The sequence below is a fragment of the Erythrolamprus reginae genome, chromosome 13 (assembly GCF_031021105.1).
Source record: "Erythrolamprus reginae isolate rEryReg1 chromosome 13, rEryReg1.hap1, whole genome shotgun sequence".
Classification (NCBI taxonomy): Eukaryota; Metazoa; Chordata; class Lepidosauria; order Squamata; family Dipsadidae; genus Erythrolamprus; species Erythrolamprus reginae.
The window spans coordinates 12,796,979-12,901,302 of NC_091962.1; the positions used below are offsets into that span (position 1 = coordinate 12,796,979).

The window sequence follows — 104,324 nt, forward strand, 5'->3', positions numbered from 1 at the left end:
ACTACATGTCTATTTTTCTTCCTATGTATTTGTGTATTGGACAAATGAATAAATAAATAAAATAAAAGTCCATGGTAAGGCCAAACTTGGAATATTACATTCAGTTTTGGTCGCCACAGTGTAAAAAAGATGTTGAGACTCTGGAAAGAGTGCAGAGAAAAATAATGAAGATGATTATTTTCTCTTGTTGCTTTTGATCTCCCCCCTCCCCCCCCAACAATCTGAAGTTAGTTGGGGGAAAGATCAAAAGCAACATGAGAAAATATGATTTGACTGAAAGAGTAGTAGATCCTTGGAACAAACTTCCAGCAGACGTGGTTGATAAATCCACAGTAACTGAATTTAAACCTGCCTGGGATAAACATATATCCATCCTAAGATAAAATACAGAAAATAGTATGAGGGCAGACTAGATGGACCATGAGGTCTTTTTCTGCCATCAGACTTCTATGTTTCTATGATTAGGGGACTGGAGGCTAAAACATATGAAAAACGGTTGCAGGAACTGGGTTTATGTCTAGTGTAATGAAAAGAAGGATCAGGGGAGACAGGATAGCAGTGTTCCATTATCTCAGGGGTTGCCCCAAAGAAGAGGGAGTCAAGCTATTCTCCAAAGCACCTGAGGGCGGAACAAGAAGCAATGGGTGGAAACTAAACAAGGAGAGAAGCAACTTAGAACTAAGGAGGAATTTCCTGACAGTCAGAACAATTAACCAGTGGAACAACTTGCCTCCAGAAGTTGTGGATGCTCCATCACTGGAAGCTTTCAAAATGAGAGATTGGAAAAACATTTTGTTCAGAATGGTGGAGGGTTTCTTGTTTGAGCAGGGGGATGGACTAGAAGATCTACAAAGTCCCTTCCAATTTGAGCTTAGCAGAATGGACGAAAAAGAAGGGGGATAAAGGGGAAAGACCTGGGTGGAAAATGAGAAGGAAAAGGAGGGATATTAAAAGAAATATGGTGAGGAAGTGGAAAGCAGTGTTGGCTGGCGGGGCCACGGGGGAGGGCCTTCTCTGTGGCGGCACCACCTCTCTGGAACCAGCTATCTCCTGAGCTGCATACTGCCCCCCCCTACTGGCCTTCTGGAAAGCTGTAAAGACCAACGTTACATCGCTTAAGTCCGGCACCAAAGATATGCGTGATTTTATTCATGGGTTTTAAACTGTCTTTTTAAAATTGTTCTTTTTAGATCTTGCTTCTTTGTTGTAAGCTGCCCAGAGCCCTCCGGGAGTTGGGCGGCATAAGAATGAAATAAATAATATAATAAAATAAAATAATAAATTAAATAATAAAATATAAATAGAGGAAGAAGGAAGGAAGGAAGGAAGGAAGGACGGACGGAAGGAAGGATGGAAGGAAGGAAGGAAGGAAGGAAGGAAGGAAGATGGAAAGGAAATGTTCATGTACAAAGGAAAGATGGATGGATGGGACAACGAGGAGAAGGCAAGAAGAAAGGGGATGGATGGAAAATGGAAAGGAGGGTGGGAAGGAAAAAGAAGGGAAGGGACATGACTGAGGAAGGATGGAAATTTTCGATAGATAGATAGATGGATGGATGGATGGATGGACGGACGGACGGACGGACGGACGGACGGACGGACGGACAGACAGACAGACAGACAGACAGACAGACAGACAGATAGATAGATAGATAGATGGATAGACAGATGGGGAAGGGAAGGGACAGGACTTAGGAAGGGACAGGATTAAGGGGCGTGCATAAGCGCCCTAGAGTGCCTTCCGTCTCCTGTCCTATATTTTCTCCTATATCTCATACATCTTCTCTACTATATCTCTATAAGCTTCATTGTATATTATTGTGTATTGGACTAACTAACTAACTAACTAAATAAGGAAGGAAGGAAAGAAGGAAGGAAAGAAGGAAAGGAAGGAAAGAAGGAAGGAAAGAAAGGCAGGAAGGCAACGCGCCCGACTCAACCCAAGAGAGACGCCCAGAGCCTTCTTCCGTCACCGCTTCCCTCCGCCTCCCCTCCAGCCTCCCGGCCCTCCCCGCTCGGGTCCCAAAGGCCGGGGTGGGCACTGGGGGGGAGGCTGACCCACTAGGCGGCGCCTGCCTGCCCGTCGCGCGTGGGCAAGGGCTGCTCTCGCCCGGTGGGTTCCTCCAGAGGTGGGCCAGCCCTGCGGTGGGCGATGAGCTCCTTGAGCCGCCGCCGCGCCCTTCCCGGGCAGGGGTCTCCCCCGCGCGGGATGCCAAGGAAGAAGCCTCGGCCGGGCAAGGGCGTTTGAAGGGCCCTCTGGAGCGCAGCATGGACGGCTCTCCCTCGGCCGGCCCGAGCCCGGAGGCTCCGGGGGTCCCGGGCTCCAAGGCGGCCGCTCCCCCGATGCAGGATGGCCAAGCCGGAGCTCCGCTGCCCAGCGACGCCCCTTCCTCCTCCACCTCTTCCTCGCAGCCGCCCACCCGCCAAGGCTCCTCCAAGGGCCGAGAGATGGCGACGGCCAGCGTGGCCGAGCAGATCGTGGCCGCCGACCTGGCTTCGGCCGCGGCGGCCGCCGCAGCCGCCTCGGGCTCCGATGACCCCGGCGGCACCTTCGTCCAACGCCAGCTGGGCGCTTTGCTCCAGCCGGCCGTCAACAAGTTCTCCCTCCGCATGTTCGGCAGCCACAAGGCGGTGGAGATGGAGCAGCAGCGGGTCAAGACGGCGGGCTTCTGGATCATCCACCCCTACAGCGACTTCAGGTAGGGGGACTCCACGGCCCATGGGCCACTCCCCGCCCCGGGATGGACGGACCCGCCGGGCTGCAAGGCTTTTTAGCCGGGCGCCAAAGGACGGCGGTGCTGTCCGTGGTGCTGAAAGTTCTTTCTTGAAGGGGCTAGAATCGAACTAAGGGGAGTCGGAAGGGGCCGTTGGAGGTCTTCTAGTCCAGGGGTAGGCAAGGTTGGCACTTCTATGACTTGTGGACCTCGACTCCCAGAATCCCTGGGCTAGCATGATTGGCTCAGGAATTCTGGGAGTTGAAGTCTACAGGTCATAGAAGAGCCATCTTTGCCGACCCTTGTGCTTGAGTAGGGGGGGTCAGACTAGGACAGGGGTAGGCAAGGTTGGCTCTTCTATGACTTGTGGACTTCGACTCCCAGAATCCCTGGGCTAGCATGATTGGCTCAGGAATTCTGGGAGTTGAAGTCTACAGGTCATAGAAGAGCCATCTTTGCCGACCCTTGTGCTTGAGTAGGGGGGGTCAGACTAGGACAGGGGTAGGCCAAGTTGGCTCTTCTATGACTTGTGGACTTCAACTCCCAGAATTCCTGAGCCTATTATGACAGCTCAGGAATTCTGGGAGTTGAAGTTCCACATGTCATAGAAGAGCCAACTTTGCCTACACCTGTTCTTGTCTGACCTGACCTGCTGGGCTGCTTCGGACAAATGATTGTCCAATCTCCAACTGTCCAAGTTTGGATGGGGCCTTTGGAGGTCTTCTAATCCAACCCCCTGCTTGGGCAGGGAACCCTACACCACTTCAGACAAACAGTTGGTTGGTTGGCTGGTTGGTTATTTACTCAGTCAGTCAGGTAGGTACGTATTGGTGATATACAAAGATATAATAATAATTACATACATGATACTAGTAAAAGAGAAACATTAGGACAGGGGATAGAAGGTAGAACAATGCACACCCCTTGCCGACCTCTTAGGAATCAGGAGAGGTCAACAGTGGACAGTCTAAGGGTAAAGTTTTGGGGGTTAGGTGATGATACTACAGAGTCAGGTAGTGAGTTCCATGCATCAACTACTCGGTTACTAAAGTCATATTTCCTGCAGTCGTGTTTGGAGCCGTTTACTTTAAGTTTGTATCTGTTGTGTGCTCGTGTGTTGTTGGGGTTGGAGCTGAAATAGTCGTTGACAGGAAGGACGTGGTAGCAGATGATTTTGTGGGCTATGCTTAGGTCATGTTTAAAGTGACGTAGTTCTAAGCTTTCTAAACCTAGGATTGTAAGTCTGGTTGCATAGGGTATTCTGTTGCGAGTGGAGGAGGGCTCTTCTGGTAAAGTATCTCTGGATGTTTTCTAGAGTCTGAAATGCGGTGTGGGTTCCAGACAGATGAGCTGTATTCAAAGGTTGGTCTGGCAAAAGTTTTGTATGCTTTGATTAGTAGTGTGAGATTACCAGAAAAGTTATCCAACTTCTTCTTAAAAACTTCCAGTGTTGGAGCATTCACAATTTCTGGAAGCAAATCATTCCATCCAATGAATTCTTCTCACCCTCAGGAAATTTCTCCTTAGTTCTAAGTTGCTTCTCTCCTTGGCTAGTTTCCACCCAATGCTTCTTGTTCTACCCTCAGGTGTTTTGGAGAATAGATTGTCTCCCTTGACTTCTTTGGGGCAACCCCTGAGATATTGGAAGACAAATACCATATCAAGTCAACCCCAAGTTCTTCCTTTCATTCAGGAACCTGGAGAGGTCAATCGTGGAGAGTCTAAGGGAGAAATGTTGGGGGTTAGGGGTTGACACAATTGAGTCCGGTAATGAGTTCCACGCTTTGACAATTCAGAATAACAAACCCCTGCTTAGGCAGAAAACCCTACACTACTTCAGACAGATGGTTATCCAACATCTTCTTAAAAACTTCCAGTGTTGGAGCATTCACAACTTCTGGAGGCAAGCTGTTCCACGGATCAATTGTTCTGACTGTTAGGAAAGTTCTTCTCTCCTTGTTTATTTTCCACCCATTGCTTCTTGTTCTATCCTCAGGTGCTTTGGAGAATCGCTTGATTCCTTCTTCTTTGGGGCAACCCCTGAGATAGTGGAAGACTGCTATCCTGTCTCCCCTGGTCCTTCATTAAACTAGACATAAACCCAGTTCCTGCAACCGTTCTTCATATGTTTTAGCCTCCAGGTCCCTAGTCCTCTTTGTTGCTCTTCTCTGCACTTTTTCTAGAGTCTCCACATCCTTTTTGCATCGTGGTGACCAAAACTGAATGCAGGATTCCAAGTGTGGCCTTATAAAGTGGAGTGGTTCTCTCTCTCTCTCTCTCTCTCTCTCTCTCTCTCTCTCTCTCTCTCTCCCTCTCTCCCTCTCCCCCTCTCCCCCTCCCTGCAACCTCCTTACTGGATGCACTACAATTCCCATGGGTCACAGCTCGGGCAAGTCGGAAGAGCCACCAGGAATATTTGTTTGAAAAGTATATTCAAGGGAAAGTTAAACAGCCCTCTTTCTCCTTCCTATCTTCCTCTTCCTCTCTTTTGGCATGAGTCTCTGGTGCAGGGTCTGGGGGCAATTGTTCACTTGGGTTTGTGGATTGTCTTTGGGGCAGAGGTCTGGCTGAGCAGGTGGGATATGGAAGGTGTCATCATCACCACCAGTATTAGGAGGTCATCTTTCTCCTTCCTGTCTCTCCTGTACAGGTAGTTCTAGGCCTACGACTTCAATTGGGGACCAAAATTTCTGCCGCTAAGATAGGTGATTTTTAAGTAAGCTGCAGTTGGTCTATGGCCTTTCTTCCATGGTTGTTAAGTGAATCACAGAAAGAAGAGGGAGGGAGGGAAGGATAGAGAAGGAAGGAAGGAAAGAAGAGAGAGAAGAGGGAAGAAGGAGAGGAGAGAAGGAAGGAGGGAGGGAAAGAGAGAAAGAAAGAGAGAGAGAGAGAAGAGGGAGGGAGGAAGGATAGAGAAGGAAGGAAGGAAAGAAAGAAGAGAGAGAAGAGGGAAGAAGAAGAGGAGAGAAGGAAGGAGGGAGGGAAAGAGAGAAAGAGAGAGAGAGAGAGAGAAGAGGGAGGGAGGAAGGATAGAGAAGGAAGGAAGGAAAGAAAGAAGAGAGAGAAGAGGGAAGAAGGAGAGGAGAGAAGGAAGGAGGGAGGGAAAGAGAGAAAGAAAGAGAGAGAGAAGAGGGAGGGAGGGAGGGAGGAAGGATAGAGAAGGAAGGAAAGAAAGAAGAGAGAGAAGAGGGAAGAAGAGGAGAGAAGGAAGGAGGGAGGGAAAGAGAGAGAGAAAGAAAGAAAGAGAGAGAGAGAGAAGAGGGAGGGAGGAAGGATAGAAAAGGAAGGAAGGAAAGAAAGAAAGAAGAGAGAGAAGAGGGAAGAAGGAGAGGAGAGAAGGAAGGAGGGAGGGAAAGAGAGAAAGAGAAAGAAAGAAAGAGAAGAGGGAGGGAGGAAGGATAGAGAATGAAGGAAGGAAAGAAAGAAAGAAGAGAGGGAAGAGGGAAGAAGGAGAGGAGAGAAGGAAGGAGGGAGGGAAAGAGAGAAAGAGAAAGAAAGAAAGAGGGAGAGAGTGAGAGAGAGAGAGAAGAGGGAGGGAGAAGAGAAGAGGGGGACGAAGAAAGGGAGAGAAAGGAAGGAAGGGAAGAAGGGAGGAAGGAGAGAGAGAAGAGGGAGGAGAGGGAGGAGAGGAGATGGAGGGAGAAGAGGGAGAGGGAGGGAGAGAGAGAAGGAAGGAAGGAATTTAGATTAATTCTCTTTTTCTACCTTTAAGATTTTGATTTTGAAATTTCTTAAGAAATATTTATTTTTATTTTATTTTTAAATTTTTATTTTATTCATTTGTCCAATACACAAATACATAGGAAGAAAAATAGACATGTGGTAATATATATAAGGGTAAAAGTGAACTTAGAGGAGAGGATATATGAAAGAAAGTATATATGATAAGTGAGAGAAAGGAAAGACAATTGGACAGGGGACGAAAGGCACACCAGTGCACTTATGTACGCCCCTTAGTGGCCTCTTAGGAACCTGGAGAGGTCAATCGTGGAGAGTCTAAGGGAGAAATGTTGGGGGTTATGGGTTGACACTATTGAGTCCGGTAATGAGTTCCACGCTTCGACAACTCGATTGTTGAAATCATATTTTTTACAGTCAAGTTTGGAGCTGTTCGCATTAAGTTTGAATCTGTTGCGTGCATTAAGCCAATGGAGGGAGGGAGGGAGAAATAAAAATAAAAAGAGAAATACAGAAAAATGTAGTTTTGGGCTTTCCCCATGCAAGCAAAGCCTGACGCCAGGAATGTTGGTGGCTTAGAAGCCAAATTTGTTCCGTGCTGAATTTGGCACCGGAATTAATGCCGGTCTTCTATTTGCAAAACAAATCTGTACTACTTCAAAAAAAAAAAAACACAACCCGCACACAGTACATCGTTGATCTGCCTTCTTGGGGTTCTCGCCGAACCCTAAAGAGCTGGCAGTTCTGTGGTTCCGATAGCGAAGATGCCACCGACAGATGGACCTGTTCCACATCTGGAGTCGATCCAAAACACAGCTGTACAACTGGGAAATGTGCCAAAGAGGGCACATGGTTACAAATCGACAACCACCTGTTTGCCGAAGCCCTCAAACAATGCTCTGTTTGAAAAGAAAACAGGAAAAAAATTTCCCTGCAACGTTAACCATCTTCCTAGGGCAGTAGTAGTGAAAATCTTCTTTCCCTTGTAGTTTTTTCGACAGCGTGTCCGTCTCTGCACAATCTAACATCTTTTTTAATCATCAAGCCTTCTTCCAGTATTTTATCAGACTTCCATTGTTGAGCGCAAACTATCCTTGCGGCTGTCAAAATATGGATGACCAAATATCTTACTTCTTTTTAAATTTTTTTTATTAAGAATACTCAATAAATATAATTCTGGGGTTGTTTTTTTTCCAGTTCTTCCTTTGTTATTTCTTTCAACCCATCTGCCACCTTGTTCCAGTAATTTTTAGCCTCTGGACAAGTCCACCGTTGATGGTAGAATGTACCTTTTTCTGTTTTTGCATTTCCAGCATATCGGAGAAACTTTTGGGAACACTTTAGATAATATTTCCGGCGACAGGTGACGCCTGCAAAACATCTTATATATCCATCCTAAGATAAAAATACAGGAAATAGTATAAGGGCAGAGTAGATGGATCATGGGGTCTTTTTCTGCCGTCAGTCTTCTATGTTTCTATCTTGTACTGTTTTTCCTTGAACGTAATCAATTACGTTCAGCTTTTCTACTTCTAGTAACTTATATTTCCTCCCTTTTCAGATATCTGTGCACTTTGTAGACAACGGCCGGTGATGTTACTGGCCCCAAACTTAATTCTTTCTCCAAATATGGGCGAGCAATTCTAGGGGTTAAACCTGGGGAGCTGAAAACCCATCAAATCGGAATAACAGAACAACAGAATTGAAAGGGACCTTGGAGGTCTTCTAGTCCAACCCCCGGCTTAGGTGGGAAATCCTACACCACACTTCAGACCAATGCATGTCCAATCTCTTCTTTAAAACTTTCAGTGTTGGAGCATTCACAATGTCTGGTGGCAGGCTGTTCCATGGATTAATTGTTCTAACAGTCTGGAAATTTCTCTTTAGTTCTAAGTTGCTTCTCTCCTTGTTTAGTTTCCACCCGTTGCTTCTTGTTCTACCCTCAGGTGCTTTGGAGAATAGCTTGACTCCCTCTTCTTTGTGGCAACCCCTGAGATATTGGAAGGCTGCTATCTTGTCTCCCCTGGTCCTTCTTTTCATTAAACTAGATATAAACCCAGTTCCTGCAACCGTTCCTCATATGTTTTAGCCTCCAGTCCCCTAGTCCTCTTTGTTGCTCTTCTCTGCACCCTTTCCAGCATCTTTTTTTTTATGGTGACCAAAACTGAATGCAATATTCCAAGTGTGGTCTTACTATGGCATTTTAAAATCAAAAGGCAAGGTTAAGGTTGGGCTAGAAATCTCATCCAGGTAGGGCAGCTACGATAAAATGAGGATTTTAAAAAGTAAGAATGAGTTTAAGAATACATAAGAAATGGATTGTAGCACGACGGCACAGTTTCGGTAGATAAACAGCAAATAGCCACGAGAAATAGAGACAGCTAATAGCACTTTGAATTCAAATCAGGGCGAAGGAGAATATCTGAAATTCGGACGACAGGATTACAAAAGGAGATAGCACAGGATGGATATGTGACAGAATAAATTGGATAAATAATTAGGAAATTTGGATTAAGAATTTGGCATATGGTATTATATTGTCTTTCGCAAATTACTCAAGACCCACCTTTATCGCCAGGCATGGGGGAGTTAAGATATTCCTTCCCCCTAGGCCATTACAAGTTATGCATGGTATGTTTGTGTGTATGTTTGGTTTTTTATAATAAGGGTTTTTAGTTGTTTTATTAATTGGATTGTTACATGCTGTTTTTTATCAGTCTGCGGAGAGGGGCGGCATACAAATCCAATAAATAATAATAATAATAATAAATAATAATAATACATTGTATTGTATTCTACTTTGAGGTGTGTGAATTTGAATCTCTTTAGGGTGTGGAAAAACAATAAAACTTTATACACACACACACAGAAATCTCATCTGAAGCAACAGAAAAATATAGATTGGATGGGAGAAAGGTTTGCTGCCCTATAAGAAGCTAAAATAGTTGGGTGGGCTCCCAGAATCCTTTGCTCAAATCTCTCCATATGTTCCTCGACTTGTACGTTGATCAGGGACAGATGGCTTGGCAGGAATCAGGGAGAGATTTTTGGTCTTTAGGACTCGAGGTGTATGATTAAACCAGTGGATTACATCATGATCTTTATTGGATAATCAACACTCAGTGCAATAAGCTTTTGAGCTCGGTCTCGATCCCGTCTTCATTTCTCTTTTCGTTTCGATCGCTTTTGCGTTCGTTTTTGTTCAGCGAGCAAAGAAAAGCAGCTTTATTTTCTTTCTCCTGGATTCATATCTGAACTGCCGAAAAAACAATTCCTGCCCGCCTGCCTTCCATTGCAGACCTGTATACTGCACGAGTCAAAAAGAGAGCCGTGAAAATATTTACTGACTCCTCGCATCCTGGACACAAACTGCTTCAACTCCGATCCTCAAAATGTCACTGCACATCAAGACAACTAGACACAAGAACAGTTTTTCCCCGAACGCCCTCACTCTGCTAAACAAATAATTCCCTCAAACTTTTTAATAAGTCTGCACTACTATTACTACTAGGTTTTTTTCTTCTCATCATTCCTATCACCCATTTCCTCCCACTTATGACTGTAACTTGTTGCTTGTATCCTAAGATTTTTATTAATATTGTTTCTTCGTTGCTTATTTGACCCCTATGACAATCCTTAAGTGTCGTACCTCATGATCCTTGACAAATTATTATTATTATTTATTGGATTTGTATGCCGCCCTTCTCCGCAGACTCGGGGCGGCTAACAACAAGGATAAAAACAGCATGTAGAAATCCAATTAATAAAACAACTCAAAACCCTTATAATAAAACCAAACATACACACAAACATACCATGCATAACTTGTAATGGCCTAGGGGGAAGGAATATCTTAACTCCCCCATGCCTGGTGGCATAAATGAGTCTTGAGTAGTTTGCGAAAGACAGGGAGGGTGGGGGCAGTTCTGATCTCCGGGGGGAGTTGGTTCCAGAGGGCCGGGGCTGCCACAGAGAAGGCTCCTCCCATGGGGCCCGCCAATGTCACTTTTCTTTTATGCACACTGAGAGCATCTGCACCAAAGACAAATTCCTTGTGTGTCCAATCACACTTGGCCAATAAAATTCTATTCTATTCTATTCTATTCTATTCATTTTTCTATTCTAGCTGATAGCAAACCCAGTTTGCAGTTCTCGTTCAGGTCATTCTGACCAGTTCTGCCCGTTTCTTTCCTTCCAGGTTTTACTGGGACTTGATCATGTTGCTCTTGATGGTTGGGAACTTGATCATCCTGCCTGTGGGGATCACTTTCTTCAAGGACGAAAACACGCCTCCTTGGATCGTCTTCAACGTCCTCTCCGACACGTTCTTCCTGGCTGACTTGGTGTTGAACTTTCGGACGGGGATCGTAGTGGAAGACAACACCGAGATCATTTTGGATCCCCATACCATAAAGATGAAGTACCTCAGGAGCTGGTTTCTGGTGGATTTCATTTCTTCCATCCCGGTCGATTACATCTTCCTCGTTGTAGATTTGGAGACTCAAGTAGATTCCGAAGTGTATAAAACAGCCCGGGCCCTACGTATCGTCCGTTTCACAAAAATCCTTAGCTTGCTTCGTCTTCTCCGTCTCTCTCGCCTGATCCGTTATATTCACCAATGGGAAGAGGTAAGACGCAATAAATAAATAAATAAATAAATAAATAAATAATAATAATAATAATAATAGTCTGCGGAGAGGGGCGGCATACAAATCCAATAAATAATAATAATAATAATAATAATAATAATAATAATAATAATAATAATAGTCTGCGGAGAGGGGCGGCATACAAATCCACTAAATAATAATAATAATAATAATAATAATAATAATAATAATAATAATAGTCTGCGGAGAGGGGCGGCATACAAATCCACCAAATAATAATAATAATAATAATAATAATAATAATAATAATAATAATAATAATAGTCTGCGGAGAGGGGCGGCATACAAATCCAATAAATAATAATAATAATAATAATAATAATAATAATAATAATAATAATAATAATAGTCTGCGGAGAGGGGCGGCATACAAATCCACCAAATAATAATAATAATAATAATAATAATAATAATAATAATAATAATAATAGTCTGCGGAGAGGGGCGGCATACAAATCCAATAAATAATAATAATAATAATAATAATAATAATAATAATAATAATAATACAAGAACAAGGGGGCACCATCTCTGAGGTTAGTTGGGGGAAAGATTAGAAGTAACATGAGAAAATATTATTTTACTGAAAGAGTAGTAACTGAATTTAAACATGCCTGGGGTAAACACACATCCATCCTAACATAAAATATAAGAAATAGCAGACTAGATGGACCATGAGGTCTTTTTCTGCCGTCAGTCTTCTATGTTTCTATAACAACAACAACAACAATAATAAAAAAAACCCCACAAGAACAAGGGGGCACCATCTGAGGTTAGTTGGGGAAAGGATTAGAAGTAACGTGAGAAAATATAATTTTACTGAAAGAGTAGTAGATGCTTGGAACAAACTTCCAGCAGACGTGGTCGGTCAATCCACAGTCACTGAATTTAAACCTGCCTGGGATAAACATAGATCCATCCTAAGACAAAGTACAAGAAATAGCATAAGGGCAGACTAGATGGACCAGGAGGTCTTTTTCTGCCGTCAATCTTCTATGTTTCTGTGTTTCTATAATAATAATAATGATAATGATAATGATAATGATAATGACAATGACAATAATGATAATAATGATAACGATGATGATGATAATAATAATAATAATAATAATAATAATAATAATAATAATAATAAATGTTTCTTTATAATGCCCTTTTAACAAAGGGCACAACAGAAAGCCATATACAACTAGCAAAGTCAGACAGTAGGCAATACACACACTTAGCTAAAACACAAGAACTAATAATAAATAAAATATATTAGTACTCCCATTAAAAAGCAACATTCCTTTTTAAAAAAAATAGGAAACATGCGATTGGTACAGTGATCCATTGTGGTTATTAGTTGGTCATTGGCCAACAACTGAATTTCCATCACTAAGTACCCTATTTTTCGGAGTATAAGACACAGCGGAGTATAAGATGCACCTTAGTTTTGGGAAAATGGGGGAGAAATCTGCCCACCAGGTATTCATCTGGCTAGCATCCTTAGTCTGGTCAGTTTCAGCACCTTATTTTATCCCCTCTTTAGGGTTAGGGGGAAAAAACTTTTTGGGAGGGTAGAGGATTAAAAATATGGAACACAGTGAAAGATAAGGGATTAAAAAAAAATAAGAACGTGAATGTTAATCACAGAAACCCGGGTTTGACCATCTTACTGCCTTCCCAGATTTTCCACATGACCTATGACCTGGCTAGTGCGGTCGTGCGGATCTTCAATCTCATCGGGATGATGCTTCTCCTGTGCCACTGGGACGGTTGCTTGCAATTCTTGGTTCCCATGTTGCAAGACTTCCCAGAAGATTGTTGGGTCTCCATCAACCATATGGTGGTAAGTTTGCTACACCTGTTGGACAAAAATAGGCCAGGGTGAGTAGGAGAGAGTCCGATAATGCTGCAAAGCACATCGGAGAGACAGCAGTTGTGAAAAAAAACAGCTTCACACCGAAAGACGGAACTGGGGAAGGAAGAAACTCAACGTTTTCCTGTCTCTTTCGTACAGAGGGAGGGGTGGAGGGAGGGAGGGAAAAAGAGGAAAAGAGAGAGAGGAAGGAAGGAAGATGAAGGGAGAGGGAGGGTGGGAATTTGTATGAAAAAAGAGGGAGGGAGGGAGGAAGGAAGAGAGAACGAAGGAGAGGAGAAGAGAGAGAGGGGAAATACTGTATCAGGCGTTCAAATTCCCATTGTAATAAATTATCCCTATTAACCCTATAATAATAGAGTTCCATTAGTTCATCTACTTTATTTATTTATTTTTATTTATTTATTTATTTTGTCCAATACACAATGAGGGTTTTAGTGGGTATATATCTATATACACATAGTAAAATACATGATGAAGGTTATAGAGGAGATACTCATAATAAAACATATCTAAGAAAGAATAGAAAAGAAGATATAGTAATACGGTAGAACATATCAATGAAAGAATAGAAGAAGAGATATAGGAATGGAAGAAAGGTGTAGGAGATATAGGAGAGCAATAGGACAGGGGATGGAAGGCACTCTAGTGCACTTGTACTCGCCCCTTACTGACCTCTTAGGAATCTGGAGAGGTCAACCGTAGATAATCTAAGGGTAAAGTATTGGGGGTTTGGGGATGACACTATGGAGTCCGGTAATGAGTTCCACGCTTCGACAACTCGGTTACTGAAGTCATATTTTTTACAGTCAAGTTTGGAGCGGTTAATATGAAGTTTAAATCTGTTGTGTGCTCTTGTGTTGTTGTGGTTGAAGCTGAAGTAGTTGCCAAAAGGCAGGACGTTGCAGCATATGATCTTGTGGGCAATACTTAGATCTTGTTTAAGGCGTCTTAGTTCTAAACTTTCTAGTTCTAAAATTTCTACCCAAATAATGTGGATTCAAGAGTTTCTATTTATCCCAACCTGGTGTTTTTCCAAACTTGGACATCACCTCCCAGAATTCCCCAGTCAGCTTAATTTAAGAGGCATGGACTTCAACTCTTAGAATGCCCTTCCAACAGAGGGTTCGGGGGGGGGGGTGGATTCTAGGAATTTTTGGTTGGGGGATTCTGGAAATTTGAAGTCCACACTTCTTGAAGTATCCTGGCTGGGGGTGTTGAAGTCCACAACTCTTAAAAGTTGCCAAGTTCGAAAGATACCGAGACACCAAGGTTGTCTGGGAAAATACTGAAGATCTCTAAAAAAAACAACCCTCGAATGCGGTTCTACAGAATGTTCTACAGGTGGCACCTATCTCCAGAAAGACTAGCAAAAATGTTCCCAAAAACCTCTCCAATATGTTGGAAGTGTAAAAAAGAAAGAGGCACGTTCTACCATCAATGGTGGACATGCACACTGACAAAAAAGTTTTGGAATAAAATAGCAAATTGGTTAAAAGAAATAGCAAATGAAGAAATCGGGAAAAACCCAGAATCATATTTATTGGGTATTTTTAATTAAAAAATAGAAAAAGAGGGAAGATACCTAGTTATACATATACTAACAGCTGCCAGAATAGTATATGCCCCAAAGTGGAAAACAGATAAAATACCGGAAGAAAACATAATAATTAAAAAAATACTAGACTGTGCGGAGATGGACAGGCTATCCAAAAGATTAGAGGGAAAAGAAGAATCAGATTACTATAAAACATGGGCAAAATTTTATGATTGGCTAAAAGAAAGAAAGAAATAAAAATTTATGCAAAGCAACACATCAAATAAAAGAATTCAAAAATTAATATTATGTAAAAGAAGTGTAATTCTCTGATCAAATATCCAAAAAAACAAAAAAAGTGGGGAAACTCTCATTTCCCAAATGTTGTATATATATTTTTTTATGTATGATTTTTCTTTTGTCTTGTATGTAAAAAATTTTTTAAAATAAAATTAAAAAATTAAAAAATAAATAAATAAATAACCTCACCGGTGAGTTTCGCTCTTTTTTCTGCCTTCCCTTCAGAACGATTCTTGGGGAAAGCAATATTCGCACGCCTTGTTCAAAGCGATGAGTCACATGTTGTGCATCGGCTACGGGCAGCAGGCGCCTGAGGGCATGACCGACGTGTGGCTCACGATGTTGAGCATGATTGTGGGCGCCACCTGCTACGCCATGTTCATCGGCCACGCCACTGCCCTCATCCAGTCGCTGGATTCCTCTCGGCGCCAATACCAGGAGAAGGTGAGAAGATTTTTTTTTCCACCGCATTAATAATAATTAATAATAATTTATTAGATTTGTATGCCGCCCCTCTCTGGGGACTCAGGGCGGCTCACAACAAATATGGCATTGTTGCCATATCCTGGGTCTTGCCTCTGCCGGCTCCTCTCTCCAGGATAGAGGTGAAAGGGAAAGGTTTCCCAAAACTTTGGCTTCACTTTTTATTTTATTCAAAAGATTAAAATCCAAAAGGAAAAAAAAAAGATACAACACTTATGTTCTGTCGGGCTCTCTGGTAGACTCCTCCCAAAAATTCACAGGTACAAATTTCAGACACACACACGTTTGAAAATTCAAAACAATGTTCTTTATAACGAAAAGTCCCTTAACCCAAGCCCTCTTTTGGTATAGCAAAGAGCACTCGTCTCCAAACAAACTGGTAATTTGTACAAGTCCCTTATCAGTTCTGTGATACTTAGCTTGCAGCTGTGAGGTCATTCACAGTCCTTCTTCTTTCACAAAGTGAAACACACTTTGCTCTGGTTTAGTTTCAAAGCGGGGGAAAATCAGCACACAAAAGGTCCAAGTCAGTAAAGCAGTCACGAAACACAACGATCAGATAATCCTCCACAATGGCCAAACCCACAGGCTGCTCTTTATAGCAGCCTCACTAATGACCACAGCCCCACCCAGCCACAGGTGGCCTCATTTTCTTTGATAATAATCTCTCAGTTGTTGCCTATGCATCGCTCTCCGCATGCGTGGCTGTATCATTAACTCTTGTTCTGAATCCAAGGAGGAGCTAGATAATTGATCTCCTTCTGAGCTGTCTGCCCCACTCTCCTCCTCCCTGTCACTCATGTCTTCTTGGTCAGAGGAGCCTTCATCAGCAGATTCCACCGGGGGCAAAACAGGCCTGCAGCATGTGGATGTCTCCCCCACATCCACAGTCCTTGGGGCAGGAGCTTGGCCAGAGCCAACCACAACAACTTAATGATTGTCATAGGATAAATATAAGCAATCAGGAAACAATATTGATATAAATCGTAAGGATATAAGCAACAAGTTAGAGTCATAAGTGGGAGTAGGTGGGTGGTAGGAACGATGAGAAGACTAATAGTAATAGTAACAGGATTAATAGGAGCTTGGCAACGGCACATGTTCCCACAGAGAGAACTCATGCCATAGGTTTGCCATTACGGCTCTAGCATCTTCTTAATTATTTTCTTCATCTCGTAGGGTTTCTTCATTTTTTTCCGTCTGAATTTAAAATATTTCTCTGCCTCTGTTTTTTAGTATAAGCAAGTGGAACAATATATGTCCTTCCATAAGTTACCGGGAGACACACGTCAACGGATCCATGAATATTACGAACACCGATACCAGGGGAAAATGTTTGACGAAGACAATATCCTGGAAGAATTGAGCGAACCCCTTAAAGAGGTACCAGCCACAAAGGAGAGGCAATTATGCAAAGGAGAGGCAATTATACAACCACTCCACTAATGTTGGAATTAAGGCTAATGGAAATCCTCGGCTCATGTCTGTAATTAGAAGTTAATTAAATTAAATTAATTGAGCCCAACATTTCTGTTTGCTAAGCAAGACAGCGGGTTTTAAGACCTTTCTGGCTCGAGTTGTTAAGTGAATCCCTGCAGGTGTTAGGTTAGGAACACAGCTGTTAAGTGAAAAGACCTCAGGACTCTGTAACTGTCGTAACTATGAGTCATTTTGGGCTGATCACGTGACCATGTGGATGCTGTAATGGTCGTTAAGTGGAAAGTCACTTATTTCCGGTGCCTTTGTCATTTCAAACCGTCGCTAAACAAACTGTTGTAAGTGGAAGTGTATTTCGATGGAGTTATAGCATCCACTCACTCCTATCAAAAGCCTTTTCTCCTTTTGCTAATTCTTGATTCCCCCCCCCCCCCCTCTCTCCCTCTCTTCAGGAGATCATCAATTTCAACTGCCGGAATCTGGTGGATAACATGCCCCTCTTCGCCAACGCTGATCCCAACTTTGTGACGGCAATGCTGACCAAATTGCGCTTTGAAGTTTTCCAGCCGGCAGACTTCATCATCCGAGAGGGAACGGTGGGGAAAAAGATGTATTTCATACAACATGGCGTGGTTAGCATCCTGACCCGGGGCTCAAAGGAAATGAAGCTTTCGGACGGATCTTATTTTGGGGGTAAGATTTTCTCTGTGGGAGATGATAGGTAAGTGGGAGAGAGAGAGAGATTGAGCCAATCACTAGGAGACAGTGAATTGTAGTTCTGCCTTGGGCACAAAAGTAAGCTTGTTGTTAGCCGCCCCGAGTCTTTGGAGAGGGGCGGCATACAAATCTAATAAATAATAAATATTAATAATATTAATAATAATAAGCTAGGTGAATTTGGGCCATTCACCAGGAGAAGGGGAGTTCTAGTCCCCCTTTATGCACAAGAGCCAGCTAGGCAAATTTGGGACAATCACTAGGAGACTGTGAGTTTTAGTTCTACTTGTGCTAGCTTGAAGCACAAAAGTCTATTAGGTAACTTTGGACTAATGACTAGGAGACAGTGAGCCCTAGTTCTGCCTTGGGCATGAAAGCCAGCTAGGTAACTTTGGGCCAATCTCCGGGAGATCATGAGTTCTAGTCCTGGTTTGTATGTGTGTATGATTGTGTAGCTTAGTTAAGGGGTGTTTATGGATTTGTTTAATTGGGTTTTTATCACTTTTTACTGTTTTATATTTGATTTCACTATATTATTGTATTATTTTATTGTTGTAAGCCGCCCAGAGTCCCACGGGGTTGGGCAGCATGTAAGTCAAAAAAATTAAATTGATTTAATAGGTCAACAATTGTTTTTCTTCCTTTCGGCCCCACCTCTTCGTTTAAGGGGTTTAAGATTGGATGGGTTAAGCCAGTATTTCTCAAATACTGGGGCAGGCCCACATGGGGGCCGCGGAGCTACGCCAGGGAGGGCGCGTCCCCACATGTTTTTTTTGCCGCAGGGAGTAGGGGGGGGTTGCATCAAACAATAGCACACAGCACAGAGTAGGTGATATGAAGTGCACATAACAAATCCTTAAGAGACACCCTGGAAAAATATTTAACAGGGATGAAAAGAAAGGAGGAGAGAGACGGAGATAATGTTACAAACGTAAGTCTCCTGAATGCTAAGACACTTGGCTTCACTGTGGCTACGGTGGGAGAGGAGGAAAGATCGGTATGTTTACTGTGTCTAAAAATGTTGGTAGCAGACAGCATGTAGCCAAATAAATTAAGGCATCACTTAAACACATTACACCCCAATCACACTGATGAGGCACTTGAGTTTTTTCGGTGAAAACATGCCTAATATTGCAAGCAATCATCCGGCAAAGAGTTGGGGAGCGTGTGAAATGTTTACTTCTTCCTGGGGGGCCGCAACAGGAAATAATTGAGAAACACTGGGTTAAGCGTAGGTCAAGAGGGACCAGTCCCCCATCATCTTGTCCTCCCGCTTCTCCCCCTGCAGAGATCTGCCTTTTGACCCGGGGCCGGCGCACGGCCAGCGTCCGAGCCAACACCTACTGCCGCCTCTACTCCCTTTCTGTGGACAACTTCAATGAAGTCTTGGAGGAATATCCAATGATGCGGAGAGCCTTCGAAACCGTTGCCATGGATAGGTTGGACCGGATAGGTGAGGGCGATGGAGGGACAGAGGACTACTAGGCCCATCGGTTGTCTGGCTGGGCCCATGAGGCTCATAAAAAAAATCAGTGAAGTCCTAACAATTGAAAGGGGACTGAAGGGGACCCCAGGGGTGGGAATCAGTAGTGGGTTGATTCTAGTACGGTTCAGGACGGCACACTGGTAGCGAGAGGGTGAGTAGGGTACGGATCTCTGGGGGCACCACAGAGAAGGCCCTTCCCTGCGGCCCCACCAATTGGCATTATTTGGTTGACGGGACCAAGAGAAGGCCAATCCCGTGGGCCCTTATTGGTCGTTGGGAGGTATATGGTTCGCTATCTCCTTTGCCTCTTCCTTCACCTCTTCCTTGCCATGCCAACCTCCGTGGTTCGCCTCCATATCAAGCAAATTCTCCAAGCTTTGTCCGCATGTCCGTGGGGTTTCTGACCCTGTTATTCCTTCCTTCCACCTGCAGGAAAGAAGAACTCCATCCTCTTGCGGAAGAGAGCGGAACACAGTTCCAGCACGGTCAACAATGACATCATCCAGCAGATTGTCAAACACGACCAAGACATGGCACACAACATCCAGGACCTCCAGCCCATGACAGCCGGTCGGGAACTGAGTGGCAAGCCACTTATCTGGGAGCCCCTGGTCCATGCGCCGCTCCAGACTGCCGCCGCTACCACCAGTGTAGCCATCGCACTGACCCATCAGCAAAGCCTGGCCACCCACATCTTCCTTCCCCCTTCGTCCATCTCCAGCCCGCTCTCCCCTGACTCGGCTGCTCTCCTGCGCCATCCCCGCCGCTCCCAACCCAGCCTGGGGGGCTCCCGGCCATCCTCCGTCAGTTCACCTGCCTCAGGGGCACAGTCCCATCTGCAGACGCCCGCAGCCGGATCGCCGTGTTCACCCATGGTTCAGTGCGTGTTCCCCTTGGAAAGTATGACGGGCAAAGGACAAGCCCTTTCGCGGCCCGTTCAGAAGGGGGACCCTGTCCCTGGGACGAGCCAGCCTCAGCTATCCGAAACTCGGGGTACATCAGTCTCCACCTCTCTCTTGCAGCAGGCAGCGCACAGCACCAACATCCCGCCAGGACGAACTCTGCACTACAGTCTCTCTCGAGCCACAGGGTCCCATATTTCTCTGTTCTTGCAGCCTCAGCAGATGGTCAAACATCGGAGCTCGCAGGGCCTTTCGGCAGGGCGTCTTACGCAGGACGTCCGGCCACTTTCGGTGTCTCAACCTTCCTTGCCAAACCGGCTCACCCAACCTTCGGACATGGGGTCGTCCCAGCAGGCGCGGAAATCAGCCAGGAACGTCACGTACCGTTCCTCCCCGTCGGTTCCCGGTCTGCTAGGGAAACTAAGCACTGGAACCACTGGGCAATCTGGTTCCTTCCAGCAGGCTCCTTCAGGGTCCAGCCGGTCAGCGAGTGGGGCCACAACCCCCCAGTCACCGCGACACAGCACCACCTCATCCCGCAAGGGTTCCGTAGCATTCAGTCCTGACGTCAACACTGGGAAACCGAAGCTGCCATCTCACATGTGAAATCAGGGTCAACACAGGGCTACCAGTCCTTTCGTGGGTGGGCCTTGGGGGCTGAGCTGGGGAGGCAAGGAAAGAGAGACTCAGCGCAATCCCGAGGGCAGAGGTCTGGGCCTGACAGAAGACTGTTAGAGAGGGACCAGGTATTGTTCCTGCACGGAGATCCTACGAGGAGTAACGAACACCGCCGGACTCCAAGTTGGTTTCTTCAGAGAACAGACTCCCTCGGGGGAAGGAAACACCGACGTGTCCATCATCGGCTTTGTAACACCGGCTCACAAGTGTGTCACAACCTTTCCCGAGGGGCCCATCTACCTACGCGTCAAGTCAAACGGCGAACTCCTTCGCAACTGTATGATGAGTCGGGCCTAGCAAGAGAAGCTGAATTCCTGAGCCAGTTGATCTCCGGTGCGTCCGTTTTCAACCGCACCGAAGCAGCCTACCCCCGTTAACTTTAGCGAACACTCCGAAATGAGTGTATTTCGTGCCCCCCTTCCTGCCTTTTTCCTGCCTTTAGGGGTCTTTTTTTAACGGCCAGCTAATCGACGTAGTGACCTCTCTCTCCACTCTTCTCGCCCCAAAACCTTTGCAATATCCACCTCGAGATGTTTTGTGGGAATGTGCGTAACTGTAGAAACCGTGGTTCCGCGCCTGAGAGGGAGGGGAATGTGGACTTCGTTTGCCCCCATCCCGAAACCACCCTTCTGCATCTTTGTCCACTGCAAGGGAGGGCAAAAGAAAAAAAAACTTTAAATTTCCCCGACACAGCTAGTCCTCGACTTACGACAATTCATTTAGCAATCACTCAAAGTTACAACGGCGTTGTAAAATATGACTTACGACCGTTTTCCCCACTTACGATCTTTTAAGCATCCCCGTGGTCATGCGATCCAAATTAGTAACTGACTTGTATTTGCGATGGCCGAAGCATTCCACGATCCCCCTTTGCTACCGTCCGTCCGGCAGAGTCAATGGGGAAGCCGCCAGATTTGCTTAACAACCGTCCGGCTAACCACCACTGCAGTGACTCGCTTTGCGACAGCAGCAAGGAAGGTCATAGAAGTGTGGGGGGCAAACCTCGTTTAGCCACTGTCTCGCTTAGCAGCGCAAAATTCTGAGTTCAATTCCGGTCGTAAGTCGAGGATTACCTGTAACCCTAATATGCCGGGACAATTGAAGGTGGAGCTTGTATGACGACACTTTGTGTTGTCGTTGGGGCATTATACCAGTGCCTGTGGCCATAAGTGTGATTTTTGCACTGAGCCAGACTAAAACGTCCTCTAATACCTAACCCTAAATACCGACCAGCTTTCAATTTCCCATAATCCCCCGGGCTCAGGTAACACACCTTACTTGAAAGCGTTTGCCAATTTTCCTGCTAAAATTTTGGAAAACCGTGTGGGTTTTCACCTGTCGTTCTAGGTTTCCACCCGCTGAAGGGTTATCTTTAAAAAACAAAAAACGAGAGGGGAAAAAAACTGGAGAAGAATACTAGCCATCATTATGGAGTATCAAAGCTGGTTAGAAGTATAGTAAGAGGCCCTTTGGAGTCGCGCACTTAGTTTGCATTCTTGGTTCGGCCATTCAAGGCCAGTGGTGGAATTAAGGGGTAGGAAGTAAGAGTAAAACTCCTTCAGAGAAAAATAGAGAAAAATAGCCCAAAATCTTATTAAAAATAATGTAAGCCTGTGCGTACAGGCGGTCCTCGACTGACCATTCAAAATCATGACATCGCTGGAGAAAAGGTGACCATCCAATGTAGGACCATTGCAGCATTGACCCTTGGCCATGCTATTTATTTATTTATTTATTTATTCATTCATTCATTCATTCATTCATTCATTCATTCAATTTTTATGCCGCCCTTCTCCTTAGATTCAGGGCGGCTTACAACATGTTAGCAATAGCACTTTTTAAAAACAGAGCCAGCACAATCCGGGTCCTCATTTTACCCACCTCGGAAGGATGGAAGGCTGAGTCAACCTTGAGCCGGTGATGAGATTTGAACCGCTGACCTTCAGATCTACAGTCAGCTTTAGTGGCCTGCAGTACAGCACTCTACCTGCTGCGCCACCCCGGCTCATTTATGACGGTTGCAGCGTCCCGCGGTCACCTTTTGTGACCTTCAATGGGACAAAACCCCACTTAACAATCGTCTCACTCAACAACTGAGAGATTTGGGGCTTGGCTGCGGTCGTAAGTCGGGTCCGTGCGTTCCAGCAAACGACTCACAGTCCCGGGTTCAAAACAATACTCCACCAATGTGCAAGGCCGTCAAAATTCCTCTTACTATACTTACCTCCATGCTTGGCAAACTCAGTTTGTAAAAACACGAGGAGTGGAGCAGAATCTGTTTCCTTTCAAAGTCAGGTTTACGGGCATAGTGCAATGTTCAAGGAGTGTGAATTATTCCCAGAGGTGGGCTTCACATACTATGAGGGTCGCCCAGGAAGTAATGCACCACATTTTTTTCCTTCAACAATTATTTATTGAGCACCATGAAACTTACACACAAGAAAGAATGATGTTTCTTCTACACTCCCTAATTTTCCCATGTAATCTCCGCCCCGTTCTATGGCCTTCCTCCAACAAGGGCGTGTATGCCCTGTCGATACCACTCCTTGTTCTGGTCACGAAGCCTTGGAGCTCTGCCGAACCATCTTCTAATGGCTTCACCCTCGGTGCCCAGCGACTAACCGTACTTCTGTCGACTGCAGATTCTACCAGTGTTCCCTCTAATTTTTTTTTGGGGGGGGCGGAAAAGTATAGTGTCTGAGCGGCAGTCCCTTCGGGACTGGGCGGCACAGAAATAATAAATAAATAAACAAACAAACAAACAAACAAACAAATAAAAACCCCACCCTGTTTTGCCTCAGAGAATTTCAAAATAAAATACTGTACTGTGTGTCTATAACAGGGAGCTCATAATAGGGCAACTCTATTAATATCAAAATGCCACTTAAATAGTTGAGCTAGTTTCAAACTAGATTTTGATTTTCTCTCTTCCTTACTCCCATTCTTTTTCTTTCTCTTTTCCTTCCTCTCTTTTTCTATCTGTTTCTCTCTCTTCTTCCTCTCTTCCTCTCTCTCTCCTTCCCTCTCACTCTTTCCCTCTCGGCTTCTGGGCAGGTTTGGAAAACTCTGAGTTGATGATGATTTTTAAGTGAGCGATTGCTCACTGCTCAGCTTAGAGGGAACTATGGATTCTACATAAACTGCACACAAACGTTTGTGAATGTTCCCAACAGTTTCTTTCTCCACAGTGAGAAATTCAATGACGACATGCTGCTTGTAACGTCCGTCATTTACAGACGCCGTTTCGAAACATGGCTGCAGCTGTCTGAAGAAACGCAAAATTTACACACGCACTCCTCACAATTCAAAGAATGTCTATCTAGAGTTTCGCATTCGTACCATTACCGTAGCCTAAGGGGAAAAAATTGTGATGCATTACTTTCTGGACGGCCCTCGTATAACAACCCCTCTGCCCAGCACTGGAAATATGTGCAGGGTCACAAAAGACTGCAATTCGCTGACATGTGCCGTTCACAACATGCCGTCAAACAATACGGCTCACGCACTCTGTCTATAGAGGTGTGCAGTGTCAAAATAGGATGGGATTGAGGCCGGGCAGGTGGGCGGGCCCATCTGCAGGTTGCTACTACCAGTTCGATCAAACTGGTCCGAACCAGTGTGGATCCCACCTCTGATCATTCCAAAGACTATAGCACGTATTCTTAAATTAACCCTGCAGCGGAAGACGACGGTCTCCTGGAATCCAGCCAATTTATTTTCATCTCGGATGACAGTTCACGGAACAAGGCGAGAGGCCTTTGAATTATACCCCTGAATGTTGGAAGTTCAAGCCAAGGTTCCTGGCTATTTGAAGTGTTTTTTGGGGTCCTTGGCTGCCCGTTGGTTCATGCCGCGAGCCATGGAAGAAGTGCGAGATATCCCGGGTTTTATTCCCGTCCGTTTTTACCCCGAGGGAGCTTTTCACAAAGACTTACAATTCGGTAGCAGAGTATCTAATTCACCCTCCTTGTGCCTAAACGTGATCAGGGTCAACGACTCCTTCGGGGAAAAACCCACCTAACACCCACTCTCTCTTTCTCTTCCGTCATCCAGCCGTCCTCAGAAACCGTAGCTTGTGATGTGCGTTCCCGTGTGGGCTCTTGCCCAAGCAGCCAAATGTTGATGTGACCAATGTTGCTTTCCGATCCAGTCAGAGTTACCGATTTAGGGTAGAGTAGCTGCCTGGAACATTTTTTTTATTTGTTTTGTTTTCGAATTCTCTCTGATGTTCTTATTTCCTCCTCTCGTAGCGAGCTCCACTGCCAATCTAGATCCTCGCGTGCTGTAAAATGCTTTTCTCTCGTAGTATCTGGTGCTGTCGGGAAAGGCGGTTCCAAGGGGTGGGGGGAAGGGACAGAAGGCCACGCAGCGATGTTGGCCTGTGGTCTTCAGATGGAGGAAAGGAAGGGAAGAGATCTTCTCTGGGTCTAGGACAATTCGCTGTGGCTAGTTCACCCCAAATATCTCGCACCGGCTGACTCGTCGCGGCTGAAATTTCAGCCACGGGACGACTCGCATTGGTAACTCAAGAGAGGGACAGCCCAGATTGCAGCGGCCCTTGTCTTGCTTAAGAGTTGAACCTTCTCCAGGTTGAAATCCTCAAGGATGGAACGAGATCCAATACCTACTCGGCCCTCTCTTGATGTCCCACGGCAAGTCAGCCAAGTCAAGTTGTCCCATGGCGAGCCAGCCAGGAGTGGGCGCAACTCCATCAGGGTGAATCGGTCGCGGTGATTTGTCCATTTTCTCTTCTTCTAAGATTTGGGGGGGGGGAAAGCCATCTGGAGAAGCGCAAGGTCCCTCCTGCATGTGATGTGCTTGTCTCGCTGCTCAGAAATGCCGTCCCTGCTGGGTAGACTCTCTGCCGGCTGGGACTCACCTGGACAGACTTATTTTGTGAGGTGCACAGCAGCGAACACCTCCTGAATCGCCTTCCCGACTCTTTACTCTTCGCCTTTAGTCTCCTCTAGGAGGAGAGCCCAGTTTAATCGCGTAGACTGAAAACATTCCAGAACTCTATGTTTACACTTGATCGGGTAGAGCCATCTGTAGCTGCCATTCCCCATAGATACGCCGTTGGGGTGGGGGAGAAACAGGCGCTCCCTTTTGTCCGGGTGGGGTCTAGGGTACAATCAGTTGTCGTGGTGTCATCTAGGGCAGGGGTATGCAATGTCGGTTCTTCTATGATTTGTGGACTTCAACTCCCAGAATCCCTGAGCTAGCCAGATTGGCTCAGGAATTCTGGGAGTTGAAGTCCACAAGTCATAGAAGAGCCAACTTTTCCTATCCCTGGTCTAGGGAGATTCTCAGAGACATCCAGGCCACGGTTGCCCCAAAGGTGCTTTTTTTGGCCAAGAGGCAACTGGATGGTTCGCTTCTCATCCCAGAAGTTTCTTCAGCTCTGAATGGATGGCGGGGAACAGAAGGATTGCTACTGCCTGTAAATAGCTGGTCATTTGCATCGTTTTAGAGTGCTGTTGAGGCCACTTGAAGGTTTATCTGTGTCCTCAGAGTCACTTGAGCCTTCTCCACACCCATTTGCTTTGACAGGCTCTGACCGGATGATGGGGGACAGGATTAATACTGCTTGCAGAGATCTGGTCATTTGCATCTTCCGTTGCCAGCCGAAGCACTGGGATTCCCCTGAGTCTCCCCTCGCTGGGAAACCCCACGGACCTCTGTTGCCAGCCAAAGCGCTGGGATTCTCCTGAGCCTCCCCTCGCCGGGATTCAAAGCAGCGCCGGCAAAAATGAAGGGAATCCCAGCGAAGGCAGCCTCAGGGGAATCCCAGCACTTCGGCTGGCAACAGAAGTCCGTGGGGTTTCCCAGTGAGGGGAGCCTCAGGGGAATCCCAGTGCTTCAGCTGGCAACGGAAGTCCATAGGCGGGGATTCCCAACGGGGCAAGGCAAAAGGGGTGACTTTGGGCATGGGTTTGCACACATTATTTGCTTTTACATTGATTCGTATGGGGAAAATTGCTTTGTCTTACGAACTTTTCTACTTACGAACGAATTAAGTTCGTAAGACGAGGTATCACTGTATTCTATTTTTTTTTGGTGTGATGCCAAGTCTGAGGAATTGGGTGGCACAGAAATCTAATAAACAAATAAATAAGTGACCTCAATGACTCTCTAACTGTGGTTCTCTACCTGGGGGTCGGGACCCCTTTGGAGGGGTGCCAAACAATTGTTTCCTAGACCACGGGAAAAGACAAATTTCCCATGGTGTTAGGATGTAATGCTTCTATTCCGACGCCTTGGGACCTATTTTTACAATACAACCACTCAGACGTTGACAGTGGGGGGGGGTCCCTCTGACCTTCCTGCCAATCAACTTAAAGCTGTGATGGGAGAATTGGCGCTAGACTTATGGTTGGGGGTCACACAACACGAGGGGCTGTGTTAAGGGGTCGTGGCATTAGAAAGGTTGAGAACCACTGCTCCAAAAAGGACATAAATGACCAGCTGCAAGGAGTATCAATCCTTCCGCTCCCCACCATCCAGCTAGAGTGGAAGAAGCTTTTTGGGTGAGAAGCGAAACATCTTCAAAAGAAAAAAACCCAGAAAGTCCAATTGATGTCCTTATTCCAAGCGCTCCGGGGACGATTGGCACCTTGGAAAGGACAATGCCCATCCGTACAAATAAGAGATTAAAAAGGTTTCATCCTGGTTCGCCTGCCGCGACCCACAGATTCTCCCCACCTTCAGGAAAGTGGGGTTATTATTTCGGTGTGGGTGCGGGTCAGGAGACGCTGGTCTGAACCAGTCCGCCTCTTTATCCAACGGGGGACAAGGGAGCGCCGAATGTGAGGAACGCCAATAGGGGTCAGGCCTTTGTGGGTCGGCGCCTTCGGAGCTTGGGGGGAGGTGTGGGTGTGTGGGTGTGTCCGCGCACCACGCGGCCCTGCGGCGTGAGTTTTGCGCGTCTCCGTCTGGTTGCGTGTGTGCGATTCTAGGCACCAAAGACCACGGGGAGTTCGCCACCTTCGCGCACTCCCGCGTCGCTTGGTGTTACGGCGCTTGTAGGTTTTTTTCATATCGCAAGAAACATTTTAAAAGCTGTTTGGGGTTTTTTGGTTTTTTTCCGTTGTTGTTGTTTTTTTTAAAAAAATAAAAAAATAAATGAATAAATTACGTTCAGTTTTAGTTTGGTCAATTGTACCTCAAGCGTTTTCAATAATAAAAGGGAGACTTCGGCGTGTATGTTGCCAACAGACGTAGCAGGGGGACAGAGCCATGGTCTGTTGTGTTTTAGTATAGTAAATAGTAGAGTATATAATATTGTGTTTTAGTACAGTTATATATTTCGCAAGCAATAGTGCGAAACTACAAGAATATATTCTGAAATGGTTCCTTTTTTTGGGATGGGGGAAGAGTCAAGGAAGGAAGCAAGCAAGTGAAGGAAGGAAGGAAGGAAAGATAGAAAGGAAGGAAGGAAGGAAAAGGAGAGGTGGGAGGAAAGAGGGAAGAAAAGAAAAGCAGGAGAGAGGGAAGGAAGGAATAAAAGAGAGGGAGGGAGGGAGGAAAGAAAAGAAAAACAGGAGAGAGGGATGGAAGGAAGGAATAAAGGAGAGGGAGGGAAGAAGGAGAGGAGGGAAGGAAGGAAGGAAGGAAGGAATCAAGGAAGGAAGGAAAGAAGGAAGGAAGGAAGGAAGGAAAAAGATGGGAGAAAGGGAGACGAAGAAAGGGAAGGGAGGAAGGAAGATGAAGGAAGGAAGGAAGCAAAGAAGCAACAAAGAGAGAAATAGAGAAGGAAGGGAATGAAGGAAGGAAGGAAAAGTAGAGGTGGGAGGAAGGAAAGGAAGGACGGAAAAAGATTAGGGAGGGAGGAATAAAGGAAAGGAAAGAAGTAAGGGAGAGAAGAACAAATATGTGAGAAAGAAGGAAAGGAAGGGAAGGAGGAAGGGAGGGATGGAAGGAAGGCAGAAAAGAGAGATTAGGGAGGAAGGAAGAAATAAAGGGAAGAAAAGAAGGGAACGGAATAGATGGGAGAAAGGAGAGGGAGAGGGGGAAAGGAAGAAAGGAAGGAAAGAAGGAAAGGATGGAGGTGAAGAAAGTGGGGAAGGGAGAGTTGGAGAAGGAAGGAAAACGAGAGAAGGACGGAAGGGAAGGAAAAGGAAAAAGCAAAAAAGAATGAAGAAAAATGGAAAGAAAGAACGTGTACTTATCCATGAGCTGACTTCTAATTATTGCAAAAAATTCTGAACTAATTTTTTTGCTATGCTGCCAACCCACCAATGCAAAGAGCCATTCGGGTACATTTTTGGCTCCGGGGAGACGAGAGACTGAGCCACGAGGGAAATTTTCGCGTCCATCTTTAAGCCAAACGCCGGATGCGTTTCAAACGCCAGCCGACCAGCTCCGAGGACGCCGAGCGCGGCCTTCAGCAAGAAGGGAGGAGGGGGGAAGCGGCATAGGAGGTTCCACGGGCCGTGTCTGCCCTGGCGTGGCTCTCACGGCACCTGTTGCACTCGCATGATGTTGGTGTAACCGGCCCCAGGTCGCCAGCCGCTGACAATGATCACCACGTCTCCGGAGCTTAGGAAACCTCGCAGACGGCCTGGAAAGGGTGAAGGAGAAAGGTGACTCAGGGGAGGAGAAGGACGAGGGGAAGGAGAAGGAAAGGAGAGGAGGGGAGAGGAAAAGAAAAAAGGAAAGGAAAGGAGGGAAGCGGAAGGAAATGGAAAGGAGAGAAGGGGAAGGGGAAGGAAAGGAAATTAAAGGAAAGGAAAGGAAGGGAAGGAAAAGAAAAGAAAAAAGAAAGGAAAGGAAAAGAAAGGAGAGAAGGGGAAGGGAAAGGAAAATAAAGGAAAGAAAGGGGAAGGAAGGGAAAGGAGGGAAGGAAAGGAAAAGAAAAAGAAAGGAAAGTAAAAGAAAAGAAAGGAGAGAAGGAGAAGAGAAAGGAAAGGAAAGAAAGGGGACGGAAGGGAAAGGAGGAAAGGAAAAGAAAAGAAAGGAAAGGAAAGGAAAAGAAAAGAGAGAAGGGGAAGGGGAAGGAAAGGAAATTAAAGGAAAGGAAGGGAAGGAAAGGAAAGGAAAAAAGAAAGGAAGGGAAAAGAAAGGAGAAAAGGGGAAGGAAATGGAAAGGAAAATAAAGGAAAGGAAAGAAAGGGGAAGGAAGGGAAAGGAGGAAAGGAAAAGAAAAGAAAAAGAAAGGAAAGGAAAAGAAAAGAGAGAAGGGGAAGGGGAAGGAAAGGAAATTAAAGGAAAGGAAAGGAAGGGAAGGGAAGGAAAAAAGAAAGGAAGGGAAAAGAAAGGAGAAAAGGGGAAGGAAATGGAAAGGAAAATAAAGGAAAGGAAAGAAAGGGGACGGAAGGGAAAGGAGGAAAGGAAAAGAAAAGAAAAAGAAAGGAAAGGAAAAGAAAAGAGAGAAGGGGAAGGGAAAGGGAAAGGAGAGAAGGGGAAGGGGAAGGAAAGGAAATTAAAGGAAAGGAAAGGAAGGGAAGGGAAGGAAAAAAGAAAGGAAGGGAAAAGAAAGGAGAAAAGGGGAAGGAAATGGAAAGGAAAATAAAGGAAAGGAAAGAAAGGGGAAGGAAGGGAAAGGAGGAAAGGAAAAGAAAAGAAAAAGAAAGGAAAGGAAAAGAAAAGAGAGAAGGGGAAGGGAAAGGGAAAGGAGAGAAGGGGAAGGGGAAGGAAAGGAAATTAAAGGAAAGGAAAGGAAGGGAAGGAAAGGAAAAAAGAAAGGAAGGGAAAAGAAAGGAGAAAAGGGGAAGGAAATGGAAAGGAAAATAAAGGAAAGGAAAGAAAGGGGACAGAAGGGAAAGGAGGAAAGGAAAAGAAAAGAAAAAGAAAGGAAAGGAAAAGAAAAGAGAGAAGGGGAAGGGAAAGGGAAAGGAGAGAAGGGGAAGGGGAAGGAAAGGAAATTAAAGGAAAGGAAAGGAAGGGAAGGAAAGGAAAAAAGAAAGGAAGGGAAAAGAAAGGAGAAAAGGGGAAGGAAATGGAAAGGAAAATAAAGGAAAGGAAAGAAAGGGGAAGGAAGGGAAAGGAGGAAAGGAAAAGAAAAGAAAAAGAAAGGAAAGGAAAAGAAAAGAGAGAAGGGGAAGGGGAAGGAAAGGAAATTAAAGGAAAGGAAAGGAAGGGAAGGGAAGGAAAAAAGAAAGGAAGGGAAAAGAAAGGAGAAAAGGGGAAGGAAATGGAAAGGAAAATAAAGGAAAGGAAAGAAAGGGGACGGAAGGGAAAGGAGGAAAGGAAAAGAAAAGAAAAAGAAAGGAAAGGAAAAGAAAAGAGAGAAGGGGAAGGGAAAGGGAAAGGAGAGAAGGGGAAGGGGAAGGAAAGGAAATTAAAGGAAAGGAAAGGAAGGGAAGGAAAGGAAAAAAGAAAGGAAGGGAAAAGAAAGGAGAAAAGGGGAAGGAAATGGAAAGGAAAATAAAGGAAAGGAAAGAAAGGGGATGGAAGGGAAAGGAGGAAAGGAAAAGGAAAGGAAAGGAAAGGAAAGGAAAAGAAAAGAGAGAAGGGGAAGGGAAAGGGAAAGGAGAGAAGGGGAAGGGGAAGGAAAGGAAATTAAAGGAAAGGAAAGGAAGGGAAGGGAAGGAAAAAAGAAAGGAAGGGAAAAGAAAGGAGAAAAGGGGAAGGAAATGGAAAGGAAAATAAAGGAAAGGAAAGAAAGGGGATGGAAGGGAAAGGAGGAAAGGAAAAGAAAAGAAAAAGAAAGGAAAGGAAAAGAAAAGAGAGAAGGGGAAGGGAAAGGGAAAGGAGAGAAGGGGAAGGGGAAGGAAAGGAAATTAAAGGAAAGGAAAGGAAGGGAAGGAAAGGAAAAAAGAAAGGAAGGGAAAAGAAAGGAGAAAAGGGGAAGGAAATGGAAAGGAAAATAAAGGAAAGGAAAGAAAGGGGAAGGAAGGGAAAGGAGGAAAGGAAAAGAAAAGAAAAGGAAAGGAAAGGAAAAGGAGAGAAGGGGAAGGGAAAGGGAAAGGAGAGAAGGGGAAGGGGAAGGAAAGGAAATTAAAGGAAAGGAAAGGAAAGGAAGGGAAGGGAAGGAAAAAAGAAAGGAAGGGAAAAGAAAGGAGAAAAGGGGAAGGAAATGGAAAGGAAAATAAAGGAAAGGAAAGAAAGGGGAAGGAAGGGAAAGGAGGAAAGGAAAAGAAAAGAAAAAGAAAGGAAAGGAAAAGAAAAGAGAGAAGGGGAAGGGAAAGGGAAAGGAGAGAAGGGGAAGGGGAAGGAAAGGAAAATAAAGGAAAGGAAAGAAAGGGGAAGGAAGGGAAAGGAGGAAAGGAAAAGAAAAGAAAAGGAAAGGAAAGGAAAAGAAAAGAGAGAAGGGGAAGGGAAAGGGAAAGGAGAGAAGGGGAAGGGGAAGGAAAGGAAATTAAAGGAAAGGAAAGGAAGGGAAGGGAAGGAAAAAAGAAAGGAAGGGAAAAGAAAGGAGAAAAGGGGAAGGAAATGGAAAGGAAAATAAAGGAAAGGAAAGAAAGGGGAAGGAAGGGAAAGGAGGGAAGGAAAGGAAAAGAAAAGAATAAAGAAAGGAAGGGGGGGAAAAGGAGGGAAGGGGAAGGAGATGGAAATGAGAGAAGGGGAAGGGAAAGAAAAGGAAAATAAAGGAAAGGAAGGGAGGGACGGAAGGGGAAAGGAAAGGAGAGGAGAGGAAAGGAAAAGAAAAGAAAGCAAAAAAGGAAAAGAAACTGAAGGGGAAGGAAGGAGAGAAATGAAATGAAAGGAGGTTGAAGAAAGAAAGGAAAGAATGAAGGGATATATATATATATATATATATATATATATATATATATATATATATATATATATATATATGGGAGACAGACAGAGAAGGACAGACAGATGAGATATTAATTAGAGAGATAGACAGATAGACAGAATAAAGGAAGGGAGGGAGGGAGAAGAGTCCATATAGTGGAGACGTACGTCAATTCAATTCCAATTCTTCTGGCAAGGCAGGTCAGCCTAGAGGGGGCTGGACCGGTGGGATAGCAGCCAGCCCTAGACTCCACCCAAGGGGGCCCCCCAGAGTTCCTGAGGGCAGGAAGAGGCCTTGGAAAGGACCGAACCGCTCTGGGAACTCACCCATCTCAATCCCAAAGTGCACCTGGCGATCGACGTCTTCCGCCCAGGCGCCCTGCTTAACGCCCTTCCACACCACCGGGAAAATGCCGCGGCTGAGGTGAGCTTGGCGGGCCACCTGCTCGTCTGGGGTCACGGCGATGATGAGAGCCCGAGGACGGTAGCGGGAGAGGATCCGCGCAGACCTGGATCGGGAGGGAGAGAGGGGAGACCCAGGCGTGAAGACGAAACACAATCATCAAACGCGTGTGTGTGAAATTCGAACCCGTGACTTTGGTTCTCACTGGTTTCTTAGCATGTGTGAGTGTGTGGGTGTGTGGGTGGTTGGGTTTATGGGCTCAGATCAGATCCGGCAGTTTGGGAAGCGACAGAGGGGAGGAAGGAGGGAAGGAGAGAGAAAAAAGCAAGGATAGGAAGAGAGATATGCATGTATGTATGTATGTGGGTTGGAAGGATGGATGGATGGATAACATAGGTGAGGATGGAGAGAGAGAGTGAGAGAAAGAAGGGAGGAAAGAAGAAACGAGAAAGAGAAAAGGATGGAAAAAAGGAAGGGAAAAAAAGAGAAGATAGATTAGGGAGGAACACAGTATATATATAAATATAATTGGGTATACACTTCCCTGGTACAAAGCTGAAGGGATCAGATACAGTAGCCTAGAGGTTAATTCTCTGCCTTACAAGGCAAAGGCTGCTAGTTGAAATCCCAGTGAGAGTATGGCTAGCTGATGAGGCCAGAACAAGGCTGAAATAGATCTATCCTAGTCTATATATACATACTGTATATATACATATGAATAAATAAATATATATATATATATAGAGAGAGAGAGAGAGATGGATGGATGGATGGATGAGATAGGGGCGGATAGATAGACAGACAGACACACAGACGGGAAGGGGGAAAGAAAAGAAAAAGAGGAAAAGATGGAAGGAAAAAATAAAGGGAAGGAAGGAAATAAGAGAGGGAGGGAATTAAAACCTCCCGAGGGCCATTTTCCCAACTGCTGGCGATCGCACGGCCAAATGGCGGTACATTGAGAACAACTGGAAGCATCTTGCTGATCCAGGAAGCATGTAGCTTACACCCTGGCCACTCCATTCCAGCAACCACGTCCATCCACACGGAAACGTCGACCTCCATCCTCTCATAAGGCTGCCAACAGCTTGAGGGGCCCCTGAGGGCCCCCCCCCATTGTCAACAAACAGGGGAGACCCCCGTCTCGGGCTCACCCCTCCTCTCACCTGCCGGTCAATGTAACAACCACGATGGCCGCGGCACAACATTTGAATGAGGCCTCCACGGCACCGACAGCGGTCACCTCAGTGGGGTCTTGGCTGAGGGGCGTCAGGCGCCGTAACTCCTGGAAGAAGTGATGGTGGTACATGGCGGCTTCGGCCTCTCGGGCGATCTGCACGTTAGAGGAGGGGAAAGGTTTTCTACAGTCTCTGGTGGTTCCCCAGTCTCCAATTCCAATCTCACTCTCTGATGGCCTGCGATGCCAGTATTTCTCCATTTCCTGGCCCTCGTAATCTGCGACCACCTGAGCCGGGCATGGGCCACTCACGACAGCTTCCTAGGTTCGTTGTTTGTTCCCCTCCTCCCTCCTCCACCGTCTTTCCTCTTCTGCTATGGCCGTACTTAAACCGACATTTTCCTCCTCAGGTCCCACAGAGTTGGCCTTCTCCGGGTCCCGTTTGGCGGGACAGAGGGGAAGAGCCTTCTCTGTGGTGGCCCCTGCCCTCTGGAATCAACTCCCCCTGGGAGATTCGAATTGCCCCTACTCTACCCGCGTTCTGCAAGATGTTGAAGACCTATCTATGTCGCCTTTTTCTGACTGTAATATATGAGAATGGTGTGATTGTATAGTAATGATCATTTATTAATATCTATGGGTTTTAAATTGCTTTAACTTATATTGGATTTGTACTTTTGTACATTGTATTACTGTTGTTGTGAGCCGCCCCGAGTCTTCGGAGAGGGGCGGCATACAAATCTAATAAAACTTAAACTTAACTCCTAACTCCTTAACTTCCTAGTCTTGTGGTTCGTTTTCCTCTGCCCTCCTCCTTCCTTCCGCTTCCGCCGTGCTCGGACCAACCTTTGGCAAGCTCGCTTACCGCGTGCTGCATTTGCACAGCCTCCACCACGTAGGCCCCCTTGGCTGTTTCCCCAGATAGCATGATGCAGTCGGCCCCATCCAGAACGGCGTTGGCCACGTCACTGCTTTCGGCCCTTGTCGGCCGAGGCTTCTTGACCATGCTCTCCAGCATCTGGGGAAAAAAAGAAGGGGGCGGATCAGGTCTCCCCACTGCAGAGACTGGGGTGTCGAAGTAGGGTGGGGCATGCTGGCTGGCTGAGGGATTCTGGGAGTTGAAGTCCCCCCATCTTAAATCATGTTGGCTGGGGGATTCTGGGAGTTGAAGTCCCCCCATCTTAAAGCATGTTGGCTGGGGGATTCTGGGAGTTGAAGTCCACCCATCTTAAATCATGTTGGCTGAGGGATTCTGGGAGTTGAAGTCCACCCATCTTAAATCATGTTGGCTGGGGGATTCTGGGAGTTGAAGTCAACCCATCTTAAATCACATTGGCTGGGGGATTCTGGGAGTTGAAGTCCCCCCATCTTAAATCACATTGGCTGAGGGATTCTGGGAGTTGAAATCCTCCCATCTTAAATCATGTTGGCTGAGGGATTCTGGGAATTGAAGTCCTCCCATCTTAAATCATGTTGGCTGAGGGATTCTGGGAGTTGAAGTCCTCCCATCTTAAATCATGTTGGCTGAGGGATTCTGGGAGTTGAAATCCTCCCATCTTAAATCATGTTGGCTGAGGGATTCTGGGAGTTGAAGTCCTCCCATCTTAAATCATGTTGGCTGAGGGATTCTGGGAGTTGAAATCCTCCCATCTTAAATCATGTTGGCTGAGGGATTCTGGGCGTTGAAGTTCTCCCATCTTAAATCATGTTGGCTGAGGGATTCTGGGAATTGAAGTCCTCCCATCTTAAATCATGTTGGCTGAGCCGATTCTGGGCGTTGAAGTCCTCCCATCTTAAATCATGTTGGCTGAGGGATTCTGGGCGTTGAAGTCCTCCCATCTTAAATCATGTTGGCTGAGGGATTCTGGGAGTTGAAGTCCTCCCATCTTAAATCATGTTGGCTGAGGGATTCTGGGAGTTGAAGTCCTCCCATCTTAAATCATGTTGGCTGAGGGATTCTGGGAGTTGAAATCCTCCCATCTTAAATCATGTTGGCTGAGGGATTCTGGGAGTTGAAGTCCTCCCATCTTAAATCATGTTGGCTGAGGGATTCTGGGCGTTGAAGTTCTCCCATCTTAAATCATGTTGGCTGAGGGATTCTGGGAATTGAAGTCCTCCCATCTTAAATCATGTTGGCTGAGCCGATTCTGGGCGTTGAAGTCCTCCCATCTTAAATCATGTTGGCTGAGGGATTCTGGGAATTGAAGTCCTCCCATCTTAAATCATGTTGGCTGAGGGATTCTGGGCGTTGAAGTCCTCCCATCTTAAATCATGTTGGCTGAGGGATTCTGGGAGTTGAAGTCCTCCCATCTTAAATCATGTTGGCTGAGGGATTCTGGGCGTTGAAGTCCTCCCATCTTAAATCATGTTGGCTGAGGGATTCTGGGAGTTGAAGTCCTCCCATCTTAAATCATGTTGGCTGAGGGATTCTGGGAGTTGAAGTCCTCCCATCTTAAATCATGTTGGCTGAGGGATTCTGGGAGTTGAAATCCTCCCATCTTAAATCATGTTGGCTGAGGGATTCTGGGCGTTGAAGTCCTCCCATCTTAAATCATGTTGGCTGAGGGATTCTGGGCGTTGAAGTTCTCCCATCTTAAATCATGTTGGCTGGGGGATTCTGGGAGTTGAAATCCTCCCATCTTAAATCATGTTGGCTGAGCCGATTCTGGGCGTTGAAGTCCACCCATCTTAAATCATGTTGGCTGAGGGATTCTGGGAATTGAAGTCCACCCATCTTAAATCATGTTGGCTGAGGGATTCTGGGAGTTGAAATCCTCCCATCTTAAATCATGTTGGCTGAGGGATTCTGGGAGTTGAAATCCTCCCATCTTAAATCATGTTGGCTGAGGGATTCTGGGAGTTGAAGTCCTCCCATCTTAAATCATGTTGGCTGGGGGATTCTGGGAGTTGAAGTCCTCCCATCTTAAATCACATTGGCTGAGGGATTCTGGGAGTTGAAGTCCACCCATCTTAAATCATGTTGGCTGAGGGATTCTGGGAGTTGAAGTCCACCCATCTTAAATCACGTTGGCTGAGGGATTCTGGGAGTTGAAGTCCACCCATCTTAAATCATGTTGGCTGGGGGATTCTGGGAGTTGAAGTCCACCCATCTTAAATCATGTTGGCTGGGGGATTCTGGGAGTTGAAGTCCTCCCATCTTAAATCACATTGGCTGAGGGATTCTGGGAGTTGAAGTCCACCCATCTTAAATCATGTTGGCTGAGGGATTCTGGGAGTTGAAGTCCGTGCATCTCAATCCACCTTTCACCCTTCTTTGCAGGGCCAATGGGAGATAATTCTCTCTATTCCCCATCCAATTATTTCGAACCTGCCTTTGCCTCCCTCCCAGAAACAGCGTCACCTGTTGATTGAAGGCGTGTCTGCCTGCCAGGTGTAGCATTTGGCGCAGCTCACCTGTGTGGCGCAGATGACGGGTTTGCCCGCCCGGTTGCAACGGCCGATCATCATCTTCTGAGCCAGGAAAACCTTCTCGGCGGGGATTTCGATCCCCAGATCTCCACGAGCCACCATGATGCCATCGCTGGCTTCCAGGATCTCGTCAAACCTGGAGAAAAAGATCAAATGATTACAAGCCCAGTTCAGCCCGCTCAATAACTACAGGTAGTTAGTCCATCTACCGACCATTTGTTTTGGTGACTAAAGTTACAATCGCACTGGAAAAAGGTGAATCCTGAGGTGGTCCTCGCACTTATGACCAACATTCTCCATAATCATTCAGTCCAAATTTGGCAACCTGTATTTTATGATGGTTGCAGAGTTGAGGGGTCACGTAATCCCCATGTGACCTTCACTTAACAACATGATTCACTTAATGACATGATTCACTTAGCAACCGCAGTAATCTGCTTAACGACTGTTCTCGGCACGGCTACGTTCCCCACAAATTCTCCAAAAGACTCACTCTCCAAAACAAGCATGTCTTTTTATTTCTCTTCTCGGCAGTTTATATACATGGAAATATAGTCACGGCACGGCTAGGGAATTCTCTCGCTCTCGGCTGGAAGCTAATAGCTTTATGGCGTCATTGACATTCTTTCTGAGTAGCTTGGAGATAACAGACTATAAATCCCTACTTCAGGCAAAGGCTTACTGGCGATAGACAGCGAAACTGCTTCTGGCACATTTTGAACAGCCTGTCACAAATCTCTACTGAAAACTATGCCATTGTTTTTCAGCACAGTTTATTTATTTATTTTATTTATTAATCAGATTTGTATGCCGCCCCTCTCCGTAGACTCCGTAGTTGTCAGAAACACACCTTCTTTTCTGGCTTACTCCTGGAAATGACGTCTACTAATCCAGTGCTTTTCAACCTTTTTTGAGCCGCGGCACATTTTTTACATTTATGAAACCCTGGGGCACATTGAGTGGTGGGGGGGGGCGACTAAAAAAAGTTTGGACAAAATAATTCTCTCTCTCTCTCTCTTCCTCCCTTTCACTCTATTTCTTTCTCCCTCCCTCTTTCTCTCCCTTCCTTTCTTTCTCTCTCCTTCCTCTTTCTTTCTCTCTCTCTCCATCCCTTTCTTTCTCTTCCTTCTTTCCTCTCTTTTTTACTCTCTTTCTCTCTCCCTCCCTACCTCCCTCTATGTCTTTCTCTCTCTCTCTTGCTTTCTTTCTCTCTCTTTCTCTCTCTCTTTCTCTCTTTCTTTCTCTTGTTCTCTCTCTCTCTTGTTCTCTTTCTCTCTCTCGCTCTTTCTTTCTCTCTTTCTTTCTCTCTCTTTTGCTTTCTTTCTCTCTGAGCTTCGCGGCACACCTGACCATGTCTCGCGGCACACTGATTGAAAAACACTGTACTAATCCACAGAGCTACTAAATGTGGATTAATACCTCTTACCTTTAATCTCTTCTGTTCTTCTGATTTTTCTTCCACATCTAGGATCTAACCACTCGTTGTCTAATATCTCATGATCACTATCTGACAGGGAGTCACTTTCCATTGTGACGTCAGCCCCCTGAGCCACTCCTAAATCACTGTCAACTTCACTCCCATCTGATAACCTCCTTAACCCAGGATAAACTAAGAAACCTGGCTCATCATCCTCAGAATCAGACATTTATTGAGGCTGACAAGGATCACTCACAACGACGACTGGGTCAAAACCGGTCATATAATCAGGAATCACTCTTTTAACAGCCGTTTAGCAGTAGAAATTCTGGTTTCAACCATAGGTCAAGGACTCTAATTTTTGATCTGATTGGGTGACCTTCCTTGCAAGGAAAAATCTAGCTCTTCCAGTAATAAATCGGACTTTAAGGCAGAGGTCTTCAAACTTGGCAACTTTAAGGCTTTAATTAATTCCACCAGTCGAGAGGATGTTCTCATGATGCTGACTGGATCAAAACACAGGCAGTCCTCGGTTTAGGACCACAACCAAGCCCCAAATGTCCATCGTTAAGCGAGAAATCGGTGAAATGAATTTTGCCCCAATTTCTGGCCACGGTTGTTTAGCTAAGTGAATGGATGCAGCTGTTCGATTAGGAACACGTTGTTAAGCGAAACCAGGCTTCCCCCTCTTGATGTCATTCGTCCGGCGGTCGCAAAAGGGGATTGCAACGCGACCGTCATGAATAGGAGCCGAGCGTCTGAATTTTGATCAGGGGACACTGCAACGGGTCGTAAGGGTGGAAAAACGATTGTTAAGTTGCTTTTTTTGGGGTCGTAATTACTTAAAACAGTCACTAAACGAACCGTTGTAAGTCGAGAACAGCCAGCTAAGTCCCAGAAGGTTTTTGAGGATTACCTTTTAACCCCCTCGTGGCTTTCCACCTTACTTATGATTTTGATGTGACGGCCACGTTCCCCCAGCGCCTGTCGGATGCCAATCACGTCTTCGGCCTTGCGGATGAAGGAGGCGAAAATGATATCGACCCCCTGTTTCACCCCGAACTCCAGATCGTCTCGGTCCCGCTGTGATAATGCCGGCAAGTCCACTTTAGCCCCCGGTAAGTTGACTCCCTTCCGGCTACACAGCATCCCACCGTTCTCCACCTCGACCACACAACTGTCAGGACCTAGTGGTTAGTGCACAAATAAAGGTTGGCGAGGAGAGGGGGAAACACACAAGACAGAGAATCCAGATTTTAATTGTTTGGAGGGTTCTGGGAGTTGAAGCCCACCCCTCTTAAAGCATGTTAGCTGGGGGATTCTGGTAGTTGAAGTCCACCCCTTTTAAAACATAGTGGATGGGGGATTCTGGGAGTTGAAGTCCACCCATCTTAAAGCATGCTGTCTAGGCGATTCTGGGAGTTGAAGTCCAACCTTCTTAAACCATGTTGGCTGGGGGATTCTGGGAGTTGAAGTCCACCCCTCTTAAAACATAGTGGATGGGGGATTCTGGGAGTTGAAGTCTACCCATCTTAAAGCATGCTGTCTAGGGGATTCTGGGAGTTGAAGTCCACCCCTCTTAAAACATAGTGGATGGGGGATTCTGGGGGTTGAAGTCTACCCATCTTAAAGCATGCTGTCTAGGGGATTCTGGGAGTTGAAGTCCAACCTTCTTAAACCATGTTGGCTGGGGGATTCTGGGGGTTGACGTCCACCCATCTTAAAACAGGTTGTCTGGGGAATTCTGGGAGTTGAAGTCCACTCGTCTTAAAGTTCCCAAGATCAAGAAGCACTGATTTAAGCAGAGGAAGAGATCCACCTTAGCAATGGAAGAGCACTTACGGAGTTCCTTGACCACTAAGGAGATCAGACCATCGTCAATAAAGATCCGCCCACCGACGCGAACAACTTTTGGCAAGTTGGCGTAATCCACCCAAATAGCCTTCGCATCACATTGTTCCCGGAAGGCCGGATCGGTAGTGACGATCAAGCGGGATCCTTTGACCAGTTCGACTTCTTTGTTTTCACCCTGGAAAAAGATCAGAAAACGGAGGCAAGGAAGTGTTACTCCCTTTAACGACTGGTCTCTGTTAGTGACAGCAATTTGTTGCGTAACAGCTGCCAAAGAGTCAGCAGCTCCAACATAGCATTTACACAAACATGGCAAGAAAGACAGAGAGTCAGCCTGTGTTTCGCTTTTTAACCTACTTGGCTCGACTGTCGTAGTAACGAGGGAGGGGGGAGGTTTTTGCTATATGGGAGGGGGGGAAGCAATGACGGACAGACAAACGGACAAACAGACAAACAGAAAGACGGACGGACAGTGTTGTGTATACTCCCTTGCAGCTTGAGGATTGTTGAGACTCAGAGGAGGGTGATTTAGAGATCGTAAATTTCCCAGATTTAGCCACAGAGGGCACGGTTGGTGAAGACCACGGAGCTAATGACGTACACATGAGTTCAGATGAATCAAACGGGGAAGTTGACAGAGGGAGAGATTTTCGTCAATCTTGTCGTTCCAATATGGGCATATCCACAACAATCTCCGGAGCGTAAGCTAATCATTGTGTGATTTATTTGCCTGCTTTTATGACTTCTGGCTAACCCATAAATTTTAGAATGACTTGTGGAATGTTTTTATGTTACTACCAAGCTAATCTACTTAATTGCTGAGGGTAGAGATGAGGAAAGAAAAACACTGTGTGCAAAGTTGGTGTATTTCAGAAGAGAACAAAGAGAAATAAAGAAGTTGTGTTTTACTATGAGATGCATTGAGAAATTATTTATTCCAATTATTATCTGCATGAGCCTGAAACCAGAACAGACAAATAGATAGACGGACAGACGGAGAGATGGATGGACAGACAGACAGACAGATTTATTTTATTTATTTATTTATTAGATTTGTATGCCGCCCCTCTCCGTAGACTTGGGGCGGCTAGACAGATGGACAGACAGACAGACAATCTCTCAATCTTACCCCTTTAATCAAACCTGTCCGGATTTCAGGGCCTTTGGTGTCCAAAGCAATGGCCACCGGACGGTAAAAGAGAAGATTTGTGGCAAAGCTTTGTGCGGCTTCCCGGATATTTGCAATGGATTTTGCGTGGTACTGAAATGAAATGAAATAGAATTCAAGGTCAACACATCGTTTTTGCCATCTTAGAAAACCTTCCTTCCTTCCCCCTTTTTCTGTTCCTTCCTCTCTCCTTTCTTCTTCCCCCATTTTTCCTTCCTTCTTTTCATCTAATCTTTCCCTTTCCTTCCTTCCTCCCTCCTGCCTGTTTTGTTCCTTTCTTCCACTCTCCTTCCTTCCCGTTTTCATTATTCCTTCCTCTATCCTTGCCTTCTAATCTATTTCTTTCTTTCCCTCCTTCCTTCCTCCCTTTCCTTCTAATTCCTTCCTTTCCTTCCTTCTCTTTTCTTCCTTCCGTTCTAATCCCTTTTCCTTCCTTTCTTCCTTTCTTCTTTTTTCTTTTTCCTTTTCTCATTCCCTCTACCTTTTCCTTTCTTATATTTTTTCTTTTCTTTCCTACCTCCCTTCATTCCTCCCTCACCTTTATTTCCTTCTCCACCTGTTCTATCTATCCCTCCTTCCCTCCCTCCTTCTCTCCCGGGATACCTCGTGAGATCCGTGCGAGAAATTCAACCGTGCGATATTCATGCCGGCCTTGATCATTTCGCGCAGCACCTCCACCTTCTGCGATGCTGGGCCTACAACCAAGGGTGGGGGAGACAGATAAAACATCTTTCTGGGACCCTGGTGTAAAAACTACCCAGGGGCCACGAGGGAGGGGGCCATGTCCTTCCACGCCCATCTTCCCCACGACCCTTTCCCATAATCCTGTCCCCAAAAAAGCGACGGACTCACCAATGGTGCAGACAATACTGGTGCTACGGGCTGTGATGGGCTCGGAGTCGATATCCAGCAGGCACATATGTTCCAAAAACGTGTCGGCCATGGAGGCAGGAAGCTGCTGCCGTTGGAAGAAAGCCGTGCCCAGCTCCTGAGTAAGGGCGGCCATGTCGTGGGGCTGGATCTGGGCACCTGCTGGTGAGAGAGAGCGAGAGAGCAACAAGATGAAGCTGGGCTCGCTTACTGAACAATGCATAGATGCAGATTAACAAAAGTTGGACAGGACTTTGTAGGTCATTTTAGTCCAACTTCCCGCCCAAGCAGAAAACACGAGGCCGTTTTTAATAGATGGCAGTCAGTCTCTTCTTTTTGGTATAACTAATTTTTATTTTTCTCCACCATAAAATAAAAGCGAGACATAACTACAAACATTACGACAATGCTTATAATCAAACATAATTTTTCTTGTTAATCATTCAATGGGGGCTCTTATATCTCTTTCCTCCTTTAAAAAATTCTATACAATTTATATGACATTGTCAAAAAAAAAAATCTTTCCTCTGCTTTACAATAAAAATTACAACAACGTGTACTTTAACAAAATCTCATTTATCTGAATCTTAATTCATACTTTCATATTGCCATGAACCTAATTAGTCCAATATCAGCTTATCTTATAAACTAATAAAAATTCTACATATATTTAAAGTAAAGGAAATGTCTCAAATACATAATCTAAAAAATAAAATCCTATATGTTTACGCTAATATCCATAACTAAATTTTGGGCTATATCATCATACAGTTACTATCACCATTTCTTATTTTCGTCATCTGGCTTCTAACATTTAACTCTAATACTCTAGTCTCATTTTTTTTTTCAAAAAACAGTCAATGATTAAAACATATTTAAGTTTCTGCCCAATCATAAAACTTCCCCCAAATTTTATAATAATCTGAATCTTCTTTATTCTTTAAATTTCAAAGACTATCTATTCATTTCTGCAGTCCAGTCTTTTCTTGAAAGCTTTAGCCCAGAGACTTAAGAGATTAAAAGAGATGGGAGGGACCCCAGAGGTCATCTAGTCCAACCTCCTGCCCAAGCAGAGACCCTACGCCATTTCTGACCAATAGCAGTCCAGTTTCTTCTTGAATGCTTTCAGGGATGAAGCTCCCATGACTTCCAAAGGAAACGTCTGCTCCATGGGTTGATTGGTCTCCCGGTTAGAAAATTCCTCCTTGTTTAAAGGTTGAATCTCTGCCTTGTTCAGTTTTCCTTCATTACTTCTTCTCTGGCCTTTGGGTGCTTTGGAGAATAGCTTGACAAACTCCCCTCCCCTTCGTCTCTTTGCCAGCCTTTCAAATATTCTGACAACACTCAAATAATTACGGTGGGGCCTCCATCTCTGCATCGGTGGTCCATCTTTGCAAGCAATTGAGAGACCCACCGGCCCCTTTTCCCAGGCCTAACTTGGGACTCACCGTCCATTTTCCTCCTTCTCCTCCTAAAGCAGCTTGCCAGTTTATGCCTCAAAGTTAATGCTGACTTTCCTAGTTAAACAATGACTAGCTAAGTCCCAAGTCCACAGCGTTCCTCGTAAGGGATGCTGATGCTAGTCTCTCTCAAAGCATCTTTTATTATTCCGTTGTCCCCCCAATTGTTGTACTGTACTTGCAAAATGGGTGGATTTCTGCTTTTTTCCTGAAGATGTGGGCAGCAAGCCATACCGGGCTTCCCCCTTCCCCTTTTATTGGAGCCCTCCGAGGTAGGCCAAACCGGGGTGGGGTGGGGTTGGGGAGAGAGCATGAGTGCCTGGGAAATTCTTTGGTTTCCACAGGAGAGGAAGAGAAGAAAAATCTGGAGAAGGAAAGAGAATAGAGTACAAAGGGAAGGAAACTAAAACGAATGGGAAGGAAGGGGAAGAAAGAAGGAAGGAGAGAGGAAAGGAAGAGAGAAAAAAGAGAGGGAAAGGAAGAAAAGATAAAGAAGGAAGGAGGGAGGGAAGGAAGGAAGGAAAAGATAGACAAGGAAGGAGAGGGAGAAAAAGGGGAAAGGAAGAAGGAAGGAAGGGAAAGAGGAAGGAAGGAAGGAAGGAAGGAAGGAAAAGATAGACAAGGAAGGAGAGGGGAAGGGGAAAGGACGAAGGAAGAAAAGGAAAGAAGGAAGGGAGGAAAGAGAGAGGAAAGGAAGAGAGAAAAAGGGAGGAAAGAAGAGAGAAAGAAGTAAAGAAGGAAGGAGGAAAGGAAGGAAGGAAAAGATAGACAAGGGAAGAGAGGGAAAGGAAAGGGGAAAGGAAGAAGGAAGGAAAGGAAAGAAGGAGGAAGGAAGGAGGAAGGAAAAGATGGACAAGGAAGGAGAGGAAAAGGGGAAAGGAGGAAGGAAGAAAAGGAAAGAGGAAGGAAGGAAGGAAGGAAGGAAAGAAGGAAGGGGGAGGGAGGAGAGGAAAGGAAAGAGAGAGGAAAGGAGCTAGTAAGAACTTTGAAACAAATCTGAGCGAATTTCAAAATACAAATATATTTTTGGTACAGAGTATCAAACCCATCCAGTGTTACAAATAACCTCCTACCCTTCCTTTATTTATTTTTCTTATACCCCTCCCTGCCACTCTTGGTTAGTAACCCATCATTTTTAGGGACCCGTTAGAAGTTTTAGAAAAGCCCTGGAAAAAATGTGACTTATGATTTAGTCCGCCCAGGCTTGCGTTCCGGCTGAAATATATATTTCCCTGCAAACTTTGGGCTCATTTTTGCAAACGCTCTGGATCCGACCCAGCGGCATCTTAGCAGATTTTTTTTACTGATTTGCGAGAGCAGAAAAACCAGTCTCAATGCCCCCCCCCGCCACTTGAAGCTTCCCCCCCCCCCCACTGCCTCCTTAATGCAAACGTCACCCAATTGAAATGCATGTTGCAAAAGTCACACTCCTTAAAGCAACTTTTGAAATGTCAGGCCAGCCACTTCTGGCCTGTTTTTGCAACTGGAGCCTTCAATCTTGGTCCTCCCCCTTTTCCCCTGCCTCTGGGAGGGGCAAACACATCCCAAGCCCTGGCTGAGAAAATATAAGAAGAGAAGAGGTCATACAGGCCTGTGGAGGTGTTTATTTTCTGGGGGGTTTTAAATCCTGTTTTCTCCAACTGCTGGGGAGTGTAAGTAAGGCGGAAAGGGCAGCTGGTCTAAGAGCTCTGGCCCAACCCCTTCTTTCCCTGGGACATTTCCTTCCACCCCTGCACAAAAAAACCCACACAACCACACCCAGGAGCAGCCAGCGTGTGTCGTATCCAAGAGTTTGCAATTTGTCCCTAGGAGCTGCAGTTAAGAAACAGAGGTAGCTGAGGCTAAGTCTCTGTTGTTGTTTTTTCCAAACCAGTTTTCTGAATATAATTGGCGGGATTAACTCCAGGTAACTTCTCGTGAAAGTGTGTCAGGCTTTTCCTGCCTTGAACTCTCTCTGTGTGTGTGTGTGTGTGAGAGAGAGAGAGAGAGAATGAGGAGAGAATGAAAAAGATAGAAAAATAAGAGACAGAACAAGTCAGAAAGCGAATGAGAAAGAAAAAGACATAGAAAAAGAGAGAAACAAAGTAAATAAAAATAAAAAGACAGACAGAAAGAGATAAAGACAGAGTACAAAGGAGACAAAAAAGAGAAGGAAGGAAAAAGAGAAAAAAGCTAGAGAAAGCAAAAGAGAGAGACAGGAGAATGAGAGAGAAAGAAAATGAGAGACCCAGAGAGAAAGAAACCGAGGAAGTTATACTAGGTTTAGAGAGAGGGGGGGGGAGAGAAAGAAGCAGAGAAAGAAGGAAAAAGAGAGAGGAAGAAAGAGAAACAAAGAATGAAAGAGAGAAAACAAAACACACACACAGGGGCAGGAAAATGAGAAAAAGAGAGAGAGAGAAAAGACACAGACAGAAGGAGAAAGAAAAAGGAGGAGAGAAAAAAAAGGTAGAGAAAGAGAGAGAGGAATAAAGAGAAACAAAGAATGAAAGAGAGAAAGCAAAAGACACAGAGAGACAGGAGAATGAGAAAAAGAGACAGAGAGAAAAGAGTCACAGACAGGAGAGAGAGAAAGAAAAAGGAGAGAGAAATAAAAAGGTAGAGAAAGAAGGAGAAAGAGAAATAAAGAATGAAAGAGAGAAAGAAAAAGACACACAGAGATAGAATGAGAAAAAGAGAGAGAAAGAAAAAGAGGCAGAGAAAGAAGGAAAAAGAGAGAAGAGAAACAAAGAATGAAAGAAAAAGCAAGAGACACACAGAGACACAGAATGAGAGAAGAGAGAGAGAAAGTTATCTCTGATTTCTTGCCCTGTGACACAAACTCAGGTTTTTCCAGGTTGTTAAATCTGGAACGCTGCCCCGGTGTTGGCTGATCCAAGCCATGGTGGTTTATTTCACAAACGCGAAAAGGCTTAGATTCCCCGGGAGAATCAAGTTGGCCTTTCCTGAGGCACGGAAAATATAATATGTTTGAGATTGGTTTTTTCGAGAGATTGCCCCACTTATGGGCAATGGAAATTAATTCATGCAGGAATTAATTATTTGACAATTATGTTGACCAAACCACAGAGAGCAAGAGAGAGGGAGAGAGAAAAATTAGAAAGGGGGAAGAAAGAAGAAATATAGAAAGGAAACAGGAAGGAAGGAAGGAAGGAAGGGAGGGAGGAAGGAAGGAAGGAAGGAAGGAATAAGGAGTATTATATTTATTTTTTATTGTTATTTTTAATTTATTATTAGAGTGGGAAGGGACCTTGTTGTAGGTCATATTGGGTAATTAGGTGAAGGAAATATATTATTTAATAATCCACATAGTGACGACTGCCAGGATTGTATAACGCAACAAAATCGAAGAATAACAATATACCAAATGACAATGAAATTATAAGGAAAATCCTCAATTGTGCTGAGATGAACAAGATGACGAAAGAATGACAAGACAAGGAGGACTCGGAATATTATTTAACCGGGAAAATTTTTTATGAATGGTTAAAGAACAGGGATCATTTATTACAGAATGTGTAAATATCAATTGTTAAATTTATATGGATGTAAGAAATAAGATAAAATAGACCAGAAAATGAATATTTATATATAGAAGAGCTTACAGTAAGAACAGATATATAAAAGAAAGATGAACATTTAATAGTATATGTATATGAAATTTTGTGGACCGATCGTCAGCTGTAATTAAGATTCCTAACATTAAAATGCTAACTAAAATTCCTTATATTATATTATATTATATTATATTATGTCTGTATGTTATGGGTCCCATGGGATTGGGGGGGCAAATAAATAAATAAATACACAAACAAACACAGACAGAACATAGAATAATAAATAAATAAATAAATAAAAATAAATAAATAGATAGACAGACCAAATAAAGAATACAGTAATAAATAAATAAAAATAAATAAATAAATGATATGTTTTTGTGTATACAGTATACAAATAATTTTAAACAAGGAAAGGAGCAAGCAAGGAAGGAATAAGAAAGAAAGAAAGAAAGAAAGAAAGAAATTAATTTCCCCTTTCCTAATTCTTTCCCCACTCTGTAGGGTTAAATCTCCTCAGAAATAGAATGAGGAAGACACCCCATCTTCCCAGCTTCACCCTTTCCCCCTTCGAGCCAATCCACAATTCCTTCGAGCTTCAAGCTCCTCCTCTCCTTCCCTCCGATTGGCTTTTAACTCCGTGGCCCGTCTTCATCCGATGGAAGAAGGCCAATCCAGAGGCCGACGTCGCTATGGTCTATCTATACTTTTAACCACGGCCTCTTCGGGGGTTTTTTTCTTCCCGCGAGGCTTTCTGGGAGTCGTAGTCCCCGCTTGCCTTCTTTCCGCGGAGCTCATCAGCACGAGGACTACAAAACCCAGAGGGCATTTCGGCGCCATAGGAATTTAATACCATAGCGGGCAAGCGAGGCACAATCTGTCTTTAGTGCTGCAGATAAGCTTAGAAGGTTAGGAAAGGTAAGTGTTGCATTAAAAAAATGATCTGCATTATTCTGCATTTTGATGGCTGCGGCTGTGGTTTAAAGAACCTCTCTTCCCCTTTTTTTTCCTTTGAAAAAGGATCCGTTGGACGGGATAAACCTTGGCAAGCAAAAAACATTTTTAAGGCTAAGGCGCTAGTCCTCATGAGCTTTGCAAACTTAGGAGCCGGTTGCAAACGTTGCTTTTTGATTTCTGCCTTAGGCTTTTGGAGAGCGCACTGGGAAGCCGCCGCCGACCGCGAGAGACGTCTTTTCCTACCTGGCAGGGCTGTTTTCCCGCATTTGAGGAAGGCTGGTAGTTTTCCAGGTTTTTTCTCTGCTGAAAAAGGTGAGCTGCCTGTCTCGATTTCTTTATAATTTGCTCTGCTGGGAAGAGGAGGAGAAAAAAAGCCAAATTGATGATGATTGTCCTTAAATTCAGGAGGATGTAAATGCACATAAAATAAAATAAAAATTTTTTAAGGCGCACAATAAAGTTTATATGATTTGATTGAATAAATTAAGGGGTACATTTTTTTTTTGGTTTAAAAAGTTTTGTAAAGATTAAGGCCTTTGATAGGTTCCCGCCGGGAAGCAAGGAATTTATCATATTTTAGTTATTTTAGTTATTTATTTAATTTGACTTCTATGCCGGCCAATCCGGAAGGACTCAGGGCGGCTCACAACAGTCTAAAATTACAATAACAATAAAAAGAATAAAAAGAAGTCAAGGGGGGGGGAACCCAAACAACACCCCCCGAGCAATTTATTATTATTATTATTATTATTATTATTATTAATTGGATTTGTATGCCGCCCATCTCCGCAGAATTTCTAAAATCCAGATTAAAACTTAAAAACAGTTTAAACAACAGACCAACATCATACCATCAAAATGGACTTCAAAGGACATCTAGACCAACCCTCTGTGCAAGGACACGATCAGCTAGTTTGAAAACCTGCCTGCCAGGGAATGCTAAAATTGCAAAATCTGATGTCTTGCAAAATAAATCATCCTTTTATGCCAATTTCTGAAAGTTTAGCAGTATGGAAAAAGGGCCGAAATAGCAATCAGAAACTCTTTTTTTTTAAAAGAAAAATGTTTAAAGAAGCTTCTGGAAATAGGGATGACCGTATATGTTAGCTCAGATCTCTCTCTATCTATCTCTCTATCTAATCTAGGGTGCTTTCCAAAAGTAATGCAATAATTTTTTTTAAAAAATAATTTATTGAACAGATTTGCACAAACACTTAAAATGACTGGTACGCGCCCAGGAAGGCATCTTCGGGAACCTCTCGCAAAGTCTTCGTCATGGCTGATTGGATCTCTTCTATGGACAAAAAACACGCCTTGCCACAATGCTCTAGGAGTCCACGAGTTCCTGGCCAAACACCAGGTGCCAACGCTGCCCCACAGCCCCCATAGTCCTGACGTTGCCCCAGCAGACTTCTTTTTGTTCCCAGCCCTGAAAGGAACCTGTTTTTCGTCCATAGAAGAGATCCAATCAGCTTTGACGAAGACCTTGCGAGAGGTCCCCGAAGACGCCTTCCAGGGCGCGTACCGGTCACGGCAGAGTTGCTGGAAAAAATATGTAGAGGCCCAAGGACAGTATTTTGAAGAATTTTAAGTGTTTGTGCAAATCTGTTCAATCAATTACTTTTAAAAACGCATTACTTTTGGAATGCACTATCTATCTATCTATCTATCTATCTATCTATCTATCTATCTATCTATCTATCTATCTATCTATCTATCTATCTACACATCTATCTATCTACATATCTATCTATCCTGTCTGTGTCTGTCTGTCTGTCTGTCTGTCTGTCTATCTATCTATCTATCTATCTATCTATCTATCTATCTATCTATCTATCTATCTATCTACATATCTATCTATCCTGTCTGTCTGTGTCTGTCTGTCTGTCTGTGTCTGTCTGTCTGTCTGTCTGTCTGTCTGTCTATCTATCTATCTATCTATCTATCTATCTATCTATCTATCTATCTATCATTTATATCTCTCTCAATTTGCTGAATGGGGTGACTCTAGAAGGCTTAAAATATAATAAAAATAAAATAATTGACCCTTCTAGCAGTGATGATGTTATCTGGTTGGGTAATGAAATGTCTACAAAAAAAATCAAACAAGCCCTTCAGTCCTCCTCCCCCCTTCCTCCTGCTCCCCCCCCCTCCTGTCTCTACTCCACAAACCCAACCTTATCTCAGCATTGGTGATGTTACCTAGTTCGGTCATGAAACTTCTTCAAGAAAACCACCAAGCTCAGAGATCACCAAAGACCCCCCCATTCCTCCTCCTCTCCCCCCCCGTAAACCCCTCTCCCTCTCTAGCACTGATAATGTTATCTAATTGGGTCACGAAACGTCTTCCCGGAAACAAAACAAGCTCAGTTTGTTTACCCAAATAAAACAGGCAGATAAGATTGATGTACGCCGGAAAAACTGGATGAAAGCCACGGGGCTGCCACAGCCCAGAAAAGATGGATGTGTGTGGTTTTTAGCACAACCCTTTTTCCTCCCTCCTCAGGTCTGTTTACGCGGAGAAACATGAGCGAAGGTGGGGAGCCTCACTCGGCAAAGACGGACAAGGAAGAATTTGTGAATTTCTTCCCGCGAATTGTCCGAGACCTATTGGAAAACGAAATTCACGTCCCTGAGTTAAACGATGCCGTCAACAGGTTAAAAAGGGTGAGACATCCGAGTCTTCTTTCTGTGCAAAAACAATAAAATTACCCCCAAAAAATTGTACGCTGAAAAGGAAATTAAAATCTAAGCAAGAGCTTGAAGACCGAAGTATTTATTTTATTCTGGAGGCCTCAGTTGCCAATACAATCTAGATACGATAAAGGCATGAAAAAGTATTGGCCTTGATTAAAGGACAAACAACCTGATCGGATATTTATTTTATTATTATTTATTAATTAATTAGATTTCTATGCCACCCTTCTGAAGGCAACTCAGGGCAGCATAGAATGGTATGGATTTGATGGCACGATATTGTTGAACTCTTATGATGGAAAAAATTAAGAAAATGTAGAACATGTTTTTCGGAGTATTTGACGCATCGGAGTAAAAGACGCAGCTTAGTTTTGGGGGAGGGAGGTAGAGGTGGGGGAAAATCTGCCTATCGGGTATTCACCTGGCTAGCGTCTTTAGTCTGGTCAGCTTCAGCACATTATTTTATCCCCTGGTTAGGGCTGAAAAAAACCTTATTTGCAGGGAGTAGCAACGAAAAAAAGGGCTGGAAAAACCTTATTCGAAGAGAGTAGCAATGAACAAAGCCTGCAAAGACTTAGGGCTGAAAAAAACCTTCGGGGAGAGTAGCAGTGAAAAAAGCCTGCAAAGATTTAGGGCTGGAAAAAACCTTCGGGGAGAGTAGCAGTGAAAAAAGCCTGCAAAGATTTAGGGCTGGAAAAATCCTTCAGGGAGAATAGCAGTGAAAAAAGTCTGCAAAGACTTAGGGCTGGAAAAATCCTTCAGGGAGAATAGCAGTGAAAAACGTCTGCAAAGATTTAGGGCTGGAAAAAACCTTCTTCAAAGAGAATAGCAATGAAAAAAGCCTGGAAAAAGCCTTCGGAAAGAGTAGAAATGAAAAAAGCCTGCAAAGACTTAGGGCTGGAAAAAACCTTCAGAGAGAGTAGCAATGAAAAAAACTGCAAAGACTTAGTGCCGAAAAAAAACTTCTTCAAAGAGAGTAGCAATGAAAAAAGCCTGCAAGCCGGGAAGATTGTTAGCACCTTGTTAGGGATGGGGAAAAAAACACCTTCGAAAAAGCTTTCCTTTTTCTTTCTTGTCCGTAGGTGATCGAATATAATGGCGTCGGTGGTAAATACAACCGTGGATTAACAGTGGTGGCCGCTGTTCGGGAACTAGCCAAACCAGACCAGCCCGACCCGAAGACTTTACGCATCGCCCTGGTTGTGGGTTGGTGCGTTGAACTGGTAAAAAATTCCTTCGCGACTTGCGTCTGCCACAAACAGAGGGATTTTTTGTTTTGTTTTAAACAACCGGCCGAGTTTTTGAGGGGAACGGAATCTCTCGCCCTTGATGTATCTCAGCTTTCTCGTGTGACTAGTCCTCAATGTCGTGATTTCCCAATAAAAGGGTTCCGATTGGCCAAGCGGAAAGAATGTGTCGTCTTTTGCTAGGAGGGGGGGGGGAAAACCCCGGCCACTTCTCATTTTTTAATTGCAGCTCCAGGCGTTTTTCCTTATCTCGGATGATATAATGGACTCTTCGGTGACGCGTCGAGGTCGGCCTTGCTGGTACAGACAGGTAATTTGAGCCGATCCGAAAACCCTTCCTGGAAAGATGAGGAAATCTTGTGTGTTTGGTTTTTTTTAAAAAAAATACGTTCTTCCAGTTGCCCCTTGGCCTTGGGGCAATTCTGAAATATTTTTTTCTGTGTTTTTTTAACTGACCCTTGAAAGGAGTTTGTGTAACGGAATTGCTTCCCGCAAACTGGGCTAAAGAGCCACGTTGGGAACACAAACTCTATGCCGAACCTTGTGTGGGGATTACAGGCAGTCCTCGGTCTACGACCGTTCGTTTAGTGACCCCGTCTGGCACGGGAAAAAAGTGTTGAGTACAATAGAATAAAAATGGAATAGAATAGAGAATATAGGATAGGATAGAATATAGGATAGGATAGAATAGAAAATAGAGTGGAATTGAATATAGAGAATAGACTAGAGAACAGAATAGAGAATAAAATATAGAATAGAATGGAACATAGAATAGAAAATGGAATAGAATATAGAATAGAATAGAGAATAGAATGGAATATACAATAGAATAGATAATAGAATAGAATATACAATAGAATGGAATATAGAATAGAATATAGAATAGAATATAGAATAGAAAATGGAATAGAATATAGAATACACTATAGAATACAATATAACAGAAAGTAGAATAGAATAGAGAGTAGAATAGAGGATAGAATAGAATATAGAATAGAAAATGGAATACAATAGAAAATAGAATAGATAGAATAGGGTAGAATAGAGTGGAGTGGAATAGAATAAAATAGAAAAGGGAATGGAATGGAATAGAATATAGAATAGAATACAATAGAGAATAGAATAGAGGATAGAATAGAATGGGATAGAATAAAATGGAACAGAATATAAAATAGAATAGAGAATAGAATAGAATACAAAATGGAATGGAATAGGAATAAGAAAATAGAAATGAGAATCGAAATAAAAATAGAATAGAAATATGGAAGAGAAGAGATAGAAGAGAATAGGAATAGTATGCAGAAGAGAAGAGAAAAAAGAAGATAGAGAAAGAAAGGAGAGGATAGAAGATGAAGACAAGAGAAAGGAGAAGATAGCATAAGATGAAGATAAGAGAGGAGAGAATAAGTTAACTTGTATTGTCGCTTTTTTCTGTAAACACACGGGCACACACTTTTTTTTGGAAAAATGCAGTTCCGATGCCCGCTCGCAAAAGAAAATATAATTGTGGTCTTAACTCGAGACACACTATATGTGTAGAGGCTGTTTAATTTTCTTTTTTGCTTGCGAGTAAGTCAAAAGTGGGATTTAGGTGGTGACTTGATTTCCCTGGTAATTCCCGGTTCCGTTTATTTGTTCGTTTGCATCCTCTCTCGCAGGAAGGGATCGGTTTGGACGCCGTTAACGACGCGCTTCTGGTGGAATCCAGCGTTTACCAGCTGCTGAGGCGGCACTGCCGAGACCAGCCGTACTACATGAATTTAATGGAGCTTTTCCTGCAGGTGAGTAAATTGAATTTGATGATGTTTCGATTTTAAGCTTTCCATTCATAATTGAACTGTTTGCAAACTTTCCACGTAAACTCGGGGGGGGGGGGGGGGACACCCAACTCCAAATATGGAATGCCTGAAAGATGTCCAGCTAGTCCTCGAACCTATGACGTCCAAGTCCTCGAACTTATGATGGCCAAGTCCTCGAACCTATGAGGGCCAAGTCCTCAAACTTGATGACCAAGTCCTCTAATTTATGACGGCCAAGTCCTCAAACTTATGATGGCCAAGTCCTCGAATTTATGATGGCCAAATCCTCAAATTTATGATGGCCAAGTCCTCAAACTTATGACAGCCAAGTCCTTGAACCTATGACGGCCAAGTCCTTGAACTTATGATGGCCAAGTCCTCAAACTTATGATGGCCAAGTCCTCGAACTTATGATGGCCAAGCCCTCAAACTTACGATGGCCAAATCCTCGAACTTACGATGGCCAAATCCTCAAATTTATGATGGCCAAGTCCTCAAACTTATGACAGCCAAGTCCTTGAACCTATGACGGCCAAGTCCTTGAACTTATGACAGCCAAGTCCTCGAACTTATGACGGCCAAGTCCTCAAACTTATGACGGCCAAAATTTCTGTTGCTACGGCCCCCTCAGGTCCAGCTTTTCATTAACCTAAGAGGATTCGAACTCGCTGTGAATGCAGATATTCTTTTGACGTACGGCAGTTGGGTCCTAAAATTCCCATTGTTAAGCGAGACCGTTGTATTCCGCCCCGTTTTACGACCTGTCGTTGTTAAGCGAATCACTGCAGTCGATAAGTTAGCAACGCCGTGATTCCACTTCCCTCCCTTGTCGGAAAGTCGCAAAAGCGGATCATGTGACACTGGGATAATTAATAACCGTCATAAATACAGGTTAGTTGCAGCTGAGCTTTCATGGTGTAACCTAGGGGATCGTCGTAACTTGGGGCCTTTCTTCAGCGCCGTTATAACTTCGAGCGGTCGCTAAATGAAGTCTCATAAGTTGAGGACTACCTGGGTTGGAGAAGGCTTATGGACTAGGGATGGAGAGAACTAGGTTCGAGTCTTCCATTCTCTGGGAGACTTTGAGCCCGTCACTCATTTGCCAAGCCTACCTTGGAGGGTTGTTGTTTCTGCAGCAAAACAGAAGGAGGGAGGGATGAGCTCCTGGATGGTAAAGTTGGGGTGGAAAGCAAATAAAGAGATGAATAAGAAAGCCAAAAAAAAAACTGATGGAAAAGAGGTCGTTTCTGGTGTTTTTCTTCCTTTTTTAAAAAAATATTTATCATTATTATTTTATTTTCATCATCTTTTTCGTCTTTTCTCTTCTTGCCTGTGTTTTCCTAGTCATCCTACCAGACAGAGCTGGGCCAAACCTTGGACCTCTTTCAGATCAACCTGGATTGCTTTACCGAAGAAAGGTGAGAAGACGTGGCGGTAGTAACACCGGTGGTCCTTGATTCACAACCGTTTGTTTAATGACCATCCGAAGTCACAACGGCCCTGAAAAAATTACTTAGTTCCTTCCTTCCTTCCATCCTTTCTCTTTCTTTCCTTCCTTCCTTCCTTCCATCCATCCAACCATCCTTCTTTCTCCTTCCTTCCTTCCTTCCTTCCTTCCTTCCTCCTCTCCTCCCCTCCCTCCGGGTTGGATAGAAGACCTCTAAGTCTAGTTGACCGGTTGCAAAGAGCCCGTTTATTCTTCTCCAAAATTCTGAAGGCTTTGTCCTTCCTTCCTTCCGCAGGTACAAAGCCATTGTGAAGCACAAAACGGCCTATTATTCCTTTTATTTGCCGGTGGCAGCTGCGATGTATATGGTGAGTCCAAATTTTGCTGTCAGCAGATAGCGCACACACAAAAAAAACCCTTTTTGGTACACGAACCAAAGAAAGGTTCACCCTCACTGTACTAGAAGTTGTATCTCACTCATTGCTCGTTGCAAAGTTTGTGTTTAATTTTTTTTTTTTTACTTTCCACTCCTCTTCCTCACTTAGGCGGGCATCGACAGCGAAGAAGATCACGCACACGCCAAGGCCATCCTTCTCGAGATGGGGGAGTTTTTCCAAATCCAGGTACCATTTTTTTGCCACTTTTGGTCAAGAGAAGGATGGCAAATAACATTTGATAATCATAATTTTTTAAAAAATAAATTGCTTGGGATTCAAACACGGGACATCCAGCCTCGGAGGAACAAAACTGGTGACTTTCCTTTGTTTCCAGGATGTTGTTTTTTGGCATCTTTACAAAAGGCGGTCTCCATCAGGACTAGAAACCTGCGGGGGTTCTAAATAAATCCAATAGCTCTCCAAAGCTATTAGAAACAAATTAGTACTACACTTACTAGCTTAAATCCCTACCTGGGAGATTTGAACTCTAATCTGCCTTTTGCATATATATCTATATATTTAATGTTTAAAATTCACTTTTAAATGGCCAGTATTTCAGGTCTGCCCAGATTCCTGGAATTATTGCAATTTTGGCCTAATTGCGGAAGAACAAAAATCCAGAAAAGCAGGAACTTTTGCAAGGGTGGCAGATAAACCGGTTTGGATTCCTTGTTGGCAATCACACAGGAGGTTGGACTAGATGACCTGCAAGGTCCCTTCCAACTTTGTTATTATTCCGCTGTTAAACCTATCATGGGTTTGCATTCTGATGTCCATGCAAAATGGAAAATGAGAAAAATGTGCAAAACCCCAGAAATTCCTTCACAGAATATAATAATTAAAATGGTGTATTATTATTATTATTATTATTATTATTAAATTAATTAATTAGACTCAGGGCGGCATACAAATCTAATTAATGATTAGAATCCCAGCGACCAGTTAGGTCCCACAGAGTTGGCCTTCTCCGGGTCCCGTCGACTAAACAATGCTGTTTGGCAGGACCCAGGGGAAGAGCCTTCTCTGTGGCGGCCCCAGCCATCTGGAACCAACTCCCCCCAGATATCAGAGTTGCCCCCACCCTCCTTGCCTTTTGTAAGCTCCTTAAAACCCACCTCTGTTGTCAGGCATGGGGGAATTGAGATATTCCCTTCCCCTAGGCTTATAAAAAATGTATGCATGGTATGTCTGTATGTATGATTGGTCTCTTAAATTGGGGTTTCTTTTAAAAATTAACTTAAATATCAGATTTGTTTATATTGTTTTATTACTGTTGTTAGCCACCCCGAGTCTGCGGAGAGGGGCGGCATACAAATTTGATAAGTAAGTAAGTAAGTAAGTAAGTAAGTAAGTAAGTAAGTAAGTAAGTAAGTAAGTAAGTAAATAAATAAATAAAATTTATGAATGTGCCGAAATGGATATTCACAATAGAATTACGGGACCAAAAAGATTCGGATTATTATGAAGTTTGGGGGAAATGGTACCAGCGGATTGAGAATAGGAAAAAGAAAAGTGATCGTTAATAATGGAATATAATATATAAATATATAAATAGAAACGTATAAATATATTGGATGAAAGAAATAATAAGTGCAATGTGAACACGTATAGAGAAAATGGAAATAGGTAACAATGCAGAACTCCTCAATGTACTACTGTATTATTGTTTCTAAAGAAAAGATTTGAAAATCAATAAAACTTAATTTTAAAAAAAGAACCCCCTGCGACTTGAAATAAATTTTAAGCCCCCTTCCTGGATAACCGGTAAAAGAAATTCCAGAAATTAAAAAAAATAATTATATTTGTTCCTGCAGGACGATTTCCTGGATAATTTTGGAGACCCCGAAGTGACCGGGAAAATAGGGACGGATATTCAGGATAACAAATGCAGCTGGTTGGTGGTACAGAGCCTCAAACTGGCATCTCCGGAGCAGAGAAAGATTTTGGAGGTAACCTGGTTAGCTAAATCAACAAACCGAGTTTTTCCAACAGCAACTGAAATCGAACCCAAGGGACTGTACACAACCCTTATTCTCTGGAAATTCTAACATTCCCTTCTAGCTACTCCTTGACGTACGACCCCAAAATTTCCATCGCTAAGCAAGAACCTTGTTAAGTTAGTCTTGTCCTACTTTACAACCTTTCTTGCTTTTTTAAAAATTTATTAAATTTGTAGGCCGCCCACTCCCTGATGACTCAGGGCAGCTTACAACAATGAGATAAATATTTATCCTGGACATAAACTGTTTCAACTCCTTCCCTCAATCATTAGGTGTTTTGTATCTCATGATTCTTGACAAATGTATATTTTCTTTTATGTACACTGAGAGCATATGCACCAAAGGCAAATTCCTTATGTGTCCAATCACACTTGGCCAATAAAATAATTCCATTCTATTCTATTCTAAAGTAATAAAAAAGTAGAAACAACTTAAATCACAATTAAACAGTAATATAAAAAGCCTTAAAATCTCACTTAACACAATCATACCCTATTATACATCCCAATCAAATCTTATTTAGGCCAGAATTAAAAGAATTCTTGCCTCGGTTGTTAAGTGGATCACCGCAGCTGTTAAGTTAGGAACCGGGTCGAGGGGAGTTTCGCCCCATCTTATGACCTTTCCTGCCTTGGTCGTTAGGTGAATCACCACGGTTAAGTTACAAATATAGTTAATAAGTCAGTCTGGCGGGATGAGCATGAGTCAATTGCCAAGCGACCGGATTTTGATCACGCGACCACGGGAATAGCAGGAACGGTCGTTAGGTGTGAAAAGCGTTCGTAAGTCAGGTTTTTTTCAGTGCTGTTGTAACTTCAAATGGTCGCTAAACGAAGCGTTGTAAGTCGGGGATTATTTACAAAACACGTCGTTCAAAAAAAAAAAGAGAAACATTTCTTAAGAGCTGAAATTCTCCAGATTCAAAAAAAGGGGGAATATTTCTTAAGTTATCGCACATCTTTTAGATCCGGCTACAAAAGATACGAATGCTTTTATATAAAGGGGTTTTAAATTGCTTTTTAAACTGTTTTAGATGTTGTTGTAAGCAGTCCAGAGTCCTTCGGGAATTGGGTGGCAATTTAATTTAATTTAATTTAATTTAATTTAAATAAATAGGGTCCTGCAAATGCAGCCCGGGAGAGAAAGAGAGAGAGAAGTTGGAAAAATTAACTCTTATAAACTGTCCAAATTTTATTTTTATTTTTGAATCCCGTAGGAGAACTACGGTCAAAAGGATCCGGAGAAAATTAATCGGGTGAAGGCTCTTTACGAAGAACAGGATTTAAAAGCCGTGTATAAAAACTACGAAGAAAACAGCTACCAACAGATCGTGGCTTTAATCGCCCAACACGCCGTCCATTTGCCCGGCCGGATTTTTCTTGATTTGGCCGGCAAAATCTACAAAAGGCAGAAATAATTTCTGCAATATATATGTATGGTTTTTATTTTTAGCTGGGACTACACATAAAAGCAAAATATCTTAGAACGGTTGTGGGCTAATTCAGGAACAGGGGGAAAAAAGGGAATATTTTCCTTGGGTTACACTCTCAATTGGATTTTATTTTCACTTGTTATCTTTCGATAGAGGGACTAAATTTCATTTCTCTTCGTCGGGAGGAAAAATCCAGCCTTTTTGTTGTTGTTGCTTTTTAGCATATTGTTTTTCCTGTCCTTCCCACAAGTATCCAGTGGGGCCATGAATCCGTGCCACAGCGGTTGGGGTTGATTGGAATTGTAGTCCATTTAGGAAATGGATGAGTTGCTGCTTGGACGTTACTGGTCTTTTGATACCAGATGAAGCTCTCTATGGTGACATCCGTCTTCGGGTGATGCGATGAAGTCTTTTTAAGGGGCTGGTTGGACTTTGTACCACCAATAAATTATTTTCCAGTTGGGTTTTGTGTGTGTTGAAAAGGGACGACCGAATGGCTTTCTTTTTCTTTCTTTCTTTCTTTCTTTCTTTCTTTCCTTCCCTTTTTCTTCCTTCCTTCCTTCCCTGTTCAAAGGATGGGATTTGATGGCAATTTTTTTAGCCATGGCTGTTAAATGAATCCCTGCAGTTGTTAAGCAAAAATATAGCAATAATTGTGTATAACATAATTATAATATATAATTATATAAATTAGATTATATTAAAAATTATAAATTATATATTTTAAAAAGCTGCCCCAGATCCCCTGGAGAAGGGTGGCCTAGAAATCCAAGTAAATAAATAAATAATATAATATAATATAATAGTATAATATAATATGATAAAAGTATAATATAACAAAACATAACTAAAATATATAATAACATTATAATATAATATAACATGATTAAATATATACAATACATTACAATATAACATAGTATAATTAAAACATATATAATATGATATAATAATATGGTCTTTTATTGTGGGTTTTAAATTGTTTTTTAGATTTCCTAATATTATATGTCTTGCTTTTTGGTTGTGAGGCGACCAGAGTCCCTAGGGGAGTTGGGCAGTATGCAAATTGAAATAAATAAATAAGATTAAAATTTTATAAATAAAATACAATGCAATACAATATAATATACTGTATAGAGTAAATAGTTGTACCAATAGTTAATAGGAGCCCTAGGAGCAATACCCAAAGAACTGCCTAGATACATATCAGACCTGAATAGCTTGTCTTTGCAAAAAAAAAAACCCTGCCTTATTAGGAACTGCCTATATATTCAGATGCTACCTTAACAGCTCTTGGGTCGTTGGTTAGGGCTTGAATCGTTCCATTTTAACCAGTTGGAGACTTGTAAAACCAAATAAATTGAAGATTAAATCATAACAACAACAACAATAATAATGTGGGACTTTTGAATACAGACAGATCATCATTTGTAACAGATATCACAATTGTCAAAAATTGGAATGTACAGTTTATTGTTATCGCTGTACCAGGAGGATGCCAGACTCGAAGAAAAATAACTGCATTATCACAACCTGCCCATCAAAAATACACGACTATAGATGAAACATGTAACAGTGATGGCCCCTGTCATTGGGGGCGCTTGGTACCATGTCCAAGAATTTCACAAAACACATCAAGAAATTGCAGCTTCCTGCAATAAGACCAGCGGGACGGCGAAAAAACCATTAGCACCAGTCAGTGGTATTTGTGACGCATTTTTAAATGTCCAGTTGACTGAGTTTCGTGTTTAATGAGTAAAGTATAATAATAATAATGTCCCAGACAGAATTGAACTGAAGATTAACCATACTATAAATTATTATTATTATTATTATTATTATTATTATTATTTTATTATTTATTAGATTTGTATGCCGCCCCTCTCCGAAGACTCGGGGCGGCTCACAACAGTAATACAAAAACAATATAACAGTGAGACAAATCTAATATTAAAATAAAACATATCTAAATGGGCTGAAGTATCATGTTAATATTAAAATAAAACATCTAAATGGGCTGAAGTATCATGTTTTCCACTCAATTTGCTTAACCGGGTTCTTTTTATCCTAGTTTTAGGATTCAGGTGGAGAACAGATCATACCTTAGGTCTTCTTGAGCCAGAAATGTTCAACATTAAAAATCAACCACCCTGAGGGCTAGAAACTTTGCTCTTTTCAATTAGTAAGAGCTGGATTCCCTGCTAAGTCAGAGTTCTGAATCTGATCATTGTTTTACATCTCTTCAAGAGATTGTAGAAGAGAAGAAATTGTTCACGCCTGCGGGGATATATTTATTTTTAAGAGATGTGTGGGTCTTCGAGACACCTGGAATTCTTACTCATAGGAGCAGAGCGGTGTGGATGCATTGCACATTGCAGTGTGTGTGTGTGCGTGTGTGTGTTTGTGCAGAGCATTGAAAATAAATTTAGAAAAAGGCAGGTCCAGCCTTAAATGGATTTTCGCAGAAACTGGCGGGAGGGGGAAAATGTCTGCTTGAATCCAAGCCAAACCGTGACTTGTTTTAAACTCAGTTTGTTCAATCAAGATGGTTTGCCGTAAACTTTCTGCCCGTAGCAAAAGCTCAATTTAATCACCTCAATGAGACTCTGGCTTTAGGCTCTGTTTGGTCCAGAACAAACCACTGCCTGTCTGTCTCATCTGTATACCTATATTTTCTCTCACATATTTCTATTATCTCTCTCTTTCTATCTATCTATCTTTCTGTCTTGTCATCTGCCTGTCTTATCTATCTATCTATCTATCTATCTATCTATCTATCTATCTATCTATCTATCTATCCCAAGTCTTCGGAGAGGGGCAGCATACAAATCTAATAAACTAACTAAACTAAATAACTATCAGTATTCATCTATCATCTATCACTATCATCCATCTATTTCTATCCATCCATCCGTCCGTCCATCATCTGTGTCTCTATCTATCTATCTATCTATCTATCTATCTATCTATCTATCTATCTATCTATCTATCTATCTATCTATCTATCTATCTACAGTATCTATCTATAGTATCTATCTACCTACCTATTTATCTACATACCTATCTATCATCTATCTACTGTATCTATCTTCCTTTCTTTTTTCATTCTGTCTATCTTTTTTCTTTCTGTTCTCTTTCTTTTCTTTCTGTTTTCTTTCTTTCTGGAGGGGTCTGTAATATGGTAAATGATTTAGCTTTACTAGATAAATGGTCAAAGCAATGGAAACTGCAGTTTAATGTTTCCAAATGTAAAATAATGCACTTGGGGAAAAGGAATCCTCAATCTGAGTATTGTATTGGCAGTTCTGTGTTAGCAAATACTTCAAAAGAAAAGGATTTAGGGGTAATGATTTCTGACAGTCTCAAAATGGGTGAACAGTGCAGTCAGACGGTAGGGAAAGCAAGTAGGATGCTTGGCTGCCTAGCTAGAGGTATAACAAGCAGGAAGAGGGAGATTATGATCCCGCTATATAGAATGCTGGTGAGACCACATTTGGAATACAGTACTGTGTTCAGTTCTGGAGACCTCACCTACAAAAAGATATTGACAAAATTGAACGGGTCCAAAGACGGGCTACAAGAATGGTGGAAAGTCTTAAGCATAAAACGTATCAGGAAAGACTTAATGAACTCAATCTGTCTAGTCTGGAGGACAGAAGGAAAAGGGGGGACATGATCGAAACATTTAAATATGTTAAAGGGTTAAATAAGGTTCAGGAGGGAAGTGTTTTTAATAGGAAAGTGAACACAAGAACAAGGGGACACAATCTGAAGTTAGTTGGGGGAAAGATCAAAAGCAACATGAGAAAATATTATTTTACTGAAAGAGTAGTAGATCCTTGGAACAAACTTCCAGCAGACGTGGTAGATAAATCCACAGTAACTGAATTTAAACATGCCTGGGATAAACATATATCCATCCTAAGATAAAATACAGAAAATAGTATAAGGGCAGACTAGATGGACCATGAGGTCTTTTTCTGCCGTCAGACTTCTATGTTTCTATGTTTCTATCTATCTATCTATCTATCTATCTATCTATCTATCTATCTATCTATCTATCTATCTATCTATCTATCTATCTATCCCAAGTCTTCAGAGAGGGGCAGCATACAAATCTAATAAACTAACTAAACTAAATAACTATCAGTATTAATCTATCATCTATCACTATCATCCATCTATTTCTATCCATCCATCCGTCCGTCCATCATCTGTGTCTCTATCTATCTATCTATCTATCTATCTATCTATCTATCTATCTATCTATCTATCTATCTATCTATCTATCTACAGTATCTATCTATAGTATCTATTTACCTACCTATTTATCTACATACCTATCTATCATCTATCTACCGTATCTATCTTCCTTCCTTTCTTTTTTCATTCTGTCTATCTTTTTTCTTTCTGTTCCTGTCTTTTTTCCTTCTTTCCTCCTGTGTCTATCGTCTATCCATCATCTGTCTCTATAATCTATCCATCTACCGATCTATCCATCCATCCATTCTCTGTCTCTCTCTCTCTCTCTCTCTCTCTCTCTATCTATCTATCTATCTATCTATCTATCTATCTATCTATCTATCTATCTATTACCTATCTATCTTCTCATTCTTTCTCTCTTCTCCCTCTCTGTGTGGGTGTGTGTAGGGGTTACTTCTCCAAATTAACCCCCTCCACCCAAAATAAGACCCTGCTCTGCTCCTAATCAGAATGATCTCCAAGTCTTCAAGCTGAACTTCAGACTCGGCTTCATTCCAACCGACCGGTGGTTGAGCTGGATGACCTCCAGGGGTCCCCTTCGGCATCTCATTCCCGGAGCCACCGATTCAGTCCAGCAAAGAAAGTGTTAAATTGGGGTGGGGGGGGAGAGAGAAATTGCCATTCGAGCTGGGCTTGGCTCCTCCTTCCCCTCCTCCCTTGCTTGGCTGGGGTGAGCTCAGCCCGGGGAGAGCTGGCACAGCTGGGCAGGGCTGGGCAGGACCAAACCCTGCAGCAGAGATCAGGGAAGGACAGACTGACGGACAGGCGGAGGCAGGTGAGTGTCCTTGAGGCTGAGCAGCCCCCCTCCTCACCTCCCTCCCTCCCTCCCACCCACCCACCTAAAAAAAACCCATGCTGGCTTTGTGTTTGGAAATACCTGCTGGATGGATGGAGAGATGGATGGATGGAGAGATGGATGGATGGAGAGATGATGGATGAGTGACAGGACCAAGGAAATAAACCAGGACAGATCCTGGCTTGTCTTCCCTGGTGAAACCCCCCCTGGGCCCCTCCCCTCTGTCTGGGCATCCTTCAGGTATGTCTCACCTGCTTCCTTTTCCCTTGTTTTTTTGCAAAATGTTCACCCCTGCTCCAGATGCCTCCAACCTCTGCATTGCTTCTCTACCCCTCCCTTCTTCCCCCATCCAAGACTGTTTGTTTGTGGGGTGGGGGCTGGGGGGGGAGGAGGTTGCGGAGGCGAAGCTGTCGCCATTCGAACTCCGGACACAAAGATCTTTCCCACACCTCCCTCTCTCCCCCCAAATCAGGAAGCGGCTACAGGGCATCCCAGACTTTCGGGGTTTTATTTGGGTGGGTGGGTGCCAGGAGTAAGAGCGGGAAGGGAGGGGTCCGCTTTCTCCACCGGTTGGAAGGCTGCCTGCAATCTCCCTCTGCAGTGGCTGCCTGCAGAAAAGCACACTTGCCCCTCCTAAAAAACACCTCCCCCAGAAACCTGGTAAAATGATTTGAGCTGGTCACTTCTGTCTATTGCTTCCTTCCTGGGTGGGTGGGTGGTCTTTGAGCTGTGCAGCCTAGTGGTCTCAGGCCCAGATTTAGGTCCCCTGCTAGTTTTCTTCCCCTGACATGCTCGGCCCCCTCCTCAGGCTAAAAACACAGCAGAATCCCACTACCCACCCAAATCCGAATTACGAGAATCCTCTGAGCTCACGCAGAGGGCCTTTCTAGGGGGGTGGGATTAAAATTAAAAGTGAGGAGGGGGCTTCCATAGCTGTGGTGAGCTGAAGCAGGATTTACTCTGCAGAGCTGATATCCTGGATACAAGCGGAGCCGTATTCATACAACGGTGCAAAGGGTTTCGGACTTGATTCTAATATTATGGTCTGTTTAGGATTGGGACGCAATTTTATCTCCCCCTCTGCTGGGCCAAACCACAAAGGTTGAGAAAATGCAATGTCCAGCCATTGGAGGTAGCCCAACCCCTGGGTTTTGTAAATACAGGAAATATATATACAGTATATAATTTTCCAAGAAGGCCCTTGAAAGGATTGTTTTTCTAGACAATTAAAGATGATTTGGTGGGGGGGGGCTCGGAGTGGGGTTGGGGCAGCGTTTAGCAAAACCAAAGCCCCCAATTAAAAGGGAATTCAGTCCATGGAATACCTACACGGCAGAGATGTCGAAAGGGAAGGAAAACAATGCCAGGGGTTGTTTTTGTTTTCCCCTCTGTTTGCAAAGGAAGCAGATTTTGCAAAGTAGGTACGATCAGATGTGGCCAAACGCCAGGCCAGAGCAAGAACAGATCTCAAAATCATTATTATTATTATTATTATTGTTATTTTAGTGTGCAAAGGGTTTTGGGAATAATTGCAGATGACATTTCCCCCTTCTTGCTTTTTGGTTTTGAGATGGATGGATGGAGGGAGGGAGGAAGGGAGGAATATTTGATGGAAATGATTAGATAGATGATAAGATAGATGGATTAATTTAATTTGATTTGATTTACTCGACTTCCATGCTGCCCAATCCCACAGGATGGATGGATGGATGGATGGTGAAGGGAGGAAGGAAAGAAGGAAGGAAATATTAGATAAATAGATAGATATTTTATTTATTCATTCATTTATTCATTTGTCCAATACACAATACATATGGAAGAGAATAGACATGAATATATATAAAGATAATATGTAAAAATAGAGGAGAAAATATATGAAAGGAAGAAAATATATATGATATATGAGATAAAGGAAAGACAATTGGACAGGGGACGAAAGGCACACCAGTGCACTTATGTACACCCCTAGATAGATAGATAGATAGATAGATAGATAGATAGATAGATAGATAGATAGGTAGGTAGGTAGGTAGGTAGGTAGGTAGGTAGGTAGGTAGGTAGAGAGAGAGAGGTGATAGAGAGATGATAGATAGATAGATAGATAGATAGATAGATAGATAGATAGATAGAGAGGGAGATAGATAGATAGATAGATAGATAGATAGATAGATAGATAGATAGATAGATAGATAGATAGATGATAGACAGACAGACAGACAGACAATGGATGGAGAAGGAAGGAAGGAAGATATGGAGATAATAGATCAATCAATTGATTGATAGATGATAGAAAAAGAGAGAGAGAGAGAGAGAAATAATAGATGATAGGTATCAGATGAAAAGCCAGGGAGGGGCTGAGGAGGGGAGGGGCCGGCCATGTCCTCTTGTTGTCATGAAAACCCCAATTTCCCTTCTTGAATTGCTGAAGGTTGAACAAGAACAAGAGAGGCAAACAACAGCCGGCCTCCCATCTGCGCCGTTGGAAGAGACAAAGCAGGCTCTGTCCTGGGGCGCCTTGCCAATCACCTGGGTCATTTGGTCCTTAGCTTTGGGGAGAGAGAGAGAGAGCCTCCCCAGTCAGGAGCAGTCTACCTGGGAAGGGGGATGGGCTCTCCAGGGTCACCAAAATCACCCTCTCTTTTTCTTTTTGTTTAAAAAACCCCAGTGACTTTACTGGATTGACTTTATCCAGGCTTTATTGTGGGTATGGAAGCATTCCTGGCCTGAGACATTGGAAAGGCAACGGTGAACAAGCCGAGTGTGGAAATAGCTTGGAAAATATATATATATATATATATCAGGCTGATGAATAATAGAAGCGGAAGAGCTTAGCGCACTGGCTATGCCCAACACACAGTTTACATCTGCCAATATTTAAGTTGCAAATGGGTTTCGGGGAGGGGGCTGGGAGGGTGGGGGTTCTATGAGTGGGATGAGCGCACGGGAAAGAAGGGAGGGGGAGAGAGAGAGGGAGAGGGAGACAGGAAGGAATAGATAAATACAGATGGAGAAGGAAGGGAGGAAGGAACAGATAGACGCACATTGAGATGGAAGAAATAAATACAGATGGAGAAGAAAGGAAGGAAGGTAGGAATAGATAAATACAGATGGAGAAGGAAGGAAGAAAGGAGGGAGAGAGGGAGGGAAGGAACAGATAGATGCACATTGAGATGGAAGAAATAAATACAGATGGAGAAGAAAGGAAGGAAGGTAGGAATAGATAAATACAGATGGAGAAGGAAGGAAGAAAGGAGGGAGAGAGGGAAGGAACAGATACATGCACATTGAGATGGATGAAGTAAATACAGATGGAGAAGGAAGGTAGGAATAGATAAATACAGTAGAAATGAAGGAAGGAAGGAAGGAATAAATACAGATGGAGAAGGAAGGTAGGAATAGATAAATACAGTAGGAAGGAAAAAAGGAAGGAAGAAAGGAAGGAATAAATACAGATGGAGAAGGAAGGTAGGAATAGATAAATACAGTAGAAAGGAAGGAAGGAATAAATACAGATGGAGAAGGAAGGTAGGAATAGATAAATACAGTAGAAAGGAAGGAAGGAATAAATACAGATGGAGAAGGAAGGTAGGAATAGATAAATACAGTAGGAAGGAAGGAAGGAAGGAAGGAAGGAAGGAATAAATACAGATGGAGAAGGAAGGTAGGAATAGATAAATACAGTAGAAAGGAAGGAAGGAATAAATACAGATGGAGAAGGAAGGTAGGAATAGATAAATACAGTAGAAATGAAGGAAGGAAGGAAGGAAGGAATAAATACAGATGGAGAAGGAAGGAAGGGAGGGAGGGAGGAAGAATAGATAAACAGATGGAGAAGGGGTCCTTGCTGGCTGCGGCATTCCTGAGATTTGAAGTCCACCTACTTTAAAGTTGTTAAGGTTGAGATGGCGAGAGGGAAAGGAGACCAAGCAGTGATATCCATTCCCTCTAACCGCTTTTTCCTACCTCCGTCTTTGCTGACCTTCCTTTCCAGGTGCAGAATCTACAGGCGGGTTCTTGCGTTCCGAAGCCCTTCCTCTCCGCCTGCCCAGGAGCCATGCAGTCTCCCAAGAAAAGCTTGATTTGCAACTTGAACCACGTTCACTTACAACACATCTCCTTGGGGCTCCACCTGTCCAGGAGGCCAGAACTTCAGGAGGAGGCCAACACCTTGGGGCCATCGAGGGAGCAAGTGGGTTGCCACGAATGCGAGGAACATGGCGGTCAACTGGTCCCAAGCCTGGTGGACGCCAACTCCAACAACCCGTCGTTGACCTGCCGGTGTTGCGAGGCTCACCCGGTGTCCTCTGAGGTCAAGAAGGGCCTCCAGCCTCCATCTCCCTTGGCTAACCGCCCAACTGTCAACCATGAAGAAGAAGAAGAAGAGGCGGAGGAGGAAGAGGAAGAAGAGGAGGAGGACGAAGCATCTCCTTCAGACCCAACATCTTCATCCATCAGCAGCTGCTCGGATCTCAGCTTGGACGAGTCTCCCATCTCGGTGTACTGCAAGCCGTTCCCCACCGAAGAAGCCCGGAGTCCAGAAAGCCAACCGAATATTGTCCCGTTGGAGGACACACAGAATATTCTGGCCCACCCCCAAGAGAGAGGTCCAAACCTTAACATCCCCACGGATGAATCTCCTGAGGCCCATATCTGGGATAGTCCAGACAGCTTGTACAGCAGCAGTTCACCGGAATCTCTATCGGACAACTCTCCTCCTCGTCCAGAAAGCCTAGTTGTCTCATCTAAGGTCGGGTCCTCCATTCAAGTCCCTCCACTTCTTCCACCTCCCGTCCGGCCCTGCCGGGCACCTCCTGCTGTGCCCGTGGTGCCCCCTCGTGGGCCGGAAGTCGATTCCAACTGTAACGCTCTCCCAGCCCGGGAGGTTGAGCCCAACAGCGTCTCCTTGGGCCAAGTGGATGTCAACTCCAATCAAGCCACACCGCCGAGGTCTCGTTTTGGAGGGGTGCCTCCTCCGATTCCGCCTCGGACCAAAAGAGGCCTTCAGGGGTTGAGAAGAATTGAAGGGGCGAAGCCCACTCCGGAGTCGGTCCCTCCTGAACCTGCGGAGCAGCCGTTCCGCCATGGTGAACCCCAAGGAGAAACCTCTAAGAAGATCATCACCTCCTTCCATGAGTTGGCTCAGAAGAGGAAGAAGATGGCCTCCGGCCTGCCCCTTCCCCAGAGCAAGAAGGACCAAAGCGATTGGTTAATTGTCTTTTCCCCTGATACAGAGATGCCTCCGGGTCACGAGCTGTCCTGGGGAATCGGGCAGGAGACCACCAAGTCATCCACTTCTCTGGTGGAGCCTTCTCCTCCTCCTACCCTCGGTGTCCAACGTGGGGTCATCACATTCAAGGAGCTCCGTCATCGGAAGCAGAGCGGCCAAATGACTACCAAGGCGGGCAACCCAAGCTCTCACCGGGGGAATCCGGCTCAAGGGGTCCCCGACGGTCATTCCAGGCAAGAGATGAGCGACACAGAGGCAACGGCCAATGGACATGTGAGAGGCGTGAAGGAAATCCCGCCCCGGGTGAAGAGGTCCCGTCTGGGTCTACAGCCGATTGTGGAAGGAGGTTCTGACGATGGAGAAGAGGTTGGAGTCAAGTCGAAACAGCTTGGGAGACCCTTGGAGACTGAACTCCAGGAGAGGCGGGATCAAGACAACAGCAGGAAGACAGAGATGGGGGACGGGGCCACTGCTAAGGGTAAGACCCTCCTCCTTTTCTTGATTGATGGGCCGGGCCTCATTAGATGAAAACTGGAGTTATTAGGAATATAAACTAGGATTCTGATAGGAGCGGTGCCGTGGCCTAGAGGTGGAGCTCTGGCCTCACAATCAGGAGGCTGAGTTAAATCCTAGTTAGAAGGAGATATTTCTCTCTCTCTCATCAATATTAACTACTGAACAAAACTCCACAGTGGCAACAGGAAAAGCAATGGGCCAGTAAAACGCTCTACTAGCTCCATTCAGTTTGCCCAGATTCCACCCTGCAAGGGATTTATTATGGGATGGTTAAAAGATGATGACAATGACGATAAGCAAGGGTTCTGATATCAATAGGCACAGAGCTCTATGTTGGCAGTCCTTGACTTACGACCAGAATAAAGCCCAAGCTTTCCGTTGCAAAGCGAGACCGTTGCTAAGGGAGTTTTGTTCCGTTCTATGACCTTCCTTGCCACGGTTGTTGAAAGGGAACCCCTGCAGTTCTTAAATCAGTCAATCTCACTTAGAAACATAGAAGATTGACGGCAGAAAAAGGCCTCCTGGTCCATCTAGTCTGCCCTTATTTCCTGTATTTTATCTTAGGATGGATCTATGTTTATCCCAGGCATGTTTCAATTCCGTGACTGTGGACTTACCAACCACGTCTGCTGGAAGTTTGTTCCAAGCATCTACTATTCTTTCGGTCAAATAATATTTTCTCACGTTGCTTCTGATCTTTCCCCCAACTGACCTCAGATTGTGCCCCCTTGTTCTTGGGTTCACTTTCCTATTAAAAATGCTTCCCTCCTGAACCTTAATTAACCCTTTAACATATTTAAATGTTTCGATCATGCTTCCCTATCGGCTTTACTTGCGATGGTCGTAAGTGTGAAAAATATTCACACGTCGCTTTTTTCTGGTCACAAAGTGAACTGTTTTAACCGAAGGACTAGCTGTAAACAGAGGGAGATTTTGAACGCCCATCCTGAAGGCATCCTAGCATCAAAGGAAGCCTTAGGACACAAGAAGAGGAACAAAATTTTGCTTTCCCTTATCTGTAGAGAGCCATTTAAACATCTGTTCCACCCAGCAATGATTGTAAGGTTGCTAGTCCCTAAGCTCTTATCTACATGGGGCTACCTTTGAAAAGTGTTCGGAAACTTCAGATTGTGCAGAATGCAGCTGCGAGAGCTATCGTGGGGCTTCCCTAGGTATGCCCATGTTACACCAACACTCCGCAGTCTGCATTGGTTGCCGATCAGTTTCCGGTCACAATTCAAAGTGTTGGTTATGACCTATAAAGCCCTTCATGGCATCGGACCAGAATATCTCCGGGGCCGCCTCCTGCTGCACGAATCCCAGCGACCGGTTAGGTCCCACAGAGTTGGCCTTCTCCGGGTCCCGTCGACTAAACAATGTCGTTTGGTGGGACCCAGGAGAAGAGCCTTCTCTGTGGTGGCCCTGACTCTCTGGAACCAGCTCCCCCCAGATATCAGAGTTGCCCCCACCCTCCTTGCCTTTCGCAAGCTCCTTAAAACCCCCCTCTGTTGTCAGGCATGGGGGAATTGAATTTCCCTTCCCCCTAGGCTTATAGAATTTATACATGGTATGTTTGTATGTATGAGTGGTTTTTTTAAATTGGGGTTTTTAAGATTGTTTTTAATATTAGATTTGTTTACATTGTCTTTTTATATTGTTGTTAGCTGCCCCGAGTCTTTGGAGAGGGGCGGCATACAAATCTAATAAATAAATAAAATAAAATAAATAAATAACTAATCTCGCCTTATTGTATCTACGCTAATCAATAATAAGGCAATAATTATAATACCGCGAAGGTTTAGATAGGCGGGATAAAAAGGCCCCGCCAGACTGAAAAACTGGCTAACAATTTTGCAATTGTAACAGTAAGACAATAAATAATAATAGTAGTAATAACAACAGCAACAAAACAACAACAATAATAGCAACGACAACAATAAAGTTCCTTGGCTAAGATTTGAACTGTTAAATTATTTCCTGCCCCAGACCATGAATGGAATTGAAGATTAAATCTATAATGCTAACCTTAATGCTAATACTAAATAAATAATAACCATTAGCACCAGTCAATGGTATTTGTGATGCATTTTTGAATGTTCAGTTGCCTTGAGTTTCGTGTTCAATGAATAAATGTTAATAATAACAATAATAGTTAAATAAACATTTAAAATTGTATCGCAAATATCATTGATTGGCGCTGATGGTTGACACGGATTACTTGCCGCTCCCTAGGTATCGACCAAGTATTTTTAAAAATTATTATATTTCAATTTCATGTTTTATGAGTAAAAGAGATAATAATAATAATGGCAGCAACCATCAGAGCCAGTCAATGATTTTTGTGATACATGTTTAAATGTTCAGTTGACTGTGTTTTGTGTTTAATGAATAAAAGTTAATAGTAACAACAACAACAACAACAACCAGGAAGTTTGTTGGAGATTTTTGCTTCTTCTTTTTTCTTTCTTTTTCTCTTTCTTTCTTATTTCTTTCTTTCCTTCTTTCTTTTCTTTCCTTCCTTCCTTCTTTTTTCTTTCTTTCTTATTTCTTTCCTTCTTTCTTTTCTTTCCTTCCTTCCTTCTTTTTTCTTTCTTTTTTCTTTTCCTTTTCTTTCTTTCCTTCCTTTTTCTTTCTTTCTTTCTTTCCTTTTCTTTCCTTCCCATCTTCCTTCCTTCCTTCTTTTTTCTTTCTTTTTTCTTTCTTTCCTTCTTTCTTTCCTTTCCTTCCTTCCTTCTTTTTTCTTTCTTTCTTATTTCTTTTCTTTCCTTCCTTCCTTCTTTTTTCTTTCTTATTTCTTTTCCTTTTCTTTCTTTCCTTCCTTCCTTTTTCTTTCTTTCTTTCTTTCCTTTTCTTTCCTTCCCATCTTCCTTCCTTCCTTCTTTTTTCTTTCTTTTTCTCTTTCTTTCTTTTTTCTTTCTTTCCTTCTTTCTTTCCTTTCCTTCCTTCCTTCTTTTTTCTTTCTTTCTTATTTCTTTCTTTCCTTCTTTCTTTTCTTTCCTTCCTTCCTTCTTTTTTCTTTCTTTTTTCTTTTCCTTTTCTTTCTTTCCTTCCTTCCTTTTTCTTTCTTTCTTTCTTTCCTTTTCTTTCCTTCCCATCTTCCTTCCTTCTTTTTTCTTTCTTTTTCTCTTTCTTTCTTTTTTCTTTCTTTCCTTCTTTCTTTCCTTTCCTTCCTTCCTTCTTTTTTCTTTCTTTCTTATTTCTTTCTTTCCTTCTTTCTTTTCTTTCCTTCCTTCCTTCTTTTTTCTTTCTTATTTCTTTTCCTTTTCTTTCTTTCCTTCCTTCCTTTTTCTTTCTTTCTTTCTTTCCTTTTCTTTCCTTCCCATCTTCCTTCCTTCCTTCTTTTTTCTTTCTTTTTCTCTTTCTTTCTTTTTTCTTTCTTTCCTTCTTTCTTTTCTTTCCTTCCTTCCTTCTTTTTTCTTTCTTTCTTTCCTTCTTTCTTTTCTTTCCTTCCTTCCTTCTTTTTTCTTTCTTTTTCCTTTTCCTTTTCTTTCTTTCTTTCCTTCCTTTTTCTTTCTTTCCTTTTCTTTTTTTTCCTTCCCATCTTCCTTCCTTCCTTCTTTTTTCTTTCTTTCTCTCTCTTTCCTTTCTTTCTCCCTCCCCCCTCTCTCCCACCCTCCCTCCCTTCCTTTCTTTCCTGAATGCTCCTCCCATCCTGCCTGCCCATGATTAAATTTTTTATTGCTTCTCCGGGAATCACTTTCCCTTTCATTCTTGCACACTTCCGCATTCACCTTTCCAGCAAACAAACTGGATGTTTGCAAACTCGCCCGCTTCCTGACTTTTATTGAAGGAACCAGGGAGGGGAGGGGGGGTTGGCAAAAGGGACCACGCAGTCCTCGAATTCAGGAATTCAAATTAGGCGCCTTTTCCTGTTCTGAAACCACTCCAGAAAAAAGAGGTAATCCGAATTTAGCTTCGTCAGCAGGGGGGGGGGGGGGGGGAAAGGAGAGTAACCGAACCTTGCAATTGGGGTTTAATTGTGGCTTGGCTCTTGTCCTCTCGAGAATCCCTAGTGTGGTGTAATGATGCCGGTGTGTGTGTGCAGAGTGCAGCCTCCTTGTTTTTGCATGGGAGGGGGCTATTTTTAACCTCTATATTCCCATAGGGATCCTCCCCTCCTCTCAATTTCTACCTTGTAGGCTTTGGGCTGCAAAAAGGAACAAAGCAGCTGTTATCCAGCCAAGGATGAAGGGGATTGTAGTCCAACTTCCAGGCTTACAAATAGGGAGGGTGGAGGTATTAGCTTGGTGGGGGGACGGGACGGGGGCTGTGTCTCCTCACCCCCACCCAATGATATGTCTGTTTTATTGTAGTGTCTGGAATTAACGTTTATTTATTTTTTTTCCTTCTCATATTCTCTCTCCCTTCCCCCCCTCCTGTCTCTGCAACCTGGCTTTCGGACCCCCCCCCCTTTCCCGCTGCTGTCCCCCCCCCCTTTGATTTCTTTCTGCGCCAATCCTCATGTTCCCAATGTGTTTTTTTTTCCTGCCACCCACCCACCGAATCCTACATCTGTCTGGTTCTTTGTCTAAAATCACGGCTGCTATTTTTTTTCCCCCGTGACCTTCGGCGTGTCTCGACCTTTCGTTACCGTCCGCTTGCAGCTCGCCAGGTCCCCCTTCGGCCTCGGGGCCTCCACGTCCCGTTCCTCCCAGCAAGGGGGCAGGTTGTGGGACCTTCTTCCCCCCTTTCTTGCCCTCCCAGCTTGGAGAACGTGGCTCAGCTGCCCCCTGACCCGTCGGTGGCTGCCTTTTGTCCGAGGCTGACGACCGTCTCGTGCGAAGACGTTTGCTTACTGGCGAGCCGGCAGGGACCGCTTTTCGACGTGGCATCTCCGGAACTCCCCGTCCGTCTCTCGCCCATCGGGGCCTATTCCCCACCGGCGCGAAGCCTGCTCCCCTTCCTCAGCAGCCCTGATCTGGCCGTCCTGTTCTCCCCTTTCTTCCCCTCCAGCAAATCCTTCCCCGTCTTAGCTTACCCAACCCACCAGGTGTCCGAGCTGTCACTTGGAGCCCGAAACCCCCTGGGAAAGCCAGGTGGAAAGGGTCCCTGGGGGAAAGCTATGAGCGCCAAGGAGTCAGGAGCCCCTCGCCAACGTAAGCCTCTCCCCCCTCTTCCTCGGTGGTGCTTCGCGGTCGGCCCCAGGCAGGGGTTCCACTTACCGGCCGCTACCGTTACGTGCTCTGCGATCGTCATCCAGCGGGCACGAGATTTCACCGATTTTTAGCAATTTATTTGCTTCCGCGCATGCTATAACTAACCTGAGATAGTCTTGTTCTAGGGATCTGACCAAGTTTTAAACAGACACAAGGAAGAGAAGGAAATCCTGGGGTGAAGAAAAAGCACGGTGGACGGGGCGGGGTTGGGGGGAACGGCGTTCCTGTAGTGAAAATGGAGCTGCGCGCACAGCTCTAGGGGACTGGCGGGTGGTGCGCGTGCCCGAGCGAGATTTGGTTGCTGCACATGGCGTAGGAAGCAAAATCTTATGAGAAGACTCGCGGGTGTGCAAGATTTTGGCGATTTTTGGAACATGTACTTGTGCGGAAGCGGGGGGGGGGGGAAGCCGAAATTTCGCAAGATTTTGCTTTCTGATCATGTACATGAGCAAAATCTCGCAAGGGTGTGTGGACGTGCACGCCGGGGTCACCAGAACCGCACCGGTAGCGGCGGTAAATGGAATCTGTGCCTGGAAGGAGGGTGGGGGAAACCTTAACTAATTAAATAATTCATAATTCCTATAACAGAGGAGCAAATCAACCAATTAAGGCAGGTTAATTCTTATGTTCTCCGCTTTTCTTTTCTTTCCTCTTTTCTTTATTTTTATATATTTCTGGGACTGTAGTTCGACATTCTCAGTCCTTTGCTGGGGTCTCCCTCCAAGGACGCCCAGCCGCCAGGACAGGAGACGCCGTCTCGACACAGCTCCGACAACAGAAGAAAGGTAAGGTTGTAGTTAGGCCGCGGGGGGTGGGATTCAACCAGGGGAACGACCAGTTAGCTTCGCATGCACGTGCTAAACCTTCGCTCCGCGACGCGCGCCTGGCATTTGAAAAACAGGTCTCAAACTTATTCTCTATCGGCAGCACCGGTGAGTCAAACAGCCGAGGCGGGCTATCTCCTTGGCCAGGCCTATTAGCTGGGGCTTCAAGACAAAGGAAAGAGAGGTCAGAATAATAGAGCGGCGGGTGGGGGGGCCTACCTGGTTGTCAAAGCGAACTGGTTTGTTCTCAGCTGATTGCCGGAGCAAGGGGTTCGTCCGAACCAGTAGAATCTCATCCCTAGTAAGTCGGTAGGTAGGAAGGATATGATATAGATAAGATAGATAGATAGATAGATAGATAGATAGATAGATGGATGGATGGATGGATGGATGGATGGATGGATGGAGGGATGGAGGGATGGATGGAAGGATAGATGGAGGGATGGATAGATGGAAGGATGAAAAATATGTACATAGGAAGGATATCATAGAGATGGATGGATGGATGGATGGATATGGTAGGGTGAAAAGTACAGTACAAAGAAAGGAAGGAGAGAGAGACAGACAGACAGATAAGGATGATAACATCCTAAGGAAGGAAGGAAGGAAGGAAGGAAGGAAGGAAGGAAGGAAGGAAGTTATGATGGGCAGACAAAGAGAGAGGGAGAGTGATTTATAGGGGGGGAGAGAGAGAGAGAGAGAAAGAGAAAGAAAGAAAATTCTACATGTTAGTCTTGTTCATGTAACCTTTAAATGGGCAAAAGGGTGGATCTGTAGGCAGCAATTTTTGAACCTGTGCCTCACATGGATTAACTTACAGATTGCATCCAAAATGTGGGGCTGGGGCTCCCCTGGAATTGAGACCCCCCCCAAACACAACACCTTCCTCCCCCCCCCTCTTTCTTTCTAGCGCTGCTAGTGGCTGTCAGTGCTTCCGTGGATAAAATCGTGGCTCATTTCAGCACCGCCAGGAACCTCGTACAAAAGGTCAGTTTGGCGCCTTGGCTCTCCCCTTACCCCCCCCCCATTTATCCACACAACCACCCTGCAAAGTAGACCGAGCCCAATAAGAGTCTTAAGACTCATTTATGCTGGCAAGCTTGGGGCCATTAGATTCTTGCCCCCTGGCCAATGAATGTATTGATAGAAAGTTGATTGAATGAACTGATAGTTTTTATGGTTTGGGGGTTTTTAGATCTCAAATTTAATTAATTGGATTAAGATGTTTCATATTGTTTTATTATATGTTGTAAGCTGTCCCGAGCCTTCGGAGAGGGGCAGCATAAAAGTCCAATCAATCAATCGATCGATTAATAGATAGATAAATAAATAAATGCCATCTTGGGGTGTGTATACGCAATTCTACTCCACAATTGCAAACGGTGCTCCGCCTACGACGGAAACCGAGCCCAACAATTTCTGCCGCTAAGCGAGACAGGATGGTGGTCATAATTTATGAAACTTTCTGGTCGTACCTTATGACCGTTGTTAAGTCAATCCCTGCAGGCGGTTAATTTAGAGACATGGTTATTAAGTGGAATTTGACATCCTTGTTGACGTTGGCTCCTCGGAAGCTCTCCAAAGAGGATGGCGTGACCCCCATTGCTGCGATTGTCATAATTGTTGTGTGTATGTTTTTTAATTATGGTTTTTTTAGTTTTTAAATATTAGATTTTACTTTACATTGTGTTTACTATTGCTGTGAGTCGCCCCAAGTCTGCGGAGAGGGGCGGCATACAAATTTAAATAATAATAATAATAATAATAATAATAATAATAATAATAATAATAATAAAAAACGAGCCCCTTGCAAAGTTGTGACAGTCGCAAAGTGGAAAAAATGGCCCCCTTCCCCTCCCGTGATGCCGTAAACTGGAATGGTCACTAAACAAACCAGTGTAAGTTGAGGACTCACGGTAGGCACAATAGAAGGCGAAATCTAAGCGAGACATAAAATTTGGAAGCTTCTGACTTGTGTCTAATCACGCAACGGCATTGCGCAATTTGATTTCGTCTCTTTCGGCTGCTTGGCTGGATGCCAACATTTAGGATTATTTTCCTGTTTGGTTAAAAAAGTTGGGCGGGATGTGGGTGTTAATAAGGATATGCTAATTGGGATACTCCCTAGGGAACCATTTGTAACACAATTTCTGTTGAGCTTGATTTTTGAGCGCTTTTTAACAGTTAATTAGGCCTGCTGGTTTCAAAACTATAGTTTTCTTCTACCACATCAAGTTTTTTTTCTCTACGCCTTATATATATTGTGCCCCTACCTGGACCGGGACTCACTGCTCACAGTCACTCATACCCTCATCATCTCGACTACTGTAACACTCTCAACATGGGGCTGCCTTTGAAAAGTGTTCGGAAACTTCAGATCGTGCAGAATGCAGCTGCGAGAGCGGTCATGGGCTTTCCCAAATATGCCCATGTTACACCAACACTCCGCAGTCTGCATTGGTTGCCAATCATTTTCCGGTCACAATTCAAAGTGTTGGTTATGACCTATAAAGCCCTTCATGGCACCGGGCCAGAATATCTCCGGGACCGCCTTCTGCCACACGAATCCCAGCGACCAGTTAGGTCCCACAGAGTCGGCCTTCTCCAGGTCCCAACGACTAAACAATGTCGTCTGGCAGGACCCAGGGGAAAAGCCTTCTCTGTGGCGGCCCCGACTCTCTGGAACCAACTCCCCCCGGATATCAGAGTTGCCCCCACCCTCCTTGCCTTTCGCAAGCTCCTTAAAACCCCCCTCTGTTGTCAGGGATGGGGGAATTTAAATTTCCCTTCCCCCTAGGCTTATAGAATTTATACATGGTATGTTTGTATGTATGATTGGTTCTTTAAATTGGGGTTTTAAAGATTATTTTTAATATTAGATTTGTTTACATTGTCTTTTTTTATTGGTATTAGCCGCCCCGAGTCTGCGGAGAGGGGCGGCGTACAAATCTAATAAATAAATAAATATAATATGGTTAATTAGGCAGCATGAGCATCAAATTGCATTTTTTACATAGTTATCTTGCAAACTCCCTGGAAAATCTTGGTGTGGTCAGTGGGGAGCAATTCCACCAAGATTTGAAGGTCGTGGAGACATGGTATCAAGGTAGATGGGATGGACATATATGATGGCTGACTATTGTTGGAGCGTCAAGCGATGTCCACAGATTAAACACTCCAGAAAAAGCTACAAGCGAAAACTTTTACCTTAATAGGTATAATTACCGTTTGCTGAAAAAAACAACTATTTGTATGAACACAATTTAACTTGCAGTAACTAGTGTAGCCTTTGTATGAATAAAATTATTCTTTGTAAGCAGCATACAGTGGTACCTCTACCTACGAAAGCCTGCCCTTCGAACTTTTCTAGATAAGAATCGGATGTTCAAGGGGTTTTTTTTGCCTCTTCTCAAGAACCTTTTCAACTTACAAACCCAAGCCTCCAAAACTGTAATCGGAAAAGGCAGGGAGAAGCCTCCGTGGGGCCTCTCTAGGAATCTCCTGGGAGGAAACAGGGCCGGAAAAGGCAGGGAGAAGCCTCCGTGGGGCCTCTCTAGGAATCTCCTGGGAGGAAACAGGGCCGGAAAAGGCAGGGAGAAGCCTCCGTGGGGCCTCTCTAGGAATCTCCTGGGAGGAAACAGGGCCGGAAAAGGCAAGGAGAAGCCTCCGTGGGGCCTCTCTAGGAATCTCCTGGGAGAAAACAGGACTGGAAAAGGCGGGGAGAAGCCTCAGTGGGGCCTCTCTAGAAATCTCCTGGGAGGAAAGAGACAGAAAAGGCGGGGAGAAGCCTCCGTGGGGCCTCTCTAAAAATCTCCTGGGAGGAAAGAGCCAAAAAAGGCGGGGAGAAGCCTCCGTGGGGCCTTTCTAGGAATCTCCTGGGAGGAAACAGGGTCTCGATTGGGGAAACCTCCCTGTGGTTTTCTCAATCGCATGCATTATTTGCTTTCACAATGATTCCTATGGGAAAAATTGCTTCTTCTTACACACTTTTATACTATGAACCTGGTCTCGGAACGAATTAAGTTCGTAAGTGGAGGTACCGCTGTATTTGGTAAGTGTTTACTTTCCTAAGAACAATTTGTATGACTTTTGATGGTATCCTGTAGCTTAAAAAATTGACGTAATACACAAAAGCCCGTAATTTTTTGGATCCAGAGGCCAAAGGTTAGTTGAAAACAACTCACAGACTTAAGACAAAGGAATTGCTGTTCCCCAGTGAATTAGCCGAGTGAGGGTGAGTTCTTTGCTCTTCCCCTGCTGCCAAGGCCTGGCACGAACCCTTCTCTCTCCTGCGCAGGCTCAGCTGGGGGACAGCCAGCTCACCCCCGAAGTGGGGTACCTGATCCTTCAAACGCTGTGCCCAGCCTTGCACGCCCTGGTGGGCGACGGCCTGAAGCCCTTTCAAAAGGACGTCATCACGGGGCATCGGCCCAGTTCTCCGTGGAGCGTCATCGAGGCTTCGGCCAGGCCAGGTAAGTGGCGATGGGCAGGTTAGAGAATCAGGAGAAGGGAGCGGAAAAGGAAGGAAGCGTTTTGTGTGGATTGGGGGTGGGTGGGTCTGTGTCTGTGTGTGTGTGTGTGTGTGTGTGTGTGTGTGTGTGTGAGAGAGAGAGAGATGACATACCCATACTTGCACAGAGAGCAGAGGAATTGGGGAGAAATTCTACATCGAATATGGTGCTCTTTTGAGATAAACATAGAAGGAAGGAAGGAAGGAAGGAAGGAAGGAAGGAAGGAAGGAAGGAAGGGAGGGAGGGAGGGAGGAAGGAAGGAAGGGAGGGAGGGAGAGAGGGAGGGAGGGATTAGATAGCTAGATTAGATTAGTTAAGATATGGGAGCAAGGGAGGGAGGAAGGAAAGAAGGATGGAAGGGAGATGATAGATTAGATAGATGGATAGATAGATAGATAGATAGATAGATAGATAAGATAGATAGATAAGATAGATAGGATAGATAGATAGATAGATAAGATATGGGAGCAAGGAAGGAAGGAAAGAAGGAAGGAAGGAAGGGAGATGATAGATTAGATAGATAAATAGATTGATAGATGATATATAGATGGATGGATGGATAGATAGATAGATAGATAGATAGATAGATAGATAGATAGATAGATTAGATAGATAAGATATGGGAGCAAGGAAGGGAGGGAGGGAGGAAGGATGGAGATGATAGATTAGATAGATTAATAGATTGATAGATGATAGATAGATAGATAGATAGATAGACAGACAGACAGACAGACAGACAGACAGACAGACAGAGATAGATTAGATAGATAAGATATGGGAGCAAGGAAGGAAGGAAGGGAGGAAGGATGGATGGAAGGAAGGGAGATGATAGATTAGATAGACACAGACAGACAGACAGACAGACAGACAGACAGACAGACAGACAGACAGAGTAGATATGGAAGGAAGGAAGGAAGGAAGGGAGATGATAGGATAGATAGACAGACAGACAGATGAGAGAGATGACAGATAGACAGACAGATAGAAAGACAGATGATAGATAATAGACAGACAGATATGGAAGGAAGGGAGGGAGGGAGATGATAGACAGACAGATAGATATGGCAGGGAAGAAGAGAAGAAGGGAAGGATATCTATCCATCTACATCATTTTTGATGACACAGAGGATTGGTACGAGCAGGTGAAACGATGCAGGGGCACAATGTCGCTTCTGCTGTTCATACCCTCGATCTACAGTTGGGCAGATCAGACTAAACGTAAGAATGCGAAGTGATCCGGTCTGGCTTCTCTCCCCAGGTCCTCACACCAGATCCTTCACTGCATTATACTGGCGGGTGTCCCGTTTGGCCCCTCTCCGGAGTAACCACCAACGCTTCCACGCTTTTATCCTGGGCCTTTTGAAGTGAGTCTGGAGCACAAGATGATGGGGAAACGGAGAGCACAAACGGGAAAGATTGAAAAGTTTTGGGAAATTAGGGAGTTTTGGTTCCCGAAGCCGTCGGCGGCTCTCGGTTCGGGCTAAGGCTTGGCCCCGTCCCAATCGTGGGTTAAAAGCATTAAATGTCAGTGTAATCCATTAAAATTCAAATGCCATGTCATAAATTAAAATGTAATAAATTAAAAAGAAAAGGGAGGTCGGGAATAGGAAAGGTTGAAAAAGATGAAAGGAGGACCAAAAAAAATAGCAAATGAAAAGAGAGAGACAGGGGTGGGGTCTTTGACTTACGTCGTTCAAGGTTACAACGGGGAAAAAATGAATTAGGGCCCCTTAAGACTGTTGCAAGCATCAAATTTGGGATCCTGGGCATTTGGTTCCTATTTATGATGGTTGTTGCGTCCCGGGGGATCATATGATCCCCTTCAGTGGTCTTCCTAACTGGATCCCTGCGAAGTCTTGCCGGGATTTATGGCAAAGAAATAAAAAATTGACCCTGGCTACCTCCTGCAAGGAAGACCTCTATAAAATGTTTTATAGGTGGCGGTTTCCACCAGTGAGACTGGCCAAAATATACCAGGGACATGTTGGAAAGGCCAAAAGAATATTGGAACTTATGATCATATGTGGTGGGAATGCTGGCAGGAGAAGGCAAGGGGAGAAGCCGCTCCCGCTTAAAGAAAATTGTAAACTTGGGTGCAATTAGCGGAAGGACTGACTGATTTTAAGGATGGCAATTCTGGTACCCAACGCTTAAACGCTCCCCTCTTATGTCTCCTTCCATAGTATGAAGCAAGTAGAGGAATGGTTCACGCAGCTGCAAAGAAATTCAGGTGGGTCAGATTTTGGGGGCTGTGGGTGGCATCTTTTCCAGAAAGGGGGTGCTTGGCTGAATTCTCAGTTTGCATCTTCTGATTCCCCCAAACATGGCCTTCAAACAGGCTTCCCGTCTTCCCTTCCTTCCTTTCCAATTCTTTCTCCTTCCTTCTCTTCCTTCTCCTCCTCCTCTTCTTCTTCTCCTCCTCCTCCTCCACTATTGTGATTGTTGTGGTTCTTCTTCTTCTTCTTCCTCATTATTATTATTATTATTATTATTATTATTATTATTATTATTAAAAAGGTGCTCTTCTCTGTTCTTGATTCTGACCCTTTATTTGCTATTTTTAACCCCCCCCCCAAAACACAGAGCTGATCTCTTCCCTCTACCTGCCCACCGCCTTCCTCCACCTGAACCAGCGGTTCTCCCGCCGCTGGGCCGAAGAGCTGCTTCTCTTGCTCCAACCCCTTTCCGTCCTCACCTTCCAACTGGACCTGCTCTTTGAATACCGCCACCTGCCTGTCAGCATCCGGCCGACGGCCCAGCGAGGCACCCCGTCTCCCGAACTCAGGGCCGGCCATTGGGAGAGCCCCGGGTTGACCCCGCCGGATTTATCCGACACTCCGATGTCTTTCGCCACTTCGGAAGAGGTGTTCTTGGGTCCACCCAGCCCCTTTCAGGAATGGCTTCTGCCCCAGAGACTTCAGGGGTGGAAAGACCGTCTGGCTAGCACCCTCCATGGGAACGGGAGCCCAGTCTGGGCCCAACCGGACCAAGACGAGATCCTGAACCAGCCGCTGAGCAAGTGGACCAAACTATGGGTGGCCATTAAGGAAGGCCGGGCTATAGCCGGAGACGCCGATGCCAATGGAAAAAAGGACTCGCAGATAGAAAAACAGGCCTCGTTGGAGAGGTCAGCGGCAGAGAGCCTTCTCAAGCCAGCATTGGAAACCCCCGAGGCAGGAGAAGTCTATCTGAAAGGAACCCAAGTGGGTGAGGAGGCGGGAAACGGGAATGAAAGGTGCCTGGGGTGGCTATTTGGAGCAAATTCCGCCGGGACGTTGAGCGAGACGGATTTGAGTCTACCCCGGTCCAGGTAGGTGGCAAGAGAGCCATATTCTATTTATCTGAAATAAATTAAATTGTCCGTTTGCACCCAAATAAGCGCTGAAAATGTGTTAGGTGAAAGAGAATTTTGCTTTGAAAAATGAAATGGGAAATGGGAGGTAGTTATTGGGCCTATTGCCGGAGAAATATTTAATTGTACCCATATTAACAGCAGCTAGAATAGCATATGCCCCAAATTGGAAATCGAATGGAATCCCAACTGAGAGAGAAGTACTTAAGAAGATAATGGATGCTGTGGAAATGAATAGATAATGAAAATCAAAGATAAGGAGGACTCGGGACTTTTAGAAAGTTTTGGTGAATGGTTTGAAAAAGAATATAAATGTTTTAAATATTAACTTAATATTAATGGCATAAAAAGAAATGAGAAATATGGTCGGTGTAACCCAGATGACAAAAATAGACAAGGAGGAAGCACTAGATAAATAACCTAAACCAAAAGTTAAATTATAATAGAATGGAAATAAAAATTTAGGATTGTGAGTATCACACGTAAAAATTGAGAAGTTTTCTAGCCTGTCACTTAATATAATTAAAATTAGCTATATGCAAAAAATACTTGGACAGACTGAACTATTGAGAATTTGAATTGTAATTCAAGTTATCTTATTAGTTTTTATAAGAGATGATATATAACATATGGATCGGCTTTGAAGATATATGTGTTGTTATGTATGCTCTTCAAGGTGGAGAAAAATAAAAAAAACTTTAAAAAAGAAAGAAATGAAATGGAAAGTGGGTTGGCTGCCCATCTGGAGGTGGCCTTGCTAAGGACTAGCAACTTGGTCACCCGATTGGGAGAATTTTGAAATTTGATTCTTCATTTTTATATTTAAAATTTAAAATGAAAAGGGTTATTTCTTTTTCCAAAACCACCTTTAAGGCTCCGATCCCCATCGGACATTTAGATCCGTGGGGCAATTTCTGAATGAATTTGCAAATTGTAATGACCCCTCTCCTTTCCTTGTTTCCATCTCAAGCAGGCGCCCCTCGAGATGGCTCTGCCCCACTGTTAACACGCTGGCCCTCGCGAGGAAGGGGCCACCAACCCCAAAGCCCTGGCAAGAGGCAGACCAGGAACAGAACCCCCCGCAGCCATTACAGACCTACAAGTAAGTCGGGTCCTTGCTGGTCCACATCCGTGGGGCAAGGCTTAGCCGATTCGGAATAAAAGCTCCCGAGCTCGGCAGCGTGCCAGCCATATCCAGCAGCCCCTTTTTCGAAGCACACCATTACGTATTTCCGCCCACCGGAGATTCATTCTGAATTCTAGTCCTGCCTTAGGCGTGAAAGGCAGCTGGGTGATTTGGGGGCCAATCATCAGGTGTTTGGGAGTTCTAGTTCCCCACTTGAGTCACAAAGGCCAGTTGGGTGACTGGATCGATCACCAGGTGACGGTGAGGTCTAGCCTCACCCTCCCGAACAATTATTAGAACGATTAACCAGTGGAACAGAAGTTGCCTCCAGAAGTTGTGAATGCTCCAACACTGGAAGTTTTGAAGAAGAGATTGGATAACCATCCGTCTCAAGTGGTGTAGGGTTTTCCGCCTAAGCAGTGGGTTGGACTAGAAGACCTTCAAGGTCCCTTCCTTCCAACTCCGTGTTATTCTGTCCTATTTATTTCACTCCCCAGAGCTGTGCGGGCACTCTGCGACCACACGGGCAACGCCGTTGGACACCTGGCCTTTAGCAAAGGGGACGTCCTGCAAGTGATGGAGACGGTGGACGAAGATTGGCTGAAATGCCTCTGTGGAGACCGGCAAGGGCTCGTCCCGGTGGGTTACACCTCCCTGATCGTGTGAGTGAAAGTCCAGGCCAGCTGGAAGAAAGAAGGGGATGACCCCCCCCCCTCGAGGATCGAACTGCCCCCACCAAAAAAAAAAACTTTTTAAAAAACAACAACACCACACTCCTAAAAAGCAAACGACTCAAAAACATCACGGACGAAGCTTCCTAGCAGAGCCAAAAAACGTCGCCTGGAGTTTGTTTCAATTTCCCCTCTGCTTTCTAGGATCCGGGGATCCTTGAAACTGGCCCATCCTCCCCATCGGAAGCCAGCTGGGAATGATGGGCTATGCCAGGACAGTTGGAATGTTGCATAATGGGGGGAAGCAGGACCTTTTCGAGCCTGGGATTTCTTGATTTTTGGATTGGTTCGCCACTCGTGTCCGCCGCACAGCCGCCCCGCAAAAAATAGCATTTCCCGTAATGTGTATATTGCATATATCTGTGTACATATAGATAAATTGATATATATATATATATAGATATATATATAGATATATATATAGATAGATGCATATATAATTTAATTTTTTCGGTTGGTCCAACCTCTGCTGCTTAAAGCCAGAGGGGAATTTATTGAGAATCTTGGCTTCCAATGGATATTTCTCAACCTGTCCTCTGATTATTATTATTATTATTATTCAATCATCCCAACCTTAAAATAACGAAGCACAGAGAGCATAGGTAGTCCTCGGCTTATAACGACTCACTTAGTGGCCACCGGAAGTTAACAACGGCACGGGGGAAAAATGTGACTTATGATTCATTTTTCACACGTGAGGACGCTTGGTAAAGGACTCCTGTTTACGATGGTCCCAGAGTCCCCTTCTGGAGACCTGCCAACAAGCCACGTCAATGAAGGAAGTTGGGATCTGCTTAAAGACCATGTTATTGCAGGGATTCGCTTTAACCACGGTGGCAAGGTAGGTCGCAAAATGAGTCGGAGCTCACCCCGCAGATGTCTCCCTTGTCCAACAGAAACCTTTGGGCTCCATTGTAGCCTAAGTTGAGGACTGTATATTGTTAGGGTTAAGCGGAAGATAAATCTTTTAAGGAGCCTAATTTTTAATTATTATTATTATTATTTTGGTATATTGGCACTGCACGCTCTTCCCAAGCGATCTGTCGATTCACCTCCTTCTAGAATCAGCCCTCTCCTGTTTTCTAGGACACTTGTACACTGGAGAAGGAAATAAAAATATTGTTCCGTCAATCAATAGGTGTGCCAATTTACCCCTGGGAATCTGGATTGCTTTCTTGTTCAAAGGCCTGCCTTAAAAGACGATGGATGGGGAGGAACAAGCTAGCGTGTTGCACGCCACACTCTGTTGCTAGGAATCGGGGGGGGGGGGAGGAGAATTTTGAATGAATTTGCCTTTTTCCTCTTTGGGATGCTTTGATAAAACGAGTCTTAATTCAGATTGTGCTCTCAAAGAGATGCATCTTTGGCTCCCTCTAATGGTAAAAGGTGAAAATGACATATTTTAAAAAGAATTAGCAGCTTTTCAAGTTCAACCTCTAAAAATGTTGGTCACTTGGAAGGATTTTTGACTCCCGGAATCCCCAAGCAAGCATCCTTTAAGATGGGTGGACTTCAACTCCCAGAATCCCCCAGCTGGCATACTTTAAAAGGGGTGGACTTCAACTCCCAGAATCCCCCAGCCAGCATCCTTTAAGATGGGTGGACTTTAACTCCCAGAATCCCCCAGCTGGCATACTTTACAATTGTCCCAATTTATGACCAAATCGTGGGCTTAAAGTTAGAGGTCGAAGACAGCCTGTAGTTAAGTTCAGTGTCTTTCTTCAATCTTAGCAACCTGTTATGATGCGTGGACTCCAACTCCCAGAATTCCCCAGCAGTCCAGTTGGACCCCGCCCTTCCCCAAATCCAAGGCCCAATCAGCTGTCATCCTTCAGATTTAGGGTAACCCTACTGAATAAATGACAGCTTCATTTTCCAAGGCTGAACGGAGGGGAAGATGTGCAAAGGATTGACCGTGCGCAGTCGCCCCACCCCAAAATTTAGCCAGATCTGCAAGACGCATCCCCGTTCAAGGGGCCAACACTGCAAAGGATGCAACCATCACAACGGAGGAGTTTCGGCTCGGGTTGACAGCTCTAACCGCTAGTCTGGGCCACCTAATCTGCAATTTCTCTACCTAAATCTAGGCCCAGAGGTGAACGCTTGCCTCACAATCATGAGGCTGCCAGTTCGATCCTAGCAGAGGCAGATGTAGTGTCTCCTTCTTGGGCATGGGGTTGGACTAGATGACCTGCAAGGTCCTTTCCATCTCTGTTAAATCAGTTAAACCACGAATCAGAGTTTTCAAAAATGTCCCAATTTCTCTGAGATTTGTCACTTTCGGCCCCCGCTTCCAAAATCACCCCGGGATAATTTGATTCTCGATTGACAGCTGCCCTCAACTTACAACGGTTCTGTTTAGCAACCAGTTAGGACGGTACTGGGGGGGGACCATTCTTCACACTTAACGACAGATCAAAATTCAAATGCTGGACAACCGACTCGTATTTATGACAGTCATGATACCCTCTTGTGATGGGGAAGCCAGACGCGCTTAACAACAACGCTCCTCACTTAACAATGCCAGGGATTCACTTAACAACGGTGGCAAGGACTCCTAACCTGAGGTAAAATTTAGCGCGTTTCTCGCTTAGCCACCTCAATTGCGGTCGTGATGGTGAGGACGGCAAGAAAGACCCCCCCTCTCTCCCCAAACGGAGGTCAAAGGGCAGATAAAAAATTGAAAAGGGGGGAGGGGGAAGAGTTTAGCCAACGCTGAGGTAAAAGAAAAACACCCTGAAACCGTAAATAAGAAACATGGGAATATTTTTTTCCATTTAATACTAGAATCTCTCAATATTTTGAGATGCAGGCTCGTTTTTTTTTTCTCTTTTCTTTTTATGCAATTACATCCAATGTTAAAATTGGTAATACATAATTTACAAAGATTAACATCAAAACAATGGTCTATTTAAGATATGCTTTTGTAAAAAGGAAATATATTAGCAGCAATTCTTCTCAGTCACCACACGGCTTTTGCCCCATGCAGGCTAAAAAGAGTTTTGTTATCATCTCCACTTTGCCACAAAATGTAGTGCTTTTTGTTTTTTTCTTTCTTTCTTTATCGTTTTTTCTTTCTTTCTTTCTTTTATAATTTTTTCCTGGGCTTCTTTCTTTTTATCAGGGTTGTGATTTTTTTGTTTGAAAACAAAGGTCTGGTCTCCCCCTTTTTAAAAAAGTTTTCATACAAAATAAACCTCCCCTTCCCTCCCACCCGCCCGATTAATTTAATTTCCCCTCCTTAAAAAGTCAGCGATTCTTCTACAACCGTTTTAAAGAAAACAAAGCCAAAAAAAATTTCATTTTTTTAAAAAGAAAGGAATGGGTGGGAGGAAGAGGAGGGGTGGGGGGGGGAAGAAAAAAGCCAACACAAATTCTTCGCGCTTCTCTAGAATTTGATTGTCTAAAAATCATCGGCTTCGTATTTATTTACTTACTCTTTTCGACAAAAAAAGATTTCTCTTTTTTTTTTCTTTTTAAAAAAAACGGCAAAGTTTTTAGTGTCTCTCACCACACACGTTCCCCCCCTGGGCACGCTTTGAAATTTTTTTTTATTTTTTTTAAAAAATCAACATTATTATTCTTCTTCTCTGCTCCACCGTCAGCAACATCGAACATTATTATTATTTTCTTTTTATAAAAGGACTTTTGTTTTTAAACCTCTCTCTCTCTCTTTTAGTGTTTGACACCATTTCGAGACCAAAAAAAGAAAAAAAAAAAGAAAAGAAAATCCCGCCCGCTCCTATTTTCGAACTCGGCGCAACTAAAAGAAAAGTTATTGTTTCTTTCCCCTTCCCCAAAACTCCCTTAATTTTTAAAACATGCGATTTTGTGGTTCGTCCCACACGACACAAAGGTTTGAGTATCACATACTCTTGACTTCTGCTATACAATTGCTTCTCTACAGTAAGAAAATAATTCCAAACGGTTTTTTTTCTCCTTTTTTGTCTTTTGTGTGGTTTTTCTTTTTTAATAAAATATTTTTTTCCTCTTTTTGCGCCGCGATGGGCCGTCGTTATTGTCCCCCTCTCGTTTTATTTCCCCTGATCTCAACAAAAACCCCTCTTCTCTCTTTTCCTCCTTCCCCCGTCCGTCAAAACCCCCATTTTTTAAAAACAAAAATAAAAACAGTTGAAATCCTCAGTTTTATGAGTGGAATGGCGTCTCGGTTATTTTTCGTTGTGTATTTCCTCTGTTGTGGTTTCAAACTAAGATCAAAACAAGAATTTATATAGTCAATGAGAAAAATGTACAGTGGTTGGACAAAAAGTTGGTCCGTCCAAGAAGGAACATGGAGAAAGAGAGAAAGAGAGGAAAAAGACAGAGAGAGAGAGAGAGAGAGAGAGTTTTACCATATTGCTTTACAATCACACGAGAGAAAAATAAAAATAAAAGGAAAGGTTAAGATATATACAACTTGGCACATTTAAAAACAGGGTTTTGTTTATAAGGACACGAAAAAACAGGACCAGAATATGCATGTGAACGCCAAAAAGACGAAGAGCGGGAAGCCACGTTAAAGAGCCAGTCTAAAAAAAACAAAACCCCTTCGATTTCTGTGGGTTGTCCTTTTTTTTTTTTGGGCTGCTCTGGAAAAGTTTGCAGAAAGTCTCTCTCTTTTTAAAAATAAAAAATAAAAACTCCCCGCATGACAAGTCTGTATTATTTTGCAGCAAACCAGAGGGGCAAAAGAAAGGGGGGAGAAAAATGACGCCAACCCCCAATCCTTGTTTTTGTCGTCCGTGTTGATATACATATATATTTATATATATGTATATACACACATATATATATATTTTAACCCCCTTTGTCCCTGGCCGAAGAGGCGGAGTGCGAAATACACCGCCTCTTTAAGAGGCAGCCGCTTTGCAAAGCTGTACAGTTTGCCTTTTGAAATAAAAACAGTTTTTTTTAAAAACCAGGGAGGAAAGAAAAAAGAAAAATTAAAAAAGGGGAAAAAAGATGCAAGATTAGTGTCATCGGTGGGTTCGGTCGTCTCGAAAAGCTTCGCGACTGAACGCTCGCTCGGAAATAACCGTTTCTCCATGGTTCTTGTAGTGAAAAGGGTAATAACCCCCCCCCCTCCTTCTCCTGTTATCATCGTGGGAGATTTTCTCTGGATTTTCCCATCCTTCCCCTCCTTCTCAATTTCCCCGCCACGATATACATCGGACGCCGAAGAGAACGACAGCTGGGTATGAAAAGGGGGCAGAAGAGGGAAAAGGCGATTAAATAAAAAAAAAGAAGGGAAGAAAGAAGAGGAAAGGAAAAATAAAGAAAGAGACGGGGAAAGCCTGTTAGAAAAACGGGGCGCTTTTCTGAGCCTCGAACCTACTTTTTTAAAAAAAAAATCTGCAGGAGGAGGGGGGGAAGAAATAAAAAACAAAAGGATTTATCATTAAGCGCAGCACCCCCTCTGTCCCGTCCTATAGTTTGGGGATACGTGACTTGGGACCCAAGTGCTTCCGAAAAAAAATCCAACTGTGGTTCCCCGGAATTGGGGGTGGGGGGCATCCTCAGGAACAGGACCCCTCCTGTGTGCAAAATGTCCCAGCAGGGAAATCCTTCCCCCGTCTCGTCCTGGTTCCTGCCACAGACCGGATTTCTTTAAAATACATACCGTATACATATACATATATTTATATATATATGCAAAATGCTTTAGGGGTGGGCTTAGCTATCTGGGGTGACGGGCAGTGCCTGGATAATTCCCCAGATTTAGCAAAGATTTAGGGGAAACACCCCCCCCCGTCTCTATTTTTCTAGGCGGCGCCTCGTTTTCCTCCCTCTGGACCCATCGGAGTGAAATGGGGCGGGGAATAAAAAAAAGAATAAATTAAAACGGTGACCATCCCTCTCCCTGGAGGAGAGAGGTTTTTTTCCTAAGTACCTTAAAAGAATGGCGGCGCTGAACGCTCCAGGGGGGGATGCGTGGGTGAGGGAGGGAGGGGGGAATAAGGTGGGAGGGGGGCGGCTGGCCTGCCCAAGTGCAGAGTCTAAGTGCTACAGAACCGTCGTTTCCGTCAGCTTCTTTCTTGCTCTGGAACCCGGACCGGGGGGTGGGGGTGGTTCTTCTGCCTCGACTGCTGTGGGTTGCTTCCGCCAGGAGGGCTGAGAGACACGGGATGGTGGAGGGGGGGTCCCCCCCCAAAAGAATCCGGTCTGGCTGTCAAGTTTTATGCCCGGACGGCCGGACGAACTGGCAAGATGGGGCACCCTCTCCGCAACGGGGTTGGGGGGGTAAGGAAGGTGGGCGGGCGGGCGCAGTGCGCAGGGGGAGGAGAAAACCCACGAGGCGGGTTCACTTCCTGCAGCGGGTTCACTTCCTGCAGCTGCTCTCCGGCAGGAGGAGGGTGCGACGTCGCAGCTTTCGTCCGGAGCCTTCCTCCAACAGGTAGGTGACGTCGATGGCTGCACGGAGGGGAGAGAGAAGCGGGAAGGTTTAAGAAGGAGTTTTGAAAGCTGGTGGTTGAAGAGCACAACGCAACAGCCGTTTTGTCGTTTGTTTTATATTTATTGGACTTTATTGGACTTATATAAGACTCTGAGGGGCGGCATACAAATCCAATAAAAATGAAAGAGGGAGGGAAGGAGATAGGAAGGAAGAGAGAGGGAGAGGGTAGAAGGTAAGGAAAGGAGGAAGGAGTGATGAAAGAGATGGATGGGTTGATGGTGGAAAGAAGGAAGGAAGGAATGGAAGGAGGAAGGAAAACTGAAAGAGGAAGGGAGGAAGAAAGGGGAGAGAGTAGTAAGGAAGAAGAAAAGGAGGGAGGGACGGTGGGAAGGGAGGACAAATGAAAGAGGAAAGGAAGGAGATAGGGAAGGAAGGAAGGAAGAGAAGGGAAGAAAGGTAGGGAAAGAGAGAGGAAGGAAGGAAGGAAGGAGTGATGAAAAAGATGGATGGATGGATGACGGACAGAAGGGAGAAAGGAAATAAGGAAATGGAGAAGAAAAACCGAAAGAGGGGAAGGGAGGAAGAAAGGAAGGAGATGCAGTAGTAAGAGAGAAGAAAAGGAGGGTGGAAAGGAAAGGAAGATATGGATGTAGAGGAAGGGAGGAACAAGCAGATAGAGATGGAAGAAATGAAAAAAGGAAGGAAAGAAGGAAGGAAAGGAGGGAGAGATGGAAGAGAAGAAAGGAACGAAAAAGGAAAGAGAGGAAGGGAAAAGGGAAGGAAGGTGGGAGGGAAGTTTTTATTTACTTTTTATTTGTTTACATTTATAGGGTTCCAGGGAAACTCACCGTTTTTTCCTGGGATCCTCTCTAAGAGGTTGAGGAGTATTTGGTTCAGCCGCTCCCGTTGCAGCTGCCGGCGTTCTTCCGGGCTGCAAGGCTCCCTGGGCTCGGGGCTGCCCTCCTCGGCCTTTTGATCCAGCTCCACGGTCTCCAGGGGAGGGGCCTCTTTCTCGGGTTCCTCCTGGTGGGCTGGGGGCTCTCCGGGAGGGGGCTCAGGGTTGGCGATGCCCTCTTCCGGGAGGGGGAGAGGCTCCTCCTCCTGAGGCAGGTCTTTATTTTGGGACTTGGAGCGGTCGGACTTCCAAGATGACCTGGGGAGGGAGGAAAGGGGAGGAATGATGGAATAACAGAGCTGGAAGGGGCCCTTGGAGGTCCTCTAGTCCAACCCCCTGCTCAAGCAGGAGACCCTATCCCGTTTCAGACAAATGGCTGTCCAATCTCTTCTTAAAAACCTCCAGTGAAAAAGTACATAAACATCTTTACAATTTACATTTCTATAACATCGAAAAGAAGAAAAATGTCTATGCATATACATCCTTCTACCCATTTGTTTATCTATCACAATAATTTTAATAATAATAATTATGGGGTTATTTTCTTCTTTTTAATATTTACAATTACTATTTATTTGTTTGTCTGTTTGTATTTAACCCTTTAACCTATTTAAATGTTTCGATCATGTCCCCCCTTTCCCTCCTGTCCTCCAGACTCTACAGATTGAGTTCATGAAGTCTTTCCTGATACGTTTTATGCTTAAGACCTTCCACCATTTTTTTACCCGTCTTTCGACCCGTTCAATATTGTCAATATCTTTTTGTAGGTGAGGTCTCCAGAACTGAACACAGTATTATTCCAAATGTGGTCTCACTAATAATTATAAATATGTCCAAGACGATGTAAAAACAGGGAAAAGATGTTAAGAAAATAAGTTCTTAAAAAAATACCATATTAACAGACTGCCAGATAAAAGGATTTTTTTTTCTTCTTTCAAGCAGAAGTCATTCAAGGGATGGTTAAGAAGGGGAGGGAGGAAGGAGTTTTCAAAGAAGATTAAAGGGGGAGAGGAGAGAGGAAGGAAGGAAGGTTGGAGAGAAGGGAAGGAAGGTAGATAGATGGGACAGATGGAGAGTGTGTGAGGGGAGTGAGAAAATGAGACTTGAATGCAGACTGATGATTTATTACAAAGAAAAAGGTGTAAATGTGGGTATAGAAATGATTAGGGATATAGATTTAGGCACTCTTTTTTGTTATATTTTTAATTCAATTTTTAATGTCGCCCTTCTCATTAAGACTCAGGGCGGCTTACAACATGTTAGCAATAGCACTTTTTAACAGAGCCAGCCTATTGCCCCCGCAATCCGGGTATGTTTGTTGGTTGGCATATGCATCGACATTTGTATGATTATGTGTGGGAAAAAGAAAACACTTTTTACAAAAAAGAAAAAAGAATTTGGTTTCCTGATCTGGACTACCTCGAAGGGCTGCCGTGAAGAGGTTTCCACGCAGCCATCGAGGGCACTCACCTGCCTCCATTCCTCTTGTAGTTGTCTGGCACATAATGGGGCTGAAAAAGAAAGGAAAGGCCATCAGAACCAAGGGCCCAGGCTACCTTGAGGCCTATCAATCAAATATCCCAGGGAGGGAGAGGTTGGGGAAATGGAGGCTGGGCCTGGGTGAAGGTCCGTTCACATACCGCAAAGCGTTAAACTACCAACCACAGCCTTTCCAAAGGTTGGGAATTCCCGATGAAAAAGGAAGGAATTGGTACAATGCAGGTTAATTTGTAGTTTAATTTAATTTAACTTAATTTAATTTACGGAGAGGGGCGGCATACAAACCTAATAAATAAATAAATAAATAAGTAAAAAATTGACTTATATACTTATAGTTTATTATATTTGTATGCCGCCCCTCTCCGAAGACTCGGGGCGGCTCACAACATAACAGTGATGCAATACATTACAAATCCAATAGTAGAAAATTGAATCAATTTTAAAAACATTAATAACATAGTAAAATCCCTAACTATACAATCATACACATTCAACCTAATCCATCATACAGTAAGGCCGAAAGCATAATAAAAAAAAGAGGGGAGAAGGTGGTAATTATCTCCACGTCTGGGGACAAAGATGGGTCTTCAGCATTTTACGGGAGGCGAGGAGGGTGGGGGCTGTTCGAATCTCCAGAGGGAGTTGATTCCAGAGGGCCGGGGCCGCCACAGACAAGGCTCTTCCCCTGGGTCCCGCCAGCTGACATTGTTTGGTCAACGGGACCCGGAGAAGACCAACTCTGTGGGACCTAATCAGCCGCTGGGATTATAGGCTGCCCAAACCTGTGGGACTCAGCGGCTAAGTCCTTGAATTACATTTAGCGACTGTTTGAAGTTACGGCGGCATTGAGAAAAACGGGCTTGTGCTCGTTTCTCACGCTTAACGATCGTTGTCGCCTCCCTGTGGTCCCGTGGTTGACATTTGACCCACTGACTTGGGTTTATGACAGTTGCAGCCTCGGTGTGTGTGTGTGTGATGTGTTGTGTTCCCCTGTTGTGACCTTCTAACAAACGGCGTGTGTGGGTGTGTTTAAAGCCAGATTTACTTCACAACTGGGTGGCTAATTTAATGACGATGTTCGGCCTGTTTCACCAACGCGGTGAGGAAAGTTGTAAAAAACCAGAGGGGCCGAACTTTTGCAGCCTGAATTTGGAGCTCTGCCGCGGTGCTTGAGTGAAGGGGCTACCTGAATTTAAGGGAGGTGGTCGCAGGGAAGTGGGTGGGGCAACCGGAGTCTTCCCTGCCGGGGAGGGTTAAAGGAGTTGCTCACCGAGAAGTCTCTTTTCGGAGCCAGCCGTTTCGGGAAGTGGTCGAAGGCGTAGGATTTGGTGCAAACCGGGTAGCGGTTACGGTGGATTTTGTAAAAGAGATGGGCCGATTTGTCCAGCCGATAATCGCAGATGTAGACGTCCGGCTCCTTCGCCCCTTTGGGTCTTCCTGCAAGGGTGGGGGGGGGGAGAAGTTTTCTAGGCCGTTCTCAGAACACCCCCCCCCAAAGACCACCAGCCTGGAGGGATCTGGGATCTGCCCGACTTGCCTTTGCAGTAGGTGTAGAGATCCAGCACGCAGCAGGTCCCGACCACGGCCTCCAGAGGGATGATCTCGTACAGGGGCACCCGGAAGAGTTCGTTGTGGTAGAACTTGCGGGAAGGCGAGTGGTGGGTTTCGTGCGGGCGGAAGTAGTGGTGGCCGAAGGCGAAGCGTTCCCCCCTGCAGGAAGGCGAGAAGCAGAGGGAGGTGTCCCCCACACACACACACAACGTTAAAGCCGCTGTGCTCAAAGAGGAGGCTCCTCTGGGCAACCAACACTGACTTGGAAGGGTTTCGTTTTAAAAAACAAATTGAACTCGAGAGCTCGTTGCTAAGGCAGCGTTTCTCGGTTTTAGCAACTTTTAAGAGGGCTGGACTTCCACTCCCAGAATCCCCCAAGCAGTCTGCTTTTAAGATGGGTGGATTTCAAGCTCCCAGAATCCCCAGATATCATAGCAGTATGGGCTTAGAGTCCTGGAATGCTGTGCTGGCTGAGGAATCCTGGGACTTGAAGCCCACCCCTCTTAAAACTTTCAAACGTGAGAAAGGCCACTTTAAGGAAGCTTCTTGAATGAGGAGCAAAACAACTGGACTGCTGAACATCTGGTTCCCATGGACCTTTCTTAGGCCTAAAGGTATATTTGCCCCACATAGTAGGGCTCCAGGTAGCATCCAAATCAAAGCACTCCTCAAAGTTCAAATGTATTGCCGGCACTTACACTGGAAAACCTGGATCCGAGTTTCCCACCCAGTTGAAAACTCACCTCCCTTGTCCCCCACCCACAAACGTGTCGTGATGCCCACTCAGATTGTGCCAGCATAGCAAGTCCTCCTTCAGCTTCCACCCAGTGGGGCAGGCAAGGGATGGCCTTGAACCCCTCGAAAGAATGCTTTGTGGCTGCATCTTTCTCTCATGAAAATCACCCCTCGGAAGTTCCCATAAACATCAGACTTTGTATAGATAGTTGTGACAAGCCGTTGATTTGTCACCAACTTCTGCACCGGCTTGACCCTCCTTCCCCTTATTCTTCAGAAACTTGTGATGTGCCGGCCCCAAAAAGAAACCGGTGGAAACCCTTCCGTTGTTTGCCACGAATTCACGGCATCTACCGCAACTACTTCCAGCGTGGCACCAAGGGGAAAAGACCAGACTTGTTTTTTCTCCCCGTGAAAAACAACAACAACTCACTTCTCGTTTTTCCACAGCTTCTCGATCCGGAAGATGTCCAGCCTTTCGCGGTTGATGTGGGACAGCAGGCGGTAGGACTGCCGGACCGGGTGGCCGTCGGGGGTCCTTCGGCTATCTCGCATCAGGTAGACACAGTCACCTGCGGGAGGGAAGCAGGGAAAGGCCTCAAATACACCAGAAGGGACGTAAGGAAAAAACTAAACGAACAAAAAACCCAAAGGAAGAAAAACAGGAAAAGAATGAGGAAGAATCCCAATGGGATTTGAGTATCCCAAAAGCTGTTTCAGAAAGATTTACTACCTTCCCCCATGATGTGCCTTTTGGGTGGGCTGAATGTGGAGGTACCACTGACTTAGAAACATAGAAACATAGAAGATTGACGGCAGAAAAAGACCTCATGGTCCCTCTAGTCTGCCCTTATACTATTTTTTTGTATTTTATCTTAGGATGGATATAGGTTTATCCCAGGCATGTTTAAATTCAGTTCCTGTGGCTTGGCCCCCCTCCACCAGTGAGCGAGAAGAGACCCTGGAGAGAAGGCAAGAGCTACCCCACGGCCTTCTTGGCTGCCAATCACTCCCCCAGGGACAGGCACCCACCTTGGCGGAGCAAGAGATCGTCCCGTAACAGACAGATGAAGTAAACGCAGCCGGGCTGGGTGTAATGAGGCCGGGGAATCATCGGAACCTCCTAGGAGGAGACGAGAGAGAGAGAGAGAGGAGGGTCCCCCCGGCGGGGGGGGGGGGGGGGGGGAGGAGAAAGAAAGAAGGGAAAAAAATCAGCTTTCCTACCAGGAATTGTTTCAAAGATGGTTCAAAGCAACAGGAAAAGAACCAGTTTGCTCTCTAGTGGCTGAAGCAGGATAGAAATTGGGAGTTCTAGTCCTCCCATTCGTTTGGGTGACTTTGAACCAATCACCAGGAAACTGTGAATTCTAGTCCCGCCTTAGGCATGGAATTTGTTTGGCTGACTTTGAACCAATCACCAGGAGACTGGGAATTCTAGTCCCGCCTTAGGCATGAAAGGTGGCTGGGTGACTTTGGGCCAATCACCAGGAGACAGTGAGTTCTAGTCCCTCCTTAGGCATGGAATTCCTTTGGCTGACTTTGAACCAATCACCAGGAGGCAGTGAGTTCTAGTCCCGCCTTAGGTATGGAATTCGTTTGGCTGACTTTGAACCAATCACCAGGAGACTGGGAATTCTAGTCCCACCTTAGCCATGAAAGGTGGCTAGGTGACTTTGGGCCAATCACCAGGAGACAGTGAGTTCTAGTGCCGCCTTAGGCATGGAATTCGTTTGGCTGACTTTGAACCAATCACCAGGAGACAGTGAGTTCTAGTGCCGCCTTAGGCATGGAATTCGTTTGGCTGACTTTGAACCAATCACCAGGAGACAGTGAGTTCTAGTGCCGCCTTAGGCATGGAATTCGTTTGGCTGACTTTGAACCAATCACCAGGAGACTGGGAATTCTAGTCCCGCCTTCGGCATGAAAGCCGGCTGGGTGACTGTGAGCCAATCTCTCCCTCTCATCTCAACCCAACTTGGTCGTTATTCTGGGTAAAGTAGGATGAGGAAATATGTGCGTTCACATCCCGGAGGCTTTTTGTCTACTTATAGACACTTACCCGATCCACTGTGCGCAGCTCGCACTGTTCACACAGATAGTGTTCGACATCCGAGTTCACCCCCATGCAGTCGCAGTGCTGCCAAACCTGCGAGAGAAAGGGAGGCCTCAGGAAATGCCAAGAAAGGAACCTTGGCTCGGTAGAAGCGAAAAATAATAATAATTATGTATTGGGGGGGGGGGGAGGAGTACAATTTCCCGGCTGAGAAGTTTAGAACAGCAATACAGTAATACCTCGCTACTTCGCGGTTCATCTTTCGTGGATTCGCTACTTCACGGGTTTTCAAACAAGGCTTAAATCCATTAAATAATTTAAATCCATTAAAAATTCATAAAATCCTTCTACAGTACTACTGTACTCTATTAAAGAAATTGGTAGGATACCACATGTAGTTCCAGCTGAGAAACATTACAGAACGACTGTTTCATGCAAAGGGTGGGTTTTAAAAGTCCGAATAGAATAGAATAGAATAGAATAGAATTTTATTGGCCAAGAGTGATTGGACACACAAGGAATTTGTCTTGGTGCATATGCTCTCAACGTACATAAAATAAAATATACATTTGTCAAGAATCATGTGGTACAACACTTAATGATTGTCATAGGGGTGAAATAAGCAATGAAGAAGAAATATTAATAAAAATCTTAGGATATACGCAACAAGTTACAGTCATACAGTCAACATGGGAGGAAATGGGTGATAGGAATGATGAGAAAAACTAGAATTGCAGATTTAGTAGAAGGTCTGACAGTGTTGAGGGAATTATTTGTTTAGTAGAGTGATGGCGTTCGGGAAAAAAAACCTTGTTAAATACATAAAAAAATATCTTTCCTCTACTTCAGGGAAATTCGTTTTTCACGGGTGGTCTTGGAACGCATCCCCCGTGAAAAACGAGGGGTCACTTTACTGACCAAACCAGAGCAACGAAATAGCAATGGGTGGCTATTGTATTTTGGAAAACAAAAAACCTGAAAAAAAGATTCTTGCAACAGGAAAGAACCCAAGTTCTTACAAACGTCATAGATCAAAACCGGGGATGCTGTAGCTTTTAAGATCACGGTTTCCTCAAACATGGCCGCTTTTTTAAGATGCCTGGACTTCAACTCCCAGAATTCCGGGAGTTGAAATCAGTGGGTGGATTCCTATTGGTGTGCCGCTCCGGTAGCGGCTCGCCAATTGCGCAATTCTGGCGCGACAGCTCCGGTCTGCCTTTGCCAGTCTGGGCGTGCCGCCATCTTTAAAAAACCTTTTTGTTTCATGATTTTCGGGCCACTGAGCATGCGCAGAAGGAAAATTGTCCCTCTGAGCATGCGCAGAAGCAAAATCACACTGGGGACTCACACTCCATGTGCGAAACATCACAATGCATACACAGCACACCAGTAAGAAATAGTAGGTAACCCGCCCCGGGTTGAAATCCAGGCCTCTTAAAGGGGCCAAGGCTGGGGTGTGTGTGTGTGTGACCCCTGTTTTAGATCAAATCTGGGAAGATTTCGTTAATTTTTGGAGCAGGGAAACCTGGCTCTTTCCCGAGGGTCCGGGCAGGGGGTCCTCACCATGCACTTGTCGCACTGGATCATCAGCCCCTCGTCTTTGTACAAGCCGCAGATGCAGCGGATGACGTCTTCGTCCTTCTCGTGCCCGCTCTCCTTCTCGCATAGGGAGGTCTCGCTGCTGTCCGCCTCGCTGGCCGTCTCGCCCACGATCTCGTCGATCTGGGCGGCCGCTTCGTGGCGGGCGTTGTAGTAGGCTTTCCGCAGCCGGCAGACGTCCCGCCCGATCGGAGATTTGCGGCCGTAGTATTTCTGCAGGGAAGAAAAAGAGGGAAAATGTTTATCTTCTCTGGGGAGCTTCCAGATTCTTGGATTTAACGGGCCATGAAATACTAGGATTGGCCCCTTGTCCAGCTAAGTTCATATTTCTGGCAGGTGAAGAGGGGTGGGTTTTAATTCCCAGAATCCCCCAGCCAGCATCCTTTAAGATAGGTGGACTTCGACTCCCAGAATCCCCCAGCCAGGATACTTTAAAATATCTCAGGGACCGTCTTCTGATGCACGAATCCCAGCGACCAGTTAGATCCCACAGAGTTGGCCTTCTCCAGGTCCCGTCGACTAAATAATGTCGTCTGGTGAGACCCAGGGGAGAAGAGCCTTCTCTGTGTCGGCCCTGACCCTATGGAACCAGCTCCCCCCAGAGATTAGGATTGCCCCCACTCTCTTTGCCTTTCGTAAGCTCCTTAAAACCCACCTCTGCCGTCAGGCATGGGGGAATTGAGACATCTCCCTCAGGCCTATATAGTTTATGTATGGTATGTTTGCGTGTATGTTTTGCTTTTATTTTATTTTTTAAAATAGTATTTATTGAATATTTACAAATATAAAAAACAGTACAAAACAATATATTGACAAAACAAGATGTTCATGTCATGTGCGTATAATCATCGTTTTCAGTACAGTAATATCGAACATGCCACATCAAACAGTAACACCAAACACCCCTTTACCCCCCTACCCCCCCCCTCTGCCAGTTTGCAGCTATATTTTATTTTATTTTCCCGATTTTTTGTATCAGTGAAATCTTATCTCTTTAAATTTGTACAGTTGTTAATCTCAGTTTTCCTTTTCTAAATGTTGTGTTTGGTATTATGATTGTTATAGTTATATTTAATTTTGGTCTCTGAGAAGGAGTCAGCGAATAAATAAAATATTGCAATTGTTAAATAAATATCTTTGTTCAGTTCTTTGGGGGGTTTTTTCCCCCCGTTCAGTCTTGTTTTTGTTTATTTTAATTTTTTTTTCCTTTTAAATAAGGGTTTTTAAAAGATATTTTTAAATATTAGATTTGTTACTGTACATTGTTTTTATTATTGCTGTGAGCCGCCCCGAGTCTACAGAGAGGGGCGGCATACAAATCTAATAAATAATAATAAATAATAATAAAAAATGGGTGGACTTTGACTCCCAAAATTCCCCAGCCAGGATGCTTTAAGATGGCTGGACTTCAACTCCCAGAATTCCCCAGCCACAATGTTTAAAGATTGGTGGACTTTGATTCCCAGAATCCCCCAGCCAGCCTGCTTTAAGTTTTCGACTCCCAGGTTGGCTGGGGAATTCTGGGAGTTGTTGTCTTCCTATCTTAAAATTGCTGAGGTCGAGAAACACAGGTGGAATGTTATTCCCAGCGCCAAAGCGAAATCAAACCGAGCCGGGAATCTTTGGCAATGAAGGTTTTTGGAGGAGTGGGGGGGGGGACGACTCCTTGGTTTCAGACCACCGTGTGGCAGCTGCCCACTCACCTCGGCGTTGCGGAAAACCTTCAACATATCCCCGTCGAAGGCCTCCACCGTTTTGTAGTAGCCCGTCAGGATCTGCTTTTCGATGGTGGTGAGATCGAGGGGGTCGGAGATCTTCTCGTAGTAATCGGCGTTCCTGGTCCAGGGAGAGGTTGGAAGCGGGGAAAGGGATGAGCAGGGGCTCAGAGGTGGTGGTGGTGGTGGAGGGATAGAAGGAGTCTGCCCACACAGCTCGAAGCCCTCCAGCCCCCCCCCCCCCCTTTGGCGAAAGGACTTAACTTTTTTTTTGGAGGGACAACCAGCAAAGGGGTGGCCAGGACTTGCCTGGAGGAATCTAGAAATCAAAAGGAGAGGAAGGGCGTGAGAATCAAGATCAAGTGTTAATACCACTTTACTACTACTCCTCTTCCTCCCATTCTTTCTCCTCTACTCTGCAAACCACATCTCCCCTTCAGCACTGATGATGTTACGTAGTTTGGCAATGAAACTTCTGCAAGATCAGTTTCCGGTCACAATTCAAAGTGTTGGTAATGACCTATAAAGCCCTTCATGGCACCGGACCAGAATATCTCCGGGACCGCCTTCTGCCGCACGAATCCCAGCGACCAATTAGGTCCCACAGAGTGGATCTTCTCCGGGTCCCATCGACTAAACAATGTTGTCTGGCAGGAGCCAGGGGAAGAGCCTTCTCTGTGGTGGCCCCGACCCTCTGGAACCAGCTCCACCCGGAGATTAGGACTGCCCCCACCCTCCTTGTCTTTTGTAAACTACTCAAGACCCACCTCTGCCGTCAGGCACGGGGGAATTGATTCCCCTGGGCCGTTTCCGCTTTACGTATGGTGTGTATAAGATGTATGATTGTTTTTTATATTAAGGTTTAAAATTGTTTTTAACTATTGGATTTGTACGGTTTTGTTGTTGTGAGCCGCTCCGAGTCTCCGGACAGGAACGGCATACAAATCTAATTAATTATTAATTAATTAATTAATTAATTAATTAAGAAAGAAAGAAAACCACCCAGCTGAGGAGAGCGCCAAAGGGCCCCAGAAAGAAACCCGGTCCTGCGTTCGAGGCGATTCTGCCCGAAGCTCGGGTTCGACTTCAGGTCCTCGCTTGCTGTCACCTTTGTAGGCAATGATGCCGTCGCAGATCTCCTTGAAGATCTGCGCCAGACGTGCTGCTCGGGCCACTTCGAGGTTTTCTTCGGCGGCCGCCAACCGCCGCGTCCTCACCGAGCGGGCGGTCTGCAGGGCGGAGAACTGGGTCATGAAGACATCTGAAAGAGAAGGGAGAGGGCGATGAAGGAGGGGGCCTCAGTAGGTTTCTGACAGCGTCACAGCGGCTTGAAATGACAAGGGTTGGACCAGGGGGGTCAGCAACCTGCGGCTCTGGAGCCGCATGTGGCCCCTTCATCCCTCTGCTGTGGCTCCCTATTGCCGATCGGCACTACAATTTTTTGAGAGGAGTGTCTGGTTAGAGTGGGAGGAAGCAGGGCACGCCAGGAGGAGACTCTATGGCAAGGGGTGGGTTTTTCCGGTCAGCTCCACAATTTCATAGGGCTTTCAGTTAAGACAGGCAGGGGGGAAAATACGCCACTCTAGGAGGAGACTCTATGGTAAGGGGTGGGTTTTTCCGGTCAGCTCCACAATTTAATAGGACTTTCAGTTAGAACAGGTGGAGGAAAAAATACGCCACTCTAGGAGGAGACTCTATGGCAAGGGGTGGGTTTTTCCAGTCCGCTCCACAATTTAATAGGGCTTTCGCTTAGAACAGGTGGAGGAAAAAATACACCGCTCTAGGAGGAGACTCTATGGCAAAGGGTGGGTTTTTCCGGTCAGCTCCACAATTATTTATTTATTATTTATTAATTGGATTTGTACGCCGCCCCCTTTCCGAGGACTCGGG

General features: G+C 44.5%; 5 protein-coding genes across 13 annotated transcripts in view; 3 read left to right on the top strand and 2 right to left on the bottom strand.

Moving 5' to 3' along the window:
- Positions 1 to 2,409: 2,409 nt before the first annotated feature.
- Positions 2,410 to 20,391, top strand: HCN3 (hyperpolarization activated cyclic nucleotide gated potassium channel 3). Its single transcript, XM_070766511.1, has 8 exons — positions 2,410 to 2,699; positions 10,591 to 11,020; positions 12,732 to 12,893; positions 14,986 to 15,204; positions 16,480 to 16,626; positions 17,133 to 17,373; positions 18,686 to 18,850; positions 19,316 to 20,391. Exons 1-8 carry the CDS (start codon positions 2,449 to 2,451, stop codon positions 20,389 to 20,391), a joined length of 2,691 nt encoding a protein of 896 aa, XP_070622612.1. The 5' UTR covers positions 2,410 to 2,448.
- Positions 20,392 to 27,662: 7,271 nt separating this feature from the next.
- Positions 27,663 to 45,656, bottom strand: PKLR (pyruvate kinase L/R). Of its 7 annotated transcripts, none has more exons than XM_070766515.1 (11): positions 45,508 to 45,656; positions 42,443 to 42,619; positions 42,194 to 42,285; positions 41,552 to 41,683; positions 40,414 to 40,600; positions 39,488 to 39,758; positions 37,140 to 37,290; positions 34,591 to 34,743; positions 33,715 to 33,881; positions 32,473 to 32,654; positions 27,663 to 29,023 (listed from the first exon to the last, which is right to left on the bottom strand). In XM_070766515.1, the coding sequence occupies exons 2-11, from the start codon at positions 42,594 to 42,596 to the stop codon at positions 28,917 to 28,919; spliced, it is 1,596 nt and encodes a 531-aa protein (XP_070622616.1). In that variant the 5' UTR covers positions 42,597 to 42,619; positions 45,508 to 45,656; the 3' UTR covers positions 27,663 to 28,916. The 7 variants fall into 7 exon arrangements, with proteins under 7 accessions (XP_070622616.1, XP_070622618.1, XP_070622615.1 ...); XM_070766517.1 differs by having other exon boundaries at positions 32,495 to 32,654; positions 42,443 to 42,622; positions 45,508 to 45,631; XM_070766514.1 differs by having other exon boundaries at positions 42,443 to 42,622; positions 45,508 to 45,630.
- On the top strand, positions 45,516 to 59,953 carry FDPS (farnesyl diphosphate synthase). 3 transcript variants are annotated; one of them, XM_070766522.1, is made up of 11 exons: positions 45,516 to 45,751; positions 48,618 to 48,743; positions 50,938 to 51,098; positions 52,211 to 52,351; positions 52,605 to 52,685; positions 54,034 to 54,156; positions 55,519 to 55,592; positions 55,917 to 55,989; positions 56,167 to 56,244; positions 57,873 to 58,007; positions 59,275 to 59,953. In XM_070766522.1, exons 3-11 carry the CDS (start codon positions 50,958 to 50,960, stop codon positions 59,473 to 59,475), a joined length of 1,047 nt encoding a protein of 348 aa, XP_070622623.1. In that variant the 5' UTR covers positions 45,516 to 45,751; positions 48,618 to 48,743; positions 50,938 to 50,957; the 3' UTR covers positions 59,476 to 59,953. The 3 variants fall into 3 exon arrangements, with proteins under 3 accessions (XP_070622623.1, XP_070622622.1, XP_070622621.1); XM_070766521.1 differs by having other exon boundaries at positions 45,687 to 45,826; XM_070766520.1 differs by lacking the exon at positions 45,516 to 45,751 and adding an exon at positions 48,164 to 48,392.
- Positions 59,954 to 68,603: 8,650 nt separating this feature from the next.
- On the top strand, positions 68,604 to 87,125 carry RUSC1 (RUN and SH3 domain containing 1). Its single transcript, XM_070766389.1, has 10 exons — positions 68,604 to 70,254; positions 74,897 to 75,388; positions 76,135 to 76,233; positions 77,183 to 77,259; positions 80,570 to 80,744; positions 82,042 to 82,147; positions 82,967 to 83,013; positions 83,367 to 84,093; positions 85,106 to 85,237; positions 85,759 to 87,125. Exons 1-10 carry the CDS (start codon positions 68,604 to 68,606, stop codon positions 85,925 to 85,927), a joined length of 3,675 nt encoding a protein of 1,224 aa, XP_070622490.1. The 3' UTR covers positions 85,928 to 87,125.
- A 1,616-nt stretch (positions 87,126 to 88,741) lies between these two features.
- ASH1L (ASH1 like histone lysine methyltransferase) overlaps positions 88,742 to 104,324 on the bottom strand; it is an 81,094-nt gene continuing 65,511 nt past the window's right edge. Inside the window, 12 exon segments of the mRNA XM_070766388.1 lie at positions 88,742 to 92,403; positions 93,235 to 93,539; positions 94,752 to 94,792; positions 96,052 to 96,218; positions 96,319 to 96,491; positions 97,501 to 97,639; positions 98,100 to 98,190; positions 99,127 to 99,213; positions 100,684 to 100,932; positions 102,423 to 102,555; positions 102,699 to 102,753; positions 103,543 to 103,695. Of these exon segments, the coding sequence (XP_070622489.1) occupies positions 92,312 to 92,403; positions 93,235 to 93,539; positions 94,752 to 94,792; positions 96,052 to 96,218; positions 96,319 to 96,491; positions 97,501 to 97,639; positions 98,100 to 98,190; positions 99,127 to 99,213; positions 100,684 to 100,932; positions 102,423 to 102,555; positions 102,699 to 102,753; positions 103,543 to 103,695 (1,685 nt within the window). The 3' untranslated portion in view covers positions 88,742 to 92,311.

Bases quoted from the DNA above. Each gene is read 5' to 3' on its own strand.
- HCN3 (XM_070766511.1), top strand. From the start codon at position 2,449: ATGGCGACGGCCAGCGTGGCCGAGCAGATCGTGGCCGCCGACCTGGCT. The intron at 15,205-16,479 runs GTGAGAAGATTT...TCTGTTTTTTAG, and splicing joins GGCGCCAATACCAGGAGAAG to TATAAGCAAGTGGAACAATA. The intron at 18,851-19,315 runs GTGAGGGCGATG...TTCCACCTGCAG, and splicing joins GGATAGGTTGGACCGGATAG to GAAAGAAGAACTCCATCCTC.
- PKLR (XM_070766512.1), bottom strand. The intron at 40,601-41,551 runs GTAAGATTGAGA...ATCTTTTTCCAG, and splicing joins GGACAGGTTTGATTAAAGGG to GGTGAAAACAAAGAAGTCGA. The intron at 32,655-33,714 runs GTGAGAGGAGGG...CTCCCGATCCAG, and splicing joins GTTGTTACATTGACCGGCAG to GTCTGCGCGGATCCTCTCCC.
- FDPS (XM_070766522.1), top strand. From the start codon at position 50,958: ATGAGCGAAGGTGGGGAGCCTCACTCGGCAAAGACGGACAAGGAAGAA. The intron at 51,099-52,210 runs GTGAGACATCCG...TCTTGTCCGTAG, and splicing joins CCGTCAACAGGTTAAAAAGG to GTGATCGAATATAATGGCGT. The intron at 54,157-55,518 runs GTGAGTAAATTG...GTGTTTTCCTAG, and splicing joins TAATGGAGCTTTTCCTGCAG to TCATCCTACCAGACAGAGCT.
- RUSC1 (XM_070766389.1), top strand. From the start codon at position 68,604: ATGCAGTCTCCCAAGAAAAGCTTGATTTGCAACTTGAACCACGTTCAC. The intron at 75,389-76,134 runs GTAAGCCTCTCC...CTGGGACTGTAG, and splicing joins GTCAGGAGCCCCTCGCCAAC to TTCGACATTCTCAGTCCTTT. The intron at 84,094-85,105 runs GTAGGTGGCAAG...TTCCATCTCAAG, and splicing joins TTGAGTCTACCCCGGTCCAG to CAGGCGCCCCTCGAGATGGC.